This window comes from Nyctibius grandis, chromosome 6, assembly GCF_013368605.1.
Source record: "Nyctibius grandis isolate bNycGra1 chromosome 6, bNycGra1.pri, whole genome shotgun sequence".
NCBI classification, from domain to species: domain Eukaryota; kingdom Metazoa; phylum Chordata; class Aves; order Nyctibiiformes; family Nyctibiidae; genus Nyctibius; species Nyctibius grandis.
In genome coordinates, this window is record NC_090663.1 from 84,469,741 (window position 1) to 84,613,919 (window position 144,179).

General features: G+C 42.9%; 1 protein-coding gene across 1 annotated transcript; it reads left to right on the forward strand.

The window, feature by feature from the left end:
• The first annotated feature begins 22,040 nt into the window (after positions 1-22,040).
• NDST4 (N-deacetylase and N-sulfotransferase 4) lies at positions 22,041-103,778 on the forward strand. Its single transcript, XM_068403038.1, has 13 exons — positions 22,041-23,021; positions 52,151-52,238; positions 57,178-57,332; positions 65,783-65,968; positions 67,669-67,797; positions 90,953-91,135; positions 92,736-92,832; positions 93,969-94,092; positions 95,638-95,812; positions 96,867-97,037; positions 99,180-99,289; positions 103,263-103,365; positions 103,659-103,778. The coding sequence occupies exons 1-13, from the start codon at positions 22,041-22,043 to the stop codon at positions 103,776-103,778; spliced, it is 2,622 nt and encodes an 873-aa protein (XP_068259139.1).
• The last annotated feature ends 40,401 nt before the right edge of the window (positions 103,779-144,179 follow it).

Consider the following 144,179-nt stretch of genomic DNA (forward strand, 5'->3'; position numbering starts at 1 on the left):
CCTAATTTTAATAATCAAGGCAGAAATGCTTAGTTTTAAGATTTGTATGCTATCACTTAGTTTTATGGATGATGTTCTTTGTGAGAACGGCTTTGCCAACAGTTGGTTTGGATTCCTCTTTATCAGAAGCCACCTTCCTCTAGGCATCTTACCAGCCCTACTACAACTGCACTGTCTATACTGTTTGTTCTCTTGCATGAGTTATTAACCATCGGATCCTCAAAGAATTTATTTGAAGTACTGACTTGCTGATTTATCCATCAGGAAAACAACATACTGCAGTGATACAACCCCATTACTCTCTCTTTACTTAGAAAGCCACCAAGGCTCAAATATGCAGCTGGCACTGAATGTTGATATTATACAGAGATAGTTGCTCTCATGGTCCGACGTGTTGTGACAGAGCAGCAAGAATGAATTACCTCTTTCTTTCCCAAAATAATACCATAATTTTTTAAATAATTGCTCCTTAAAATGCGAGGGGAGAGGAGAGAAGGATATATATTACTCCCCAAAGGCCAAGTTCCAGACCTTTCCTTTGAGCACATTCTAGTTTCCTCCCTTAGATCTACTTTTTCCAAAAATAGCCCCACTAGGTTTGGACTGGGAGAGAGAAGAAAAGCTTAAAGGACCTCAGCAGAAGAATGACACAGCAGGGACCAGTCCCTCCCCACCAACAGCATTGCCTAGTCTCCTGGGTTGTCTTCTTCCCTTGCTGGAGGCAGAGTGGAATTGGGCATTTTTTGCCCGTTCCTCATTGCAGCGCATATTCTGCAAGTCAAGGGGGATTCTTCTTTCCTTTTTATGGAAATCATAAATCAGCGCAAATCATGGTGGGTTGTCTCGAGATCATCATAAATAAATAGGTAAATAGTAAATAGGTCTGCTAAAGTTCAAGCTGGAGAGGAGCATCACACAGTTGTCTTGTAAGGAGTTCCTCAAACTGCTGTAAAGCAATGCTGTACAAAATGTGTTACCTGTTAAAACAAGTCACTTCCCCAGCCTGAACTGGGGTTGTGAGCAAGCACTGGAGAGCAGCACCACAGCTGATGCACAATGGGATGACAACACTTCTGCTGTCTGCAGTACTTGGGATGAGAGAAACTATATGATGATCTCTGATGAAAGATAACCTTTGTGAGTCACACAGGAGAAAGAAACACAGTAAATGATTCTTCATACTTCCACAGAAAGGGGAAACAGGAGTGCTACCAGAGTTTCTAGATCAACAAACATCCATGCTTGCAACAGTTTGCAACACAGTGGAGGTAGCAGCAAGCTTTTCTGAGTGAGGCAGTCAGATGAACTGGACCTGCTTTTAGTCTAGTTTTTGTGAGGATTTACAAATATGGATTGACTTGCTTATCAGCAGGGAGGTCACAAGAACAGTGTTCATGAAAACAGACCAAATGAGAAACAGCTCCCATACATTGCTAAGGCATTACAGGTGCAAACACAAATCACAAGGGAGCTGAGCAGAAGATAAACCTTCTCTGGTGCTTCAGTCTCTCCTGCTGCATTAAAGTGTGGCCTGGGAAAAAAGTTATTTTCTTTCTAAGCTCCAGTCCTACCTCCATTTACTTCCCAGGAGCTTTCTGCTGACTTCAGGCCAAAGCTGAACGCAGGTAGGATTCTGTAAGGAAAATTGTGGGAAAGAGCCCAAAAGGCTTTATGGATACACAACGACATGCTTCCCTCTCTCACAACATGAACCCTCATGTCAGTGTCACAGTGAGCTGACATCTCAGGAAGCGATGACACAGATCAGACTGCAGATTAACTAGAACAAACTCATTTTTTGCTTTGATAGTATCTTGATAACAGTACTTAAAAGACCAGAGTTTATATTTTTACAGTTGAGTAAGCACTTAAGACATAAAATAATAATGTAATTAGAGAGACATGGAGCAGCTCTAATGTTAGATATTAATGAATGTATGTTGGTTTAACAGATATTTCAACATTAGTTTATATCAACACACTCTCTGAAATTAATACATCCAAAGCCTTACAGGAACAAAACCACACTAGGATGTCAAAGTTATTTTACAAAGGAGTAAAGGTTTAAGATAAAGGTCATTACAGAACTGGTCTGCACTGATTTGCCTTTATCATTTGCAGAGGAAGTATGTCCAACCATCAACAGGGGAGGATAATAGAAGCTGAATAGAAAGTCTGTAGCTGGAGAAAGCCAGCAGTCAGGGAATCTAGTTCATGTTTTTTGCATATTTTTTTTATTCAGCTTGTAGGACTTCACATCATTTTTGCCGTTGATGTTTCAACTCAGTGCTTCATGCTTAAGTGGACTACTAGCAGCATATTCTCCGCTGTCATCTGAGAAATAAGAGTAACCCATGACAAGGCAGGCACTTTCAGTAGAAGACATGAATGCCTTAACTGAGTTGTGATGCGTAAAACTCGGCTCCAAGTGTATTTATATTTCATCCCTACGTTTCTGAGTACATAAAACCTCTAACACATTTTGAGTCAGAGCCAAAATATTCAGATTAAAAAGCTAACAACTTATTGAGACATCAAAAAAACCAAACAGACTTTTCTTAATGAAATAGATGTTTGAATACTCTAAAAAAGCACATACTGCTATGCCTTTATATTTCTTGCACTTTTGATGTGACTGTAATTAAGTTCTGTATAACTTGCGGAGCTGCTAGAGAATTAGAGACTAATCTATAACTCTCATAAGTTGTCATAGTTCCTCTGAAATCAATGGATGTTTTGACAATTTACACCAGCTGAGGAACTGCTCTGTGTGTTTAATAAAAGACACACTGTTGTATAATTACAGGGAAGTTCATAAGGAGTCTCCCCAGCCCAAGGAAAAGCTGGTCCTTTCAGCAATAGTCATTTTTTGTTCTTTTAAACTTGTTATGAACTTGAGTGTCAAAAGCCATCTTTCTTTCAATGAAGACCGTAAAGGTGTCGTTAGCTGAAAGTTCTATGTATTGTAGTCAACTTGATTTTGAAGTGTGGCCTTCGTGCTGCAAGGTAGTTTTTGAGAGAAGTAGGGAGTACCTATTAAAGTGTCATCAGAGCACTGTAATAACAGGTGAGAACACTGAGGGCAGTCAGAGAAAACAAAAGCTTGACATAACAGCAACAAAACTTCAATCCAAATATTTCCATGAAAGTTCTCAAATAGTCTGGAAGAGTGAACCAGGGAAATACCATGTATTATACATATTAATTTCTAAAAGTATTTGCATGCTCGCTATCATGTTTCTAAGCACAGAACTGTAGGAATTGTGGTTTTCTACCTCATAACGTGCTGTGAAGATAAATACATTAAAAATAGGTGCGCAGGCATTGTAATGATAGTGTAGTACTTAGAATAGATAACTATGAGCATTAGAGTCTGGATTTAAGCATCTAAAGAGGAGAAGGAAGCTGAATTTTCAGCAGTTGCCTTTAGTGTAAATGCAGATGCCCCTTTAAAAAAAAAATCTGATTCAAAGTCTTGTTAACTTACACAGCGCTAAGCAAAGAGTTTATGTGAAAGCACTAGATTTAGTATAGTAAAGCATTTGTATGTCTTGGAACGTGTGTAAGATCCAAGAAAGTTTGGACAGAACAAAGCAACATTTACTTCCACTAGGGAGTCTGAAGTAAAAAAAAACCAACCAACCAAACAAACAAAACACCAAAACAAAACAAAAGCCCAAACCAATAAAAACAAAATAACCAAACCACCCCCAACAAACCCACAGTTATAAACCCAAAAAGTCATGTTTCAGAAAGGTAATACTAATTTTGGTCAAAGTACTGGTAGGTTTCATCTATAACTTTTGAACTACTGAGAGAGGAGGGCTGGGTGGTTGTGATTGCCTGCCTATACAGGGGGGAAACTAAATCACACACGTATTAACAAATACAGAATTTCCACCAGCTAGTGCAAAATCTGCGCTGTAGGTAAGATCCAGAAAAACACACATCCTGTGGCAAGGGTTTCAACAAAAATGTGGTACCTCATTAACATGGTGGTTTATTACTAGAATTTCCCTTATTTTACTGTTTCACTCCATCCATAATTCATTTCTGTTTCTTGCTGTCCTATTTTTTTATATATTTTTCCCTAAAGCAAAGCACAAGAATAATATCATGATTGGAAGGACGTTCTAGGTAACTCAAGTGCATTTGTGTTGGAGCAAGAAGAATTCAATTCTCACTACTACCCAAAGGAGAGAGAAGTGAAAATTCCAATTGTACTGTCTTTTTCCCAAGGGTTGGCTTGCTTTCTTTGTTACATAAAGAGAGTTGGAGCAATTCTGCCAACTGATTTCCACAGATTTTTAATAAAGGCAGACCCTGGCCTGGTCCTCCACTTAAAATGAATTGCTAACAGAGCAAAAAGATATCGAGGCAGCACAAATCAACAGCCTTGCTTCTTCATGTTGAATTCATCTAGTGTGGCACGCTCTTAAGCCAAGGATTTAAGTTCAAAGAGCGAGTTTAGCATCTGAATTAAAATACACTCCCAATGGTATGCGTAACTTGGTCACTGGCACGCCCTCGGAACATCTGCGGCAGCGGCTTCAAAGAGGCAGACTGCTGCTCCCACCACATCTGGTGGCAGCCGAGAGCTGTCCTGCAGCATACTTGCACCCCATGGCCAAACCCTTCTGCTCACAGAGATGTCTCCAGTGCTTGAAGTACAGCTAGGAGTCAAGTATACGAGTAGAAAGAGGAACAAAACAACTGTTTTTTTTCTTTTTGCACCCTCAGATTAGTAATAGGAAGCTCTCGCATTTTTTGCGGTTTGGGACCAATTGCACCAGAAGTCTTCCTCATGTTGGGAAGAGACTCTCTCACTTGATTTGGAGGTTTTAGTTTACAGCCTGACTTCAGTTCTGATGTTTACACAGGATGCAAGGAGGCACCCATTCACCACCCAGTTGCAGTGGGAACCCCATACCCAGCCTTCACCAGAGTCTTTGGAAAACAAATCCCAAATCCAGAGCCAGCCATAGGTGTGAGGCATTTTTAAAAGATCCTCAGCGAGTGCTTTGTAATTAGAAATTGCAGGAAATCACTCAGACATGCTTTGAATTTTAATTTCCCCTCAGTTTCTAAATTAGCCAGAAGGAACAAATTAGTCCCCAGTTAGGAATATCTACCATCTTTGAAACTTGGATATTCACAGAGAGCAAATAGCTCTTCATGTAGAAGGTCCCAGCTGAAGGATGTAAATGGTAAACTGCATGGAACACCATTTATTTACACTATTTTGGAAACTCGAAAGGTTGAGCTGACCCTCCTATGATTCAAATCTGAGTTTACAGCGTCATTCATCATCTCAGAATGGGTTTGTTCCAGTCTCCTTGAACGAAACTATTTTCTCCTCACATTTGCTGCACAGAATTGGCTGAATTTCAATTCCAAGGTGTATCGTACAAAGAATGGTTTTGAAGTGAAAGGTGTCAAGCTAGCAAAAATTGAAAATTAGATTGGTATAAAATCTAATTTTTTTAAATATAGAAAGTGTTCAGTTTTTTCTTCTGTAATATAATTTAAAGCCGCATAACAATCATGTTTCTTGACTACAGAGGTAGGTTTTATCTCTAGCTGGATGAGATAGAGGATTTTAATACGAAATTATGCAACAAATAGGTGGAATTTGTGTCGCATACAGTAGGAAAATACTTTGCACCTCTGAGCAACTTAAGTTTGCTGGTGTCTACCCAGAGGTGAGGTCAGGGAGACCATTTGTAACCAACTCACTGGGCGACCTCTGCTTGATTTTGGTCACGCACTGAAAGACACCTTTTGTTGTACCAGGTGATCTTATCAGTGACCTAACAAGAGTAGGAACCAAAAAGTCTTCTAGTATTGTGATTTTCTTGAGCCTCCTTGAGCATCTGGGTATGGGGCGGGCAGGGGGTGGCTGAAGGCTCAAGCATTGTCCTGCTGGAAAATGACTCTTTTAACTTTTCCTTTTTCCCAGGCTTTCAGTTGCAGACTCCAGGTGTAAAATCAGAAGCTGCAAGTGGCATTTTCCTCCCGCATTTTGGGCGGGTAGGCAGGAGGAGAGGTGGTCCAACTGCACAATGACAGATTATGCAAATCCTCACGGAGCATCTAATCAATCACGGCGCTGGGAGAGGAACGCAGCTCATCTCCGAATTAGCCTCCGTCGCCGCGTCCTCGCGTGAAGCATCCCCCCTCGGCTGGAATGACATCAGAGCAGCTCCGAGTCCTTGAAAGTCTGGGGGTCGATTAGCTGGAGGAATTGGCCGCTTCTGCCAATCACCACCCTGCAAAGCCGCCTCGATACTCTTTGTAGATATGAGGCAGAGGAAGGCTGACTACAGCAAACAGGAGGCACAGCGGCGGCAGCACCAGCAGCAGTAACAGGAGCAGCTGGTATTTGGGTGATTAAATAGTTCTTGCAGCCTTTTTGCTGTTGCTCCCTGGTGTAATCCCCATGTCCAAGAAGGAAGCTGCATTTTTAACGGTGGGCTGAACAAAGGTTTGAATCATTCCAGCTGGCTGCTTGTTTTGAAAAGGACAGTCTGTGTATAAATGAGATGTGACTGTGCCGGTGGAGTTCAGTTACTGGGGCTGGAGCAAGAGGAACCTTCCCGGGATGCTGCTCCGACAGCTGCTATCAATTGAAAACTCTCCCTAGTTCACCTGGAGCCATGTGAAGAGATTTGAATAGCAGATGTCTCTTTCCTGCACACTAGGAAGAGAAATTCTTCTCTAGGTAAGCTATTGTTCAGCTTCTGCACATATTGCTACATTAACCTATACTTCTGAGTATATATTCATAGGACTATATAGACAGTGCCTGTGCTTTGAGACAAGAAAACAGTTCCTGAGCAGGTATAAATATCTACAGGGTGTGTAAAATGGTTTGCCTAGAACCTGATTGTGTATAGTAAGTACTTCAGAAAGCTGGCATTCAAAGGATTATTTGAAAGTTTGATATAGTCTTTGCAAGTGCCCTCGATGTAAATGGATGCGTGCCCTCCGAGGGGAAACAGTTGTCTGACTAAATATATGAAAGACCACAGAAGTCAGAGCCTGGGAATTTATGTGAGGAAAAAAAGAAGATAAGGTTGCAGTTCTTCTTTAGTCTACTCCATATACTTTGCTTTTATTTGCTACTATCTAGTAAAGTTAAGCAAAACTAGTGTATTAAAAATGACAATGTGAAAGCTTTCCAAGGATATATAGTAAACATGCACTATTTAAAGCAAGAGTAATTGTACCGTGAGGAAGCCAAGACCTGCAGATCTGCTCTCTTCCAGAGGTTTGATACCCAAACAACGTCCATCAGCAACATTTTTTTTTAGAACAGCATGATCATTCATAGTGTGGAAGCAAGGATTGTTTCAGGTAGTAAGAGGTAAACTGAAGAAATCAGTGTTTGCTCTTCCCATGACTACAGAGTCAGAGCACAGCAGCAGCCCAGTGTTTTTATCTTACAGCTGACACACCGGCTCCAAGCCATTGCTGCTGGGAATAAACACTCAAAGGAGAAATGTTTAGAGGTGAATAAGTCTCTTCCTACAAGCACTTCACTAATGTAACCACATGTATATACAAAACCCCCGCTCATTAAGTTCTCTTTTCCCCGGGGAATTTACTATATCATTTTTTTTTACTAACTTCTGCACCTCTTAATCACATTGATTGGACCCTTCCTCCCTGTGAATAAATGCTGCGGTATCTGACCTATCCCACGTAGCAGATTATTCTGCCTTTTCTACCTCTGCATGTTATGAGAGCAAAAGATAAAAAGAGAAATAAGTAATTTTCACTCTGTCTCTTCAGTAGTTTTTAATTGTGATCCTTCTGCTGTAAGATGTTCAGCTTGTGGAAAAAGAGCACAATCTCCTCGTTCATAAAGTTTAAATACTTGGCAATGCTGCGAGGTGCTTCCCTGTCTTGCCCCATCATGACTGTATACATCCATCGTGCACATTTACCATCAGCCGAGCTGCACTGTCTGCCTTGCTTTCTGAAATGCTGCTCTGAAGAAGGTGTGGGGGGAGTGCCAAGTTGCATTTAACTAAGGAAATTCTTGGCTTTCAGTTTTCTTCTGAATCTTATTGATTCAAATAATATGATCTGCTCAATTAGGTTAGATGTTCCTAATGGCATTGCTCTGTGCAGAAGTTTAAGATGGTGTATTAGTTTTTGTGCTATTTCCTCAGAACATGGCCATTCTTTGATTCGTAATAAATGCCTGATGTCTGAAAGCCTCAGAAATGAAATCAGGAGTCTCTTAATGTCTTGTTGACACCACTGTTTTCTGTGAGGCTGGACAAATGCTCCTGTAACTTTCATTTTATTGGAGTAAATCAAATCCAAAGGGTTAGATTTAAGCACAGAGCAGGATGCTCGAGTGACTGACCACTTGCGTGCATGCAATCACACATATATATACGCCCCCACATATACTTCCATTTCAGTCTGAACACCCTGTTAACTCACACCATGAAGTTCTGGAAGTCCTATTAAAACTTTATGGCTGTTTAGATGTTGTGATATCTGCTATATTGCTCTTTGTAATGGCACTGATCAAACTTAGCTGATGTGGCAGCATGCAGGGGATCATGAGCTCCTCTAGAATTCAACTATCATTCAGTATGAGTGGGAGTAAAATATGCTAATAGTAAAGAATTTTTTCTTTGGAAGGCTTACAGTACAGGAATTCTCAGAGTTATAATGAGATACTTTAAGGAAAACATGGCCACATATTGCAAACCCAGGGCAATACTGATCAAAGAAAATGCTGATGAGTTACTAGTAGTTGTGACTGAGTTTTCAGTTAGATAAACAAAAAAATAACATTTAACCATATGCCACCAGAAAAAAAGATTTGTTTCTCATTTTATTTTTCTACAAGCAATAAGAATATAATGATCTCTTACAAAAAAAAAAAAGAGATAATTTCTGTTCCAAATCTTTCCAATTTAGCCCACAAACAATTTTGATTTGACTGCCTCTATGACCATAGGGCTGGCTGAGCTTCAGCTGCATGTCTACACTGATGCTTACTTCCATCAAGTGTTTGCTTTGCAAAGCTTTCATAATGCTTCAGCTTCTTAGGTGCTCCCAAGAAACTGCTTTCCATACCTGCAAAATGGGCTTTTCTGAACAAAGCAAACCATGGGCTCAGAGCAGCAAAGCATTTCAAGCTGGGGCCTGGGTGGCTGAAGGAAAAGATAACTCAGAATTGTCCAGAAAGCTGCAATTTCCCCAGCCTGTGGAGTCATTTTAGGAACAGGGCACTGAGCTTAAGATGAGCCAAGGGCTCTCCACACTGTCCAAGGGGAGGGGAGCCTGGGTTTGAAACCACTTGCAAGGATTAAGGAGTACACTGTAAGGTGGCAGTTTAGCAGATCCCTTATACTCAGGCCTGGGATGCAGTTGAGGACCATTAGAGCAGGCTGAGGGGCTGGACTATGGGAGAAGAAGGGTCTCTCTGCTTGAAGTATTAACTTTAAGTGTCCTGTCTCACATTTTGAGAAAGGCTGAAGAATGCTCATATCACAGCAACAAGTGCACTTCTATTGAGATGTTAAAGCAATGCCCCTCATGAAGCGTAAGCCACCCAAAAGAGTGCTAGATACAAATACAGAATTTATTTTCCATCTATGTCAACACTTAAATTAGAAAAATTGTTTGAGCTATAAAAAAAAAATCAGGTGCTGGAAGAAAGTTATAACCATGCACGTCAACCCAAAACATTTATTACAACTACTGTCAGTAATAATTACAATGAAATCACAGACTCTTCCGAAATTAACAGTTGCTATAGAAAACTAATAATATTTTATCTAAACAGTAATGCCACCAGAATCACATGGCAACAGCACAACAGTGTAGAAACCATGTCAGTATTCGATGAAGAAAACACATTGACACCAGAAGTATCGTGATGAGATGATGTAAACTCAATTCTGAAAGGAGCAGAGAAGTATTTAAACCTATTTTCTTCCCTCTGGCTACAGGAAGGGTCACAACTTCTTTCCCCAAGTGCAGTCAAGTGAAGCAAATTAATCTTCCCTCCTTTGCTGTAAGGATGGGTTTTGCAGAGCCAGAGAAAATACAGAAGTAGAAGCCAGGGCAGGGTGGGATTCTTTCATGAGAAAGGACACAGAAAGAAAGGGGTTCCCTCTTCTTCCTTGGAAGCTGATTAATTAAGAACTCTACTTGGCTTACCTAGCTTGGCCAAGGGAAAACTTGCTGCATCTCTGGTTTGCTTTTCATGACCTAGGGAAGTCTTTGTTTTCCCTGCTTCTTCATGTCACATGGAGGCTACCCCAAAACGTGTCAAGACAAGGTATTCCATAGCACAGCCCCAAAACAGACAGGTTAATGCAGACAGCAATTTAAAATCTGTACACGTATCGCTGCTGATGCATTTGTCCCAGCTAAACTCACCGAGTGCATGCTTTTGCACGCAAGGCTTCTGTTGCACAATTTTGGCTAGGACAAACTTGCAACTTCAGAGTTAGTCCTTACGCAGCCATGGGATGAGGGGAGCATCTGCCATCCTGTCACAGCCCGCAAGAGCACTGAGAAATGCACGCACAGCTAATGCTCAGGGCTGATGCACCCACAGCTATAGAGTTTTACTAATGGCTGGGTTTTAATCTCCCATACGTACGTATCATTATCAGACACACGGCAGACAAAATAATGCGAAAGGGCTCTTCGCTGAGCAGAACTGTGCATGAAACGTATCCTCCTGAAGGACTATCCACAGCTACTTATTTCAACCCACACTCTGCCAGGCTTCCACTGAAAGGATTGCATTTAGCTTTCAGTGTATAAATAAGTGTTCTGATAAATAATTAATAGTAGCTGCTGGCCATAGGAGGCGACTGTTTGGAAAGTTAAAACAGTCTGGCATGAAATATGCACCCACCTCTATGTTCTAGTTTCAGGGGATGTTTTACCCAACATCCCTTCCTTTTGCATGGGACCTTCCTATTTTGCAAGGAGAAGGCCAGAGCTCGAGTTCAGAGCCTGAGGGTATTCTTGGAATTTATACTTTCTCACTGGGATATTTATCACCCCCTAAACTACTAGAGGGAAGGCAGGTGGTCAGTGATTCACAAAGAAATTTTTGGAAATGAGAGGAAAATGCAGTACTGGCAAGGTGAGATACAGGAATTATACTTACTGGGCACTTTTTTTCTTTTTTAATTTATACAAAAGCAGGGCCATCTGCCTTGATACTTTAGCCAGACTACCTTCCTGCACAGGGCACTATACAAGCCAGTAAATACTACTAGCAACTGAGGGTCCAGGTTTGTTTTGAATTGATAGAGCTACCATTCCTCCTCCTTAAAATCTACCTCATTAGTAACTGCAAAGCAGTGATTCTGGAACTTCATCTTCCAACACAACATCAACCGAGTCTTGTTTACCCATACCTTCCTATTTCTAAATTACCTGCAGGAGTGCATGTTGCTATAATTTGTACCTGAAAAATCCCAATTAAAGATCAAGAGACCTCTGTGCTATGTACTGTCCGCATGACAAGCGGTGCATGCCTCAAAACACTTGACACTCTCAGACTCCCATAAGACTAACTCTTCATCAGCTTTGGAGCAAGCTCCACGTGCCAGCCTGAATCCGCAGCAGTCATTCTGCATGTTCAGATTACTACAGTACCTCCGAAAAGGCTTTCTCCTCCATGGAAAATATTTACATTCAGGCAGAAAATTAAATATCTATGTATATATTGTCTAAACCAAAACTTTATGGATTATACTGTATCATTGTGTCAACTAATGAGGCATCATTTTGTTGGCTTGTAAGCCCCTTCCACAAACCAAAAAGCCAGGCTGGATTTCCTCTTTCAAGATTCATCCTGGAGATGCATATTGGAAAACACAGTAGAGTTGTGCACCCAGTCCACAGGACAGATCAGGAATGGAAAGAAACATAACTACTTCCAACCTGGGGCAGGGGCAGTATGTTCAGAAAGATTTGACAACTAGTTGGATTTTTTTTTTTATTCCACCCCCTCCTTCCAAAAATCAGTTCATGTCTCAGTAGTTCAATAAGCAGAGATTTTTCATGAAACAATAGGTTAATCAAAGCCACACTATTCTATCACACAGCTCTAATGGTATTAGTTCTAGTTCCAGTCTCTGAGCTTGGCGTGACTCAACAAAAAAATCCCTCGAATTCCCAAGTAGGACCCTTATCCTGCTAGTGGCATTTCTAAATTGAACTTTATCTAGACAAAACAGAGATTAGATCTTTTGAAAGGAAGCATTTGTTTATATTTTGAACCAAAAGAAAAACAGTATCTGTAGGTCACAGATGACACACCAGAAATCTCAAAAGAGATCTTTCACTTAACTGACAAAGTAGCTTCTCTCAGAGAAACCCCATAAAACAGTGGCAGAAATAAACACAAAGAAATTTAACCAGGGTATGAAGAATAAGAAGCAAAATAAGCAAGCACTACAAATACATTTGACTGCACATGAAAGTATGCATTTTGAACTGGCTTTTTTAAATGCACTGTTGGCAATATCCATGCTACATACATTTAAACCAAACATGAATCATCTTAGAACATTTTACAGCTAATGCCCAAGTAAAGGTAAAAAAGGGTATTATTCCCACAACACAGACAGGAAAACTGAAGTACTGCAAAAAAAATCAGTGGCCTCCAGAGGGCAACACGTGATGTTGGTGGCAGAAGGAGACAGAACTCAGTTTCAGCTCCCTCCCTTATCCCCTCACCAAGCATTTTTCCTCTTGGTAGGCAAACAATGCCCATCCAATCATTTTAAGATAAAAAGAAGTTGAATTTATATTAACATGTTCTATAAAACTTCCTTGGACTATCTTGTCTGTTTGGCAGTGTCTGAAATACTTAAATACACTGAAGTGAGATATAGTCTGTTGGGTATTGTAGTATTTTTAGTACATGATGAAGTTTCTCTGTCTAGATTAGTTTTACTGACAACAGTAATATGTGCAGCTGTAACTGGTTCCCACAAAAAGCTAATCTTTCCAGTTTTAAAGAACTGGTAATAAGACCCAGAATTTTCTGAAGAACTGGTCTAGGACTAAGGCTCTAACGTAAGCAATTTAGATGTATATGGAAAAGGCAGGAGAGATATTATAAACTTAAATTCCTGCTCCCAAACTGTCATGTAATAAAGCAGTGATAAATGCAAGTGTTTTATGAGCAAGGTTGAAGTGACTGTTTGAATTTTCCTCTTTAGAACAATGCCGTTTGGAAGCCCAAGAAGTATACACACACAAAAAAAACACCCCAAAAATCCACACGTGGAGGGTCACCCTGTCTTCATTCACTCTGCTCACCTTCCTTTGCTTGAAAGCCATTACCACTGTTTGCTGGCTAAGACCTGCCAGGCTGTCACCAGCGCTGATGGCTTAGATGATGCTCTAGCCCACATACCTGTTCTGATCAGAGATTGCTGGGATTAAACTCACTCACTACATATTCTACCCATTTTTCTACCAAATCCTCTTAATAACAACATTATTAAAAATGTTATTTTTAATAACCCTTCACACAAGGACGAAAATGGGGAGAGGGGACTCCAGTAGAATTTACTTAAAGAATAAATATAGGGAAGCTGTTATAATGAGAGTCAATGTACCCAGAGCTTGAAGACTGTCTCTGGCTGGCTGGAACCTCGCTCAAGTAAACTCAGAATAAACCTCTGTGTAAATTTCGTGTGGGAAACATGCTGCTCTAAGGATTTAGGTACAAAGTCTTTGTTATCTGGGTTTAAATAGACTTCCTTTGCAGTAGTAATAAGTCATTACTATGTGACAGCAGTAGTCTCTCTGAAATAAGTTAGTGGCCTCCTTCTAATTCCTAGCACAGATGTGACCACATCAGACTTTCTCACAACTAGTCCCTGTGACAGGATACAGCCACCACAAAACATGTTATTCAGTGAAATATATTGTCATTGATAGAAGGGTGGAGATGTTTTAATTATCTTGTATGGGGGCAAACAATTTTAGGTCCCATAAAAGCAACAGGAAAACAGAAAGTGTGGGAAACCATTAACTGCTTGAAAAAAAAAGTATAAAGGCCAATGAGTTTAGCTTCTAATAAGCTGTTCCAGAGCCTGTGACTGTCTTGTAGGCAAAGAGCCTCTTCATTAAAAAGGGAGCTTTTAAACTTTTTTGTGTAAGAAACCTCCAAACATTAGTTTCAATAGCTATCTAGCAAATGTGTAACCCTTGGTAAACTTTCAAATTAGATACAGAAAATCTGCAGTTATTTAGATGCTAATAGCACTATAAAAAAGATTTTTATATTTTTTTTTATGCCTTAGCTTTTATATATGATGAAACAAGATGTACAGAGTTTGACTATTGCATTGATTAACTTTAAGGAGTTCTAGTTAGGCAGCCACTATGTTGTACAAATGCTGTCTCTCAAGTGAATTCACAACACAAATCATTCTATTGAAACTGGATAGCTAATTGACAGCCTTATAAAAGTGGAAAACAGTAACAGAATAGATGGACTGTAATAAAACATCTGATACAGCATCTCACAAAAGTTTTATTTGAAAAGTTAAATGAATTCAAATTGGCTTCCATTGAGGCATTAAAGTATGAATTGAAAAGTGATGAAGAGCCATTAACCAAGCAAGATCAGATTTGTTGCCTCAAGTCAGGAGGAATGTTTTGCAGGCTGCTTCAGGAAAACATGTGAAGCTTGCTTTTATTCACCAGCTTAATTTAAAAGGACTGGGGCAATTATAGGATGTTCATTGCACTTGCACTCCCCATTAATCCCACTGGGTAAGCAAAGCATCAACTCCAAGGACTCAGTCTTGTAGGTCACACACAGCTTTGTATCATGGGAATCTCTGCTGCCACAACTTTCTGCCATGACATTTTGGCTGTCATCATGGCTTAAGCAGCAAACTTCTGACATTCAGATCATCTCTCAAAACCTTCTTTTCATCCTTGGTAGTTCAGTTACTTTTCTACAGATGTCATGAGGATTGTAAAGCCACCTACCTATCTGTTGAAGAGCATTATGCAAGAGTCAGTGACTATTGCTTCCAGCTCAGCCATGTGTCTGCGAAACGACCTTAGAAGAGTCAGGCCTGTACTCAAGAATAATGCTATTTAGCTTTTTTTGTATTTTTGGTGAGTTACAGCTGAAAAGTGATAGATCTTATTACCGTCACTCAGGCAAGATGGACACAGTTATTGGAAACAGCATTGAGATGATACCTTTTTTATTATTATTTTTTTATTTTAAGTCTGGCCACAAAGCTAAGGTGTTTTGCCTGATGACATCAAAATATTATGTATATTATGATGAAGTGGTATATTTTGATATCACTACACAACCTTTCTGCCACATATGGAGCTGCACAAAAGGTGAATGTGGTCATTAGCACCTACCTGTTGCAATGGTAACTAGAGCCACTCTATCAAGAAACAAGAAATATACATATATATATATATGTATATATAGGTTCTCTCTTCATGCATGGTCCTCCTAGGACTATACTTGAATTATTACTGATTTCTAGGAGCTTCCCCACCTGACACTCGAGAAAAATCAGCAGTCAGTGATTTCTGAAGAAATATTACAACTACTTATGTTCAAAACCACTGATGTGTTAGAGACTGATAAATTGTGACAATTGGAGGAAATGTCACTGAAACATCATGGATGGGATATTTATGTGCGTTTCTGGGTGGTCCAAATGACTGTGGACTGTTAGAAGTTAATGGGTCAGAAGAAAGAAGTGTTGAGGCTGAACATCAGGCAACATTCACCAAAAGTGTGGTCTGGTTAAGTCTTAGAATAAATTTCTACTAGGAGTTAAGCAATGTGAAGTGTTACATATGGGCTGGAGAATCAAAGGAGGCAACAGTTCTGTGAGGGAGGATTTGCAGAGAGAACAACACCTTCCTTATAGGCTCGTTAGTTCACATTTGTAAAAGCATCCCACCAATTCATGTAGAATATCTTTGGGGGGGGGGGGGGGGGTCTCATTAGCAGAGGTTATAGTTATCCGTTTAAAAGCATCAATAAGACAAAAAAAAAAACCCACTTGATGAGTCAGCAACTTCAGATCACATATGAATTAATGAGAACAAAATATGTCTGCTTACATGCTGTTACAACTGTACATCTATCTGATGTGTAAAAGTGAGACTTGTGGCAAGTCAGTGGTGGCTATCTGCACACCTTCAGAAGTATTACAGGAATAGAAATAATTATTACGAGGCTGTCTCTAATCATAATTCCCCTACTCAGTCAAAAGACAAGTAAACCACTGAAAATAAAGAAAACCACCCTGTCAGTATGCTTCAAATCACACTTGACAATACTAATCATGGTAAAAACAGATCACCTTTGGTGGTCCTGGAGTGAGACAAACTGTTATCTTTCCATGAATCTGTCTGCAGCAATCAGATGTTATCAGTTTATCAAGAGTGAAGAGTTTGCAGGCTTCCTAAGTACCTTCACACCATGTTTCCCAACTATCTTATACACACAGTAAGAGGTGGGAGGGTGTACACATGTGTGAGAATATGTATATGTGTAAAACCTATTTCCAAATATGCCTTTAGCTGTCTTTCCACCAGGGACCCTTTTTTCTTCAGAGCTCCAAGTTCTGAAATGATCTAGAAAAGTTTAAAGCCAAAGAAAAATAGAAGTCAAAGGGTCAAACAGCTAGCTTCCAAGCATTGCTTCATGCATAAGACTGTGCCAGCTTTCACCGAGTGCACAAGTTGAGGCATTTTCAAACACTTTGCTTTATATTCATTGATTATCTGCTTCAACCTCTGGCATCATTTAGCTTTCTGCAATCACACAAGATTACATGTGCGCTATAGACTGATCAAACTGCTGAAAGTACTGAAGAATTGGTGGTTTAACTTAGAGATGATTATGCATTGAAAACAAACAAAAGACGTGAAAGTGCTGAGCAGCCTCTCCACTCAGAATAAGAGAGTTAGAACAAAGTCAGAAGACTGGCAACAGCTTTTACCAGCTGAGAAGCTGTCCTTATCCTACGTAAGAGTTTTCTGAAACCCTGTAGTAAGCTATGAGCAGCTGTCATCAACACCCCTCACGAGAAAAGCCAGGTTTATAAACCTAAAACCCATTGCAACTTTGTTAAGCTTGAAAAAGAAAAAACTTACTTTCAAGCAGCACCCAAGTTTCATGAGCTCAGTAAAAAAAGTCTCTTGGAAACTTTTCTGAGGGAAAAAAGAAAAAAATCTGTTTTTTTCCTCTGCAGTGAATAGAAACCCTGAACTTTTGCTAATGGTCAACAGGAGTAATTTTTCACTCAAATGAATTTGCTTGGTTTTGTATCAAATGAGCAGCCATATGTAAGGAGTAGCAAGTAGGTATCATGGATCATTGGGCTGCTAATAAATGGCAGGAGTCATACAAGCTTAGAAAGGAAGGAAAAGAGGAAGGAGCTTACATTAATTTTTTTAGCCTAAAGGGAAGTTTTCTATATCGAAAATAAAGACATTCTGACTTCTGAGTTATGCTGGAATAAGATGAGAAGAAACCTCTGGCCTGCCTCCAGATGAATTACCCATCGAGCGTTCCACACAGCCTTGCGCTCTGGTGCAGGCAGGAGACTAGAAATGACCCTATTGCAGTGATACAATAAGTGTCCTGCTCCTCTGCTCAGCACTGTGATTGGCAACACACTCTTAACTTGCTGCAGGTGTGAAGTCTGTTAGCTCAATCTCTAGGGTGGATAAACACAACATCAGTATCTCAGCTTTCCATAAGCTGAACTAGATCAGAGATCCTTAGCCTACCTACAAGGAGATGTAAGGAAAGGAGAAGAGCTTACAACAGCCCTGTGAGGCATGCTCGCCCTGCCCTTTGGTCAGGCTGGCAGTCCACGCACCAAGTACACACCACTGGCCTCCTGCCAGAGCCAAACTGCTCACTTAGCACTTATTTCTCCTGATGGATGATGGAAGGCAGCAACTCTCACTCTCAATAGCCTTTTCCCTATTTACCCAGGCAATAACTTCATTGTTTCAGCTATCCCTCATTAGCAATTAACAGCTACCTTGGCAATATATAACTGCCTTCTGCAACATCTGTGTTCCCCCCACTGATTAGTTGCACCTAATTTGGTCAAGATGCTTGTTAAATCACTAAGCCCTGTGAGAAGGTCGGCATATAGCAACTGGACCATGAGAGAATCAGCTTTAATTCCTGATGCAATGTTAACACATGGTATTAATAAGAGGCTGTTTCACTTCACTATTGTGCTATAGGTTTTAAATTGTTGAGTCCTAATCTCCCAATCAATCATCTTCAAAATCAGTATGCTTTAATCATCAATCAAATGCATTTTTATGGAGAAGCAGGAAGTATTATTTAGCAAGAAGGCAGCAATTTTTAAACCTCTGTTTTTCTTTGTCTCCCTGAATAAAAGAAATATTACAGTTCCTACAGACAGCTATGGCATCACAACAGAGTTATATTGCAGAGTTCTGCTCCTTCTGGGGAAAGGCCCCATGTCTAGGCAGTCAGCTGAGCACAAGACTAAGATCTGCTGAAGGACCAACTCCAGATGACTGTAACCTAGATTCCCTGATCAAATACACCCAGCTTTACCCCTGAAGACTCAATGAATGCTGACCAGTGACCACAGGAACACAGAACCTCAAACACCAGTTTCTAAAATGAAACTATATTAGTAACATTAATTATGAAATATGTTCTATTTTCATGTTTTTCAAATTAATATAGCACAGAAATGCTCCAAAGATACTTGAATTTCTGAGCTAACATGAAGCTGTTGAACTTTAAGGGGGAGAGTTTCAAAGGCACAAATGGCACTTAACTTCCAATTATGCCTTGGAAAATGTCCCACTAATGGCTAATATAGCTGATTTATTTTCATAAACTTTAATTACTTCACACTTTTTTTTTACTGAACAGTATAATCAGTTCAACAGAGCAGTTCAAACACAATGCACAAACTAAGAAGATCTGCTCCAACGCCAGGTTTCCATAAGCAAGTTTAAATTCCTTATCAATTCTAATATTTAGACATCTAGATAGGTGTGAATATTTGCACTTGTTATAACATCTGCATACAACAGATGTGCTCATTTACATTAAATCTGATTACTAATATTTTAACAGGAAGAGATTTTACCAATGTTATTTGGATCAAATAATTTGGGATGAAGACTGTATTTTTGTTTTGGCTAGTATAAAGTCAGGAGCTTCTCATATTTTTGTAATACAAGCAATAGTAGCAGCAAATGTGGCTCTTGAAGTGTTATTATTTTGACAGCTTGCAATAGTGCTACCTGGGAGATCCAGCAGGACAGAACAGTGAGGAGAAAGTGCAATTTTAGGTCTCCTTGTATGCCATTCCCTTGTGCCACAGGTGTAGGCTGAGACATTCGATAAGTATTCAGTGTGATTTCGTGGTAGATTTCTTAGAGCAGAAGTCCTCTTTTGTATTTAGTTTTAAACAGAAGCGTCTTAAGTGTTTTTTACCTGCCCTGAGGATTTCCAAGACCTTTCTGGAAAGAGCCTGCCTGCAGGCAGGGCTGTGTGCTCTGCGAGTCGAGGTGAGAGCAGGTGCTGTCTGCTCAAAAGCAAGAAAACATTGCCCTCTAGTGCTGAAAGCGAGCAGAGGCTGCAGAGGCCGAGAGAGGTTTTAATTATTGTTTCCAAGATACCTGCCTGTCTCATGCTCACAAAACAAAGGCTTGTTGCAATTAGCTGTTTTGTGGACAGATTACCCACCTGGCGAGGCTGCCCCTCCCACGGAGAGCAATGCTCCTGATCCGATAAACCCTCGGAGTCGGGCTGAGTGACTCATCAGCGTCACCAGAACTGGAACACGGCCTCACAGAGGATGCTGCCCTTGATCCGGTTTTATCTTTTGATAAAATCTTAATTGGAGGTTTAATAAGAAGCGAGATCCCGGCAAGCAGACAGAACTGCAAAATAAGGAAAGCATGAAAGGGGAGCAAATACTCTTACAATTACCAGGATTATTTTAATTTCCTAGTGATAGCTGTCATTTCTTTTTTATTTCTTCTCTCATACATGAGACATTACTAAATACAGAACATTTTTCTCATTTCTGTTCCCTTCTGTCCATGGATAAACCACCCACCTTGCTCACCTTTTGGCCAGTTGCTGTGTGACACGCAGCAGGGTCACTGATGGGGTAGCCCACAAAACAGGGGTAGGAATCTCCTAGCAAGTGTCCAACTGAGAAGGGTAAAGCAGATAAAAACCTGAACCTGGCAAAGACACAAATGGCCTCAGCAACAACTCCCTCTCTCTGAACTGTGAGAGCAGCAAGAAGCCTCTCATGACCAAGTAGGTCTATCAATTCACAATTACCTCAGCATTCGGTTCATTGCTTGATAAGCTCCCCAAAGCAGTAGAGTACTCTAACACTAGGAGAGTGGTATACGACGCATTTAAAGCAAAATTAAAACTTTTCACTTGCATTTTGAAGATCCTGAGCTGACACAATCAGGAGGTTCCTTAGAACTGTATACCAGAGTCATAAAACATACTGCTAGACAATTTCCTTCCATACCTTTCTTACAAGCATTTTCCAGTTTTAGGTGTAAAGCTTAAGATGAATTAATAGTTTTCAGAAAGAAACTCAAAAGCGTAACTTGAGTCAGTGCAGGAGGACACATCAACTGCCAAGTATCTGCCTGGAAAGAGCATTTCTTCCTTGCAGTTCAAAAATAATCCATTGTTTAAAATCTCACATTGCTCCACTACATAAACAATATAAATAATTCAGAAATATGTTAATTCCTATTTAAATCCATAGAGGAGCCCAGGCTGTTTATTTAGTTAGTTTTAATTGCCTCTGAGTCATATGGTTTGTTGTTACCAATAGTAATTTTTCATGAATTAGGTAGAGCTACCAGGAATTGCACAAGGGCTTCAGAGCTGGCCAAGCAGTCAGGTTTAAGCACCTTGTACTTCAGCCAGGACAGACACAGCAGGGACAGACCGAAGCCCCAGTTCTTTAGCTGGAGGTGTCATGGCCCAGGGCACACACCCACATGCCCACCTAGCACTCATTGAACAACTCCCTTGTGGTACTTTTCATGCTACATGCCACCACCCTTTCATCCCTGACGGAGGCAGAGGCATGCACAGCTGCACCCTGCAGTTCTAGTAGCCTGCTCATTCACTTGGAAAATCCATGCACAATCTTGATCATTCCAGACAGTCCTTAAACGGACCGCAAAGTACTGATTACTCCAGGTGCAGAATGGAAACTGAAGAGAAAAGTCCTACAAATCTTTTCTCAAAGTCCTCTCACATCTTTCACTTGGGTTTCATTAGTTTCACAGCCCAACACAGAATTTGTTACCCCTTTCAAAATACTTCTGTAGTTTGAGTTTACATGGAACACGTCCCAATATTTAACAAACATTTACTTTGTCCTAATTTTGTCCTACAATCTTCAGTCATTCCCATTTGCAATAGCAATGAACCATTTTAGCCAAGAAATGCCCAGAAATGAAGAGATACATGTCCTCAAAAAGTTATGTTTAGACTTTATTTTTGTACCCTAAGAATACGGGAGAGCTGTTTAATGCGGCTTATCTTAATACATCAAGAAAGCAAGTGACACTAAGTGCTCCTCAAACTGTTCATAAACTTCCCTCAACTCAGATTACCAGTATCAATCACCATCTTTATTAATGTGTGTTTTTAATTGCTTTATGGATTTTATTTTATTTATGCTTCTTTTACTTTTTGTTGCAGATGATGTTAAGAGTCCTCTTCATTGATTACTGGCAGCTGCTGCATTCTAAGAAAACCTCTTTTAATTTAGCTTTCCGGATCCTTTGACTTCCTGCTCCAACAGCTTTATAACCTCCCCGACAGCTTCATAAATGCACTGCAATGGTCACATGAACGTCTTGGGAGGGGAATTGGCACCTCTGCATCTCCTCTTTCCAATGGCACTTTAGGAAGAGAGAACCCAAAACAGCGGCAAGTCCAACAGAAGTTGGAAGTCCTGCAAAAGATGAATCTAATCGTGAAGCTCCGGAGAAGTTTCAGAACGTTGGTCATTCTCCTGGCGACCTTCTGCTTGGCAAGTATCATCATTTCTGCCTATTACCTCTACACTGGCTACAAGCAGGAAATGGCCCTCGTGGAAACCACCGGAGAAGCAGAGTGTGAAGACCTCAAGCTTCTACCATACAGGTCCGTGGAGCTGAAAACAGCTAAGCCAATTGATCCGTCTAAAACTGATGCCACTGTCCTCCTGTTTGTGGAAAGCCAGTACTCCCAGCTGGGGCAAGACATCATAGCCATCCTCGAGTCCAGCAGATTTCAGTACCACATGGTCATCGCTCCAGCTAAGGGGGATATTCCCCCTCTCACAGACAATGGAAGAGGAAAATACACAATCGTTATATATGAGAATATTTTAAAGTATGTATCCATGGACTCGTGGAATAGAGAGCTTCTGGAAAAATACTGTGTGGAATACAGTGTTAGCATAATTGGTTTTCATAAAGCCAATGAGAACAGCTCCCCAAGTACAAAACTGAAAGGACTGCCATTACATCTTTACAATAATGTAGCCCTCAAAGACTGCGTGGTAAACCCTCAGTCTCCCCTGCTGCGCATTACCAAAGCACCAAGGGTTGAGAAAGGTCCACTGCCCGGTGAAGACTGGACAGTTTTCCAGTTTAACCATTCCACCTATCAACCTGTGCTTTTAACCGAGCTGCAGACCTCCAGACCGCCCCCCACGGCATTGCCAAAGGCTGCTCTGTATGCAACCGTCATCCAAGACTTAGGGCTTCATGATGGGATTCAGAGAGTCCTTTTTGGAAACAACCTGACCTTCTGGTTGCACAAACTGATCTTTATTGATGCCATCTCTTTCCTGTCGGGGAAGAAGCTCACACTGTCCTTGGATAGGTACATTCTGGTTGACATAGATGACATCTTTGTTGGGAAGGAGGGAACGAGGATGAACATCAATGATGTGAAGGTAAGAAAAGAGTTGGGGGATACCATCCCAGATACACGTATGTGCAAATGGGTATTTTAAAAAAAGAGAAAGCTTGAAAAAGCTGGCAAGCTCCATTTCCTAGTAAAGGCTGAAAGTGTGCAAGTGTAGCTAGCAGATATGGACACCATAACCTGAGATGACTTTAAAAGTCTGTTTACCCACATACACAGAGATGCATTCAGGTATGTGCATACACATTGATACAGAGAGATGGCCTCATACAGGAATGCATATAGTGAATGCCTCTTGCTTATATAGGTTCTGCTCAAGGGCTTCACCCACAGCACCTGGCTAACAAAGGAGACTTTATTCCTCACATAACAGAGATCTTTCTTTAAACTAAATAAAAGGATCTATGTTTCTGAAGCAAGTTTGCTACTGAGATATCTGAATTTTTAGATAACAACATATTTTATGCTGCATTAATTTGTTTTTCCCTATGTGCATAGAGACATACACATATAAGTATGTGGCATATATATAAAATACCATTTATATGCATTTTGTGTATTCTTTCTTTCACTACTTCTGAAAAGTAGGCAGAACAATAGAAGATGGTTGCCTTTTTAAATCTCACATAACTATCACTCTATTTAAAAAGAACAAAAAGAGTAAAAGCCAAAAAAGCTTGAAAAAGTTACAGTCACATTTTGACTTACAAGAATTAGCAGGATAATTTTCATTAACAGGTAAGCATTTAAAGTCACCAGTGACAGGAGAGAAGCATAGCCTACACTTTAGCAAATGACATAACCATCTGATATGGTGAAAAACCCACAGGCTATTTTCCAGGGGCTCTTTTAAACTTCTTTTCATAGTCTGTAGTATCCAGGGATGCCATTAGGTTTGTTCAGAGTAATTTTCAAAGATGTGTGCAACGTGGAAAGAATAGACAGAACTCAATCGCATGACAGTTACTTCCTTGCAGTTTTCCACATGTGGGAATCATCATATTCAGAGATTAATTGAAGTTCCTAAGCATGTAACATCATATTCTCAAGCCTTTATTCTAGAGGTTTTTTCCCTTTAAATACCCCAATGCTTTCACGAGCAATAAGCAAGCCTTTTGTTATCAAATGGGGATTTCTATTTTGTTTCTTAATTCTGGTTTCCATTTCTACAACTTCACCTGCCTCCTCATCCAGATCATTCAGAGATATACAAAATACCAAGCTAAAGCAGTAGTCTCATATACAATTAAAACAATTGTGCACATCAGAACATTCGAGTAATTCTATTAGCCAAGCCAGGCGTATGAACGCTCATCAGGGCTGATTTCTAGCACCAGGCACTCCTGGCATCTTGAGATCTGAGCACTGTGCACAAGCTCAGTGATCAAGTGCTCTCTCTCCCAAAATATATGGTAAAATGCTCTGAAAAAGGGCTTGTATACAAGAGAAAATTAACTGAAAAGGCAATTGTGGAACAAGTTTTTCAGTAATAGCTTTTTGCCTGCACATTTTTGAGAGTGTCTTTTGCTGATGTGTTTTTTTCCACTAGTCTGTTAGTCTACATTGGTTAAAGAGCCCCTATTACTATAAGAAGAGTGTCCACACAGAGTCACTTGAAAATTCAAATCATACTTTTGACTGGAATAATCTCACCAGGCAGAAAAAAACCAAGTCACCTTCTTTATTATCCAGCAATCGACAGCTTTACTAGGCAAGTGTTTCTGCTTGTGCTTGGCAGACCAGTCGTGCTTCATTGCTCATTTTAGGAGATACAGCAGAAAACTCCAGACCCAGGGGCTTGAGTAGGAGCTGGATGGCAGAACCGTAGCTGTTAAAAGCATTCAGCATCACTTTTACATGCTGCACATATTTACCCATCTGAAAACCGAGCAGTCCACACCGCTGAATATCTTAAAAATAACAAGAGAAAGCATCTGCTAGGATTCAGACCTTTTTTTAAAGGAACATGTGGAAATCTTTTGATGGATATGTTTGAGTCAAGGTATGAAGGGCAGCTTTCATCCTTCCCACATTTCTCCAGTGCTAAATTAGCAGCCCACTTCCATTGCAAAACCACCAGTAGTGCCACTCATGGGATAAATCCCCTCTTCACCTCAAACAAGAAATCATGCCACAAACACCGACCACGAGGAGAAATCTTTTGCAGACACAGGCTCACAACCAACCTCTTTTGGGGACAATAAAAAGGTAATCTCCCTCTTAGGTGATATTCACATGTAAATCCACTCTGCAACCTGACCATACATTGATATTCTGTCTTCAACATCATGGGTTTCATTTCCAATCAGTTACCAGGTACAGATTTGTTCCTCAGGGTATTTCACAAACACTTGCTACACAAATCAGTCCTTTCTTGTAGACTGGCCATTCCCAGAATACATTAACATTCAACACAGGCTGCTTGCTAATGAACATAACACCGAAATCAGAGTGTGCTGCGGTTAGTTTACAGTAAAGGGTAATTACAGCCAGTTAGAGAACAATCTCCCAAGTCACTTGGGGAAACAGGCAATTAAGGACCAGAGGGTCTGCCTTCACCCCTTAAGGCAGGGCAGCTTCTTTGCTTGAAGGGCAAAAGTAGCCAAGGGAGACAATATTTAAGAGGCTGATATTTAAGTGATGTCAAAGTATTGCCATGCATTTTGAAGTGGTGGCTGCGGCCAGCTGCTCAGAGAGGGCTGTGTTTTCACAGCAGGTGAGAGGCTCTTTCTGACACATGGAGGCATCATGAAATTTAGGGGTAGGTTGTGCTTGTCCTGTGGGGATATGATAAGGGTGGAAGTGTGAATGGCTCTGACAGCCAGAGGGATTAGCATGGGCTCTGTATGTTGTTCAATGAGAACATGGCAAAATTTGGACCATCGCCTTTCTTCCCTGAACTGCATATTACAAGCACATTTAGCACCAAAAAAACCAAACCAATCCACCAAACCAACAAGAAAGCCAAACAAAAAAACCCCACACAGTCCACATTTATAATGCCATGCACCTCAAAACTCATTTGATCCTGTCCCCTGCAACGCAAGTTTAAAACATCAGCATCACAAATACAAAAGAAAGTATTTGTTATTTATACAATGCTTTCAAAACCAAAACAAAACAAGAGAACCGTATAAAGCAGTGCTTATAATGAAACAATTTCTCAACACTACAACCTACTGCATTATGCCACATCACTACTTCTCCAGTTCCTTCAGTTCTTAGCGTTTGTTACTGCAAACAGCAGAGGTTCACTTTGCAGAGTTGTACGGACTCTCTGTTAGGCTCTCCTAAGGTGCCACGCACACCCCTGTCCCTTGGGAATGCTTTCGTACACGGCAGATTCCCAAGTGCATGCAAGAAAATGGCAAATGAAGTTACACACCTCCTAAACTGTATGAAAAATACAACTAAATAACATCACTCTGTTCAACCTCTCAGGTGTTTCCTTCCAGTGACCAAATGTATGACAACTGCCAACCCAAAGGACACACCACTAGAAATGAGTCTTCTGATAACAGCATTTGTACGTAACAATAAAAAGACAAGCAACGCTGTTCCTGTGTAATTACTTCCTGCAACTCAAATGTTTTTATCCCCTCACAAAGCCATTTCTCAATTAGATGCTTCAGGGATATATATGGTTTTATAAAGGGTGGCATCAGCTAGCGAAACAGAGATTAGAGAATGAAGTTATTATGGGCTCCGTTTACCACAAAAGGTCTCCTAGTCCCTTGTACTATAGAAGCTGTGTAAGGTCATACCTGGCTAAGTAATTAAACAGGAACTCAGCAGAGCCACAGAAAGCTATTTTCCCAAGCTTTGTAGAAATCTCTCTTGAGCCTAGCAAGCCTCTGCAAATGAGGTTCTCCCTTTCCCTCCTGCCAATATATTATCTCACTGCTTGATTTTAGAAGGCAAAAGACTCAAGGATTCATCAGTTAATTTGCAGAATTACTGAATTTGTGTACTTGCAAGTTATATTCATTCCCAGTCACACAAGTCCAGGATCACTGGCATCAGTGATTTAGCAAAAAAACTAGAAACATCTGGTTGTGCTGGGTATGGGATTGCCATACAGAAAGAATACAAAACTTTCACCTTTAAAGTTTCCTTTTAACTGAGCACAAACAGACCTGCATTACCCAAACAAGTAGTAAGAACTTGCTGAAGTCTTTCTTTTTTTTTGTTGCTATGGTATGAGCTAGTACAACATTTACTCACCCAGGAAGAGCTCAACGCAGCAACCAGGGCTTTTTCAACACCTTTCACAAATACATTTTCTATTGTTAACTCAAAACCCCCTGCAAGATCACAATACAAGCTAAGGCTTTTACTCTTTAATAAATAAAAACAAAATAAACACAACAAAAAAGCATTAGCCTTTTGCTTTCTACTCTCCTCTTAACTCCAGGATTTGCACTGCAGCACAGCTTCCCTTCTATAGCCTTCTTCCAGGTGGACTCTCTCAGGAGCCACCTGCTTCCCTCTCTTCCCCCACTCTCCCAGCTGGAGCTGATAATCAAAGAGAAATTGCTCATCCCAGCACCATCATATCCCTTGTCTGTATTCCCTCTAATTGCTGCCATAAGGGCAGGAGCATCCTTGTGCTTTCTGAGATACTATACAACTATGGAGCAAGGCTTGGGAATGTCCTTTGTGTTACTGTTGACTGCAGTCCCTCCTTCTCCTTGCAGCACTGAATAGCCCATCTGCATTCTCCCCCCTTCCACTCTAGGCTTCAGGCCATTTACTTCAGTGGAAATAAGAATTACATTAGTCTCTGGCACCTCCCCACTTCCACAAGTCTGCACTTTGTCTTTGACCTTCACCATCACTAAAATGCCTTGAACACTTAAAGGCTGTGATTTCTTGCTCATTTTAGTATTTCAAAGACAAGAATTCATGTTGGAGTTGCATCTTTTCTGGTAATTCCAAATTAAAGAGTACTGTCTCAGCAGGAAGCTGAGCTCAATAACTGCATCTCTCCAGCATATGCTTTTTCTGATCTTTCTGCAAGGACAATTGCTTCCAGGTGGAATAATTAGAAATGTCTGGGCCACATCACCAGGAATGATAGTCAGTCCACAGCTGCGGATGGGCACAGGGTGGGTAAAGCTCTCTGTTGTGCTGTGTGCAAACCCTTCTCCCTGTCCATGCCAAATCTAAACGTCCTTTGAAAGAAGGAATTTAATAAACTGTTGTAGACCAATGCTCGTTCCTACTTCAGTTCTGCTGGGATGCCCGACCTCTTGTGCTGTTTGGAGTTGCTGGTACAGACCCAAGCCAGGCGTGTGGGTGAGGAAGCTCTATTTAACAACAGACAAGAACACGTTTCTGCATCCCTTTGCAGGATTTGGTATCTAGTGTCACAGAACGTGCCTGGCTTTCTGCAGAAATTTGCCAGCAGTGGTCAAGACCAGAATTAAGAGTCAGGGAGGATTATAATTGATACTTGGATTTGTAGCTCAGATTCCTGAAGAGTTTCTCTGGACACTCTACTCTCTTGTACCTGTCCTATACTCACACCCAATTGTAGGGAAGTTTATGATGGAAGTTACAGCAGCCCAATACCTCAGTCTGCATCCAGTTACTTCCAAATGTACTCAATATCAACCCCCAAAATCCCCAGTGCTTGAGCAAAATTTTAAACTCCTGGTGCTGTAAATACGCACTAGAAACAAACATTTTTTTTTTAATCGTTCACTCATCTGCGTCTTCTTCCTTCAGCAGAAGCTGCAAACAGCAATTGCTTCCTTGCTGATAATGTGAGATACAATAGTCACCCCCACAGCCTTTTTATAATAATAAACTCCTGCCAGTAAAGTAACCACACCAATGGACAGTACAGGGAGAAACGAAAACCAGAAGATGTATGAGCACAGGAAGCTAGAGGAGACGGCCGAACATTAGTCATTATAGTCTGTGTTGCCCTTATGTCACCTTTGAAAGCACTTGAGAGTGGCAGTGAAGAACACAATGAAGTGAAATTCTGGAGTTCCCACTTTTAGATGCTCTTAAAGATTTTAAAAATGAATTTTAAGAGCAGCTGAGAAGGCATTATGAGAAGGCATTATAAGAAAAATGTAGTAATTGGAAAATCCTTTTAAAAATGGGAGTGTCTGCTCCATTCTCCTTCAGCAGAGATGACAGTTCATTCAATATTTTCCCTGTTCAGGTCTCTTGAATCACCCAATTCTTTCTGCGATAATTTGAGTGTTGAATACTGCTCAAGTGCCTTGTCAAGACACATTGCACAAAATGTTTCATACACTTTTTTTGTTTCAATAAAGCCTGTTCTTTCATTCAGAATTTCAGTACTGATGTAGTTAAAAAAAAAACATAATTCCTTTGCCATCAGCAAAACATTTATTTTTCTCCTTGGCAGCCTGGGGGATTGACTGTCTATCCAAGTACCCTGCCTGAATTATAATAGATTTGGAGTTCTCTCATCTGCCAGTTTTCCCACTGAAGGACTTGCCAGTGTTTTATACGGTCTTGCCAGAAAATAAATTCTGGTGGCTTTAATTTCCTAGCTCTTTCATTTTGTTAGTTTAGAGAATTATGCTCCTTCCATGTATCCCACACATCAAAAGGGTACCTCTGTCACATGGTGTAAGCAAGATTTTCCTGAAGGTTTGAAAACACACTCTCTGTTCTCCTGTCTCAGAGGGCACACTGTTTTTTTTCTCTGCAGGGTTACAAGGCTCCAAGCTGTCCAATTTGATATTGTTTGTACAAGCACCACAGAATTATCACAAATCTGAATGGTTTTCTTCCCAAGGAAAATATTTTAATCTTTCACAAAGCAAGCAAACGAATTAAAAAAAACCAGAAAAATCATCCTTCCTTCTTCCAGCTTTTCAACTAGCTGTAAGAACTTGATAGAACTTGATTTTGAAAAATATTAACAATTCTGAAATTTTAAAAACCAGTACAATATAAATATAGAAATGGCAGGGGTTTTAGTTATTGGTCTAATTCAGAACTATCTAGTGCTCACAGCCTCTGCTCAGCATCACTGTCTTGTGACACATCGCTTTGCCTACACTACCACTAATTTCCTGGATTTATACTGATTGCTCAAATCACTTCTCCAAGATAATTCTGAAGACATAGGTTGTATCATACTGGAGTATATTTCCTGGATATATATGGTACTCTATTTAATTTAACTTCATTTAATTTAATTTAAATCATTTTCATAATATTTAGGGAATCTGTAGGAGCCAAAAACTAAGGCTGCTTTATATCAGCCTCTCAGGAGTCCTACATTAACCTGAGTTTTAAAACAACGCATATTAGTTAAAAAGCAGCAATAACAATTGTTTCCTGTATAGTAAAGTAACACTCTCTGAAATTATCCAATACCTTTCTGGAAAGGCAGCCAAGGCAGACTTAAAGAGCAGTCATAATTATTGCCTTAAAAGCACTTGATGCAGCAATAAACACATTACCATGAATGCCATCCATAATGCAGTCACTTTAGTAGCAGTGTTACTTAAGTAACTTTAAATATGCCTTTGTCATCCAAAAGTGAGCAGAAGAAACAACACTTAGAGCAAAAGCTCAATTTAGTATTATTAGCATTAGTCAAACGATTTTAAAATGACAGTGCTCAGAAAAAGGGTGAATAGATGGACGGACAAACACGAGATAACAGAGGAAATCTCAAAGGGAAAAGGAGAACTTTGAAACTAAAAATATTTAGCAATAATTAACTAGGCATTTTCTGCCCACCTCTGTATCATAATGTAGTAAGAAAACAATTCTTCCTCCATGCCTGGTTTCAAATTCTTAGACAGATATACCTGTCTGTATACATACGCCTGTATATGCATACACTCACAAATTAAATCTTATGACCTTCTTTGCCTCTTCTATGAATATGGCTACAGACCCCTTCAATTAGCACATTTACTTCTAATGTTATATGTCCCCACCTGTCTTCTTTCCATACAGGAAGAACATTGTAAGGGTTTTAGGTAAAAGTTACCAAATTCCAGCTTACGCAGAGGGCAGAACAGGAGTCCAGCAAGAGCTGCACCTCAAACATGGGGTCGGTGTCCCTCTGAAGTGCAAAATTACTTTCTAGTAGATGGACACTGTCTATTAATTATCATTCCTGAAGGTAATTATCACATGCCAGCAGGTGGAACTTCAAAACTAGTAAATGGTAAGCAGACTATGATATCAGATAATAGGGTAACCTCCAAGCTAAACCTCCTGCTTCATTTCAGAAAAAATTGCCTTTGGTTGAAATCTAGGATGTGACCATTGCTTCTAGTGAGCTGTGCATTCCTCTACAGGAAGATTTAGGCTTTCCCCAAAGGGCTGGACAATTTTCATAAGGGTTTCCTTTTCCTCTGGATATATACAGAGTCCAAATACTTTTACAGAGACGTAAGAACAAATGACCTTCTGACTCCATCGCTCCACATGAGTCATGTATAGCTTGGAATAGTTACAATGCGTCATATATTGCTTTCAGCAGAGTTTATCGGGGAATAGTGCTTTGCATACAGAATCACAGAATCAATCAGGTTGGAAGACACCTCTGGGATCATCGAGTCCAACCATTGCCCTGGCACCACCATGTCAACTAGACCATGGCACTAAGTGCCATGTCCAGTCTTGTCTTAAACACATCCAGAGATGGTGACTCCACCACCCCCCTGGGCAGCCCCTTCCAATGGCTAATGACCCTTGCTGAGAAGAAATGCTTCCTAATGTCCAACCTGAACCTCCCCTGGCGAAGCTTGAGGCTGTGTCCTCTTGTCCTATCGCTAGTTGCCTGGGAGAAGAGGCCGACTCCCACTTCACTACAACCTCCCTTCAGGTAGTTGTAGACTGCAATAAGGTCACCTCTGAATCTCCTCTTCTCCAGGCTAAACACCCCAAGCTCCCTCAGCTGTTCCTCGTAGGTCAGACCCTCCAGACCCTTCACCAGCTTGGTCGCCCTTCTCTGGACTCGCTCCAACACCTCAACATCTTTCTCGAAGTGCGGGGCCCAGAACTGGACACAGTATTCAAGTATACAAACACATTGATTCATCTGGAGAAATTCACTTTGCAAGAAACTCTTTTATTTATGAAATTTCATATGGTCTGTGTGTAGCTACTTTAATAAATAAACAAAGAAATGAATGATTTCATTGATCATTTGGAATTGTGACAGTTTGATATAGTTATTTCACCGCTGAAGGGGATGTCTGTGCATCAGAGAGTTTCTTGGGGTTTTTTGCAGTGATCATAGCACACATACAAAGAATCAAATCTGATGAGAAAAATCATCCTGCCTTTTATGTTTATGTCACCAGATAATATTGTGGTGACTGGCCAAGCAAAAGAAGATAAAATCATGCAAAGCATCCAGGGTTTGCTGTGAAAGCAGGAGCTGTAATAAAGCACTATATGATGCATTGTGGTTTTCCATTAGACTGGTTAGACCTGATGGTCAGTTTTTGACCTATGACCATTGGCATGGCAACTCTCCAACCCTTTGTGGAGACACAAATCAAGGCTCTCCAGCTTAAAACCAAGAGGACCAATGGCAGGTGATAGGTAAACCCTTCATTATTTACTAGTGTTTAACAGATCTCCCGGGAGGGTCTGGTAGGTACAACTATCACAGCTGTAGTGCCAGCTCCTGTGAACAGGTACACATTTGGGAGTCCTGGGCACTGAATGGTGTCTATCACTCTCTCGCTTCATACCAGACCCTGCGGCAATGCAGTAGGGCTGGAGCTTTCCAAGGATGATGGTGACAAACTGCAGACGGTTGACTCTCCAGATACTGGTCTCCCGAACAAGGCTAACATCTGCGCACACCAGGTTAGCACTGCACCAGCAGTACTGAATGCTGATCCATCCATCTGCATTGTCAGGTTCCAGTGTAGGTTATAGTTTCAGCTGATTCTAGGGATTTTTTTGTCATTGCCAAGACACGTAGCAGGCTGAACCAGAAATACGTGGGAGATAGGCTTGATCTTTGTTACCATGGCCCACGCTACAGGTGCATGCCACTGCCTGTGTCCCAGGAAGAGAGGCAGCCTGTTCTCTGTGCTCAGAGAGCAGGGCAGTGCTTGCAGCCGTAAGTACAAAGCTCTTTTTCAATTGCCTCAGTTGTTTCCATACTAGGATTGATTGGGAATATTTGTACCAAGACACACTACAGCGTTGATGTTATTTGGGGCGAGGAGTTTGCAGCACCCATGAAACTTCGCCCATGCTCACATGAACTTATAAAACAGTGAAAATGTGGACACCATAGTCCTGGGAAGTTCCTGGAAAATCTTCCCCATCCATAGACTCCCAGAGCCCCCTTGCTTAGGGATTTTATGAGATCGCTTTAGTTTTTTGCTGTGTGCTGAAGCATGCCTGCAGGTACCTGCTGGGGGTTAGATGTTCATGTGGCCAAATGCAAACCCCCGCTTTGCTATACAGGGCACCCCGACTCCCTTTGCAGAGGTCCCTGTTTGCTGCCCTGCTCCTTTGAACCCCTAACAGCCAGACTCCCACTCCTTACAGGTGTTTTTGCTGCCAGCACAGGTTACTCATTCGCCAGGTCGGGAGAGCTCCCGTTTATTCCCTGCCGCACACATGCCAGCAGCAACAAGGTTCTCCAGTAAATGCCCTGCTTCCTCGTGGCCAGCCTATTCTCAGTGTGGTAGCAGGATGCCAACATCAGTTGTAGCTTATCCTTCATTTTCATTTCGTGGCCTTTAATGTTTTATCCATACATTTATTAGCATTGCTGTCTACACGCCCCTTCTACGGCGCCTGTTCTGGATGCACAGTGGTACCTTTCCAACTGACGTACATGGATGTAGCACAGCTTTGTATCCACCTGTCATCATTTTCTGCAGGCAGCAAACACAATTACTGCATAAATACAGGAGGTGAGAGGAATAAACTTTGTTCCTTATGGGCCAAATGCACAAGGCAATGTTGCTACAGAGATTTTCATAGAGATAAGAAGCAAAAGCAATTTGAGGACTACTGCCCATAGAGCAGCATCACCCACAGAGAGTAAGCCACATATTACATTTTTATTTTGGTGGCAACCTTTTGTTCTGGAAACGTTGTCCTAATAAATAAATAAATAAAACGTTGTCCTAATACTTCTCCTTACAATTAGTCTTCTATCTGTGCCAGAATATGCAGTGGTCCTAAAATCAAGGTTTCTAACTGGTTATGAGATTCATCTGCATAGGACCTTACAGTATAAATGTCTTTTCATTTATTAAAATCATATTTATTTCACATTCTTGTTTTTACTATTGAATATGACATTGAAAAAAAACCTTCACTAGTTCTGCAATAGTTACATAAAAATGATTTTTTTATTGCTATTAATAAATTTCTCCAGAAAAAGTACAAAATAATTTTTTAGTCTCATGGGCAAGTATAAGAGTATTTAGTGATATAAATATGTCATTTCAGGTGGACAAAATTTCTAAATTTGTAATAGAAATATTAAATATAAAATATAATTTCAATAGTTACAATATTTTATACAGAATATTTTCTAAAAGTTAAGAATTTCTCTCAAGAAATACCAGGATGAAAACAAAACAAACTTTTTTTTTTTAACCTTAATAGAATTTCATTTTCAAAATTAACAAGAAAATGAAAGGATAAGTTAGTCATCATTTCCTCCAAACCAGTGTATTAGTAAAACCACTCTGGAGCTTTCTGAACAGTGTTTTTGTTCATTAGGATTTAATTTATTGAAACACCTTCCATGTATTAAAGTTTTCTGATTTAAAACTCCAGCATTTATCACTGATGAGTACAGCATATGGTAAAAAGCTCTCGTGTCTCCAGTTATGGTTGACACAGAAAGACGACGGCAATGTGGTGTCCTTCAGATCTGAGAGTTTCTGTAAGAGCGACTTCGCCTGTTTAGAGTCCGGAGTTTGTCCTACCCAGGTCTGCTGTCCAAGTCCATAGGGTTCACAAGCGTTCTTCTGTGGACAGGTTAGAGTATACGTGGATACAGTTTGGGAAGAAAAGTAGTTGCAACAAGTTGAAATTCTTGAAGTTGAGTGAAACTCTCATCTTTTTCTTAATTGGTTTTCATGAGACAGGGTCTCCTAAATCCTGGATTCCTTTAAAAAAGCAAATTCTCCTTTTTTGTTTGGCTAGCAGTAGGATTTACCAGAAGCAATCGAAGGTTAGAATAGCCTGTTCCTTTCTGAGGCCATCAAATTTGAGCGGTAAAGCCATTATCCCACCTCTGGCTCATTTTAGAAAAGCAGAACCAGTGACCGGCTGTTTTAACTTTCACCTGAAAGAATCTAATCCCCAGACATACTCTGTTAGCAAAACATCCCCTCCACGTTAATCTCTGACAAGATGTTTTCCTGAGGAAAGCCACAGATTATTCCGCCCCACCACCACTTTCAGGAGCACGAATTGTCAATACCATCTACCAAGCCATGGCAGTTTCTCTAAATATCTGCAAACTTTACTCTTTTCTACAGTTTTGTTCTTTCTTCATATTGCCAGCACTCTCTTAATCTGCTGTTCACATTTTCATCCAGACAGCGCCCAAACAGAAGCTAGATCTATGGTGTGATACACACTCAGCTTCTCTAGCACATGACATCCACACTATTTTTAACACTTCTGATTGGAGAAGGCTGAATTACATATCCGAGAGTTTAATTTTTTTAATTGATGTACTCATTTAATTGACATTTTTGCATTTATTTTTTAAAAAATCACAAATATATTAAATCTATATTTAGATTTAGATAGATATATTAGATTCTCAATAATTTCTGACCAAGTTATGGTGATATTCAAAGAATTAGAGATTAGGATTTTAGTTTTCCTTCCTTCCAATTTGTTTAGCCATTTATCCTTGGACTACATGGGTAAAAAGTCCTTCCAAAGTGGCAGGGCAGGGGAAAATGAAGTTTATATTCTTGTTACTTGATCAGCTTGGACTGCTCCAGTGAAACAGTTTCCCATGGCAAAATGTTGATTTATTAAATGAAGAATGTTCCACCGCAATGTGATTTAAACAAAATTATATTCTGCCAGCTCATCTGCTCTGGCAGGCTGAAGGAAAAGTGGGCAATTTCAAGGATATTAAAAAAAAAATTAAAAAGTATCATAATTAAATGAAGCTTTGAAATTGCTGATCTTCCAGAAATTAAAAAATGCAAATAATTCAGTCGCTACTGAAAGATTTTTTTAATATAAGAATATCCCAGGAAATGGATTTTTCAGGTTTTTACTGCCTCTTCATTTTATGTAAAAGCCAGAATTATTAATGTAACTTTGACATTACCTATTAAATCAAAAATATCAACATTTAAGCAATTTCTAAAACATGTCTCAATAACTTAAACTGCCCCGATTGAATCAGATTGAATCAAAGTCATGGGCTTCAAGGACCCATGTTTTTCACCCCAAAACATCAGACCGTCAAGTAAAGGCTGTATAAAGAACGTGTAAATTCACATTGCTGACAGCACACCGTGTTTGCTGCCGAACCTCAGGAAATCCTGGCCTCTAAAACTGTCAGTGATTCCTGAAAGCACAAGTGCTTTTTTGGTTGAGGTCCAAGTGTTTTAACGGGGTAAATCTCAGTAGAATTTTCTGTTCCCTGGGCTTTTAAACTCCTCGGAAGTCTGTAGGTCTGTATGTTAGCCTGGTCATTAACAGTGTAGATACAAAGCCAAGATCAGGATTGTTTTAGTTAATAGAAGTTTTTATATTGATTTCAATATCAAGGGGGAACAGGGGAGAGAGGCTCAGGGGGTGAGGATCAAAGCGGGCCCTGGATCAGGGCTATGCTCTCTCCATTTTCCAGTAATATTTAATCCCTAAGGGCTATAAAGACTGACGACCTCCTTTGTAATAATATTTACTGTAGGTTTTTCAACTAATTAGCACAAATGTTTGGAAATTAATTGAATATACATGGATAAATAAGCATTAATCTATATGTATCTATAATTAATAGAGACTACATACTCTACAATCTTATTAATTTAGGAAATCTTTAATGGAGCTCCAGGCATAAGTGTGAACTGCTGAGGCTATGCTCAGCATGGTTAATAATAATAATAATAATGCATTTCTTCTTAAAAAATAGGTTCAGCTGCAGAATGCGAATTCTTTAATACAAAAGCTCTGTATGTGTCTTCCCAGTAACATATCCCAAGATTTATGTGCATCATAAACAAATATGTCTGTGGTATTATAAAGGGTAATTCCACTGTATTTGTTATTAGGAAAGGGAATAAGGTTTCCCATATGCTTTCACTATTATTTCTCTTGTAACTGGGAACATGCTGCCAGTACATTATCAGGAAATAAAAGCTACCCATCACTGCTGTAAATATTGCAAGGTGGGTGTTACAGAGCAGCCCTGTGGTAAAGACCAGAGGGGATTTACTCTCAGCCTTCAGACAGCAGGTACATTTCAAAGCTCAGCCACAAGAGGCAAAGCCTCGGACTAGTGACACCTTGTCATTTGTCTGCTTAATACAAGGAAATATTCTGAGTTGACGATGCACACGTTGATTTCAGGAGTGCAGGAAGATGCCGAAAGGAAGTTTAGAAATGTCCAAAGATCAGGATCTCGGCTGAGACTTGGATGTAAAATTACCTATGCTCAACTTACACTTTGTCTCTCCTTCCAAGATTTTGTGAAGGGTAAGAGGAAATTCCCTCCTCTTCCCTCGTGTATTTAGAGTTGATACTACAGTGGACTAAGTCGCAGGGGAAAAGAAACTGACTTTAAAAAAGGGACTGTATGACTCTTTTACTGTTACTGCTACAGTTTACAGTGGGAGGCACGGCCAAAAAGCCCCTGTATATCGCGCTGGGCATTCTCCGAAGGCAATAAGAAGTCCGTTCGTTGACAGGAGGGTACGACAGGGCAGCGTGGTGCTGGTTGAACACCCTTTGAGAGCTCACCAGGCTAGAATAAAATCACTTGGAACCATTTAACTGACTAAATGTGCTGGGGGAAAATCTTTGGCTGAATCATGTATTTTCATAAGTACTTGTCCTCGCTTTGCTGTTACATTGGACAATATTCTGTGCTATGCCAGTGTAAGAGGACGAGTTTGTGAACGTGAAAAGCTGCAGTTCACCACAATCTATATAGACACAGGTATGTGCTTGTACATCTACGTATTCACAAAAAGGCTGGGAAAAGCTCACTGTAAGATGGTTAAAACCAGTCTTCTAATATGCTTCTGCCATTAAACTGAATAAACCCAGCTTATATTGATCATATAGAAATACTCTGGGTCTAGTAATTTCAGTAGCTGGTTGCTGGTGCTATAGCCTCAGACAGCAAAGGTTTGAGGCGTGCTAAACCCCAGCACAGGAGAGAGGAGGCAAAGACAGGGGAATGCAGAGCCCATAAAAGAGCTTGAGGAGTAAGGAAGGTTTTCCACAAAAGAAAAATAACACCTATCTTTTAGCCATTTCTCATCTTACAGTTGCAAATTCTTTGCAGCATTTGCATGTACACTTGTCAAACAATCCCATTTGGGTAGCAGAGCATTAGCCAAGTAAAACCTATCAGAACAATCCAGTATTTATGATTTTTTAAACAGCTATTCCCATATAAAAATTATGGCACTCCCCCCATGGCTAGGAGAGTAATAGAACCTCTCACCTCAGAAATGAGTGGAAATTTAGTGCAAAACCTATAATTATAAGGGTGATACTTTGCTGAACGTATTTTTCTCAGTTTAATGATCCTACGTTAGATGGATTCATACTTTACCCTGCAAGTCGCTACAGGGTTTTCAATGGGAATATTTAGAGAGAAAAGTAGTACTAAGATCAAAAGCAACTAGATTTAAATTTAACTGGCTCAGTAACGCCACTTTCTACCTGCCACCAAAATGCATGTGAATGGCTTTGAAATAGGAACATTTTTTAAATAAAAAACAAAACAAACATGCCCCTCCCCCCCCTTTCTGTGCATCTTTTGTTTTCTGAGATAATACTATGCAAGCATTTAACGTGCTCGTGAGCTTAGCTTTCTTCACTGTTCCTACGTGCTAGAAACTTATTCACCATCAAGATTTACGGCTGGTGTTGTCATATATGTGAGAACAGAGAAAAATCAAAAATATCAACTATTGTGAGACTGACGAAAGGATCACAAACATTAGAAACAATGATTTTCTCTGCATTATTATTGTCATCAGATATTATTATGCTTAGAAGACATACCCTTCTTCTAGGGTGTGGGCTGAATCTTTCACCAAAAAAGCTATTCCCTGTGGAAGGCTCTATATACCATGGAAATGTGTTTCTCATACAAATGATAAGTTTGGGAAAATAATAAGAAATTTCAAAATTATGTTCCAATTCTCTTCCAAGCAGCCAAGAAAACATGTCGTAAAAGACATCAGTAAACACTCTCTGATTAAAAAAATGCTTGCTAGAAATGTTTACTCTCCCTTCCAAATAATTCACTTTGTGTACTTACGACATAGCACAGCATTCGTCCTGGGTAATTTAGAACACCAGGGATGAGGAGCTTGCAGAGAACGCAAGCGTACCTTTCTAACAGGAAATACTTCACAGCTGCGTGATGCTTGGGAAAATTCAATGCATTCCAATACCACAAGAGGCTGGTTGTCAGCAGCAGTTTTAGAAGCCCTGGGGATAAGTCATCGCTGTCAAGAATGATTTAGTGGTGTCTAGAAAGGGATGAGCTCCATCAGATGGTAGGAAATTCACCTAAAACCTTTTTCTCTGGTGGCTGAAATTCCATCCCAGACCTCCCACTGATAGGGTGCGGGAGCAGCCACTGACCTTGCTCAGGGTCTCCTCCGGAGCCCGGCGAGACAGCTGGTCCTCTTCCCCACTCAGGGGGCTTGGGACAGGCTGGCTTGCCGCGAGCACCTACACAAGATTAAGCTGGGAAGGCCAGCAGGGACCACTGGGATAATTTGGTGTGACATTCTAAATAACACCAGGCGTAGAAACTCATCCAGCAATCTGGGCATCCAGCATCATCTGTCACAACCAGCAGAAGCCTGGACTTATCTGCTGCCCCTGGATCTGCCTTGGGTTGTGGTCCCAGGTAGAAGGGCTCCCTGTTATCAGAAGTTACCTAGGAAGTCACTGGAATGGCTGAAAGACTTCCTCATACTTTTTGACAATTACATCGTACCGCTTGAATTTCTCAAGGGTGCAGGTTTGAGTTTTTTTCAAGTTCCTAATCCAGAGTGATCTGAAAAAGAGCAGTACTTCAGTTTTGCTCTGAGTATAATATTCCCACTTTTTGTACAGGTGTGGTGATACTTTTTGACCATACATCTGTGACCTGAAGCATTTCCTCTGGCTCTTAGAGAGATTTGTTCTCAATTTTACCTAAAATTACTTAGTTTTATGAAAAAGTAGCATACTGGAACCATACTGGAATGGTTGATTTCAAATTTGTCACCCTTATTTGGTGATCTAGCTAGGTTTTATTGGAGAATATACTGGACTTTGATGTTTCTGTTCAAGAGAATTGACTAGAAACTTACCATGGGCGTCACCATTTTGCTTTGGATCTTCCAGCTTCCTTCCCTGGACAACTTACTATGCCATCTTCAAGTACTGGGAAGGATAATAAAGTAGTGGTAAGCAGGAGGATTTTCTGGGACAGAGGGATTTTGAACCCACGCTCAAGGACAAAACAGGCTTTATCTCTTTCTACTCTAAGCTAGAAGGATGTGGGGGTGGCAGAAGCAGTCTGATCTCTGGTAAAAGAGACAAGCGTGGTGTAAAGCAAGAACATTTGCCTTGAAATTCCCTTTTCATTTTACATAAATTGCCAATTCCAGTTAACAAACACAATCGAAACACTGAAGTGAGCTCCCTAGATAATGCAAGACAGCGTCACAAAGAAGGAAGAAGGGTCAAAAAAGTTAAGCTCTGCTAGAGAAGTATCAAACATCTCAAAAATATTAAAGAGCAACACTTAATCCTGGTGATTTTTAAAGCACATCCTTACCCATCAAGATTTTGCAAACTCCAGTTTTCAGAATAACTGATGAAAACATCTAACTCTCCACAGCACCACCAGGGAAAGCTGGGTGACAGGAGTTCCCTGGCGAGCCATCCTTTTGTTCAAGAACAAAGAAAAAAGTTGCATTGGCACAGATTTCTGTGAGCCTACTCGATATCCAGTTCTAGCACAGTTACACTTTTTACAGACTGCAGCTAGATGTCTAATTGCAGTCTATTGAGGATAAAAGGGGACCTATAAAACTAACAGATTGATGAACTACAATTTGGGCGTTCTGTAAAATAGAAGCATTCCTAGATCACTGGAAGTAAATGCAAAGGAGACTGTATGATACGGGTATGTTACTTGTAACTCGGCTGAGAAATATTCCACTATCATTTAAAAGACAGCCCTTTCTCAATCTTAAGGCATTTTTTACTTTGCCCAAAAATAATATCAGAAAACAGTTTTATCGCTTTGCTGCAAGGTGTGCTCTCACAGTACAGCTACGTATGACTTATTCTATCTGCTCAGGATCTACCCTCCTCTCCCCGACATACAGCACAGTGAAACGGGTGGGCAAGGCTAGACTGAGAAAGGACAATGACTGCCATCTGGCTTCTTGCTCCTACCTATCTCCAAAGCTTCTGGGAGCACCTCAGCGCAACCATTGGTGTTTATGGAGTCCACAGGGACTTGGGTTTTTGTAGTTGCTGGCAGAAGGCAGAAGTGCTGTGCCTGCCCCAGCAGCCGCTCTGTGCTGCCCAGGGAAGTGCTGGAGTCACCATCCCTGGAGGTATTTAAAAGATGTGTAGACATGGTGCTTAGAGACATGGTTTAGTGGTGGAGTTGGCAGTGTTTGCTTAATGGTTGGACTTGATGATCTTAAGGGTCTTTTCCAACCTAAATAATCCTATGATTCTATGGTGCTCCTCAGTATCCCATTAACTTAGACTCCCTGGTTTCTGATTTTTACAGAGAGGGTGGGCAATGGACAGACTTGCAAAGGGGAAAAAATAGCAGACCACAGACACAGCTGGTGTAAAGGTGCTAGAAGTGATGTGAAAGGTATATAGAAACGGTTTGAGTGAATGAATTGAGATTCCCATTACATACTTTAGAAGGGATTATAAGGAAAAACAGCAATTAACAATATGAAACAACAAAACTGGAAAAGTCTGCACACTTTATGAGTTTAAAAATATCTGTTCACAGATAAAAAAAGTACCGAGGAGAGCCATGTTTCTCCTCTGTCTTTCTGCATTTGGATATTTTGGACATTCCCATTTTTTACCACTGACAGCAGGAACAGGAACAGAAGAATTAGCATCTGCTGTGGTTTCTTTGTCCCCCTTCCCAGCCCGAAAGCTTTCGAAGCCCTTCATTTAACCATATGGAGGCACCCTCTGAAAGCCACAAGGTACATCCATCATTGCGCAAGCACGCCCTTCCTGAAAACTGAAGGACAGGTCTGAATTTGGGATATATCACCTCTGTTCTAATCTCTCCTTTATGATTGAATGTGTGTTTAAAAAAAAAGCTTAATTCCACCACAAAGCATATACATCAGCTAGTTTTTAAGCAGTAAATTTAAAGCAGAAGTTTGAGATTGCTGGTAGTAGTTCAGAATTTTGAGATAAATGTCCATGATGAGAATTTTAAGGAATTTTTATTTTTATGACAAGGTTACCCAAGGAAATGATTTCCAAGGGCAGTAAAGGAGCAGAAAACCACTCTGATTAAACATTAGTACATCCAAATCCATAAATTAAAGAAGACAAATAAGGCAGCTTCCATTAGTCCAGTCCTTAAATAATTTATAACAACTGAGTGCCCACCTATAACAGATTGGTGGTTTTTTGTTGTTGGGGTTTGGTTTTTTTTGCTTAAAGAAGCAATTCCGAACAACCAAGAAACAAGAGAAAGAAAGATAGCATATACAACTAAAAGAAAATGCTGTTGTTAATGTTACTTGTCCTTTACTATGTATTTGTATAGTAAAAAAGAAGGGGAGACTCATCTTTTTTTGGCACAGCCCAAACATTACTCGAGAGGAATTGTAAATACGGGTCTCTGTGTTTTACTATTAGTGACAGGCAGCCCAATGACTGACATCAGTACAGCTTGCTGCAACAGGATCACAATCGCTGAACATGAATTTTTTATCAACACACTATTTTAAATCTTGACGTTGTCCCTTTAAAGCCTCGAGATGGTTTTCCTGTTCAATACTTATTTTAGCGTTTTTTTGTGTGTGTGTGTGATTTATCAGAGCTAGATGATGGTTCTGCCTCTGCCTTTCTGGCCTCTCTCATGCTAGCACTCACAACAGAATTACAGATGGACAAGTCCCACCTACCTCATGCAGACATGGATACGGGGCAAGATGCAAGAAGCAGCTCTTCTTTCCTCTGTGCGGCTGTTGTGCTGGTCAAGCAGAACTGCAGCCACAGGGAGCACGGGAGCTGGGGCTTCTTGCTCTTTAGAGACCATACAGCCTCTGAAAGGAGCAGAAAACAGCAGAAAACAGCGTAAGGCTGTACTCAGTGCTCCCCAGGCAGCAGCCAGCAAAATAACCAGACTGCAAAGAGAAATAGCCTTCATCTCCGTGAAAGGTTGGGACATTTGTCTTGGCAAGGGAAAGGCTCTCATGGCACACCATGCAGAGGGGCTGGCTGCCTCCACGCTGGCGGAAGCACAGATCAGCTCCTTCTCCAACCTGTCGTTCCAAGCCTGTGTTGGGTGCAGGCTACAGGCAGGAGAAACCAGCTTAGCAATGGGGCAGCATCCTGCTGCTGAGATCTGCCATGAACTCCGAGTCTGAGGTGGGAGAGTACGGGACTCCAGTTCAGAGGTAGATCCAGGCACAAGACAAATAGACCCTTATGTCCAAGGGGAGAAGGAACCAGCACAGAAAGCTGCAGACTTGACCTATTTTTCAGCTGAGCATCTCTTAATGAAGGGCTGCCTTTACTGACTCTGCTTCGAGGCAACCAAACCATGGCAGCTGAACAGATTAAAAGAGAGAAATAGTGGGGAAATCTCACATTTCGGCATATTTTCCAGCATGGTCTGCAACAACAGGAGGAGGAAAGGTTGATGGACATCATGTCGATTCTTCAGTTCCTCCCCAGAAAGTTGGGCTATTACTACAGCCGTTTAACTCTGGCTCAAATGATAAACGGTCGTGACGTTGCCGATATTGCTGTCACGTTACAAACAAGGAAGAAGGGGCCACACTGTTGCAAGGACACCGTACCTGGCTTGTAATCTCATTCAGAGAGCAAAACACTTGCCAGTTTTCCATTGAGTGGGCAGGTGGCCTGGGAGAAGATGGAAAAGGTATTTAAATTACATTAAGCATTCCTGATCATGTTGTTTGTTTTAAAAACTGGACCAAAAATCCTTCATCTACAGCTGGCAGAGATCACATTCTCCTGATTCCCAAGCCTGAATAGCCTTTCTTCAAGGGATTTCTTTTGCTGAAAATGCTTAAGCTTTTGAAAAATCAGAATTGTTGAGAAATAAGCTCTAAGCCCCTTCACCACCCTGCTGAAAGTGCCACCAGCTCCTGTCCCTGCTGCATGGAACCTGTGGGGAGGGACCTTGGTCAGCAGCAGGGCTAGGGCCAGCAGGCTCTCCCCTTCAACAGCCACAGGGAATCACCACCTTTTCTCATCTTGGGCATACGCTGTTTTTTCCCCTTCCACGATTTGTCAGCAGATTTGGTTAGTATTCCTAAAAAAACCTTCAGAATCAGTAGTGATTTATATTACAGACCCTCAGTGATTTCCCAAACAGGCTGTAAATCTTTTCAGCAGATGATGCTGACACAGAGCAGCAATCACTGCTAGTGAGGAACGACTGCAGCCATACCCTGCTCCGATGGTACCAGCAGCAGGTTCTGTGGCTGATCACCACCACACCTAATGCCTCTGATCTTCCACAGCCAGATACTGCTGGAGAATTGGAAACAATTGCATTGACTCACCTGTGTGGTCCTGGTTAAAATAAACCCTGCTTTTTATTATTGCTTTTTATTTTTAATTTATACTTTTTGCCCTGTTAGACTGTCCCCCTTGCTCTTCATTTAAGCTTTTTGTTGCTAGACCTTCTAACAAGTACAAGGTGGTTAACTATTAATTCCTTTTCCCAAGGGGAGGGACTGAATAATTGCCATGGCTATTTATACACGTGCACCCACACGCTGGTCAAGGTGCTCTCACTGTCAGGGGATCCATATCACTGCCGTAGCATCATCTCTCCTGTAATACTTAACCAAAGGACCCTTCTGAGTTCTCAAGCGATGTTATTAGCCGGTTAGTCAGGAGTAGCTAGTAAATTTGGTGCAATATCACCCCATTCATCTCATTCAGCTGAACCTTTACTGGAACAGATGTATTCCGCTGTGCCGGATTAATGCAATTAGAGTCCTGACAGTTTTCTGACTTTAGGACAGAGCTGCGAAATAGCAGCAGAAGTAGATCTGATAAATCAGGTATTCCACTCATAAAGGAAAAATAAATTCTTCTGTTTGCAACAAACATATTACACACGAGGGCAAAACATTACTTTTTTCTTACTTCAAATAAACCCACATATCCTCTCAGACATCACACCAAGACAGCCACTCAAGGGAAATGCTGAACAGACTCAAGTAATAGATCTATAATAAAAACTAGATCTGCAGACAGAGCTGGCTGTGTTCAGCACCATCAGAAACCTTCCTCTTCATTATTCATATGGCACTATAGATTAGCATAGTACTTCACAGAAATAAACACCAGAAGTGAAGGCCCGTGTCTCAGGCAGGCAGGGCCATGGCCGAAGCCCTGCTCGCCTCGCTGGGTGTGGCGAGGGGGCTGCAGCCAGCACTGGGAATTACACCATTTATATAACGCACTGGGAGAAAAGGGGCTTAAGAGGGAATGTAAATCTGTGAGGGCTGACAGCTGCTCATTGATCCAGGGGCTGCTTAACAGCTACTCAAATCAGTTTTGGCGTAGGGTAAATAGTACGAGTGATTTCAAAATCCCATTAAGGACTTGACTAACTTTAACCCTTAAACTCCTTTCCAAATCTAGCCAGTAAGTCAATAATGTGAATTCTTTATAATTCCTACACTATAATATTAAAGAATTTTCTATTAAAATTCTGTTATAAGCACGTGAAGTGGCTGAAATCCTCACCACACAGAAACCAATGACTCAGTTTCACTGGGTTTATAAATTCCTCACCGAGTTGTGTTTTAAGAAGTGCAGATACAGCTGATTCGATTGTCCCCATTATGGCAGAAATTTGTGCTCCAAACTGAAAGCTGAAACTAAGGAAACCTGGAGTCCTGGTCCTGCAGCGACCCTGTCAGTGATGTCAGGCTAGACATCACTTTTTTTTGTTTTATTTCAGTTTTCCTATCAGAAAACCAGTGACTAGCTATTTCACACAACCCTTATGACGGTTACTGTGATTATTACGATCTCATGGTAGTCCTGTGTTGGCTTTGAAGATTGCCAAGACCACAACAGGCACTGTCAGATTTCAGGGAGGGAGCAAGAGCGGGAAGAGGCAATCAAAAAATCACATCCTGACAGCAGCTGCGTGCAGTGGAAAGAACCATTGCTGAGAATATTCTTTGCTTTTTTCTCTACAAACTTCCAGCTGGAAATGAAGAGCAAAACTACTACTTTGTAGTCCTCCAACTTGCCACAGACCACCAGCAAACTGCTGCACAGAACAGCTTAGGAATGAACCTCGGGGCTATATAACTGCAGAAGTATTAAGGACAGATGTTAGGAACAAAACTAAATGAATGCATTAAGAGACTTCTTGGTATTACTAACAATCATGGACCATAGAAGCCTGAGAAAACTGCCTTGAAGGGAAAAATACAGGGAAAATTTTCATCAGATCTTAAAATAATTTTGGTTGGAAAGGGCTTCTCCTGATGCTCTTGGACATGTCCAGCAGCTTCTGGGAAGGTCCCTGAAACACCTGCAAGAGTCAGGAATTTGGTTCAGTTTGGCAGAAATAACAGTTAGAGCTGTTATAAGGACGTTGTGACAATTTGAGTTTTCAAGCCAAATGATGTCTGTGTGTCACAAAGTATTAGGATTTTCCTCCACAACCAGATTTTACATTGTCACCAGCTGTTCTCACAGACACTGGTCTCTTCTTTCCCAAACACCCTTCCTGTCTCTAACACTACTGCCTGCAATGTGAGCAGCTTCTCGAATGAGAGGCACACGAACCAATGTTTGTTAGCCTGCCTTTAAGGTGGTGACCAGATATATAATGCTAGACAAAGGACAAGGATCTATGTATTAATTCCTGCAATTAATCCAGTTTTGGTTTGACTGAAGTTTCCACTCTGTTTTCAAAGAAAGGGATCACCAATCCCCTCTACGTGCATTTGCACACACACAAACATGCAGTTACATATATTTCTGTCTCGCTACAAACAGCCCCTAATATCGATCACATTTGCCTCACTTTCCCCAATAAAAAATACAAGATCAGTTTTTGTTGGCTCAATTAATCTGGCATCTGCCCTCTGCACCCCATAACTCATTGCACATGCAAAGAAGGGCTCATACTTTGGCAGGAGTATTGATCCACACAGACCTTTGGGTTCGGAGTAAAGCCTCTTTAATTACTTTGGCTGACTTTCAGGGTGGGTTTTGTGTTTTGTTGTCGGGTTTAATTTTAACAGTGTCTTGGGAAGACCAGCACCACGCTTTAGCGTTGTTATCACTTAGCTTAGATTTGGAGTTTTGGATGCCAGAGAAACACCTTCTACCTCAGCCTGGCCTGCCCGTGCTTGGCATCAAAATCAGAAAAAAGCATTCTTTTACCTTCTCTAAGGATTTGATAACCTCTACACTTTCCTTAGCCAGAGGTGTTTTGACCTTTAATTAAAAGGAAAATTTGTTGTCTTCCATTCAGAAGGCAGCAAATAATGAACTCATTAAAATGAGGTTAGTGTTCAGGCCTTAGAGCAATAAGAGCCGAAGCCTCATTAGCAGCTAACAATCCAGAACATAGCACATAAATAAACCTAATATGGCAGAGCAAAATGCCTCGGTGCATTAAATTTGAGCAGAATCAAATGTTTACAGTCGATGATGTCTAGGGCATGAAGTTTTAATGTACTTAATAAAGGAAAGCAAATTGCTTCCTATTAGGCATGAAATGTTACTGCAGAAATTGCCCCAAAAAGTTTATTATGTAAATGAAGGACAGAGTTATAATTAACAAGGACATAGCAGGAAAATATCACTTCTTCTTAATAGATGCACCAATTATGAAGAATAAAGACACGGCAACTTCAAATCTACAAAAGGTAATTATATGGCTTAATGTAAAAGACTGCTGAATGTAAAGGCAACATAAAGAAGAAACCTTATCTTGTGGATGTCACAGAGAGAAGCCTTAGTGACAAAGTAAAGAGTCAATTTATAAAATGAAACCCGTGAGTTTTGAGAGATTCCAGGCAATGAAGGGTTTGTATTTGAAAGAACAGCTTGGATTACCTTAAAAAACAACACACTGTGCTTGGCCTGGCACTGAGAGATGGCTGTTTGTCCACATGCAGGTGTGCTCTGTGGTTCTTTCCTCAGAGAACGACAATTATTTAGCACGATCTATTTAACTGTCCAAAAATAAAACAACAGTGAGTTCCAGCCGTTGATTTAACACACCACTATGAGTTCAATAGGGAATGCTAATTGTGTTTTCACATGCAAGTAGCTTTCCTCCACTTGCAACTCTTTTAAGCCCCAGTGCTCAGAGAAAAAAAAAGTAATCCCACTGTCTGGCTCTGAGGAAAAGACACACACTGGCAGAGAGAACTTAAATAACGTGGGCAGGTGAAATGCCCAGGAGAAAAATCTTCTCTACAAAATAAGATTTGTCATGCCTTTTTTTTTTAAATCCATATTCCTCTCTATGAATTTCCCTTCTGCTGAAGCTGTGGGCAGTGCCTACCATTTCTTCTTCAGTGAAGGCGAAGTCCTGAGGTCAGCATGCAATGGGGATGGGATGGGGACAGGTGAGCGCCCAGGGAAGGAGGGCTGCCCAGGGGAGCTGGGGACAGCACGGCAGGACCAGGCAGAGCGTGATCAGCCGTGTTTGCACCTGGTGTTGGGTGGGATCTCCAGCTGTTAAAATTCACCAGCCCCTTCTCCATCCTGCAAAACTCTTCAGAACAAAATAAATACCATCCACCTTGCGTGAAGGCTGCGCAAGTCCCAGGAAGGTTTCTGGCTCAGGATGCCAGGGATGCACAGCTCCTCCACCCAGAAGCTGGAGGACTGCCCAAGCAGCAGTGTCTGCAGCTGCCCTCCCAGGCCAACAAGCAGGGGTTCATCCACCCGGCAGAGCCCAAGAAAGGGGATGGAAGAAAGCTGTCTGCTCTTCTCCTGCCACAGCACCTTTCTGTGCTGCGTGCTGTTGAGGTCTGTACCTGCAGGAGATGAAAGTTCTCATTATCTACTGTGCAAAATTACCAGTGAAGGCAGTATGAGTCATTAGCAATTTTGTTTGAATATATGTTTATTAACAATAGGGAAGGCAGACCCTAATCACCTAAACAGAGACTGTTTTTTATGTGAAGGATGTGAAAGACGTTAACCCCCCCTCTACAAACAGGCAAGTAGTGACAAAACACATTTGGACTGACTTAGCTGACATTATATTCTTAGTATTAAAATTAGGTGAGGTCATGAAAATGAAGTTTAGCTGCATATTAGAGAAATTAATATGCATATATGGAAATTGCAATAAAAGAAGTGTTTAGGACCAAGCCAAATCCAGTTTGAGTGACAGATTTGCCCTTTAGACAGAGAAAAATGCTCGACACGCTGCAGGTTACAGGATTTACATCTTAATCCTCGCTCTGTGTTTTTAATGAGACCTCACTGGGCTGGAAGGGTTCTGCCTATCCCGCAGTTCTGTCATCTTATTGAGACGTGAGTGTGAGGGAAATGGGAGAGAAAAACCAAAGTGATACAACGATGTTTGTTCCGTGTGCCTTCTTATACTGTATGTTAAGTGATGATAATTTCCCAAGACATTCTTTCCTCAAAGGAAAACTGAATTGATCTTGCTCAGCCCATCAGTCTTTCTCAATATATATAAAATGCTCTAGATAGCTTGGAAAATTACGTTCTATAATATAATGACTCAGATTCTATGCTTGTAACTTTAATGGTGTCAATTTAGTGCCAGTTTTTACCAGCTGGGGATTTTCCTCAATGTCTGAGCTAACAGTCATGTTGATCTCTAAGGTTTTACATTTTAGTGAATATTTAGTTGTTGTATATTATGTAAATATAGTCCCACATGTGAAATTGTCACAGGATTGAAACGATCAACTTATTAAATATCTGGCAAGAAAGGCTGGAACCCATACTGCTCTCTTAATATTTAATGCTAAAGCACAAGACGTCCTGCCATTAGATTACTTTATTTCCTTTAGCAAGGAAAGGAATTTGCTTGGTGACTGTTGTAGCCCATAACCACTATCTTTGTTTTACATCCTCCTTAACACCCAATAAATGTTTCTATTTAAAAAATGAAGGCAGATGCACACTGTCTGACAATCTTTTCTATTACACTCCCGAGCTGCCTGGCACCCGAATGATGCCTCTCGAGAAGGCGGCTGTTAGCAAACGATGGTTCAGAAGAGGCTTGTGCTCCAACATCCACGGTGCCCAAATACCTGTGTAATTAGGAGGCAGTCAGTAACCTTAAGAAGTTAATGTCCTACAGCAAATGCTGACAGTAGCTGATAGCACCTCCCAGCCCATTGCAGTGCAAAGGAAATAGGATAAATCACGAGACCACACAAACCTGACCTTAGTTTGGCTCTGCTCTGGACTAGGACTGCACAGGCCATCAGTCTGCATCTCAGCTGCTTAAACCCTGCTTTCATCACTTACGCTGGACTGGCGACACTTTTGGTTTATGGTCACAAGCAGGTTTTGTTGTTGTTGTTTAAATTAGACCAGTGGGTTGAACAAAAAGGTAAAACTATTTTCCTGTAATGTTAAGTGGAATTACTAATGACCATACAAAAATGTAATTTTTTCAAATGAAAGGAAACATTAGCTGGACTCGGACTGTGCGTAAACCACTGCATCAATTTTGTCCTCGAACTGTGCAAGAACATGAACGTTCAATCAATAGAAATGTTATTAATAGATAATGGGAAAAGTTCTCAAGAGTCACATAATGGAGACACAGAAAATTGATGAAAATAGAGCTTATAACCCATTCAACATTGGCAAGACCAATGGGGAGATAAATGCACTATCCATCTCACATATGTAGCACGTCCAAACAACGTGGGCTGGTGACTGAAAGCGGGCAGGTATCTGTGCAGCACAGATTATCTGTAGAAGCAGTGCAGAGCTGACAGCAGTAAATGTAGAGAGCTCACACAGGCTGCACCATCTTTGCTCTTTCTCTAGTGGTTGGAAATATGTCCAAGAAAATATGGATAGGTGACCAAGGCTACATCTATTTCTTCTGTAAGCAATACCCTTTCCCTCCATTTCATTTAGATCGGTCTTAAATTTTGCTTGGAAGAGAGAATAAAAATAAACAGGGATTTAATTTCTGACATAGACATTACTTCTACCATAGGTCAAAACTGGAGTTTTGCTCACTCACACTTAAGCCTGAATTTGGTATTCAGACACAATCAGAAATGTTTCTGCAGGTAAGTAAATCCCAACGCCTCCACATCTGGACGGCCAGTAGTATTCATAATTTTACTTGGGGTTTTAAGCACGTTTTATCCAGATTCATTAGTAACCCAAAGCATGCGTGACTTAGTGATTTAGTATACCGCTGCCTCCAAAGGGCTGGATTCAAGTTCTGCCACAGATCACTGCAAACAACGTATAGTATATCTTGGTCCAAGTTACAGAACCACCTACTCTGGTACTTCGGTACTATTACCAGACGATCAAACTCTTATGGAACAACTTAAGCTCTCTTTAATAGTCTTATAAAAAAGAATGAGCCCAAAATAAAATGTGAAACATTTAACAGGATCTTTTTTTTTTTTTTTGTATCTCCTCAGTCAGACACAACTTTTAAAATGAGGCATTCCAAAAATTAATATTCATTTTTCTAAATGCATGTTAATTTCTTATTTATTTCAGGCTTTACTAGAGACTCAAAATTTACTGCGCACTCAGGTTGCAAATTTTACCTTCAACCTTGGATTTTCAGGAAAATTTTACCACACAGGTAAGAAGGAACTTCATGCTCTCAGGTAGCTGCAGTTAAATAGGTGACAGGATTTTAAACCTAGTTTTAAACATGCCCTTTTTAAATAACACCTTGACTCAGTGGAGCAGTGGGAAATACACGTGCCACCATTTTAGCAGCTAGTGTCTAATTCCCTGTCCAAAGGGGCAAGGGTACGCCACTGATGAGCTTCTCAGGAACATGTAGATGCCCTTGGTGCTTTGCTGAAAGATGTGTGGTAGTAAATCTTGGGGTTATAAAGGAGGCAAAGTAGCTGCTAAGATCTCTATAATTCCACAAAAGACAGGACAGCACAGAAGACATACTAATGTTTATTCCAGTATGATAGGTATGACAAAATATAAAAGATTGGAAAAAATCATGTCTCAGAACCTCTGAAGAGGGAGAAGTGTTTGAATGGGATGCGTAAGATTTTGTTATGACTGTAAAGGTAATCTATCCCAGTGGTCTGCAAATCAGGATGGGCGATGAAAGCAAAACAAGATGAAAAGAAATTTGTATTGAAACCCTGCCCCTTTCACACTCTATGCAGTAATAAGTTGCAGATTTGCACTGTGTCTCTGTGAAAGATTAGGCGCTTTTACATCTCCTCCTCCTCCTCCTGACTCCTTTCTCTCTTTTTTCTCACTTTGCCACAGCACAATATCTCCCTTTTTTCATTTTTTTTTTCCTCCTCCTTTGCTTTCTCCTTAACACTTTGCTGCACCTCCATTCAGGCTTCCCTCTGCTGCCGCTCCCTAGTACTGCTAAGGCAAAAAAAGACACATTCAGCGACTCACTCCAAAGGAGATACCTCCTGTCCTTCTCCTTCCCAAACCCCCTACCCGTCCCACCTTTGAAGACCAGCTCCAAAATCTCCAGCTGCCAACCCATTCAGCCACATTTAGTGACACTCACTGAGTGATGCTAGGGAAGCTGAGGAGCTTATCTGGAGCACAGTAGGAGGCATTACAGCAGCAAGAGGAGGGGAGGGTAAGTTTAAAAGCCAGGAATGATGCAGTCCTGGCTGTCACAGGCCATGAGGTAGCTGTGGAGTAAGGCAGGTCACCCCTCTCAGTGTAGGCATAGCAGTACTCCCCTTTTCATCACCAGTATTTGAACACCAAACAGATGAGCTTTCCCAGCTCTTATGTCTCTGTTTCACCACCCATTAGGAGAGTACAGGGGTCCCTGGGAGAAGGGGACATGAGGAAGCATTTGAGGGATGAGCAGAGAGAAGGAAATCAAAATTATGTATTTGTATCACTGTCGCTTTCAGAGTCCAGGCTGTTTTCCCCTTGTGCAAGCACATAATGCTAAGCAACTGCTGCCCAGGAAACCTTACAGACTACAGATACAGGCTGGAGAGCCTGAGAAAAATGAGAAGTAGAGAGAGATGGAATTACTTGCCTGGAGTCATATAACAAGCCAGTGGCAGCCCTGTGATTAGAGAGCAACTTCAGAGACAGGACTTCAGTATTCTCCTCACTTCATCTTGACCTGCCTGTGTAGGTATTCCTTCTGGAGATTAATTGGACACACACGTAACAGCAAAATAAACAAAACAGCCCCAGGCTCAGAGCTGCTCTAAAGTAGGATGCTGCTCGGTTGTGGCCATCTACAGAGTAAAGCTGGTATCAGTCATCACAGTGTCCACTGCAGAGAAAGGTAATTCAAGGAGGGCAGGAGGTGGAGAAAGATAATTTATTATAAATACTATGATGTGCTGAACAGTGACTGGCACAAAACACACAGCCTTTCTACAAAATCAAACCCCTGACCTGCCAATACATTTTTCATTCATTCATCCCAACAGCTTCCATATTGTGGTCACAGGTTTTCTTGCCCAGCTGATATAATGCTGACCAGTTTCAGCTTTCCTACTGCTGTAGAGAGAGAAAATAGGAGAATGTGCCTGTGTGCCTGTCCTCCTAAGGCTCTCAAGGCTTGCAAAAATAGCCCAGAACTACTTAATGAGTTGAAGCATGTCATTGCCTCCATTAAGGGACCTGCTGCTGCCTGTACTCCACAATGTATCTGAGTTTTGAGGTGAACACTTCATTTACAGGTTGGTGGTGTTTTGTCCTATCAGCTTAGTGCAAAGGTTTCCAAGTATTCTCCATGCAATATACACTTTATTGACTCACTATAAATAAAACATGGAAGGTATCTTTAATTACTCTGAGTGTGGCTTGTTTACCCAGAGAGGCTTTTAGTATCAGGTATTCAGCATGTTTTATTAGTGCACTGCAATAGCTGTGCCTTATTGACTTCCTTAATGTGCGATTTTGCCCTCCTTTCCAAAACTTGGATCATTTCAAAACTACAGGAGGGAGATGAGCATGGGAATGTGCTGGCAGATTAAACAGTTATACATTTTCATCAAAAGATGTTGCTGACATCTGTACTACTAATACCAATTCTAGCTGGTATGCCTGTGCACGAGTACAACAGCTGACACGTCAGCCTCACTGCTCAGCATCTCACCACCACCACTCCCTTCCGTGGCACTGGTATAATATGCACTGTAGACATAACACTATTAGCAAAAAACTGAGCAGACCCTATTAGTGATGCAGTTTTAGCAAACACTTTCTACCTGTTCATGCTGTAGCAATAGAAATTAAGATGTTCTCAGGATTTCCATTTAAGATTTATAAGATTATTGACAGCAGCTTCAAACCTAGTTACAGTTTTGAGCTCAAATGAGCCCTCTAAGTTATGGTTGTAGTTTTAAAATACAGGATTATTTATTATGCACAAACTTTGAATTATTACCTACCTGTGTAAAGTGCATACTACATCTCAAAGCAGATATATGTTCACCTCCTTGATTGTGGGTCTTCTGCATTTTTCAGATTTCACGTTAAAATGCAGATAGAAAGTTACATAAAGAATGTTGATTGTACAAGAAATCAAAACCTCAAAACCCCTCGGTTTGCCTCCCATAATCTGAATAAGGCATTGGGCAAATATTTTTAAACAATATAAGCACTCACCAAATGCTCCATTAAACCTTTGCATAAGATTTTTTGGAAATAACATGACTTAAGAATTTATAAAATCAAACAATACTCTTTTTAAAGGCTTGTAAAGAAAATTATCCTCACAAGCGACACCACCAAATGTTAAACTTCCAACCTTTCTGTTTCAGCTCTGCCATTACAGGGTGAGGTTGTTTTTGTTTAAACTGGAAAGTGTTATGCTTTATCTTGTTTGATTTTTGTTATGGAAAAAAAAAGTGCAAAGTTTGTTTAGTTGTATCTAAATTTACAAAGAAATTAGTAAGAAAAAATAGGATTTTGAAATATAATTTTTAATAATGAAATTATTTTAAGAACCATACTCTACTTCAAATGTTAATAAGGCACTAAATTACACTTTGATCTAAATCTCATGTCGAATGATTGTAGTTCTTCATATATTTCAAATATCCTTTTTTCCTCTTCATCCCTACCTTCACTTTTCTACCTTTGGGTTACCAAAGAGATCTTCAATGGCTTCACAAACTCCCATCCCTCTCTTCTGTCCTATTTTGAAAGCTTATGTTACATTTCTTCTGGGTGACTGCAAGTGAACCACACACCCCAAAAAACAAGAGAGCAGTCACTCAACAGATGCAGTGTACACAAGTTCTGCACGAAGGAAGAGACGGTCACAGGAGCAGCCATCGGTCCTTTCTTTTCAATAAGGAATCACCTAGAAAACAAGGTTGTTTTCTTTTTCCAGCAGCACTCCCATCAGCTGGAGCAACTTTCTTAGAACTTGCAGAGTGCTGCAAAGAGAGGAGTAAAGTGATTCGGTGACACCAGGAGGAAGTTTCAAAGTAATGCTCTCCTTGTGTAGTAGCATTCTTCAAAAAACACCTCAGAAGGGAAAAATGAAAACAAAGAGCTGAAGTGCATGCACTGAACAGCCATCTCTGTATGTTCCTGCCTCATGCCACAAAAGTAAACAGTGACATCCATGGAGCATTTTCTTCCAATGAGTTTTGCAAAACTTTGAAAGGCTTGAAAGAAGAAAAGATACCTGTGCTTGCATCAGTAGACTGATTTTGACAATTATTTATTAGACCGAAGCTAAATAAAAGCATTTAAATGGTAAACAAGAAGGAAAGTTGCTAATAAACTGAATATTGTTGAGTAATTTGAGGGTGAAGTTACTGAAATGTAACTTTGCTTTTCTGGTTTGAAAAAGCACTGCAGACCTATGTCTGCAGATGGTGGAAGCAGCGTTGTACCATTTCTCAAATGGAAGGTTCTCTTTGTTACAGCCACACATGCCTGCTTCTGCCTGAAGCAGATGCTCTTCGCTAACATAGGACTTTTGTATTGTTTTTACTTCAAGATCAAACCTGGCAAAAAATGAATACTGAACCATAGGAAACAACATTTGGAACCCCTTTGCCATTACAGCTTCATGTATTCCACTTAATTATGATTTGAAACTATTGCAAACTTGTTTCACACTACCAGAAATTATCAGATTTCCATTTACCAAGGCTAATAATGAGGTAGCTATAGGGAGCGTGTCAGGACTCTGGCACACAGCTTTGTGATGCCACCTTGGCCAGCTGCAACTGCAGTGTCTAGCAGGACCAAAGTGGGTGGGTACAAGCCCATCCAATCTCCACCTTCATGGGCAGCCTGAACTTCTAAATATTCCTCGTGCATTACATAGCACAACAGTCAGCCCTTGAAAACTAATTCTTGTAAGAATTACTGTCAGTTAACACCACGCCAGGAATAGAAATGGATCGCTACCATCCATGGTAACTCACCTCGCGTCTTTTGTGATATGTAGAGCCTGTCTGTAGCACAGTGAGACAACCAGGCCAAGGACATTAGGTTTTATGGCAGCACCTTCTGTGTTTAAATAAACTGTTATGGGCATTTTCTGCTGTTGCTTTTCTATTACCTTTTTTTTATTTCTTTTGCAGGGACTGAAGAGGAAGATGAAGGCGATGACCTGCTGTTGAGGTCTGTGGATGAGTTTTGGTGGTTTCCCCATATGTGGAGTCACATGCAGCCTCACCTCTTCCACAATGAATCGTCACTGGTGGAGCAGATGATTCTCAACAAAGAATTTGCAATAGTGAGTAAAAGTTACCAAAAGGCTCACTAGAATACCTTTGCATGTTATAGCTATGCTTTCCAAGCTGTTTTTATATTTATCTATATTATACATATATATTTTTACATAGATATGTAAATAAGGCAGCAAGATTGAAAACAGCCCCCCCCAAAAAAGTCTTTCTGTGACTCAAACCTGACCTGAATTTTGTCTTAGCCTTTTCCACTGACACAGGCTTTCTGGAGAGGTAGCAGCCCTTCACCCAAGCAACCTTACAAGACCACAGGGATCAGAAGCAGTGAAATCTCAGCAGATATCAGCTGGCCTTTTTAAGCTTTAGGAAGAGGTTTACACACAGGTTATCACCTTCCTGAAGTCTGGTGCAAACGTCCTCAATAGGGGAGGGAGAAAGTTGCAGTGAACCCTAAAAGCTGGGTATGGTTTGTGAGAAATATTGAAGCTAATGAAGCAAATAAGTGAAGCTGCTTGATTTCACTGTGCTTTTGTTAGATGACCTGCTTGAAAATATGCTTTTTACATAGCTAACCTGTTGCTAATATTTATAGATAATGATGTTTCATTTTTGCTCATTTGTGTTGTTAACTTACAAGAGCTATCCTCCTAGCATTGCCCAGAGCTCAGAGCACTTGTACTCCAAGGTCAGGTGGAAACCATTTAGAGTCCTTTAGGGTAATTCTACTTGCTTATTGAGCATGACAAAGAAAACCTGAAATGTATAAATGCTCCCTTTGGGAAAGACACTGTGTGGTCTTTGACAAGGCATAGAAATGCCAAGGAACCAGAGCCACTCAAAGAGCAGAGTGACACAGCGGGGCTTTCTCTGCCGCTCAGGGAACACAAATCAGCCCCGAGCAGCTCAGAAAGGCCAGCCAGCAGCTGCCCCTTCCTCCCACCCCTCACATGAGCCGAGGCGCTTCAGGAAACCGGCAGAGGCAGATGCCTGAACAAGCAGTTGGAAGCAAACTATTCCCTTGTTTATGAAAATATTTTCCTAACAACCTTTAAAGAAAATTCATTAAAAATGGCTTAACTCTTTACTCTTCTTGCCAGACTCCCCCCCGCTTCCCATCTCCTGCTTGATGGGGTGTTAGTACAGAGGCATTTTGGACGACTTCTCCTTTCTATAGTTCTGCTTTACTGTCAAGCCTTCATTCCTGGCATGGCCTGTTCATGCCTTTTGTGTACCCTGACCCAGAAACCCAAATATAGTTGAGATTTTAAATGCAATAGTAATTTTTTTTAAGTAATCTGTATCTCAAAAATACACGGTCCATTCACCTTTAAACCTATGGGGAAATTCTGCTGGTATTTTCAGGAAACACGAAGTCCTCTAGGTCAAACCACCTTTAGGAATAAAATCTATAGGATAGCCTGAAAACAGGGCTTCTAATAGAATCTGTTTGCAACTTCAGCTACAGAAAGTAAAAGCCCATGTCCCTATCAGCACGAAGGGTAGAGACTCCTTAGGGTGCCTATAAATAAGGAGCTGATGTCACTGAAAAGCTGCTGCTATTACAGTTTTATTTCCTGCTAACATTTGGGCAGGGGTTGTACCAACCTCTTAACCTTGAATCTATATGAGCTGTACAATTTACTTAAGAGAACATTTCTTTTCAAAAGGCTTCCTGTGAAATCCTCTCTGTGGGAGAAATTTATCTTCCTGATATGACAACCTTCCTGATAGCTATCAGAGAGGTCCCAGCCATGACTTCAGAGTAGTTCTGTATCCTCCCCTGCTTTCTCATCCTCAGCATCATATCTTACTTGGGAAAGGAACTCCCTTTTCTACAGCTGCACTTCTGTAACTCCTCCAAAGTTAAAGCAAATCCCTTTTCATTATTCTTTGACTTCACAGTGTGCATCCAAATTTAAATTAGAGATCTAGAACAATACATAGAAAATCTGCTTGGTATTATACATGTTTTATTTGTGCTCTCATATCTTTATTTAGTATTACACTCAGGGGTACACAGCTTGATTTTCTCTTGCATTTCCCATTTATTGATCATAGCTCCCCACCTCCTGTTTTAGCTGCAGGTAGAGATGACACTTTGTGTCGGTTTCTGCAAGGAAAGCCACAATAATTATTTGGAAGTATGATCACATTCCTTCTTCACCTAATGTGGTATTTCTTCACTTATTTTTTGTAAACATGAGTAAGAAGGTAACAGGGTCTTCAGGATGGGAGAGCATATCATTATACCTGAGAACAGCCAAGGTTGCTTTAAGATCCCAAATACCACAACAAAAACTCTGTTCATTAAGACCTGTTGGCTCCTCCTGGCTTTATCATTTTAGAAGCAAGCTAAACCAGATCACACTGTCTGGAAACCTGCACCCAAATCCCACCAGAGTCAGCAGTTTCTCCATGCCAGAGAGTATCAGGCTTGGGATTGATGTTGTTCATGGGGGAAAGGTTTCATAAAAGGCATGTCCTTCTCTTGAGTATTGTGGATTAAAGTGAAGCTTAATAAACACAAACCAGTGCACCTGAACAGTATTTCATGGATATTATCGCATGGAACTATCAATGTACATAAGCATACCTTTTATTGGCTCTTGTACTTACGCTGTACGCATAATCTTTGGTTTGTAGGAGCTCAAGTACACGTACAGTCTGCTGAACACAGGCAAGAAGTGCAGGTGTTACAGCTGGCACCTAGATAAAAGATCTCGTTCTGTTTTACACGGATATATCCGTACCTCCTAATGATGCTCTATAAAATGGGGGCTGACAACTTCAGCCTGCCTCAAACAGCTGTATCACAAAATACGTGCAGAAATCTGATACCTAACCAGTTTTATATCCATACAACTAATTGCTAATTAGGTATCCAATTGCCTTGATTTCAGTGCAGATATGTATACCTCTGTACCTGGGGCTTCGTAAAATCAACGGTCTTTAAAGGATTCCCTTACATGTGAATTGCTTGGGACCAGGGGAATGCTTTTAACAAGAGCCCTCCCAATTATTATACTTTATGTGTCACTGAGATATTTATCATTTCTACTGTTTCATGCCCAGTTGGTGAGAGGAAGAGACTTTCTCACATCTCTCAAATGTTATTGCCCCACTGCTCTGGATCTGGGAGGCAGCGTGGGAAGTTTTGCCTGGCAAAATCCTTGTCCACGCGTGCTTGAGCAATGGGCCCCGCAGCCGCCCCCATCCATAGCCCCATTCCCAAACCTCTTCTCAAGCACTCACAATATCCACAGACTCAGGTGAACAAGAGCCAGAGATTTTAACTCTGGTTAAGTAGGTTGCAGACTACCCAGACCTTTGCTGTCCCAGTGTAGTCTTATTTACGTACCTATGGATGGTACGTTTCAGAGCCTAAGGAAATGGCAAGTGACATGTATTTTGATTATCAGTTGGGTTTGACTTCATATTTTCTAGGGTGTTTTTTGGTTTTGGGGGTTTGTTTTTTTTTTGCTATCAGAGGATCCCAAAATCATTTAAAGACACTAATGGATTAAGCCTTGGATTAAATTTTGCAAACTGATAATATCTCAAGTATTATTCTCCTTGTTTACAGGCAATGCAATTGATACACACTGAAGTAAACAAATTGCACAAGCAGAAGTCTCTCATAGTACATATTCCAAAAATAAAACGAACCAGGTTTTCACTGCCACCCTTTAAACACAAGATATCCTTCCTCCCTCCTTTTGTACATCCTTATCTGACAAAAACAAGGAGAACATACTTAATCCAAAGCCTGTAGCTCTTTATTTTGTCCCTTGATTTGTTTGCTCAGTGATTATCTTCTGTGCTCATTTGTGAGCACATGTGCTCAAAGCACAGTAGAGATAGGGCAAAAACTATCATCAGCTGTCAAAAGGTAGCTGTGATCTGATATGAAGTGAGAGAGAGACATGCACAAAACAAATGAATCGATTCAGAGATACACACACACAAAACAAATCAATCCAGAGCCCATCTAGTAACGCTCCTCGGATTCAATCTCCTGTTTATAAACCAACTACAGATGCACATTAGCACTTCCTCTGCCTAAAACTTTTCAGCTGCCCAAACCACAAAGAAACCATCAGCTTTTAATATACCAATTAAATACCAAGAATTTGAAGACCAGTGACCACACACCAAAGGCAAAGCATCAACATGTGATGAAAAGAGAGTCTAATTTGTCCCATTATTAATACCAGTAGTTAATGTTGGGAAGGAGAAATGCCCATTAGAGATTGCCTCTAAAAATGTTCTGTAAATGGTCTGCATTTGCAGAGGATAACATCGTCCTGTGCAGACAGGATGAGATTTATTCTGCCTAACATCAAGGTCCTTCCGAAACAGTCCGTCTTCATTAGTGCTTTTGTCCGTATCAGGAGTGTGCTTTGACAGCACATCTCTAAGGTTGCCTTTACTTTCTCACCCTTATTTGGCACCACGTGCATACAGAGTCTACACGTTTCCTAGTCATGTATAGCTTCCTCAGTGCTGGGCTGCCTTTCTTCATTTCACATCCTCAGAAACCCAAGATCTTAAATCTGCTCTGCCACTTGGTAGCCTCCTATGGTGCAAAGCATGCCTAGAACAGGAGCTGTGGTGATAGCTGGCAGACTCCTCTGTCAGACCAGTGAAAAGCTGGTTTTTCCAGTGCCCCTGTCAGTCCCGACACTAGAAAACCCGCTTTGTTAAGACCCCTTGTACTCTCTCCTGGGCGCGTTGTACAGCCACGGGGCGAGGAAGCACACCATGGAGATGGAAAAACAGCAGTAAAAGCAAATATCAACACACAGAGGCCCTGTATCTCAATGATCACCTCTCGTTTGCTGAACCGTCTCGTCTAGCTAGAGAGCTTCTAAGTAGATTTTTAAAGGTTAGAATTTAGCTAAAAGTGACAGCTGAAATATCTATTCTATAAAAATTACCCAGAAACAAACCCTGAGAACAAAAATCATGTGTCCATAACGATAAAACACAACATTTTTGTGAGTGCTGACAAGCAAGAAAGTAGCAAATTCATTTGCCAAATAAGAGAAACTTTACTAAGTGTTTTAAACTGACACAGTAACATATAAACTCATACAGGAAACCTCACCCATGTGCAGCAATATTCAGAATATATCCCAGTACTAAAAAGATGCAAAGCTTATATAAATCTTTTAACTCTGGAAGATAACATCTTAAAAAGTACTAAGTTTACTCTGTCACCTACTGTTGGACAAAGCCAAAAGGTTTAGCAAACTTACCTGAGGTTTTATTAACTTTTTCATCTAATAAAAGTCTTTGCACCAAAGGGAATCCTGCTGTTCAACTGACTGTGTGAAAAGATCTAGAGTGGACATAAGATTTAATAAATTAAAATAAAAGGTTGCCTTTTTAGTCTTTCTCTGACAATGGCCAATCCTTGATGTTTCTGTAAAACAAATCACCAGTGATCTTTAAGAACCAGAAGCTGGTTGTGTTATAGCAGGTTTAGGTTTTGTTTCATTTTATTTCTCACTACATTTTAACAAGGACATGCAATATTTGGTGCAATCAAAAACTGGGGGTTTTCTGTCGGACACGATCCTGCTACTATAAATAGTCAGTCTTCCAGAGGCTGGTTGTTACTCAAACTTCCAACATCTGCTCACAGAAAATCTGAAAGATAAGCAGCCTTGGCAGATCGCTTCAGCCTTTCAGGTCACCCATAGAAGTACCTGTCCTACGCGTGGGCTCTGGGTGAGGTAACTTTGGGGGGTGTGCAGACGAGCCAGGCGGCACTGGCAGGACTATGAGTTTTAATTGTCTTCCCCTTATCTCACATTATAACAGTGATTCTCCTTTAATACTGAGCACATCCACTAGTGCAGCTTCAGCTTACACCATCATTTAAATTAGACTTGAAAGTCTCTTAATGTACAAGTAGGAGTACAAATCTAAGCTGTCCAACAGTAATAGCTCTGGGGTCGCAGCTTAAGCGTGCGAAGGACCGTAATGCTGCTGTTCTCAGTGCCAAAAAGGGCCAGAAGTTTTCCAAACTAGACAAACATACGCACAAAGTTTTTGAACACATTTTGAAATGAAAAAAAATCAATGGAAGTCTTGAATGTAAAAATAACCCAATAAAATCTTGTAGGAAACCATTCCTTAGAATATATAAGAAAATATACTTGCTACAGGCATCTCCTATTTTGCTCAATAGCTTAGATTCAAATGTATACTCCTCCTTTAACACATTAGTTCCCAATACCAAACAAAATTTAATAAAAAAATGAGAGGGGAAAAAAGGAAACAGAGCAACAGAGATCACTAAAAGAGGACATAAAATATTTAATTTACCCAAGTAAACCAAACATGGAACTGACCAAAGAAAATCTGATTATTTGTTAGTTGTTTCTTCTAAAAGTCACATTGGGTATCTGAGCAACTGACCTGTGATGAACCATGTAGTGCACAGGTTTATTCAGAGGCTAATTAGATTTTTGTATTGAGAACTTATGAAAAGCTGCCTTATTTCATTTGTGAGTGGCAGATAACCATTTCACCATCCTGTTGTTATGGCAATACCAGCAGCAAATAGGAAGTAGAAAAACAGGATTTTGCATGTTTGCATCCAGACACCTACTTTTGGACACGTCACTCAGAGCAGTGCTCGTTATCTAGCTCAGGACACATTTGCCTTACATTTACGTATACTCCCTAACACAGGTTAGGTAAAAGCTTGTAAAGTCAAGCTAATACAGTATATTTAAGTTAACACAGTATATTTGACTGTGTGAGCATCATAGACTACTCAGGCAGAGTAATAAATGGCCAGACTTTTCAGAAACCTTTAGATATAGCTTTTTCCTTTATACATGTTCATGGAAAAAAAAAATATAGAAAAGAAGGATTTAACACTTCTGATTACAGAGCTATTCCTCAGCTCACCCTTAAACTGAGTCACGCCTTTCAGGTAGGTAACAACATTAATAAGCAGAAATTACATTTTACTCTCAGATTATAGAAAAGTGAGTTTGAGTTTCTTTTTTTCAAGATCAATCAGTAACCCAAGATCTTTACTAACAAGGAATGGATAATTCTAAGTGGCTGCATTATGTAATGTACGAACAAGTGTTCCCCACAGATTTAACTTAATTTTGTCAGTGAACCAAAAGCCTTTCATTGCAAAGTACTTAGAGATGCCCAGCAGAACCTGCTGTTCCTGGAATTAAAGTAATTAACAGTTCTTGGATAATGTAGGCAAGAGGAAGGACAAAAAATAAAAATAATCACCTCACATTTTAGCCATTTCCCTCTGAACATCAATTTGATATGAACAGAAAACAGTTGATGTATCCTGCAGTACCGGGAGTAAAATGAATTCAGAAAACACCCAGAGCACAGAAAGGGATCCGTCGAGAGCCACAGCGGTAGGACACCCTGCAACCTGGAGATGCCATGGGACAGCTGAAAAAGGCCTTTACTGGACCTGCTGGAAACGAGCCTCAGCAGAAGAGGCAGAGAGCAGCCTTGCTTTCTGCCAGCAGCTGATGATAAACCCTGGATGCCTTTCTGAATAGTCACTCAGACCCATGAAACTAATTACCTCATTTTCACATGTACAGCTTACACTTCAAATAATTTGCTCTCTTTTAAATATATCCTGGTCTATAGATGTGGTTATCCGGCTTCGTCATCAGATGAGGTTTTCAGGCAGCCCACGCTAAGTCAGGAGCGGGAGGGATGAGAGACAGAACAAAGGCAGGAGAGCATCAGGAGCGAAGGGAACATGCCCAGCACGCTCGCAGTTAAGCTTCTTCCTTAATTCCTTCTGCCTGCGTGTTAACTACCTCATTGTGCCTTCGGAAGATATCTTCAAGATAACATGTAGGTTATATTCAAGAAAATGCACATATTTCCTCATAGAAATGGAGGTAAATAAATATTTATGGAATGAAAAAGGTGTCCATCAAAGTCCAGCTTTTTTTTCACTACTACCTTAATACCATGGAAAAAGCAGATCCAGAAGCTATGAGGGATATTTATTTATTTATTTTTTAAATCAGGCAGGAATCTTGCTCTTATTCCAGAAACAGGAAACAAAAATCCCACATATGTCACTGCAACAATTTTTTCCATCTGTTTACAGCTTTAATGCTGTTTGATAGCTTAGTAAATAAGCAGCATCAGCTTACGGAATTACCTTTAAAAAGACCCCAACAGGTAGGATGCATACTGAAATACATGCAATATGGAATGAACAGGCAGGCAAATCTATTCCATATAGCAGTAATGCAACATAATCCAGGAGGATTATTTATCACTCCGCAGTTATCAAACTGTAATTCCCGTTCCCCTCATCTCCCCCCCATTTTTAGCTTGTGCCACATACAAATAGATACAAGTCTGTCCAAGGACAACAGCTTCACCGATGCTGCTGTCTGCAGGAAAAAATAAGCTTTGAATAATTACACGTTCTTTTGCTGTTCCTAAATATATTCCTCCCTCTGCTGTGTTGCAGGAGCACGGCATACCAACTGACATGGGCTACGCAGTGGCTCCGCACCACTCCGGGGTCTACCCAGTTCACATCCAGCTGTACGAGGCCTGGAAGAAGGTCTGGCACATCCGAGTGACCAGCACAGAAGAATACCCGCACCTGAAGCCTGCACGGTACAGACGGGGCTTCATCCACAATGGCATCATGGTACACTGCATTTCCATGCTTCATAGCAATAGTACTTTAAGTGACTCGAAAGTATTTGCTATTTTTACCAAATGCTTCAAGTTTTACAGCAATCATTAAAATTCTCTGATCAAGGATTTGTAAGGATGCCAAAATAGTGAATTTATTTTTTTTAAACTGAGTGCATAACAAAGTCACACAAACTCAGGCAACTGCAAATGTAATCCTCAGAAACTCGACGTATTTGTAGTCCCATCAACTATCAACCAAGTTATAAATGCATACTTTGAAATTCATTAAAATGCCTAAGACCTATGTTTCAAGCTCTGGTTCATCTTTATGCATGAAAGGATTAGAAATCCCCCACCTGGGAAGGTGAGCAGGTGTCAGTAATCTCCTCCAGCAAGCTCAACACTTCTCTGAGGCCCAGGTTGCATTTGGAGCTTTGCTTCTGAAACTCCCTGAGCCAGGGACCAGGCACGTGCCCGACTCTTCCAGACCATGCATTTGTGTGAGGAGAGAGAGGGCTCCTCACATGCACACTTCAACTGCATGAAGGACAGGAAAATGTATGAAATCACTTGGCCTGTCTGCCCAGCCAGCTGCAACCCTATAGCTAAGTGAAACACAAAAATTCAATACGCTGAAATTAGAAATATTTCCAGGACAGGTCCCGGGATGCTTTAAAGTCTCAGCTGACCTGAATATTGCCTATGCATATAAAGTCAAAACTGTGATCCCCTAAACAAGACAAAAGGAACATCTTAATCAAAACCAAGAAGTTACTGCGCAGAGTCCTATTGCTGTTGAAACAGACTCAAAGCCAGCGGTGTATTTACACATGGATTAAAATGCTCTGCTGAATGTAGGTTATATTTGTTGTTTTAACTAAGTAGAAAAGCAAAAACACTGACTGGAGGGAAACAAAAGGCCTTCCCCAGGTGAATTATGTCTCTCCATGAATTAGGCAATACCCATAAGGCCTGACAGTTGTTGTCTTTACTTCACCAGAGCCCTTTGATAGCACCTAGCTAATAATGTAACTAAACCATCTAGTTCTCCCAGATGAGTTTGTTTTCCCACGCCTGCTAGCTGGCTTCTTTCTGACACTCTTGATCTATGATGGGACAGGGAGTGACCTCAGGCTGGTCCCATGCGAGCATCCCACCAGCCCCGTACACATTTCACAAACAGGAATGAGGGGCTCAGGATGGTTTTCAGGACTGAGGAAAGTATAAAGCAACAGGTCTTTTGTGGTCTGCAGCTTTGAGTACAAATTCAGTTTAATGTCTCACGAACAGCAAGGTTAATTGCCTGAGATAGCGAAGATGGCCAGGAAGCACTATTTATCTGCTAATAAACTAACCTTGCTAAAGGGAAGAGACGTTTGCCTTGTTGTTGTCTTCCTTTCCCAAATGCCAGGAAGCAAACACTTACGAGTGTTTGGGCTGAATAAAACAGCCTGCACAAAAGCTCAGCGCACGTGTGGCGCAGCTTTTCAGCGCTGGCATCTGGAAATCTCCACATCTGCAGGGCCGTGCCTGCTTACCACGGGAGTACAGAAGGCACAAAGGAGCCCATAAATAAACACGCCGGAGCAGAGAGGCAGGAAGGGTTGCAGTTTTGTTTCTTTGAATTGCTGGAGGGATTCGGGTGGCTGCGCCAGGGTAAGTTTGCAGGAAGAACTTAATGTCACAATGGCACTGTTCTTTTGTTCTCAGGTGCTCCCTCGACAGACCTGTGGCCTTTTCACTCATACTATTTTTTACAAGGAATATCCTGGGGGTCCTCAGGAGCTGGACAAAAGTATCCGAGGAGGTGAACTCTTTCTCACCATTCTCCTGAATCCCGTAGGTACCTTCTTTTGCTATTTTTTGGACATGCTGACTAACAGGGAGGAGGGAGGGTGGAAGGGAATGAGAATCAGTTTTCTTTGATCTTGTTTGGGAAATGAAAATCAAGACCACTTGCTCAGAGGTAACAAGCAGTTTAAGAGGAAAGGAGCAAAATGTCTTCTGCTAATTTCTAACTACAACAGCATGCAACAAGTTACTGGAAAATGCATTAATTACAGCTCCATACTGTTTCCCAACCTGAAGCTGGGTCCCCATGAAAGAAGAGCACGCTGACTTGTCTAACTGAGATGGAGAGAAACCAGTGAGGGTAGAGAAAACTTTGTGATCTTATTCCGCTTTTCCTTTTTTCCACACGCTTGGCTCCTCAGGCACTCCTGATACAGCTGGATAGAAATCCCAGGGCTCAGGCCTGATATCATTCCCCCGCCACTGGCTCTTAAAAATAGGTTCTATGCAGCTAAAAAATACCCCAAGCAGTACATTTTTGCTTTGCTCAGTGCTACATCTCTTTTTCTCTGTCAAACCTTACATGAACCATAAACTATATGTATGTATGTGTGCACATATAAACAACCTACATATGTATAAACACACACATATACATAGTTTAATCCAAAGTGTCACAGACTTTAGGGATTATTTGCAGAGCTATCATGCAATTTTGTCTCTCAACTAATAAAGCTGCCTGAACTGCGCTGTGCACACACATGACAACACGAAGTAGGTGGCTGCATAGGTGTGACTGGGCTTACGAAGGATTAAGGAGAAAATTTCTCTTGCCTGTGAACAGCAGTCTGGTGCCATCTAAGACAGCAGCCTAGAGATGGAAGGACGAAGGACAAGAACAAAACCAATCATATATCAATTATTTTTTTGCCATCGTCCTCCCTTTGTCCTATTCCACCCAAACAAGCTATAGTACTCACAAGATAAATGTCTTGTGTCTTGCCAGGTGGCCTGATTCTCAGTGGTTTTAAATTGCAGTACTCATTGACTGCTCCGCAGAGCTAAAGAACCTTCAGGTGGAGCTAACTCTCAAATCCAGGTCACTTTTATTTAGAGACCTAAATATAGATTTCAGTATTACATAATTAGGTGAAAATATTGGCTGGGGAGCTAAGTTGGCATCCGAGTCAAGGATTCAGTGGCCTTAAAGAAATACAACATTTCTATTAGGAATTTTTCTGTACCATATGTGTGACACCTAATTTGAGAATGAAAGAGATCCCTGTTCTTTGTCCTGTCTCTCCATTCCCTGCAGTTCTCTCAGGCTGGCTTTTCTTCCCATAGTTTCCTTAAGTGTAACTTGGCTCAACACTTTCTTGGGATGCTCCTGGAATTTATCCTTAGCTTTAAGATGCTTTGATCAATACCTGTGCACCTTTCACTGATCTGAAGGTTTCCTCAGATTCAGGCAGTGCAGCAATCTGTAGCAGAGTATGTTCTTACTCCACAAGAGATGCTTAGAATAGCCCCAGTTCCTCAATCAATCACTTATTCCACGTCCAAGCCTGTGAGCATGCCCAGGCCACCCTGACTTCCTTCCCTACAACTCCCCTTTTCCGTAATTTCAGGTTTTTCTTTCTTACTGACAGCAAATAAGGAAGAAGGCACAAGCTCAGTTACTGATTAGAAATTTCAGCCTTTGGATCTTTCCAATGATTGCATCCAAAGGTCCTTTCCAAAACCAGGCTGAGGCTATGGGGAAGGGTAGCTCTTCAATTAGTCTAAAAATTATTTTAAAGGCTATTGTTGAACTCTGAATGAAATCAGATAGGCCTGTACCACCATTTATTACACTCTCCATAATTAATCAGCCTGGGCTCTCCAGGCAACTCCCAAGAAGGACCAACCTCAGAGGTGCTGGAGCATCTTCCTTCTGGGAGCTCTAACACCCCCAGGCAGAAACCCCAGGTTTCCCCCAGCCGGGTCCAATTGCTTCCCCCAGGAAAGGGCCAAATCCCTCCCCTAGATGGGTCCTGCAGCACAGATGGGTGCTCTTGGTGCCCCACTGAGTGTGACACATTTATACTTGAGAGAAGCAGTTCTACCATCTGCCTTTTAGGTTTCAGGAGTGATGCAGCAGAGGCAGGACCTTTCCTGGGAACGCGATATGCAATGGCAGGCAAACCATTCCACATTTAATCATGCACGTGTGATGTCCATGACAAGAGCTAGTAGACCCTCTTCCAAAGAAAAGGGGTGGGGGGAGATTTCATTTGATTTTCTTCAGTACGAGCTTGTTTTGACCAAGCTATGTTCCAATAACTCCAGAGAGCAATATATATTATTGGGTGGCATTTGAAAAGAACAGCTTTTCTGCACTGTTAATGTTTGATTCCCCCTCTCCCACTTTTATGATTTTCTATCTTTACCTCACCAAACCTGATATTTTACTGAGCTAAGTGACACAGCTGAAATAAAGACACGTGCTTCCCTCAGCGTGAGTTAAGTATGAATCTGTTCCAATATAGTGCTCATTCAGACAGGAAGAAATATAATTTAATCATGTGTGAGCTGAAGATATACCACGAAACCCCACCATCATTCCAGCCAGGCTGGTACACTACCCTATGAAATATGCACTGACTGACAATGGTGAAAACAAAATCTAGCCTTATATCAGAAGGAAACTGGTGTGAGTAGGAAACAAAATCATCTATATTCAAAGAAAAACTTTTTCTTTTTTTAAATCCCAAGTTTGCACAGCACACGAATGCACAAATGGGAAGACCTTTCTTTTATTCAGTGTAAGAGAAGGTGTAGTGTTTTGGTGGTTAATTTGAAAAAGTTCACAGATTAGTATCTAAAAATCTATGGTATCTTCTGAAAAGGATCAATAGATGGCCTGTTCCACTGGCCAATCACAAATTCAGTTGAATAACAAAATATGCTTTGAATGTGATGTGTTCTCCAACCTGGCAGCAGTGTATACAGGAATAGCAACAAGGGACTTCCTATCTTATATCCTAGAAGCTTTTCACACACCTCCACTCATTAATAAGCTTCCTTAGTATTTGGATATCAACCTGTGCAGTTCAGGGGTTTACCACGAGCAGCACAGTGTAAACCAGCACGTGCTCCCCAAATGGATTATGGAAAAGAACAGCTGCCTGGAATGTAAAGGCTTTTCCAAAAACGTAATTTAAAATTTTGTTATTATTGAGTCATATTGAACGAGATGCCTAATGTAGTCCACAGATAGAAACCACATCCATAAAATAACATCCTAACCAGAACACAGCATCCCTCCTAGCATGTCAGCTGCTTTACACATCACTACAGTTCTTCTGCCTCGAGTTTTGCAGGAAAGGGACTACCTGTACCATTGTTTATTTTTGCATTATTGACATTAAAAATATTTTTCATTTACTCTTTCAAAACAATGGCCAGACTCTTTCCTGGTGTGGAGGAGATTTGCAGAAACAGAGTAGCTCCTGTTAATAATACTGCCCCGTGATTGCACAAGTCTCCTGCTCACCGGGCTCTGGTCTCAAGCGGGTGTGTGCAATTGCCACCGGCATTAGTGAGAGCTATGTGCACACAGCAAGGGGAAGGGGAACCCCTCCACATGGGCGGCGCACTCTTCAGGAGCGTGAAGATGGCATAAAACTACTTCTGCTTGCAGTAAGAGAACGTATGCATGTGCACTCTCACAGCACTGCCAGACTACCATGACAACTGGAGTTACATACACATTATGTGTGTTATTACCATAAAAGATGATATTCCGGAGTCCAAGATTGGGTTAGAAATCTCCTTAAGCAGCTAGTTATCTGCCCTGTGGTGCACAGTGTCGTTCACTACCCCTGCCTTGGTCAAAAAGCACAAGGGCAACAATAAAAAAAGGAATATCTGGTTTCACAGAGCCCTTTCTATAACTACAGCAGATAATCATTTTGTTATTTTATGAGGTGCCTTCTTGATCATCAAGTAGCGTAGAAGTTAGAAGAGGGTTTCTGAGCAAGTTTGTTTGTTGTTGTTGCCTGTCTCATGTTTGTGGGCTTTCTTTCTTGCCTTTGCCATTTTTTACACTGTTATTTTTCTGTAGATTAGCCTAAGAATAGTTGGGCAACAATTCCAAGTTAGATGTGATTTATAACAACATTTAAGGGTTAGATGCTTGAAATTCTAGATGCTTTCCCTATAAAAACAAACCAACCCATAAATAATTGCTAACAGACTTTTTAAACCAAAAATGAAGCTGTGCAGTTCAATGATGTCTTCCAAAACCAGCTATGGGAAGGGCTGGTCTCCCACACATTGCACTGGTGTCTGTTTGCTCCTGGCCTTTCTTTTGGAGGCAGCTACGTAGTTTCCTCCAAATCAAAACCCTGGACCTGGGTTTTGAGGATGGTTTAGGGACTGTTTCCAAAAGCCAGTCTGGACAAGGATGCATTGGCTTTGGCTCTCTGCAGACCTCCAACATCATTCCCAGCACGCTTTCAATCCTCACATCTTCCCACTCTTTTGTTCTATGTCCTTGAGTGTGCACCACATTACCAGTGTCATGCATGCAAGCACCACTCTAAAGCAACAACATAGTTCTTGCACTATTTCAGACACTTAAAACACAGATGTACAAAATAATTGTTATATTTTTGAGCCGTATGCACAGAAACACTACGAGGTCGGAGCAATATAGGCATGAGCTTACTCCATGAGTGAATACGGAGGAGCAGCCCACTCCACATTTCATAGCCCCACCTACACACAAAGCATCACTGCTGTAAGCCATCTCCTACCGCAGCATGGAAATGACCTGAGCCACTGGAGAACTAAACCCAAAAAACTTCTCTCACTTTGCTTGCCTTGTTGAAGAGACATGCAGGTAAATCTATTGCTTGTTAAGTACACTAACAACACTACCTATAGAAGTGCAAAGAGGTGCTGCACAGTTTGGCCCCTCTTTCCCTTCACCATCCAGCACCAGCTTCCTTGCCTCACCTTACTAGTCCAACAGTTGCCCCTTTACACCAGCCAGTACCATCTCTACTCACTAGCTAGGGAGGATAAGAGTACAGCTGAGAACAGTTCAGTTCATGCCCACAGTTAATTTCTGGAAGCCTTGCCTCAAAGTAAAAGCCATACTTTACTCTCCAGTAAATAGAATTATTACTGCTTTCACACACACAGCCTTCAAGACAGTCTTTTTCAGACTGTTTCAAATTTTAGAAATAATCACAGTGTCTTGATTAAAATCAGCACAGCACCACCTTTTGCTGTGGATTACAGCTATTTACCTGTCTAAAAACAAACTAAAAGTCATCTATTTCTGGCCTTCTAGCTTAAGATGGCAGGGGCAAAGAATCAGAAACCTGAAAGTCTGGGAATAATTGGTGACACAAGCTGTTCTGAAGAGATGCAGACGCATGATAAGTGGATGAATAAACTTTAGCATGAATAGCAGCCCAAGCCCAACAGAACCAAAGTCAACATCAATGCCAACCTCCAGGACTACTGCCTGCTTTTCAGCCTGTAACCACCAACACAACACACTCTCTGCACTGGCATCGATTCATTGAACAGGCAACTAGTCAATCACATCTGAAACAGCCCCCAGAGCTAAAAAACAAGTAATAGATCATGGTTCTTTTCATCGCGTGGGCATGGCATCTGCACTACGATCCCGCTTTGTTCAGGAAAATGCCTCGCCTCGATGATGTAGACCAGGGTTTCCAGGCACAATGCAGCGACTTGATTTGTAGTTGTGTTTTTAACAGGATTTCAGCAGTGGAGATGGGCTGTAAAGATAGCACAGAGAAGTCCAGCTTTCCTTCAGCTGTTATGACATCCATTTATTATCTGTTATCCCATCTCTCCAAACAAATGCAAGTAAGAACACAAATAATCAAGTTTTGATTAAACATTTTTCAATTAGTTTGATTACTGAAGCACATTTCAAGAATAATGAAATGTGAGAAGAAAATTTACTAAGTAGGAATAATGTATCAGACAGCAAGAATTTATTTACAATTAATTTAGGGTCAGACTGCAACTCCAATGATAATGGTGAGCAATAACATTGACATTGTAGTACACTGACTGCAACACTATTTCTTCTGTGAGTGTATATTCCATGTACTTCATATGTGAGAAGTTCAGAGTGGCCTCAGCAGGGAGCAGGTGGGAGATAAGTTTTTGCATGAGGTATGAATCTACAACTAAATCTTGAAAAAGGCAAGACTAAATATCTGCTAACCTTTCCTAACTTCAAAATATGCCACCAATGCAGGCTACTGGCAAATTCCCTTTTTCCCCTCCTGAGCCTTGACAAGCCTCTCCATTACTCAGGTTGGAGTTAGCAATTTCAGCAAATGTGTTACAAATAAATATTAAGCTCATATACCAAAAATGTTTGCACTTCCATGAAGCAATACCACACAGATGGTTAAATTACAAAATGCCCAAGTGCCAATGCATTGGGATAAAGAGTTTGCAGAGAGATTATCAAGGGGATCTTCTGAGGGACTTTTTTTTCTTTTTAAATGGCTTCTACGGAATACTCTGTGGCTCAGAGAGATAATTTCACTTTCTAATTTATGAATCCTAAAGATGAGTCATGTCTGGCAGAGATGATTTAGTAGTATGCAGAGGAGGGATAAATTCCACCAAGACAGAAAGAAATCAAACCAACTTTCCTTTGAGTTTTAATGAGGGTTACAGGAATCCCAGGCAGACCTTTCCAGGATCCAGCTAATGCAGAGGGCTGCTCAAGTCTAGAGTTTGGGGTACTTATTCTTTGCATAAACACTTCAAAGCAAAGCTCATTAAAGTCAGTGGATAAAGTCTCAGCGAACAGACTGGGTTTGAAATAAACCTAAATAGTGCAACTCTTTCCAAAGGTATCAATCTAGTTCTTCTCTGAAGGTTTTTGCTCATTTGGAGGCTTAGAACAATAACAAGGAGCTTCAGATGTATTTACAAATAACAAATACACATCCAGTTTGAAACAGAAAATGAGGCATTACTGTGCTTGTGGAGTTTTCCTTTGCTATTTGATACAAGAAAAACAATGAAACATTCAACTCAAATATTTTTTTCTCCCTTAGACCAATCCTAGATGTTCAATCAGTGTTATGTTGTTATTGATGTTATTTACTTCATGGTTTGACAAACAACATCAAAAATCAGTTATATACTAAATGCTAATTAGGACAGAACTCCTAAAAGTCATAGCATCAGCACTTCCACGTCAGTGGTGGAAATAGAGCAGAAAACCCACCACAATCAGTAGGAATAAGCAAAGGAAGAGAGGGGAAAAAAAAAAAGACATCTAAAACTTTGATCAGTCAAAAATGTAAAAAAAGTTTTACAAAACTGCTTTTGTGCCTAATCTAATTTTGATAGTAAAATAAAACCACTGTGCTGCGACAGCACGTATGTCTATACTAATTGTAGTTAGGTCTTAAAAAAGTACATTACTACTCAAGAAAATACATTGCTACTCAAGCCATCTTCAAAGCCAGGAATTTAATACCAAAGAGCATTCAGACAAGAATATTGTGTCCTTAATGTGACCATAACACTACCCAGCTACGTAAATGTGATAGAAAATTCTCCAGCTCTGACCAGCGCTGTAGCAACCCGATCCCTTGGGAAAAAATATTTCGGTTTTCTGCAGATGGACAGCATTCCACCACTTCACAGAAAAAACAAAGTCAGCTTAAGACCGTTTAAAATTTATTTACTTTTTAAACCATTTCAAACGGCATCATTTCCTTTTCCCTCTTCCTAAACCTTGCCAATCCTTTACACCCTTTTTGCAGTGCTTTGAGGTGCTTTCAAAGATTTTTTTTTACATTTGCTTCATTGGGTTACATAACTACAAAAAAATTCATGGCATTTCAAGGAGTTCAACATTTCAGCCACTTTCAGCATTTTTTTAAAATTCTACTTCTCATTATTTACTTCACTTAATTGCCCTTTAGAATAACTTTATCTATTCCAAGAATATATTTGTAAAATCCCCCTATTCCTTTTCTTTGCCCCCCCTTTTCTTTTTTAAAAAATACCTTCCCATCTAACATTAACCAACTTTACATGCACTTCTGTCTCTGACATACTCAGTAGAGAAAGGCAGGTTAACTGGCATTACAAAAATCAACCTGCATTAAGGTACCTGCTTTCTTTTTAAAGAGTTTTGATATGAAAGCTGGGATGTGCCAATCAGAGCAACACACTTTCTAAGGCACACTCACAGTCACTTCATCTGCTATCATGAACAAACACGGAGCATGAGGTGGAACAAGAAGATGGGATGAACAGAGTAAACCCCTCGTTTTGCTTCAAAATGTAAACCATGAAAATTTAGAATTAAAAAAACATTCATAACATGCAGTTCCCAAACTGAAATATTTTCAGCAGCAAAAAGCAGGTTTCCCATAAGAAAACTTAGGGAACTCTGGTGGAGTTTAGATTTAAGAAGGATTTTCCACATCCAAATGTCAGGCTCAAAACTAAGTGGGTTCAGTCCATGTTCTCTGACTGTTGCCCTTCATTCAGTCTCCTGAGAAAAGCTCTGACATATTTAAAGCGGCTTTTACAAATTGTTCTATATATCACAGCTCCAGCATCCGCAAGGTCTTACAGTATCTGTTTTCTACTTCATCTCCTTTACTCCCCCGCTTCACAGCCAATAAAGAACAGCCATAAATGTTTAACAGCCAAGATAAGCTAATAAATACAGCCCTAAATATTATCGCCCCTACAAACAAGAGCGAGTCATTTCTTCTAAAAAAAAAAAATCTCTTTCAACCAGAGAGCTTTTTATTAAGCCAGCAAGTGACAGCACAAAAGTCGAACCCTAAAGCAAAAGTAAGTGCATGGAGCTTTGAGAAGAACCAGCAAGACCCAACTGCTCAGCTGAGTAGTCAGTTAATTGGATTTACTTGCCAGTCTGGTGTATGTTTTTCTCATTGCCTGTTCACCTTGAAAAGCTAATGGATAACCCTTAATACCACCCCCCTTTCCTGCAGCGCCCTTCCTATGTTCTGCTTTGGCCCCATTTCAGGTCTGCAGCCACCATCCCCTTCTGAGAGACACTGTCAAGTTAATGCTGAAACCAAAGTAGCTGTAGACCTTGCTGTGTATGCAGGGGCAAAGCTTCCTGGGAAGTATGACCCAATCTTTGGCCATGTTCAACCAGTGGAAAAGCCTGCAGAAAATGAAGCCCCCACCATCTCAAGACATTCCCATCTCTGTCCTGGTCACAGCTGAACACAGTGAATTGAGATTTTTCTGTAGCCTGAACCAAGGAGGTCAGATATCCCTAGAGAGGTGGTTAAATTTAAGATCTCTACCAAGGATCAGACTGTTCCTTATATCCACTGTCTTAATTCATGAGATGCTTCTCTTTTCCTAGTCTTCCTTCCTTTTCCTGCTCGTCACACACATGAGCTTGGCTGGGCTAACTCTTCCTTTTCCCTTCTTCTTGTGGGGTGTTTTAATTCAGTCTCCCACTGTCTCCTTTTCATTGTTCCACCATAACGAACTTGCACAGGCCATTCCTGCATTTTATTTATATGTATATAAATCTCTTCACTCTAGATTTATACCTGCATCACCACATAGTATCTAGAGACACATGCATACCCTGCACAAAATGCTTGTTGTCCACAAAGCCAACAAAATAAGACATATTTGCAACTGAGACCAACCCATTCTTAAAGTTAAAAAAAGAAAAGTAGCAGAAAAAGGGAAAAGTTAAACACTTTTTTGAACCTCCCCTTCCTACTTCAATCAGACATCCCTAAGAAGCTTTAACCTGAGATGAAACATAGCATATGAACTTCAGGAAGATATTAGCTTCTTTTGTGGGAGCCTGGTTGTCGAGAGTGAAATCAGACTCGTGATTGAAAGGTAACTTTGAACTCAACTCAGGAGAAGGTACAGACAGTCCATAATATGGTACATTATTATCCTAACTTTGGAACAAGGCGTGATCACACGTTGCAGAGAGAGGCAAATTCTTTGTAAGTGACATGGGACACTTGTAATTTTGAAGGCCACTTAAATGCATTTACATTTTTAAACTCTCACCGTAACTAAAGGGTTATTGTTCATTTCAAGTCTGTTAGATCTCCATTCTGCACGTCCCGCATGTGCCATACTTTGAACATTTTGTTCTTGTTTCCTGCTCTCATCACAAAAACAAATGAGAATCACATGTTATTGCTTCAGAATATTAAAAGTAAATGCAGAGAGGGGTTAATTTATACCTTCCACGAGAGATTTGGGAGTGTTATTATGAAACTTCTTGAGTGTTAATAATATTTTTATTTTTATTTGCTTTGTTTCTCTGAGCATAGCTGTAGAAAGAATAAAAAATAACCTTGGGCATTGTAGGAAATAACACTGCAATCCAAAAGTAATTCATAATGCAGTTCTACTAAGGGCCCTGTGAACAAAGCATCTCAGTGTATTTTGGGAACAGGAAAAAGAAATCAAGCAACCTCCTCACTACAGAAATGTCCATGCACATTGAGCCATAATTAGCAGGCTACTGCCTAGAGGGACAGGGGTGTCCCTCTCCAACATGACAAGAGGGATATGTTCAAATTGAAAGGGAGGTTTGTTATTAAGCAGCTATGTCAGAATTTCTCTTAATGGTCACAAACATACAAAATCAAACAAAAAAGAGAGCTGGGCCTTATTCTTCTTTGTACAGGGGCCCATTAACCTGCCAGGAAAATGTAAATAACCATTTTACCACATATTAGTGAACGTTACAGTGAGGCACAAGAGAGTGACCAGACGCCCGTCCCTGTAGAGAAGACCATGGGGTTGCCATCCCAGGGCCATCCCAGCCACAGCTGCCTGGGCGGGCAGTGTAACTGCAGGACGTGGTCATTAGCTTTCCTCTGAGGAAGAGGGTAGTATCTCGTCTTTATTCAGAAAAACACTGACATTCTACACACGTTCGGCATGGTAAACACTTCTGTTTTCTTCCTGCCACAGCACGTATTAAGGTTTGGTACAACCAACACACATTTGTATTGAAGGGCAGTACACTACAGAAGTGCCTGTATCTACAGCACAATCACCCCTTCCCCTAAAGATACTTCTTTTGCAACTCAAAGTCCCGTAGCACTGATAACGACAGAAATATTACAGCACAAACATAAAAGTTGAAGCCGCTTTTATCTTCTGGCTCCACGTCTATGATTAAATCCACTCCAGCCTTGCTCAGGCTTTTGAATCTTTTCTCCCCCTTTGTAAATCATTCTTTTTTCCTTCATCCCACATGGCTCCCCCAGCTGCAAAGAGATCGTAAAGGAAAACATTATCCCATGGAAACTCAAGCCTTCAGCAGCATGTTTAGAAAGTAATTAGCTTGAAACTCAAAGCATGAAGAAAATATTTCAAGGATAACACATCTCCTTTCTTTCTTTCATGACATTTTCCTTCTTTACGAAAGCTGATGCTCCACACCATGCGCTTTGGTACTTTATCAGAATTACTTCCCAGCAAGTTAGGTGATGGCAGAAATAGTAATAAATGACTGTGTGTCAACAAGGGGGTTATTGGGTAAAGAGAAAAAGAATGTGTTACCTTCAAGCACACGCCATAGGATAATTTATTAAACCGTCAGGAGCAAGGCTTTAAGGTAAAAATGAGCTGACTCAGAATTCTCTGATTATTGAAAATGAATCCTTAATAGAAGTAAATGGACAAGAACAAAATTTCCTTGCTGTGTTCGCCATTCAAAATTAATTGGAAAGTGGCTGATTTGAGAATATTATATCCTCTAGTGAACTGAAAATGCTGTATTTTTTTCCTCTGAAACCAAGAGTGGAGAATTAAATTAAATCTGAGGTTTGTTTGCTCAGAGTAGGCCACCAAAATGGATTAATTAATCATCGTTTATGAACACTCTATAACATAGAGCAGTCAGCTCTTCATAAAACTGCTAGAATAGCAACACGACATCAGAACAGTTATAAAAACAAATGATAAATTTCCTGCATCTCCAATCTCTATCAGCTTGCCTGGCATTTCTTTCTTTGCAGTTTGAAAGAAAGTATCCTGGTGAAAACTCTTATTCTGTGGTTATAAGAGGGCTTAGTTTAAACAGGATGATTTACATTTGTTGTACAACTCCGTGTGCTGTGCAGGGGCCTGGGCAGTAATTTCCATAGAGAACATCAGTATTGCTCTGAGAGACTTTACCTTCCTCTACCTGGAGACTATGAAGTGCCACGTTAATGACCATAGACATAATTCATTCCATGATTCAAAACACAGCTAGAACCAGATCTTATTTAAGCACATCTCTAAAGAGAAATGTCAGAGAAACAGTCATTTATGGATGCTTATCCAAACTAATAACCATTTTGACAATTATTTGCCATTAGCAGATACGTGAGCACTTTTCTCCCAAAGTTCAGCTGGCTCAGAGGATTATGTTTTAACTCATTGATTGGAAGGGTAAATAGAGAGAAAAATGACTGTAGATCCAGTCAAGAAAAATAAACAGCACTGGCACTAGGTCAGTTGAACTTACTGAAGCCCTGTTGAAGAGGACAGGGCAGCTTGCACCTCTGCCTGTCGTATTGAACTGTGATCTGTGAAATACTGGGCATCCTCTGTGGGCATTAACACCTCCAGGCCCCCACGCAATACCTTGTCCACTGCAGTGCTAAAGCAAATGCTTCATTTCTTAAGGTGGGGTCAGTCCGCCAACCTTAATGTCTGTGTTAAATTCAGGACTAGTTTCATCCTGCCTAGAAATATTGTCTTCCCTAGAACTTGCCAGAGTAGTCAGGGGACATCAAGCTGAGAGATGACAAAATTTAACCCCAGGTCATTGCAGGTGAGAGAAATTTGATGGTGCATTCCCAGGTGACCCGCAGTGTGTATGCAGAGACACTCGAGTCAAGCACACAGCTTGGCTCCAATGCAGCATTCATAAATATTTACGACCACTGTTATTAGCTATTTGGCAGCCTGGCCACTGCTGGCTCCCCGGGCTGAACGCTGTCTGGTTCCTCACACAGACTCCTGAGTGGCAGAGTCTCCTCCTCTTACCCAGGAACCGCAGCCATGCAGGTACTACACATGTAGAGCAAACTCTCTCTTAATTATCTCTCATCATACCCTCTGTGGTCTACGTAACTAAAGTTTAATGTTGCTTAAAACATAAGCATCATATTTAGATTTCTTCAAAGTAATGAGAGCTCTTTATTTCCATTAAAATAAAATTCAAACAGGAAGAAATTTTCTGCCTATTTTCCACTCACACAAGTAAGAGGCCCCATAAGATATTCTGGAAATCCTGGAAAACTAATTAGTTTTGCTGCAAAGTTATTTAATCTATGCTAAAAAGTGATCCCCCCTGGATTATCTGTAATATCTACATGCTACTAAAACATGTCATTATTTAATTAGCTATGAGGCATTTGGGAACAAGCACGCACAAATAAGAGAGCATCCAGACAAGGCACATCCAGGCAAGGGTTGTGAGTGACATTAAAACCCACCGGTTAAATCAAGTGCTGGACTGGATGTGGATGAAAAGATTTTGCTCAGCACTTTGCACACATGTGTATGGGGAGAGGAGAGATGATATCTGAGTGCTCAGGCTGGAGCCATGACCACAACCAGCCTGCAGGCTTTGCTGCTTCTACCCTCACCAAGTTTTCCCACTGCCTGGCCTGATTTCTAGGGCAGGGTCAGCTTTGCTCTCTTCTTCCTTGTAGTGAGGGGCCCAAATGATCAGTGCTGCCGTTATTTCACTCCCCTCACCCAAAAGCAAAAGTTTTACTTTACCCACATGTACAGGAGAGGCACAGTGTATTATTTAGAATTATTTTTGCATTTTTCCGTGCTGTGATAAATACAAGGCTGGTAAGACAGCGCTACACAGGCACTGCCTATGGCACACCACTCAAAGGCACTGCAGAGAACCTTGGACTAAGGCTGGCCCTTGGTGGTTGTTCACCCACCAGCTCAAACCAGCCCTCCTGCTGCAATGGTGGTACTGACAGAACAGTTCTGGGCCCCGCACTTCAAGAAAGATGTTGAGGTGTTGGAGCGAGTCCAGAGGAGTTCGACCTAGCTGGTGAAGGGTCTGGAGGGTCTGACCTACGAGGAACGGCTGAGGTTGTTTAGCCTGGAGAAGAGGAGGCTCAGAGGTGACCTTATTGCAGTCTACAACTACCTGAAGGGAGGTTGTAGAGGAGTGGGAGTCGGCCTCTTCTTCCAGGCAACTAGCAATAGCACAAGAGGACACAGCCTCAAGCTTCGCCAGGGGAGGTTCAGGTTGGACATTAGGAAGCATTTCTTCTCAGCAAGGGTCATTAGACATTGGAAGGGGCTGCCCAGGGAGGTGGTAGAGTCACCATCTCTGGAAGTGTTTAAGAAAAGACTGGACATGGCACTTAGTGCCATGGTCTAGTTGACATGGTGGTGTCAGGGCAATGGTTGGACTCGATGATCCCAGAGGGCTCTTCCAACCTGATTGATTCTGTGATTCTGTATTTGCAACATTAAGAACAGTAAGGAAGGGCTACCATTATTTCAGTGCAGTACGAGAAAGCTTCACGATTTTCTGTAGATGCAGCCAGAGTGGGACGCAATTTGGTATCAGAAACTGATGTCAAGGAATACTCAAATTATTCATTGGCACAAAATAATTGAAGCTGAACTGATTTTTATCTGCAGAGGATTATGAGTAAAAAGGTTGACAGCCTTGACCGGTATTTTGTAGTTGCTTGATGGAAGTTAACAAGGAGCACGCAACATACACCATCAAGGAAATGGGTTACTGATAGTTATCTCCTTATACAAAAATCCTTTGATCATCTTTGAAAGCTGAGGACCAAAACCATCTGAGACTGCTCAGAGCTGTTTCTCTGATGACACTTTTATTATTCTGTCAGAAATGGTTGCTGTACAAATCCGACTTAACACAGGAGCACCCAAATCCATTTTCATCTGGTTCATTTGTTGAAGTTGGGTTTATTTTTGAGTCTGAACTGAATAGTTGGGGTTTTTTTTGCAGAGGAAGTTTATAGGCTGAGGAAGTCTTTTCAATGAGAAAACACAGATGGCAACAAAACAAATTCCTATATCATGCATTTCACTTAAAAATGCAAATATTTGCTTGTAACAGGAGCATTGAATTGCTCTAGACTTCTGCAAAGACTTCCCGGGGCCCACAGATGTAACTGGTAGCACCGCATTTGTGCGGAATTCATTAAACTTTGGCCACAATTAGATGTGCTGCTGATTACTTATACGAGTGTGACAAACGAACAGACATAAAAAAATCCATTTAGTTTTTCCACTCTAATGCAGCTATGCACTGATTGCATAAAGTCATCAAGAGCAGCAGTTATTATTTCACAGGCTCTGAAAGCATGCCCTAATAGTAAAAAAAATCCCACTTTTTAAATTGCAGGCTTTACAAAAAAATATAACTAATGGAGTGGAACATCCTAACGAGCTTTCTTCATCTAGGACCCCATGCATCAGGGGTATCGAAGATGGATATAACATGGGAAACAGTTGCTGTATTGGAATGTGCCCGTGATTTAGCCTTTGCTTTAGAAGTAAGACTTGGGTAGATATTAGAAAATAAAAATAAAAAACAAACATAGCAACTTTATTCTCATAGGGAAGGAAACAACTTACAGGATTTTTCTGTCAATAATAAAGAATTCATTTAATCATTCCAACTAAATAATGGAAAAGTAGAAAGCGTTCCTGGGTAAATAAGAATTTTGCTCTTTGAATAGGGAATGGTAAAACAACACAGATACTCTACAATATTTGTATATAGCTGTCCCAAGGCCACGTAGCACCACTGAGCGACAGCAGCTTCCCCTCCCATCACTGGGAGCACTCTGGGTAGAACACAGACACTGTCAGGCATATGGGCACGGGAAATAAAACACCGTCCAACGTTTTTGTTTCCCCTTCAAAGACAAAAACAGTTCTTGCCAAACACTGCCTTGGTTGTTCTCTTTAGAGGTATCACGTTTGGAAAATATTTGATTATCCTGTCAAGAATGCTAAAATATAAAAAGATGTGCAGAGTGGAAATAGAGTAAAAGTTAAAAAGTGATTTTCAGGCATATAAATGATTTTGCTTCAGTAGCAGAAGGGTCATGAATATGAATAGTGCTGAATTCTAGAGAAACAATTTGTCATTATTAAAATTAGTGCTTTGTCGACTCAAACAAATCTCACTCCCAGCTTCCTTTTTGTGCTGCTGCACAAACAGCAGCATTAAGGGCCCAAGTGTGCTGGGATTCATTATCAGTGAATGGGGCTCTGGCTCATGAGGTACAAGAAAAGTCTGTAATCCGTAATAGGAGGCTGTCAGGATGTGAGATATATTAAACACTTGAAACTGAAAGAGGCATTTCTGTGGTCAGCCTAGCATAGAGCCACTTGGTATTAGCAAATGGACACTTGACAGTTTTGCATTTCTCAGCCCTGACACCCCATTTACACAGTCAGAAATACAACACGCTGCCATCTAGATCCAATTATGAGTTTGCTCTTGGAGCAACTGTACAGCATTTCCTGAGCACAATGGAAAAAGATGGAATAGCAAAATTCATTTTTCTGGGAAACATTCATGCAAGAGAGGAGCAGAGAAGCGCAGTAAATACGCGACCACGTTTCTACAAGAAGAGGATGCCTGCACCATATAGTTCCCCATATGTCTTCGTTTTGCACAAGGCTGAGCTATACCCTTGGTTTGTTTTGCATGCATTAATTCCTCCCTTCTTGCAAACTATTTAAGAGGTGCAGAAGCAAGGAAAAAAGTTGTTAAAGACAGTGAACAACAAGTTCCTATTAGAGCAGGATTCACATGCGAGACCTATCTCTGTTCCTGGGCTTTCCAGCAATGGGGCAGTGTCAAAGGACGAGCAGTAGGAAAGGACCTAAAAGGGAACATTGATCCTATTTAATTATTGAATGTCTGAGAGGAAGAGGTGGAGCACATTCATACACAAGTTTTCTAATTGATTTTTTCATTGCAAGTGTTAGATTGACGGACAGGCATAGTTTCAAATACCAACAGAAAGGCACAAGCCAATATTTGATTCCCAATATTGGACAGCCATCCTTGAGGCTGGCCAGGTACACCAGCGAGATCGGTTGGGTTACACTCCCCTGGAAGCTGGAGCACTAACAGGGGAGCACAGAGGCAGCAGCCTTATTTCATATCCGCTCCTGTCCAAACCAACACAACTGCACCTTTCACTCAGGCTGGAGGGATTCACACCAGCTGAGGGTAGGACTTGCCCTCCGTCATCCAAAGGCACAGCTTTGAAGTGAAACGTCAAACTCTCCCACACTCAAAGCTGCATGTAAAGCATAAACTAAATCCTGCAGTAAACAAATGCACACACACAAAGGACAGTTTTAAAAGCAAATGTCCTGGTCTAGGAAATCACTTCACCCTTTGACTTTCAGGACATTTGCATTCCTGGTGGTCACTTGCAGTAAGGAATTTAAGCCTCTGAAAGCCCAGCCAAGTGGCTAATGGGATCTTCAGAGCTACCTGGCTACCGCTAGCATGGTGCAGGTCACCCAGCCAGTCTGAAAATCCCACTAGAGTCCAACACTTCTTGGAAACTTCTCTTTAAAGCTATGTCCACACTGCAGGATCTACAGTGGCTTGTAGTTCTCTGGGATGATCCTCCCAAAAAAAGACAAAGATGATTTCCAGTCTTAGAGCAGACTAGCATCCTGGTGCCCTCCAGAGACAGGGAGTTAAACTTTGTCCAAAAAATAAGTGCTTTTAGTTACAATTGTACTGAGTTTGGCACTTACAGGAGGAAATAAACATCTATATTCTGCATTCATAGGTACATGGGGCTGTGCCTCTGGAGGCAGTGCCCTAACTGAGTACAGAACACAGTTTCGGGGCACTTCAAGCAGATCTAGCATGGTTTATATTCCAATAATTCTGAAACAAGCTTTTCATTTTTCTCTGCTAGCTAATCTAGATTTCATTTTATGCATATACAAGCATGCATATACAAACACTACGTTACAGAGGACACACTGTATAGCTATGATTTCTGGACATAACATTTTAAAAAGCCCTGGAAACAAGAACCAGGCAGTAAAGTGGTGGGTTGGTGCTGTCATAAGTTTACAAACAATCTCATGTCATAGGTGGGACCAGTTCAGGTTTGTTAACAAGTCACTAACCCAGTATTATGATTTAGGAGCAGAGAAGCTGGTAAGCAGCCAGATGCAGGATATAGCTTCTGTTGGATTCTGTCAGGGCAGGGGAAGTGTAAAACACCCCTCCTTCCCCCCTGCCCACCCAGCCCAATGGAAATAACAATTTATCCACCAGAATGGCATATTAACTGCACGGGTAGTCTGAGAAATTTAGGAGCACTGTTCTCCTCCCACCTCTTTCTTTTGAAAGGAGAAACTGCAGACCATTGTGGACATCTCTGAAACGTTAATACAGAGCAGACAACAGAAACGAGGAGAAAAAAGCCTATTACAATAGTAAAATCAGAATTTTCACAGTCCGTAGGCCACAGCTCTCCATTCACTCCCATTTAATACCGATATAAATAAGATGCTCCTGGCATTGCTGCATCCATCACCCCGGGGAGGGCAGCCCAGCCCAGCAGCAGGCTCCCCTGCAGGAGATTAATTCTTTGCAAATCACACCATCCCTCCGTGCCTCGGTTTTGTCAACAGCAAAATGTAAATCTCTTTTTTTAGTGCAAGTCTCTGAAAGCCATAGCTAAAATGTGTAGATGTTTCTTACAATAAAATGAAGGGTTAAAAAAATAATTTAAAATAGCGTTTCTGTAACAGAAGGACCCTGGCTGCAGAAAAGGGAAAGGGATTTTGAGAAAAACATATTACAGGGTACAAGAGGGAGGCAGCGACTGAGATCTGGATCAGAGGGTGGATGGCAGAAAGAAGCAAGCAAAAAGAAAGTTTTCCTACCTACCCCTTCAGCATTCTTTCCCCTTCGCGCCTCTCAAAATGAGAGATCACAGCGACAGAGGGAGAGATAAATTAGTGTCAGGCTGGGTGCCGTAGCTTACTTTTTGTCACAGAAAGTATTGAAACAAGGCTCTGCCTCTTTTATTCACCAATTTTGCTCAGAGCACTGCGGGAGGGGACAGTCCTTGGTTTTCACTGGTTCCCTCACTCTTGCCCTCCAGGCTGGTTCTGAAGCCTTTTTGGGGTCCACCAAAGCAGGACAGCAAAGCAGAGCTTTGGGATGCTGACCTGGATCCCAGCGCCTGCCCCAAGGCATGCAGTAGCGTTACACTAGCTCAGCATGCTGCTGGACTCCTGCATTTTCTATGGATTGATGCACTGGCATGAAAACTAACTCTTGTGTCCATCCATGCTGTAAACATGAACAGTTAATACCTGTCTCCTTTAGTCTCAACTCATTTGGAGATAGACAGCAAACAATTAGATATGGTTTTATCCCATGTATAATGCATTGGATTTGGGGGTTTTTCTCTTCAAAAAAAGATCAATGGAGCAAAAGAAGTCAAGAGAGATACCCAAGATCTTTTGACTCCATAAAGAGTGATCAGTTGGATTTTTTGGATTAGACTGCAGCCTAATGAAACTCTTAAAATAAGCTAATATCCATCTCCTATAAGTACCTCTTTACAGTAGAAAAATCTCATTCAAATTCAAGTGTAAAAAAGGCAAGAAGAGCAAGCAGATTTGCTTGCATACCTTATTTGCTACAATAACATTAAATTGCTGCAATAATATTAAATGTCATTGACAGACCCTTTAGCACTTATCAAAAAACACTTCAGAGACAAGATGATCTCCTCTATCAACATTTCCTGTAAGTGTTTTCCTTTTCATCATGTTAAAATAGTTTGCAGGAAGCACTTGTCACATTTTGAGGAGTTGAACTCTAAACTAAAAAGGATATATTTGTGTTGGGGCTTCTTTTGGAGGGAAGGGGAGAAGGTCAGTAGACTGGAAACCCAAAGAAGATTCATTACCTCGCTTATAAGTTTCTGGGATACTAGACATGGACATGTATAAAGTTCAGGGCAATATCAGTGTTCACTCCAGTTACGTCAAACACTTGCAGTCATAAAACGCAAAGGCAACAAAGACGACAGAATAAAGATCCTGTACATTGGCCAATCTTTGCTCAGCAGAGGCTCAGAGCAGAATAAAAGTGAAGAATAAATTACCTTTTGTGGAATAAAGTGGGCACAGCGCAAACACACTGCAAATGAGCCATAAGGGACACTGTCTCCTAAGCTCCATCCATCTTCACCTTACAGAAGTACTAAAAGCCTTATCAATAATTTAACAAATTAATGGATGTGTTTTTAAACATTGTCGGCTGATGCTTAAAGAAGCACCACATTGGCAGAGCAAGATGGTGAAAGTCAAAAGCTTGTGGCTTTTTATTCTGTGGTTGTTTTGGAGGTTGGGACAGCATACTGTGCTATGGACACAGGATTTTGGTCAGCAGGACCTTCTTCTGCTAGAGCTCAAGTCTAGGACCACAAAGCAGCAACGGACTGAAGGGCAAACTTCATTTTCAGGTGGTAGCAGCAGTTTGGTTTGGAAAGCTCTTCCCAGTCAGCAGGACCGAGCCACGTGGAGCAGTGATAACAACCTTCCTGAGACACACCTCAGCATTTTGCAGCCATTTTAGGTGTGAAGGTCTCAAGTTTTGAGACTCAGCACTTCCTACCAGTTTAGCTGCTGGGAAGCCTGGTTGCCACTCTGCTGAGACACATGTTTCCAGGGCTCTGACTCAGGGATTGGGGTGCCAGCACAGCCCACCTGGTTCCCCAGCCATAGCCTACACCCCCAGCAAGGACAGCCTACACCTTGACATCTCCAGCATACCTAACGTACACTTCTTGCTTCAAAGGACTGCAGCCTGAACATTGTCCTCCATGCATGGGCCGTACAAGGCATCACACAGACTCCATCCAGCTTCCCTCAAGATACAATGAAAAGAAAAAAAAAGCTCACTGACCTGAGCACATACCTGAGGTGCTGGAGACACAGATGTCCTACTGCAGCTCTCAGAGAAGCAAAATGCACATGCTGCCTGCCCTCCCACAGCCCAGGCTTTGCTGCCTGCACATCACTTTATAAGCTCACACCCCGTCCCCAGCTGTGCTGTCAGTTCCCATTCCTGATCATCCAAAAGGAGACTCACCTGCACATAGTTACCTATCCCCAAAGCAAGCAGCTTACCTGGCAATCAGGTGTCCTCACTGATGATGACTATTCTGAGCCAGGTGCTTCAGACCCCAAAATATGCATTGCTTACACCCCCAGCTTACACCTCAGACCTGCACCCTGGCTGGGTGATGCAGGTGACACAAGTGGCTGAGCAGCCTGGCTCTGGCCCATGCCAGTCTCCAGGCTCCAAGCCCTCCCAAGGCTTTCCAAACCACCTACCTAACCGAAATCAGGCACAAACGGCTGGGAGACAGTGCTGAGCCTCTGTCCCTTTTCTGCACCCAGCCCAACCTGAAGGTGAATGGATCACTGTCCGTGCTCTTCACAAAGCCGGTGCTTTATTTTCCTTTTCCAGAAATTTCCTGCATTAGGGCAGGACAGCAAACTGCTAAACTTCCCCCCACTACATTATGGAGTTCGCTGTAACCAACACTATACATCTCATTTTTGACTTCATGTCCAGGCCTCCTTGAAACCTGAGATCATTAGTAAGCAGCGCACCGCCTGACACGCTGTTCTGTTTAATTGCTGTGGTCACATCAGTTAACTTGTACTTTTTGCCATCTGCTGCATATTATTGATTGTCGACTTCAGCGATGGCGCTGAAAAAAAAAATCTACACTCTTCAGTTACCACGAGGATGTTATTTCTTGATAACAGTGTAATGAAATTCCACTGTCATTGTGCATCCTATCTTAGGCCAGGGGACTGAGTAAAACAGTCAAACAACAACGCTCAGTTTGATAACATCTTCATACAGCTAAATAATGCCAATCTACAGATAAACCAGGCCTTCTCAGCTGCGAAACTGAGTTTGATCACCTCATATAAAGAAAATACTGGGAAATATGTTCTTCACATTATTCTTACAAACTCTCTTTATGAGCTCTACAAAGCAGTGGCCGTGTAAAGGAGAACCACAGCCTAAGGCTGATAAAAAGGCAGAAGTTTTATTGGCTTTAAGGAGAAAACAATGCCAGTGATACTTAGCTGAGATATCATCGTTCATCAAGGCTTGGAATTTGTATATTTCAGAACTTACCTACTTAGAATCATAGAATCACAGACTGGTTTGGGTTGGAGGGGACCTTAAAGATCATCTAGTTCCAACCCCCCTGCCACAGGCAGGGACACCTTCCACCAGACCAGGTTGCTCCAAGCCCCATCCAACCTGGCCTTGAACACTGCCAGGGAGGGGGCAGCCACAGCTTCTCTGGGCAACCTGGGCCAGTGTCTCACCACCCTCACAGCAAAGAATTTCTTCCTAATATCTAACCTAAATCTCCCCTCTTTCAGTTTAAAACCGTTCCCCCTCGTCCTGTCACTACTTGCCCTTGTAAAAGCCCCTCTCCCACTTTCCTGTAGGCCCCCTTCAGGTACTTCCAGCCATGCCATTTTAAACAAACCAGCCAACGCTGCATTCAGGGGAGACAGCGTATTAGTTAGATTTTTCAAGTTAATTCCATAAACAGCAGCCCTGAAATTAAGCTTTGCCTCCCTGTCTGAGGAGCAGAGAGCCACGGGACTCCTAAGTGAGGGGTCACGTACGCCAGCACCTCCCAGACGCCTGCCCAAGGACGAGGAACAGTGAAGTAAACAGGAGGCACACAAGAAACAATTTTTATGTTGTTTGTAAAAGAAGTCAAAACAGAAGAACAAAAAAAAATCTCTCTGCAAGCATCTCCTGAACGGCAGCGCCTGGGGAGCCCCTGAGTGACCCAGCCCTTCAGAGAAGGGGTTTTAGAGAAATGGCACCTACGTGACAAGTTTGGAGACCTGACCCTGGCAGAGAGGCCAAGAAGTGTAACTAGTTTAACATTTTCATAGTCTTCTTTTGGTTTGGGGTGGGAGGGGAGAGGGTTTGTCAAAGCTCCCGGGAGCCCCCGCGCCTGCCCTTCCAGCCAGACGCTGCTACCTCCTGATGTCCTGCGGCTGAAAGGTTTCTCTTGCCTCCCAGATCAGCATCTTCATGACCCATTTGTCTAATTACGGGAACGACCGCCTGGGCTTATACACCTTTGCGAACCTGGCCAGCTTTGTTAGGAGCTCGACTAACCTGAAACTACAGACGCTGCCCCCGGTTCAGCTGGCGCAGAAGTACTTTGAGCTCTTCCCGGAGCAGACGGACCCTCTTTGGCAGGTAACGTCACACCCTCTTCCTCCTCCAATTACAATCTGCTTGTTGAAATAAGAATCTTTTCTTGTAAAGAAAAAATAAAATAAAAACCTCGCTTCACATTCAGCTGTTATTCCTTCCTGCATGCCTCTTAGAGTATTTACATTTTATTGAGACCACTGCTTTTGACCAGGAATGGATTAGCTTCCCCTCACCCCAAATCAGGCACGCTAAAAGCCCCTAAGAGAGCTGTCTCAAGCCAAACGATGCATATTCATCGCGCCCCTTAACGAGGAATCACTCATGTCGGATCGCTGCAGCTACGAGGAGGATGTCCCACCACCTGAACCCTCTCCAGCGAAACAGCGAGGACAAGGGAGGGCAGGAGGGGTCAGCGCAGCAAACAGGACGGGCAGCTATTTTAAGAACGGAATTTTCTGCACAGACTATTTTCTCTCTCTGTTTCAAATGCACAATAGTGCTGCTCATAATCTCAACACTGTAATTCCCTGATCGTTGTTCCATGTATCTGGCTCTTCTCTGCTTCAGAACATGATGTGCCACGCTGTGCTCTTAGCTGTGCAGGCACAAACCCAGAGTGACACCACCGAGATCTGTGCAGTTGTTTTGGGCTTCCAGTGGCAAAAAGGAGCAGAAAATTTCTCTCTTCTTTTCGGCCCAGATCCGAAAGAAATATAAATCTATAATATTTCAAATTGAGCTCAGTGGAGCTGCAGCGATTCACGTCAGTTAATGATTTCCTCCATTATATTTTGCTAGCTTTATTCACCAGCAAACCGTATCTTCTACTACCAGCCAATACCATGCAAAAGCAGGATCTACACGATACCTGCTTTAAAGAGCAGCCAGTCCTAACCTTTTCCGTGGGGCCTTTTGTTCACATGTTTTTATTTTGCATTCACAGGTAGTAGAAAGATAAGGGGAAGAATAATATCCCACATTTCTATTTTGTCCTTCCTTTTGGGTTCTTATGTAAATTAAAATTGGCACTAAGTCCTATGCATCCAAAAACATTTTGTCACCTAAGAAAGTAATGCCTTGAAGCTATTCTAACAGAGGTTTCCATTTTAATGAAAACTTGATTAAATCAATGTTTCAATCTTTTTTTTTTCTTCTTTTCTTTTTTTCTAATGACTGAACTTAACCCTCAGTCATGCAAAACCATTATATATACATTGAATTTTAGTCAAAGGGACCACAAACGTGCCTACCTACGTGCCTGTGGACTCTGAGCTGACGAAATGAGCCTGACTAACGGAGAGAAGGAAATGGAGTAGTCTCACAGGGTGTGCATTTTGACACCAGTCCTTCCAGGATTTGCACAACTGTGTAGCGTTACTGCCTTCACTGGGACCCCTGGAAGGACTGGTCCTGAAGAATACCTAGGAGTTTGGTCCCTGTGTGCCTGAGTGCTTCCATGGATCTGTACCAGGGTGCTCAATATCTGTCAAGAGTAAACTCTTAGGAGGAATTGTGGGATTTTACTACTTAGTGTAAGGCTCTGGCATTCGTGCATAACATTTAGATCCTGCAAAGACTCATGTGCATGCAAACGTTCAGGATTCCCCCAGCGTGATGTACACAACCGTCTTTTCTTCTTCAGAATCCGTGTGATGATAAACGACACAGGGATATTTGGTCCAGGGACAAAACTTGTGACCACCTACCCAAATTTCTTGTGATAGGACCCCAGAAAACAGGTAAGAAGTAATGTATTTGTAACTGAAGCTAGCCCCTCAGTTTTGTATCGGCCTATTTGTGTCCTGGAAACTGAAGCCAACCCCCTGCTATAGAGACAGTGCATGCCCGATCCCTATGGGATTCAGATCGTAACTCCTTCACTGCCAACACAAAGGGACAACTCTTTCTATAGCAAAATTGCATTGATCCACCATAAAAACCCATGCTGTCAGGCTGCCCTGTGTTAAGATTGTTATTAAGTTCTTCGAAAAATTATTTCAACATCGTTTGAGACCCTAATTGGCAATAAATGTACTCACCACCTTGCAGGCCCCTGAGGGTCTCAGGGCATTATTTGAATTAAGTCACGTATTCCCACTCCCAAGACAGCTATTACTGTTGTGGACATATTACAGCAAGTGGATGCTGAGGCAGGGAAATAAATGACCAATCCAAGATCACACAGAAATTCTGCAGCAGTGACAAAGAGACAGCAGGTCTTCATTCATAGCCCACGACAGCTTGCATAGCATGAAATCATTGAAGAGCAAGTTTAAAGACACATTCTCCAAAATTTCATTTACTACCATATGTCATTTCCAGTTGTTTTTGTCAAACAAATAACAAAAAAGTACTGTCACTGGGACTTCAAAGCGTACTTACTACATACAGGTTCGTTAGCATTGAAATAGACAATTTATTCCCCAATAGCAAACCCCCAGGAAAAATAGAGAGAGGACAGATGTGCAGCTCTGGGAGCAACAAAAGCATAATCCCACAGTTAGCGCTTTCAAAAAGTTTTGTGAGACATAAATAGTTTGAAAACAAACGTGTTCAGGCCAAATTCCCCCTGGTTAAATACCCAATCAAGCAAGTAATGCCATCAACAGCCATAGCATGCTGGCAGCAGAGAGCAGAATTGAGAGTTTGGAAATGGGAAAAGCTCGATGAGCAGAGAAGTCTGCACGTATTCCCCCTCCCTCTGAAAGCCCTTCGTGCTTACATTGGCCCTTCATCAAGAGGCAACTGTCTTAGAAAAGGTGATCTAATTTTCCTGTATATCTCAGCATGCACTGAGTTAAAGCACCTTCTAGAATGAATAAGGTCAAAGGGTTCTTTTTCTGTTTCCAAATGGCATCTCTTTTTGTTGTCGTAGGAACAACAGCGCTTTATTTATTTCTTCTGATGCACCCTTCCATTATCAGTAATCTCCCTAGCCCAAAAACTTTTGAAGAAGTTCAGTTCTTCAACGGGAACAACTATCACAAGGGAATTGACTGGTAAGCAGAAAAACAAGGAAGGGGTGTTCATTATTAATACGTGGGAAATCACAATGGAACAATTACAGAAGCACGTATGACATCGACATAATTACTGGGTGGATTTGTTATGCTTGGCATTATCAGGCACAAAGAGAAGCTAATTTGTAATGATGGGGACATTTAATCAAGTCCTTCATTTTGTTTAGATATTACAGGAACAATTTTCTTATTTTCTTCACAAATGAATCCAACAGTCAGCTCAGTTATGATGTCTGTCTTCATGCTGAAGAGCATCTGTCTTTTCACAACTGTATCTATACTGAATATACTCTTTTTCTTCAAAAATGGCTTTTCAGGAAGTAAGATTCGATTTGTCTCTTCATTAGGAAGAAAACCCACTGTAAAGCATTTCAGCTGGTATTCCTATCACAATTTTAAATATTGCTTTTACTAGTTTTTCTTAAGAAAAGCATTTCTGTAAGGCTTTCGTTTCCACAGGGAACAGCAGCTCTTGTCCTTGTGTGAAAACTGAAATACGAGACAAACATCACACTACACAGAGATGAATCTTGAGTGCTCTTCCTTGCCTGTGTATGGCATGGAGAGCGTGTGGAGCAAACAAGGCTGACCAGTCAAAGCAGGCTGTCCTGCAAGTACGAGACCTGCTTCTTGGTTTAAGGTGTCAAGAAAAGTAACGGAAAATAAATGCTCAGCGTTTGTTTTTCCACACTGCATAAAGAAAGAGATCACCCCTGGCTATCGTAGAGTACATGGTGTCACACGCTTGAGGAAGAAGAAGTGGTGATGGGAGGTCTCTCCTCTACAGTCCTTTGCACAACATATAGAGGAGATGGCCTCTTGGAGACCTCTTCTGCCACACCTCACCGAAATTGGCCTGCAGGTTCAAAAGTCTCTAGGGTCCTGTGTGCAGGGTGAGGCCCCGCATACTTCGTTTCTATAGAAAGGACCCGAAAAACAGATAGTCCCACCAAAACTGGAAGTTCCCGGAGCGCTCAGCAAAGATAAAGGGACCCAAAAACACCTCCAAAACAATTTCACCTTTTGCTTCCTTTGAATTCTTCACCCTTTCAGTTTAACCTTCTGTTTTACTTACTTTTACTTCCAATCAATTTAAGTCAAAAAGACCATTCAAAGACAAAATTCAAATCTTGCATTCTGGAAATGTCTAAAAGAAAAGATTTGTCGGTTCCAAAATGAAATATTTCAACTACATTAAAAAAAAATGGTTGACATTTTGAAGCTTTTCCCATTTTTTTCTGGTGAAAGATATCCCTTTGACATTGAACTTATTATCAAAAATCCCATCCATCAAAGGAAAAACCTAATTACCTGACTTTGTGGAGGCTTTAGCTATTACCAGCACCATGTAAGAGCCAAGACGTGTTCCCCCTATTCCAGTTCTGGAGTGAGCTGAGAATTTCAATTTTGCTTCTTGAAAATTATGTCTGAAAAGTCACCTTTTCACCTACCATGAAATGGGATGCACAGGGATAGGACCCTTTTGTGATACTGCCAATTCTAACACGTTTCTCCACCTCCCAGGTACATGGATTTCTTCCCCACTCCTTCCAACATCACCACCGACCTCCTCTTTGAGAAAAGTGCCAACTACTTCCATTCCGAGGAAGCCCCTAAGCGAGCTGCTTCCCTCATCCCCAAGGCCAAGATCATCACCATCCTCATCGACCCATCTGATCGGGCCTATTCCTGGTACCAGGTACGGACCTCGCCTTCGAGAAACGGACAGTGAGTGAAATCAACGGCAGGGGATGATGGCCAACATCAGTGGGGATTTCTGTCCTTGAGCAAGAACGGAATTTATTGCAAAGCATTTGCACTGTGTAGGGGTGGGAGGACGCTGAATGCCAGCTTTCGCAGTTGGTACCTGTGACTCCAGTGTCATAAATGATGAAACTTCTCAGCACTGAGCTGCCACCAGCTGTAAACAAACAGTTTAATCTCAATTATAGCTGACACTGCACAGAGGAAACGCAGTGCTGCTCGCCCAGGGAGATACATGGGGGAAAATGAGCGTGGCCTAGCCAGAAAATCAGAGCTCTTGATGCTGAGAATCCTGTACCTCATCCCATCCTCCAGCGTGTAAGCTGAGCAATATGTGGTGGTATACAAATGTATGCAGCGTCTTCTAAAGCTTCCAAGGAGTTGAAAAGAGCTGTGTCTGGAGAGTTGTTGGGTTTTTTCTCTCCTTGGAAACAAAAGAAAGCCTGTTGTTTTTCCGAGGAAACTCTAGGATGCTCTTTCTTGCCTTTTACTGAGCCCACACCTTTCCATAACAAAGTCTGCACTATTTAAAAAAAACTATTTTTAAAGAGACGTTTAAGCAGCATGTAAATATGGTGCAGTCATACAGACAGAGGAAATACTAAACGCAGTGATAAGACAGACACAAACCAATAATGTTGCAATAAGCACAGAATACACCATTTCTGATACCATATGAGTTCTGCAAGGAGTAAATCATTCCTTAGGGCTGCAGTTTATACCCTTTTTAATATCTCATTTGCACCTTTACAACTGCCAAAGCGAGATGCAAAGCAGTAAAAAAAATTTGTGCCTACTTTGGCAGAATTTGGCTCCTCAGCTCCCCTCCCGCCTGTCCCAGGAGGGCCCTTGGCTGAATGGTGGCCCCATCCTGCTTCCTTGCCACCCCTGCTCCTATCCACCAGAAGCGGCACTGGTGGGGAGCCGAGGGAAGCTTACGGCTTAATCTCCAGCATCCTTGTAACATGTGTCTAAATATCTCCCGTTAGCATCAGCGATCCCATGAGGACCCCGCTGCCCTGAAGTTCAACTTTTACGAAGTCATTACGTCCAGCCACTGGGCGCCCTCGGAGATAAGGACTCTCCAGAAGAGGTGCCTGACGCCCGGATGGTATGCTGTCCATATCGAAAGGTGGTTAACTCATTACCCTGCTTCACAGGTAATTTCCAACCTGTTGTTTCTCCAAGCTCATCGACTCTTGGCAAGTCCCAAAATGAGTATGGCCCCATCATTAGAGGTGATGGGATATTTCCCACTGGAACTCTTAGCTGTTAGGAAATGCAGATTTGACAAGATCAGGATATTTGGCACAAGTGTGTTGATTTTTCTGTCTTCTGATGGCAAAGATGCAACAGGAAAAAGCTATGAACTGTGGCCACATGGGCTTGATGGGGGACTTTGGAGTTTCCTTCCAGGATCAGCCAAGGTTGTCAAGGCTTCTGGGTCCCAAGAAACAAGCAGATGCAGCATGAGACATCGTGGGAAGGTTTGACAAATGCATTTAGAAAATGCCAGGGCTTTTTCTAAAGAGAAATTTTCACTCCTCTTCCCACTCGCTCCCTTTCATAGAAAATTTCACATTTGTTTGATCCTGATATGGAATTAGCCTTCCTCAGTGTTAGAGCAGAAATTCCTTCTTTTGCCCCATCTTCCTTCAGATGTTTTTATTGAAATGTCTTTTATAATCTTTCCCATGAGAAATTTACACAAAGACATAGACCTAAAGAATATTCCCATTGCTAAAAAAATTTGTTCACAGATATAAACCTAAAGCAAACATTTCAGTACTGCAAAATATACATGTGGGCACTCTGCCCATGGACGTGGTGCATAGCTCAGTTCATATGTCTACCTACTGTAAGAAAAAGCTGTAAAAGGGTATTTAATGAGCAAGCGTAAGGAACAAGTATCTCCAGAAATTGCTCTCTGTGGGACAGAATTTTGCTGCAAGGAGGTAGAGTGTTGCCTATTTAGTCAGGGACCTGGAAGAACAAAAAGAAATACAAGTTCTGTCTTTTTGCAGTCCTCACTTATCTTTTTATACAGTCTCAGCTGTAGTACAAAGAGGAGAAGCAGGTCAATCCCATTTCCAGGAGAAAGTCTCAGTTAGTCATTTACTTTCTTCTTCCATCTGTGGCCTTTCTACTCCTTCATAAATGGGGAAGCCTAAAGCAGCCGAGCTTGCAGCAAGGGCCGTCCCCAGGCAGTATTGCCCGAGGAGCAAACAGGGCACGTCTCCTCGTCGGCCACCACATCCCAACTTATTCCTCCGAAGGAGAAGGCGCTGTCCTGGCAAATTTGGAGCATGCAAAGGGGACTGAATATCCCGTGCCCTGTTCCCTGGGCTCCTTCTCTGCCCTCACTTGGGGCTGCCGCCCCCTCTCATGAAGATTTCTCTCCTTCTCCTGCCGTAGCGAAGAGTGAGCACAGCCCTCTTATTAAACATTCAGGGGCACATTGACATATTTCTTGTAAAACTGGTAACCGCTCATGTTGTATAGTTAGAGTGATTAATTTTACAAGATACAAACCAAAATGCACTCATTCCTAATAAGGTGCACCCAGAGAGTGCACTCACGGTGCTTACTAATGGCCACTCAGTAATGTGCGTTCGCTTGGCCGTGCACTCAAAAACTTAATAATTCATAATAAGCCTTCACAATAAATATAAAACACGTCTGCCCAGAATAGTTATTAGCAATAACGCTTTGTATGCCAGCAGACTTCTGATATATTGTCTTAACATTTGCTTGTGGAGGTCAATGCACCTTTACATCACATCAATCTTTAATTGAAAACAAAATAAAAAAAAAACCCTTTGCTGACAATTTTGCAGGGCTTTATGGTCGATAGGCTGGTGGTAAGTTTCAAATAAATTGCTACAATATCACTTTTGAACACGCAATTGTACAGTTTCTGAATGTTTAATTCTAAGATATATATGAGCTTTTTGCTATTTTTCTTATTCCACACCAGATTTTCTACGGACACATTGTAAACCTCAACAATATTTTTACACTCCTTCCTTATCGCTTTTTCTCTGAGATTCGGGTTTGGCTTGTGAGATTTAACTCTTGCATCTGAACAATGTGCACACACAGAGTTACAAGGTGCCCACCTGTACAAATCCAACACAACGAAGTAAAATGTAAACCTCAAAAGAAGTTCATCCATGTGGTTGTTATTAGCACTGTACTAAGTCACACGCAAGTTTAATCCACGTTGTCACAGAAGGGAAAGAACGTCATTCTTCCGTTAACCTTAGTCCTGTTTCTAAATCGCTACATATTTACCCCTCCAGTTGCTTATTATTGACGGACAGCAGCTAAGAAGTGACCCAGCTACTGTGATGGATGAAGTGCAGAAGTTTCTTGGCGTATCTCCTCATTATAATTACTCGGAAGCTCTAACGTGAGTCTGTTCCTTTATTATCTGCCCTATGGGATCACAGCGTACATCCCCTCCTACCAACATCACTTGACCATTAATTACAAACAAACAAACAAAAACCACATTACAACAATGACAATTTTGCAGAACTTGGGGGTTTCTTAAAGCCATGTTTAACACCCATCCAGTTTTCCCTTGCATACATATGTTGCAGAATTTAATTGCATGATTGCAGACATTTCCACGTGCAAACTCTGCTTTGCACAACATACAGGACAAATGACTGCTCAGTATTTTGTAGGATTGCAGAATCACAGAATCACAGAATCAACCAGGTTGGAAGAGACCTCTGGGATCATCGAGTCCAACCGTTGCCCTGACATCACCCTGTCGACTAGACCATGGCACTAAGTGCCATGTCCAGGCTTTTCTTAAACACATCCAGAGATGGTGACTCCCCCACCTCCCTGGGCAGCCCCTTCCAATGGCTAATGACCCTTTCTGAAAAGAAATTCTTCCTAATGTCCAACCTGAACCTCCCCTGGTGAAGCTTGAGGCTGTGTCCTCTTGTCCTGTCGCTAGTTGCCTGGGAGAAGAGGTCAACTCCCACTTCACTACAACCTCCCTTGAGGTAGTTGTAGACTGCACTAAGGTCACCTCTGAGCCTCCTCTTCTCCAGGCTAAACAACCCCAGCTCCCTCAGCCGTTCCTCGTAGGTCAGACCCTCCAGACCCTTCACCAGCTTGGTCGCCCTCCTCTGGACTTGTTCCAACACCTCAACAGTATGATAAGATTCATCTGGTCACATGGTTTCTTTGATTGTTTTCTTTTAACATGGACCAAATACATCATTCCCTAATCCCATTTTTATATATGATTGAGGCAATTCTGCCGACCTTTTACCTGCTAGTAGCCAGGCACATGGCACAGAAGAACTTAGTCTGTACACTTAAAGTTGGGTAAAATTATAGGCTACTAATAGTAGCCTCTGTTTGCCCAATGAGATCATGGACTTTCCACCTACCCCACACTGGCTCCTCATGATTATTCTTTAATGTTTCCTCCTCTGGGAGGGTTATGGTTATTTGTATAACAGGCATAAAGTAAGAGTTGAGGGCTTGTTGTTCTTTGAGTCTTCAGAATGTTGCTCTGCCAAAATACTTTTCTAGAGGAAAATTTTTGGATTTCATAATGTAATTTTTTAAGTCATTGGTTTCCAAAGCGGATGAAATAGAGGAGGAGTTTGAATACACAGCTGAACTACTGATGTTTGAACAACTGCTGCTGCACATCTGCAGTACCTTCTGCTAGGCTTTAAAAATACCCACCCACATACATACATCTTCCCTTCTGTAACTAAATTACAGTCAGTGGAGTCACACGCCAAGAAAAAATTTGGCCTCTCATATTGGTTTGGATAGGAAAAATGGATTGTAAACAGATCTATAAAATTATGCAATCGCTGTTTAGAGGCATCAGGAATGCAAATGTGCTGTGGAAGCACGCACTTCTGGAAGGATTTAGGATGGAAGAGAAAAACGCTTTATGGTAGGACTGTCAAAGTAAAAAAAAGGTTGCATAGGGTCATTCCTAGTCGTTACTGCCTAACAACTGTATACCACACAGTTTTAAAGTGGTCACAAAGCACCCTAAGGACCCAGTCCTGAAAACACTAGTGAGCAACGAGTTCATCACCCTGAGTAATTATGTGAACATCTTACAGGAGAGTAAAATCAACCCAGGCAGGAGGAAGGTACTAATCAGAGCCACGGAAAGGGAGCAGAGGGGAGACAGAGGCAGGGCACGGGCACCTGGAGAGAAGTGCACATCACACCAGGTTTGTAAGAGCCACAGCTGAGATGAGCAACCAGATCCTCCCCTCTTACACACGCTGCTAAAGAGGGCCTAGGTTCAGCCTAGATATAAGGAAGATGAGGGTGGCGAAACGCTGGAAGCCAAAAGAGCAACAAAACTCACCTGCAGGGATTTCTAAACGTGGGGCAAACCTCAGAGCTTTCTGCATGAAGGAGTAAAGCTTGAAAACAAGATTAGTCCAGGTTTGGGTGCAGACAGGCCCTCGCAGGTGCCCTCCCCACCTCTAGCATCGGGTACTGGCTTCCCAAGAGGTGGGGTGGGCGTACGGGGTGTCTGGGTTCAACCCCGCTTCTCCCACAGGCTTCCTCTGCGAGGGAAGAAAAGGTAACCGGGCCTGGAGGAAAGGTTTCTGCTGACTGCTTTAAAAAGCTCCCTTTAGCCTTCAGGCTATCACTATTTTTAAATCAATACTTCCATTGTGCCCAATTACATTTTCAGGAGTCCTGAGAGTTTTGTAATACCTGAGCGCAATGGCTTGAACTCAGCCCGAGCTGTCTTACCCTCCTTTCCCCTACCCAAATTTGCACATTCTCTTAATCACATTCAATATGCTCCTTCTGAGGCAGAAATATTGTTTGGGGCATCGTTTGGCAGTTTTCCTTTTACCCAGCACACTATATTGCTGCTTCTCTTGGGAAATTAGTGCAAGGCAGCTAAAGCACTTCACCGTGCGATGAGCAGATGGGAAAGGCTAAAGCAGAAATGAATCTATCATCGATACATCCATTTAATCAATGATTTATTTCTTCTTAACTGATACAGCTACTGAGACAATTTAGGAAACAAGGGTCAGGCCTGCAATAACAGGCTGGGCAAGAAAAAAAACATGAAGAAGGTCCCCCCTTCTCCGGAAATTAGTTCACTTATGTACAGCAGCAAATTGCAGGCGCACCCGTGTCACACGGATAGAGCCAGGGCAAAAAGGTAGCCTGTAACTAATTAACTCCTTGTTCCAGCCAATTATACTTCATCCTTTTCAAACATCTGCTGAACAGCAGCAAGGCGAACCTTTCCCATGTTTTATGCATGCTGCAAGTCCCACAGCAATAAATTCAAACCTTAACGCTGCGTGTTGCTCATCCCTTAGTGAGTGCGTGGTTTAATGCCTTCATCTAAAATTCTTCTGTCTTTGAATTTTAGACATCAAAATCAAATTGAGTGTTTCAGATAAGACTGCTAGGACAGTGTTTATGCTATAATGCCGTCTTTGGAATGAAAATTATATTTAGATCTAATGATATGGAACAACCAACGTCGCAGGTGCAGTTAAATTATCAACAACTACCCAGCGGTTCTTTCAGCAGACCTGAACACCGCTTATTTCACTCAAAAATCAACATAAAACATTTCAGTATCATATTTCTCATCGGTGTGTAGTCACGTAACAACCACACACTCCTCTGTATGAACAGACTTGGGGATGGAGGCTGTGCCTGTTGAAGTCAGCAAACAGATGCGCTCGCCCTTTTTAACCCCTCTCACCTTGCCAGCGCTGACCTCCAACAGCATCGGCTCCAACCGGCCGTAGCTTGCTCAAAGCTTGCTCAAGGCAAGCGTCCCTTGAGCACGGCCGATGATGTCCTTGAGAACATAGAGCATCGCATTCCAGGAAAAGAGGCAACTAGGAATTTTTTCAACAAAACTTGCTTTGCTTAAGTGTCAACTGATCAAAACATGAGCATCCTGTAGGGATACATGGAGTACTTTGACATGAAAAAAATCTCTAACCAAAACCAGACAATAAAATACGAGTCACAGTCTGGAGTGGGGCCGTGTAAGATCCTTGAGGCTGAGGCTCAGGTCCTTGACTGGCATCCTATAGATCAATGCTTAAAACTTGTACCCTGTATGCTGGACAACTAGAACAAAAAGTAGCTACTGTCAGTCAAGTACAATGTGAAAAACTTCCTGCCTTGAGCCGCTCCCAAGGCCCATTTGTGGAAAATATGAATTCCCAGAGCTGTCCCAGGAGAGGAAAGCTGTTTCCCACTCCGTCCTCAGCATTTCGCTCATCTAGAGAGATGTGTGCAGCAATAATTGTCGGCTAACACTGATGTCTTAGTAGCTGGGAGATTCTTCTGTAGCAAGGTCTTTCAAAAAAAAATATGATCCTCTATAGGTTTGACCCTCAGAAAGGCTTTTGGTGCCAGTTATTGGAAGGAGGGAAAACAAAGTGCCTGGGAAAAAGCAAAGGTCGAAAATACCCACCAATGGACCAAGAGGTAAGGGCTTTCCAGAGATTTAAGTTAACGTTTTTTAATATTGACCCTGTGTTTGACTCCTAAAAGAAACATACTTATTCTTTTTTTATTTTATTTTCACTGGCTTGATATTTTTTAAAAAAAAGAAACTTTTAATGAGCTTTGAATGACAGGAGATTAATTGCCCCCTCGTCAGAGCCCCTCTCTGGGAGCAGTGCGTAGCCCCCAGGCAGGAGCACCTGCCGAAAGCTGCCATCGGATGGGTTTCCTTCTTTGACTGTTGTTTGTTTCTATTTTTTTTTCACCCTTCTCAGTCTCGAGCATTTCTGTCGAGCTACTACAGAGACCACAACGTGGAGTTGTCCAAGCTGCTGCACAGGCTGGGGCAGCCCCTGCCCTCGTGGCTGAGACAGGAGCTGCAGAAGGTCAGGTAGCACGCAAGGGCGGGGGACCCCAACAAGGACGATTTCTCTCACCGTCAAACCCCTTGCTTCTCCGACTCACTTGTGATCGTCAGTAGAGGACCTCATGAATAACGCCCTTTCTATTCAAAAAAGAAACAAACACAAAAGAATAAAAAACCAACCAAACCCCACAACTGTTTGTACGCACGCGCTGGCAGTTATTAGCATCGACCCCTTTTGTCAGCTTCCAGGAAATAACACGGAGCTACGTGGCATTACTCTTCATCCAGAGCGGGATTCGTGCAGAGCCCAGTTCCTCTGTTCACCAGGAGATACCAGAAACTGTGTGTAGGACGGATTGACTTCAGTGCACGTGACAAATTGCAGTCTGTCAGGACACGAGCGAAGGATGGGAACATCTCTCGCTGGACTGTGAGGTTGGTCATCCGCAGGGGTTTTCCCACTTTTGTTTTCCCTGTTTTTTCCCCCAACCCTGCAAGTTTTCCTGTCATTTTATAGGGGACATTCAGCACTTCGCAGTTGGGATCCCTAATGGTTACTATATATGTGGTAGTAACGCACCACCATCGCTTTCTCCACAGAAAGAGGTGGGGTTAATTCTCACCTAATCTGCTTCCCTGGATTCCTGTAATAACTGATGACACTCTGTGCTCTTCTGTTGGTTTGGGTTTTTTTTTTTGTTTTCCCTTCACAAAAAGATATATCCTGATTTACCGGAGTCGTGTGGGTCGCTGCGGTGCAAGGCAGCGAGGTGGCCCTCCTCCCAAACCTCAGTGAAATCCATTGCCTGTCTTTTCACAGAATCAATCAGGTTGGAAGAGACCTCTGGGATCATCAAGTCCAACCATTGCCCTGACACCACCATGGCAACCAGACCATGGCACCTCCAGAGATGGTGACTCCACCACCTCCCTAGGCAGCCCCTTCCAATGGCTAATGACCCTTGCTGAGAAGAAATGCTTCCTAATGTCCAACCTCAGCCTCCCCTGGCGAAGCTTGAGGCTGTGTTCTCTTGTCCTATCACTAGGTGCATGGGAGAAGAGGCCGACTCCCACTCTGCTACAACCTCCCTTCAGGTAGTTGTAGACTGCCATAAGGTCACCTCTGAGCCTCCTCTTCTCCAGGCTAAACAACCCCAGCTCCCTCAGCCGTTCCTCGTAGGTCAGACCCTCCCTTGGACGTGGCTCCTTTGCCACCCTGAGAAGGCTTTTCATCGCATCTGTTGGGTTCCTACAGCAGCTGCGACAGAGCTCTGAGATGTGAAAGCACATCAAATATTTTGTCACAATGCCATAGGACTCCTTAAAACACTATCTAAACCTTTTAAAACCTAAGCAGGCCATGCAAGCGGTGCACTGCCAATAACCTAATATCGGCCATTTTGTTTCTATCTCAAAAGCAATGGTTTTGCCCTGAAGCCCTCAAAGTATTGGGTTGGTCATTTAGGGTCTCAGCCTGCAAGCTATTACAGAAAAAAATTTTAATGACCAAAGGTATTTGTTAAGGTTTTGAAAAAAACCCGCAGTCTGTTGAAGAACAAACTCTATATAGACTTTGAGTGGAAAGGAGAAGCATATCCACTACGTATCACATCTACGTATATGATGTACGTATTTCTATGCCTGCATGTCTACCTACTCGATATCTAGATCAGACACATGCTTGGTTTGAAATATCTGCTTTTTGTGCCCATGGGTAAACAAAAGGGTGGTTTACCAACAACATGCTATTATGAGCTGTGCTTTTTTCTCACATCTGTGTGGGCGAGGTGGACAAGCCTGCGCAGAAACTCCCTGGGAAATTTAAGCTGAGGGAAAAAATACCATTTAAGCATTTTAGCCATGTAACACTTTTTCTCAAGCAAACAAAAGGTGGCAAAGCTTTGCTACATGTTCTTTGCACAGCTCAAAACGGGATAGGTTTTAGAGTTTCAAACTTCCCCATCTTATTTCCTTGGCACAAGCCACTCCAGGTGCTGCAGAGGCTTTGGGCTTTCCCCTCCCCATGAATTTGAGCTTTACCTCCTAGCACAGGAGACAGAACCAGGCGTTGGGGTTGCACCATGATTTCAGACTAGAAAGCTAGCCTTGGGGAGCACAGATCAGTGCACCTCATGGACTGTGGTACTCAAGGACACTTAAATTAATTTAGGCTTCTAACCACTTGATACATGTAGACATCTATTTTAGCATTCCCAAACTCCTATATCATGAGATTGTCCACCAGGATCATGACACTAGCTTATTTTGGATTGACAAACCCAATGCATCCCGGAGCCATCCTAGTGCCACCGGTCCTGCTCGCAGCTCCGCGGTGGTGGCACTTGCCCGTGAGTGTCCTCTGCCACCACCTGCCTGCCACAGTGTTTCCTCTCACCTGGCTTCCATCGCTTTTCTCTGACACTGCCCATCTGAACGTGCCTGGCTGCTGCTTCTCTCTGCACCGTTCCAGCCCTTCTCTCAGTCCCAGCACTGCCCTGGTCCAGGTCCCTCACCCATGCGAGGAGCCGGCACTGCCCTCCTTGGTCCCACACACACAGCCCACAGGGTTGCACAGAGGAGGGGCTGAGGTGCAACCACCACCAAGTGCCTGCTTGGCCCTTTGTGCTCCTGCTCTCCACCTCAGCCCTCGCTCCTTCTGCAGGAGGACCCACGGCAGGGTGGGAATACGACAGGACAGGCACCCCATGCCCAGCGGCGGCAGGAGCACGGTGTGCCCAACCCCACCAGTGCTGCACTAGCCTGCTCACACAAGGACGGACCATTCAGGAAAGCCCGAAGGACAAGCGTTGCCCAGTCTCATGTTTGCTTTTAACTACTGCCATGGGATTCATCTCACATAAGTGAGACATCTACTTTATTTTATAGGTGATGAAGGGAAATAGCGCTTCTAGGACACCATTCATCTCATCACAAAGCAGACTTCTTAAATGAGTGAGATTAATCTTGCCTCTTCCTCTCTATTGATTGTAAAAGGACAATAGACAACTCACTCAGAGGAAGAGCTCAGCTGTGTAGGTCTAAAATTAGGTGAGCTGAAAAGGAGATGGTATTTTATCTCACAGCTATAGTTGTTGAAGATAAGAGGGAGCTGGGAGGGAAGGGTTTGATTTTGTTTTGTTTTCCTAAAGTAATTTTTTCTAGTTCTTATATTTCAACCAGGAGGACTCTCCAAAATGAGCGAGGGCAAAGTGAATGCCGAATAAAGGAACTTTATGTGGGGTTTTTTGGCTTTCTTTTTTTTTTGGTGGGGAGGTGGGGCTCAGTTACATACTTTGTTGTAAATTCACTCGTTTAACATAGATAATACCAAAGATGAGTAGTCTGAGTTTTGGATAAGTAAGGCTTGGTCAGAGAAGAATATCTACATCAACCGTTTGATAAAATTTTAGCTGTTAAAATGCATTAGAATTGGCTCACCATTAATTAAAAGATGACTTCATAACTCCTTGATTAAAAGCTAAATAAACACGAAATTGGTTTCAGGTTTTCAGGTTTTCAAGGAAATGAGACAATTACTGTAAAAACCAGAAAATCATTTCTTGTTCTTAGCTTTTCATTTAGAAAAAAAAAGAATCAAGTCTTTCCAACCCTCAGCTCTGTAATAGCATCATGTCCTTAAAAGATACTGGATATTTTTATACCTCATTGTTATTTTTAAGTTTGAATGGGCATCACATTTCCGAGAGATCTCGTGTTCCATTGAAAACTGACATTTGAATTGACTTCATTATGTGTCATATAAAGATGAAATAACAGCATTTCAAAGTTCCACTCCTTCCACTTGTAATAGGACCCATCAACACAGAATTTCTTGGGACCACCATGTTACAGAGGAGCCTCTGTGAACGAGCTGTAAATGATCTCGATTTCTTTTATGCCTTTCACATCACTGACCACGTAATTGCCAGGATTCTTAAAGACCAGCAAAACAAATGCAATAAAAATGAAACATTTATTCGCGGCAAGGGGGCTGGAGCTGGGAAAGAGAATGCTGGCCCTTCTTTCCTATTCATAAGCGACAGGATTCACCTCCACAATACCTCCATGTGGTGCAGGCCGTAAATCAATAGGAGTTTTAAATCCTGGAGGGCTGCAGCTGCAGTTTGCTCCCATTCCCCTGGAAATACAGATTCCTGCAGAGGTTTGAAGGAGCCTTGCTGCACTGAGGACCTGACCTGCTGCCCGTGGAGACCAGTGGGAGCCATCCTATTAATTCCAGCAGACCCCGGTTGGCCCCCAAGAGCCAGTTTCATACGGCACAATCTGTGTGGTTCAAGCCCTATCACTGCTGGAAATCCATCACTAGTTTGATCTCTATTACCGAGCAGTGATTTCTTCCCCCCACCTCTCTCGGTCGGTGCTCGGCCGTGGTTGGAGCTGCAAGTCGTCCCCCACCTCCAGTACGCCATGGGGCTGCACCACCTCTGGTCCCGCTGTATCGTGTACAAGAAATAGAAAACCCTACGGGCCAGACACAGCGTCAAGGTCTATGGCAGCACATTTGATGATTAAAGCAGGACTTTGGCCCTCAGAAAACCAAGCTTGTATAATCGAGGTTGTCTTTGAGTGAGAAGCAATCAGAACGGAATCCAAAACCTTCTAAATTATGCATTGACCTCTCAAGGTCTAAGAGAAAGTTGCCGGATTAACTGCTCATAGATGTTTTCTAATAAAACAGATTTTTCTCTCTGATAGGGAATCAGACTGCCGAGTGTCCCCAAAACAAATTAAGATGGCAGAATTATAAATTCTTGGGGGAGGAAAATGTTGCGTAATGAAAGGGCTGATGGGTCCAGACTCTCTGATGTGATAATAAGGCAGCAAGGACATGCCCTGAATACAAAAGCAGAAGCTGAATATTTTCTCCTCTTCCTTCCCCCCACTCCTTTTCCTTCCCATTTGTGTTAAATTTTGAGCCAGCGTAGTACATCTGAAAAGCACACGACGAGCAGAGCCTGAGAGACAGGGGAACATTATTCATCTGCACAATGAGCGGCCAAGAATAAATTGGGTGCAGGGTGCTCGTTCCCCCTAAGCTGGGCCACGTTGAAGTTAGACATCAAGTCCAAACTAGTCATTTAGTTTCCATCAGTAGCAAATTATGTTTATAATAGGTTTAAAATTGATGTTTATCAGTGTGTGAGCGTGCGACAGCTGCGTAAAACAGGTACAACACAGGTATATAAATCAGCAGAGACCAAGTGTCTCATTTTATCATAGCTCAGTAAGATGAAGTTGGCCGCGGGTGTGAGGAGCAGCTCTCTTTGCACATGCAGTTCAGCTCTGCCGTTCTAGCTCTCGGATTGCAGTGCCATCTCTCTCTCACCAGCAGATACGCTCTTTCTCAAAGAGCTGAAATCTCATATGATCACCTATATTTATCCTCATCGATATCAGATCATGAAACTCAGCTTTAACAGTCCGTCTGTCCATCATTACATTAGTTCGTACATCTCTGCATAAACCTGCCAGGAATTGTTGCTTCAGAGATTTCTTTTTTATTTAAATCTATGTTCTTGGGATAGGAATTTCCCTGTCAGACAATATTTCTTACATTGTCTTTATTTTCTCCTTTTTCCTTCCAGTTCCTCCTTTCCGCGTGACTGCAAAGGTGTGGACCTGTCTAAGGATTCGATTCCGCCATCGCTTTCCTACCTAGAAAAGCTACCAAAAATAAATGAGGATTTGCAAGCGACACAGATTCTGAAGTGTTCAGTGCTCCAGTGACTGGATAACTTTTATAAGACTTATTATCATTTCTGTAGTATTTCAAAACAAAAGACATCCTCTTGATAGAGCTGAGGAAAAACTTCACTGTCTTGCCCAAGCTCTTTTTTTTTAATTTTTCTTTCCCCTCCTCCATGACGACAGCAAATCCAGTAGAACAAATACTTGGTGTTGAAGAAAAAGGAATCAAATTTTGATCACTCAAAGTATTTTTGTTGGGGGGGGCTGGGGTGGTGAGGGAGGTCAAAGTCTGTATTTGCTGGAATTGTTTTAAATAATTGATGTGCACACACCTTATTATTGGTTCTTCTCACTGCCGCAGAATAAACACTTCTGAGGGTGTATTCTAGAGAGTGCTTTTCTTCCTGCCTTAAATCCTCTTTCCCGTTTTCTGAGCCAAAATCTGCTCTTCAATAACCTCGGCCACGTATTTCAAGTCATGCACTGACTCAGCAACTCCTCGAGGCTTTCACCCGTCCTCGACACGGCGGCCCCGACGCCATGGGATTTACAGCGCCGGCTGCACCAGTGCCGGGAGTGCCATCAACCTCGTCCTCTGCCTCCCTCCTCCTCCTCCTCCCAGGCAGGGAACATTAATTCAGGCAAGTCTGACACCTACATCTTTGTTACGCTGCATAACACACATTTATGGACCTGCCTTTCAAAAGTACGACCCGCCTGCGCTCAGGGAGAGGTGTGGGTGTTCGGGCAGCCCTGTGTAGGCTCTTTAACGATCACACCAGCCTTTTCCTCTGCTCTGTTGGAGGAATGTTAGAAGGACCTGACTTCAGCTGATGCAAATTGCCTTGAAGGTGGCTCAAACCACGTGCTCAGAATTACAAGATACTGAATTTTTTTCCCCCCTAAAATATCATAATGCTTCTACTTTTTATTATAAAATATTCATTTGTTTTACAGATCTATGTCAGAATGAGGTTAAATCATATCCAAGTCAAGGATTCTTAGTACAAGCCTTACAGAATAGCAAATCACGCCTCGCTAGAGCTTTTATCATTAAACAAATTAGAAGTGACATTACAGACATCTTAATACCAGTTTTGGCTTCTTTCCAGATCTGCTTGATGCTTTCAGACAAGAGAGACATGGTAGGTAAAATTTTCAAAATATTTTAGGACTTTAAGTCTGTTTTTTTTAAAAAAAAATTACTTGTAGGCCCTTAGAAACCAAAAAGCAATTGGCTTTCTATCATAATTATTTGTTATCAATTGAGTCAGGCACTTCTAAAAGCCCTCACAGACATTTGCCTGTCTGCTGCTTTGGATCCCAAATGCATTTATACATCTACAGGAAGAGGTTACTGGGAAAAAAAAAAAACGTAGCCATTTTTTCCCTGTCACTCCCAGATCCCTGTCGTTTCTTCGCATTTTCTATATGCAGTTTGTGAGAGGAGAGGAAGACCACTTCTTCACGCCTGTAAATATCCAAATTCCAGTTAGAAATTGATTTGTAGAATTACAGAAATGAATTCTACACGTAATTTATACTCATATTTCCATTGATGAAGAATTAAAGACTTCCTAGGGAAACCAGGTTGGTATTTGCATTTCCATCAGCTGCAGCTGTCGGGTGGGGAGAAAAACATGCAAAATATCTAAATAACCCCATGTCTGCCCCCTTGGGTTTACGAAGCTGTTTGTCCTGATGCAGCTAACTCCAACCCAACGTGGGCTGGTTTTATAGCACTCCTATTTCTTTGGGATGAGGAATGTGACATGTCAATACACAAATCTCTTTTCATCACAGAAGGTCAACTAGCTTTACGAGCTGGTAGTTAGAATCATCCTGGGTTCTTTTCAGGGGTGATTTTCAGCCAGAGGAAGGTCAGCAGTGGGTGGAGTGGGATTCCTTAATCTAACTTGCAATTCCATAAAATGCTATAGGGGTTGAAAAATGTGCTTTGTAATTTGTGAGATAATTGTGCGCCATTCAATTGACTTTGTACTTGCTGTTTTTCTAACCCTGGTGTATGCTCTGCTGTCTTGCAGAACTTATCTGTAAGGCACGTTCCCTGTGGGGTAATTTAGCTTCCCTTCATAGTATGATCTGAGCTACAAGAGACGGATATACGAGGGGACGAGTTTCTACAGAATTTACTGTGAGGCAGATATTTATTTACAGAGTTTTTCTTTCATATTTTTTCGTTTCGCTGTGTTTGCCTTGGCCGGGGAATCATACCCGTATCAATCTGCATGCCCTCCAAAGACACACAATTCCCGTTAGCATCAATGACAATTAAATATTCTCTTGAAGGAGAGAATAAACCCACCGACAGAAAATGTTATTTAGTGACATTGCAGTTACAGCACATCTTCTTGCAGAGCTGCTGTGTAATCACACCAAGTAAGCAAAGAAAAATTGTTCTGCAACGTGAAGCGTTTAAATTTTCATAAGCAATCTGGTTTAAAAAAATAAAAGCAAAAATCACCTTTTTGGTTCCCCATCATGACTAGGGACTGAAGTAACCCAGTGATTTTATCGATATGAAATTCCCCATGCAGTATGTAGCTGGAGAGATGTTCAGATTGAGATCCAAAGCCAGACTCACAGAATCGCAGAATCACAGAATCTGTCAGGTTGGAAGAGACCTCTGGGATCATCGAGTCCAACCATTGCCCTGACACCACCATGGCAACTACACCATGGCACTAAGTGCCATGTCCAGGCTTTTCTCAACCACCTCCAGAGATGGTGACTCCACCACCTCCCTGGGCAGCCCCTTCCAATGGCTAATGACCCTTGCTGAGAAGAAATGCTTCCTAATGTCCAACCTGAACCTCCCCTGGCGAAGCTTCAGGCTGTGTCCTCTTGTCCTATCGCTGGTTGCCTGGGAGAAGAGGCCGACTCCCACTTCACTACAACCTCCCTTCAGGTACTTGTAGACTGCACTAAGGTCACCTCTGAGCCTCCTCTTCTCCAGGCTAAACAACCCCAGCTCCCTCAGCCGTTCCTCGTAGGTCAGACCCTCCAGACCCTTCCCCAGCTTGGTCGCCCTCCTCTGGACTCGCTCCAACACCTCAACATTTTTCTTGAAGTGCGGGGCCCAGAACTGGACTCGCTATTGCTCAGGTTCATTGCTAGGCAGGGAACCATCCGAGCCTTCCAGCAGCCCGACGCACATCTGAAACGGCACACCACAACCCCATGGCTGCAGAGGTCCCACATGCAGTGCCCTGGCTGCATTTGGCACCTTATGTCTTCATTATCGAGTGATTACCCCCCATACAGCGCCCAGATGTAAAGGTCACTCAAAAGAGTGGTTGCTTAATGCTCATGTCTAAATCCATGGACTGAAGGAGGATCCTTTTCCACGAGGGGCCCTCTGATCTGCTCCACAGGGTTGGGAAGGAGAGTAAAAGCCTGCCAAGTCCCTGAGAGTTATCACATCTACTGCTGCATCACATTCCTACACTGCACCTGGCAATAAAAACCAATATGAACTGAAGCAAGGGCTTTTTATACAGGAAAATAAAAATATGTATTGAAATAGACTTCACTTATATTTGCTTATTATACACATATACAGGGCTCATGAATTTTTTATTTAAGGAGAAAGTTTTCTGTCTTAGATATTTGTTGTTTTCTCTCCCTCTATCAGGCCCTGTTCCTTGCTACACCATAGCCCGCTTCCCCTCCATCTCTTCCTCCCTACTCACGCTCCTTGGGGCTGCTTCTCATCACCCAGATCTATTATTTTACCTGTAAATTTCAATACCAACTGGATTTCTTCCTGTACTAATTTCTCCTGCTCCTAGCTTTCACAGAGGAAAAAAACACAAATCTCCCAAGTAAGCATCATCTTTCATTTCCTAAACCCACTCTAATTACTTTTAAATATCCTAGTTAATTAAGACAGCGTGTTCTAGGAGCATGCTGAGGTTTTCTTTGATGATGCTAGCTTTTCTGCATTATTTCCACACTTTTCCCATCGTTCGGATGCCCCGTACCAACCCAGGGAAGCTACTCAGTCATAAAGCAAGGCAGAGTTGGATGGCACCATGCGTAAATCTCTCATCATTAAGTTGGGAGCTGCAGTTAAATTATAAATTGTCATCTTAAGTAGGAAGGACATTTTTATAGATCCCAGTTCCTCCTCTGCAGACTTCAGCTATTGCCAGTAACTGCCACATTGAACACACTAAAATTTGTCAGCTGCTTAGGGGTGGAGAGACTTGAGCCTGGAGACTTAATTCCCCTCAATCTTCTTAAAAGATATGATCCGATACCTCAAGATAAAAACACTGCCAGCTTAGGAAGATGCGTGGAGGCAATCCAAAGCAGCTGGGACAATCAGAACGGACAAGTACCTCAGCACAACACTAAAACTCATTTTTCCAAAGGTCAGACGCACAGCCGGGAAGCCACCGCTTTCTTGCCCTCCGTGTTACAAGATCTGGCTGAAGAAGAAATATTTCAAGGCTTGCCTGGATCACTGTAGGAAGCTGTAGTGCAAGTGCTGTAACACAGACCATGTCCTCAAGCTTTGCCAGGGGAGGTTCAGGTTGGACATTAGGAAGCATTTCTTCTCAGCAAGGGTCATTAGACATTGGAAGGGGCTGCCCAGGGAGGTGGTGGAGTCACCATCTCTGGAGGGGTTTAAGAAAAGCCTGGACATGTCACTTAATGCCATGGTCTAGTTGCCATGGTGGTGTCAGGGCAATGGTTGGACTCGATGATCCCAGAGGGCTCTTCCAACCTGATTGATTCGGTGATCCTGTGATTCAGTCATTACGCTGTTCCTTTGTAAATGAGAAATTAAGTTTTGTCCCCCTTCAGAAAGCCCACCCGGAGAAGTAAGCTCTGAGGAGAACGAAGTGAAGCATCTACCAGCAGCCCACTCTTTGCTCTCTATTTCCATGTCCTCCATAAGACTCCACTTGACAAAATACTGAGTACTGAAGCAGAAATATCCTTCGCAGACTTGTCTTTCCCATGGACCTATTTAATACTGGCACATTAAGCACATTTTTATTTCACTCATTAAACAAGAAGAATTCTGGACACTGAACAGTGACACAATGAAGACATTATAAAATTTGGTAATGTGCAATAAAACTACCTTCATAAGTGCCCACCCTTAAGTACATCCATTTTCTGGTTTCCTTCCGATGAGAAGTTTTGCACCCTCGCACCTTCAATTACAAAGCTTAGAGCCAATTTAAAATGACTTGCTTGTCCGCAGACAATTCCATTTCATTTTGGCTGCCTTTTCCATTTGCCACCTGTTGATTAATTATCCTAATAATTCATTCCCTCATAGCTGTGTAGTTTTTCCAATGAAAGACAAGCTGAATTCTGGGGCAGATGACACCCATCTTTCTCCTGAGCAATAAAAGGGCAAAGGAAAATGTTCGAGTTGCGTGGATTTCGTTTTTCTGGACTACAGAAACCTTTCCCATGACACTGTCCTACATGCAGAGCCTGAGCCCTGCAGGAGAATATCTCTTCACACCTCAGTAGGAAAGCTTGGAGAGACAGTTTGGACTAGTCACCTCCTTTGCTGCACTGCTAATCATCATCACCATAATTAGAGCTGCGTTAATGAAGAGGAGACCGTAACGCCAGCTAGAAGTTTTTGAAAACCGTAATGAATAGGAAATGACTAACACATCCTGAAACAGAAAGCACTTCTTGGAGAGAGGATTTTGTCTACGGTAAAGAAAAAGCCCGGAGTCCTAGCAAAGCACCTCAGGAAAGCCAAGCCCCAGGATTGCTGTGTTAAAGCCAGCTGACAGATCTGATACGTGTGGCGTTTCCCAAATAAAAAAGCATATTTGAATCCATCCTCACACCAAACAGGCTTCGTGAACCTTGTTAGAGGGTTAAGCTTGTGTCTACTTTAAGAGGAGAGTGTGACGTATTATTTTAGCGAGTGAGAGTAGGAGAAAATTGGTGGCGGCATGAAGTACGAGTCCTCAACAACGGGAATTTAGTGGCAGACAAATTAGAAGTCCAACCTTAAGAGGCATTTGTAGAGGGACTAGATCAGACGAGCAGTTGCCATGTTTAAATACTCCATATTATTAAAAGCTTTAGCAGTGTCTGAGGAGGGAGCTGGTTTCAGACACGAGCCCTCCTGCTGGAAGCAAAACCAGCTGGGCAGAGTTTCACCAGGGATTTCCACTGCTGTGGGAGCTCCTGGGGTCCACCGTGTGCATCACCTGCGGAGCCGTGGACAGGGGACAACCCTGGAGGTCCTGACCCACCTGGCAGCTTGCAAGATGGTTGTTTTTTGGTTGTAGACTTCCAGTGTGAAACCTACGCTACGTATGCCTCGCTGTAATTAGCTCGATGAATCGCACTGTCACTCACCGGCTTCCCAAAATAATCAAAGCCCGTGGGAATCCAAATCTGATTTCAGAAATGCTTCTCTGAAGTTGGAATCGTTCAGGGTATAAAAGCTTAATCCTATTACGGTGGCAGAGTTTAAACACTTTCCAGAGCAAAGATGACGGCCAGCGCAACGATCGGATCCCTGCAGTGCAGCGGTTGGACCCGGCTGGAAATTCTTTGGAGGAGCCTCCCGAAAATGCAGCCACGTGGGTCAGAGGAGGATCGTGCCCAGATACACACTTCTAGCACCACGAGGAGAAAATAGGGATCAAAGGAAAAAGTCGCATTGATCTCTCAAAAATCCCAAATCACCGCTTCAGGAATGAGCAGCGCGACGCCCTAAAATCCTTCGGCTGATCCCAAGAAGCCGGGATGACTCAAAGGTCTTGAGTCATAGAGCACGTAGGAAAATCCACTCTGCTGAACAGAGCTGGATGGAATAAAACTGAAATAAGGGGATTAGAATTGAAAATAACCACATGTACTGCAGGAAAATTGTGAAGAGTTTTCTCAACTGCCTCAGCTGAAAGTTACCAGGTAAGTTAGATACACAGAATCACACACAGAACCACACAGAATCAGTGAGGTTGGAAGAGACCTCTGGGATCATCAAGTCCAACCATGGCCCTGACACCACCATGGCAACTAGACCATGGCACTAAGTGCCATGTCCAGGCTTTTCTTAAACACCTCCAGAGATGGTGACTCCACCACCTCCCTGGGCAGCCCCTTCCAAGGGCTAATGACCCCTTCTGAGAAGAAATTCTTCCTAACGTCCAACCTCAACCTCCCCTGGCAAAGCTTGAGGCTGTGTCCTCTTGTCCTCTCGCTAGTTGTCTGGGAGAAGAGGCCGACTCCCACTCCACTACAACCTCCCTTCAGGTAGTAACACGGGTAACACAGACCTCGAAGTCAGATACTGTCCCTCAAAGCAGCTGCCAACTCAAAATGTAACGCTGTATAAAATGCCAAAAGTACATTTTCTTTGCTTTGTCTCCTCGCAGCATTTCGTGCTGGTGGGCAATGCAAGAACCACCTTTAAATCATAGACTTAACTCAACATGCCAGAACACTGCCCAGCATATCGCTCTGACAAAAATCTTTTGAAAGCACTTGACCCGGACTACTTATTACGCTGCCTTAGCTGTTATTTTTCTGAAGACAGCATTGTAAACATTTTAGTATGAGTTGTATGTGTCCACCGGGTTGGACACAGCACTACTTTCACTTGTCCAAAGATGTATTTTTTTTCTCCCCACACCAATTTTTATGTTTTACGCAAAGTCCAGCAGATCCGCCCTCCTCTCCCGGACACCCGGCGGCCAGAAAAGGGTCAAGTGCTGCTGCTCTTCCATCTCTGCTAACGAAGCTGCTTTCACAGTGAAAAAAAAGGTCAAAACCAAACTCATCACTAATCATAAAATGCCACTATTAAAAGAAAAAGGGTAGGTGGGGAAAGCTTTGCCAAGATATTAACTAGAATTTATCCAAATTCAGCTAGAAATTCAACTTTTTCTTTCTTTCCACCTCTAAATATCTTGCAAATGTCTAACAGCAGATTTCCAGACTAACCTTTCACTTTTTCAGACTTGTGATGAGTATTACTTTATGCAAAGGAAGAATGGAAACTGGGATAAATATATGTATTTTTGCTCCCAGAAGATAAAAATGGGGAGCCCAGACCCAAGATGGCCCTTTGTGTGTGTGTGTGAGCAGCTGCAGGCATGCCCAGCTGGGGAAAAGCTGGTTTCCCTCGAGGTACCTAAAAACCTACTAGTCAGATCTGAGAATTTCAAGGACTGTTATTTGAGAGAGGCATGTCTGAAGCAGACCAAGGACTGGGGAAGGAAAAAAGAAAATAAAACTAAAGAGGAAGCTCAGAGGTGACCTTATTGCAGTCTACAACTACCTGAAGGGAGGTTGTAGTGCAGTGGGAGTCGGCCTCTTCTCCCAGGCAACTAGCGAGAGGACAAGAGGACACAGCCTCAAGCTTCGCCAGGGGAGGTTCAGGTTGGACATTAGGAAGCATTTCTTCTCAGCAAGGGTCATTAGCCATTGGAAGGGGCTGCCCAGGGAGGTGGTGGAGTCACCATCTCTGGAGGGGTTTAAGAAAAGCCTGGACATGGCACTTAGTGCCATGGTCTAGTTGCCATGGTGGTGTCAGGGCAATGGTTGGACTTGATGATCCCAGAGGTCTCTTCCAACCTCATTGATTCTGTGATTCTGTGATCATCTACGCCTCGTGACATGTGTTGTGAGTAGACAGCTCTCAAGATGCTTTGGTTGCGTCCACACTATCATATACCATTACTGGCTGATATCATTATACCCAGCAATATGAAATAGGTGGGATTTACATCTACAGAAAGAAACTGAGGAAACAAGACTTGATGAAGATGAGTACAATGGCAGCGTGCCATACGTTAAAAGGATCTACCCAGAGGAAAACTTGAGTCATCAGCCAGCACAGAGCTCTGCAGAGGTGACCACGGTCCCACGGTCCATCCAGGGGTCAGCAATTACAAGTCTAAAGAGCAAAACCCAGTCGAACGACGTACGGCACCGTGGATTCTGAATCACTTTGCAAGGTGGGCACCATCTGGGACAGGTCTCCGGGGAGCCTTATCCAACCTTTCAGCGATGCAGATGGGACTGTTCTCTTGTCAGATTTCACAATATTAGAACAAAAGTTCACCCACCAAGAGCCCTGCAGGTGCTGAGTTTGAGAGGTTAAAAATAAGATTCCTCCAGATGCAAAGTTCCCCCACGTGTCAGCCTTAATTTCACGACCAGCCTAGCAGCGAAGGAGGCACTTTTAATTAAGTGCAAGTATGGAAAACTGCGTTCGAGAAACAAGGAAGAACAGGATTATTATAATCCAATGAGACATAATTAAATGCAGAAATCAAAGGCTCTTAGTGGCACAGAACTTGTTAAAGCCTTGAAGTGGGTATTTGCACTTTAATCTGACATGCTGCAGCTTCTTCAAAAAATAAAAAGCTTTTCTAGAAGGAATGAAACGATGACAGAAACATCTGTAAATCATTTAGAAAAAAGGCAAAATGAGAAAAAACTCCATAAAACAACATTGCAGCAAAAGCCTGTTCCTCACAAAAAAAAAAAAACAACACCAAAAAGAAAAACCCTGGCAGCACTAATGATGACATGATTTTGAAATCTGTGTTCCTAATCGTGTCTTAATAATAATCTCAATGTATCAGTACTAGATAGCAGAAGGAAAGTAGCCTAACTTGGCCTAAACGCCTCCATCTCTAGTTACCAGTCACCCTGAGCGACTCTGTGAAATACAGACTCCTGGACCTCATCCAAAGTCAGCTTCAAGTCACTAGGACCTTACCGAGACAGGATCAGAGCCGTAGGACCTTACTGAGATGGGATCAGAGCTGTAGGACATTCCTGAGACAGGATCAGAGCCGTAGGACCTTACTGAGATGGGATCAGAGCCGTAGGACCTTCCTGAGATGGGATCAGAGCCGTAGGACCTTACTGAGATGGGATCAGAGCCGTAGGACCTTACTGAGATGGGATGAGAGCCGTAGGACCTTCCTGAGACGGGATCGCTTCTGGCCCAGCTCCACCCCCTCGCACCCAGGGTCAAAGCTCCCCGTGAAAATGCTTACAGCCCCACATCCCTCCAGTCTCCCATCCCAACCTGCCTTCACCTCCCACACATGCTTTTAGGATTTGTGGTCAGTGTTGAAATCAATGAATACGGGGCCCAAAATGGATCGTAACAAATATATGAATGTCTTGAAAAAGGTAGTTTCTACCTTTACGCTTTTCTGGGTAGAAACAGCTCCCAGGATACTTCAGCTTCTTTTATTCCCTGATAACACAGACGATTTATTTTTCGTAGCTGAAGCGATCAGATTGGGGAACACAGAGGGGCCATGAAAGAGCAGCACTTTGCCCTGGGAATGGTGATGATAAATTTCCAAGGGGACTCTATGATGGGAGATGATGGAATTTCAAGTGGGCTGCTCTGTAGACCGGAGTCCCTTGGGACCAAACCACCTTAATGAAATTATATATATTCCTTATCCTTTGTTTGGAGGGGAGTAGGGAAGGTAAGGCTCAAGCTGGATTGCTGTTCATGTCCCACCAAAAGCTGTCCCTCGCACAGAGGACAAAGCAAACGAGAATTCTTTGTTCAGATGTGCGAGGAGGATTCTCCCACGAGGGAAAAAATGTTTGTCATTCTACAAGATTAAACAAAGCTTTAATTTTTAGTAGCCATGTTGTCACTTAAAATGCAATGGCTCAGATTCCCCTTTCTCCCACGGACATGATGCCATGGACATCACACCATACATATGTGTGTATATGTGCTTTTCCATTATGCATCTCCAAAACCACATGAAGCAGCTCAGAGTCCCCCGAGCCAGTGTTCCTACCCTCCATCCTTTCCCCTGCCTTGGATGGAGTCCTGGGCAGGGATGGTGCAACCAAGTTTTGTTTCTGCAAAGATGATTCGAGGAACTGCCTGGGAAACAGAGAATTTGGGACATAAAGTAGTAGGAAACTCTACACTCATGAATTTGCAGATACATTTTGTGTCCGAGCTCCGACTTTTTGTTGAGGGTATTTTTTTTTGTCAGGACAGTCTTGGATCACTCGTTTGGCTCCTTCGTGATGCCTCTGTCCCACGCTGAGGCTGTCATCCCAGGAGGGCAGGAGCTTCCCAGTGATGCCCCGGGGCAGGGCAGGCAGGGCAGAGCACCGTCTCTCCTTCCCCCCAGTCCCCAAAGGGATGGTCACCTCTGTGCCCATCAGGCATCTCTAGCCCCTCTAAGTCCCCACATGCCCCCCCCTTACCCTGAGAAGTGACCTGGCTCTTTCATATACATCCTTCTTTTCTTTTTTCTTTCTTTAAAGCCACACCTGACTACTTCCAGCCGGCGCTCCGAGTTGTTTCATACGGGGCTGGAGGGTGATTTAAAACAGGGTTGCTGCCCATCCGTGTCCGCAGGGAGAAAGGTTGAAATGAATATGAGCAGAGTAATCAACAGCAATTCTTCAGGAGCCCGTCATCAGATTTGTCATTGACAGAGTCCGCAGGTACCTGCCTGCCCAGCCCCAGCAGCAGCTATCGCATGCGCCGCGGAATGGCATTTTGATGGAGTGTCTTTCCCGCAGCCTCCCTGAGATTGGGCTGCATAATTTACACCAGCAGCACAGCGTTGCCTCGCTGTTATTTGAACGGCGAGACCCTTGTCCTGGTGTGATTAGACTATGATGAATTGGATGCCTGCCTGTGGAGTCGGGGCATGCTGATGGGGCCAAGTGCCCAGGACACGGCACAGAGCTCCCCGTCGCTGGCTGGACAGCCTGGGGGTCTGTGCTGATCCATCCTACCTCACCCACAGCGTGAAACAGCAGCCACCCTTTTTATTTTGTATTTATAGTATGAAAAAAGCAAGGGAGGGGGGGATTAAAATGAACACAGAGCATTATTCAGAGCTTATTTGCGACCCCAGCAGAGGACGGGTATATCTCGGGGGCGTGAAACCTCCCAGGAAATTTCCACAGGATCCAAACAGAGCACTGTGATTTTTTTCCCAAGCCCTACGCTCAATGTGAACCTCTTCCCACAACCGGACCTCTCCAGGATCTGCAGAAGGAATGGGGTCCCCAGAATCACAGAATCAACCAGGTTGGAAGAGACCTCTGGGCTCATCGAGTCCAACCATTGCCCTGACACCACCATGGCAACTAGACCAGGGCACTAAGTGCCATGTTCAGGCTTTTCTTAAACACCTCCAGAGGTGGTGACTCCACCACCTCCCTGGGCAGCCCCTTCCAAGGTCTAATGACCCTTGCTGAGAAGAAATGCTTCCTAATGTCCAACCTGAACCTCCCCTGGCGAAGCTTGAGGCTGTGTCCTCTTGTCCTATCGCTAGTTGCCTGCTAGTTCCCGAGCCAGCTGAGCCCCCTGTACCCCAACTCCTCATCCCCTCTGCCTCCCTCACCGCACACACAACCCCTCGCTTCAGAGACAGTCACCAGCATCACTCAAAGTAAGATTACGGCACGTGATATTTATGAGAGGAGAGAATAATGTGTATTTTAAAAGTGAATACAAGAAAACCAGACCATCAGCACATGCTGAAAGGGTCTTTATCCAAGTGGTCACCCACAGGCAGACACATGCCCACAAACACCACACAACAGACTCACCAGTACGTCCACTTTGAAGGTTAACACCGATTTGAGAAAGGCTTTTTGGGTTTTGGTTGGCTGCAGACTATCCTCTGCGAGGGGGGTGATTTTGGCAGGTGGAGAACTCTTCCTCGCCCCTGGCTGGTTCCTGCTTTTTCTTTCAATCCCAAAGTTCAACTCAGTCAAACCAAGCGATTCATCCAGCTTCAGCAGCAGCCTCTCATCCACCCACATCTCCGAATTCCTCCAACACTTCACCGTTTTCAGTGTAAGCATGTAAAAACTAAAACGAGCTGATTTCACCAGGTATTAGAAGACCAAGCACTTGGTGGATAGACAGGTTTGTTATTAGTGACTGACAGAAAACACCGCTGGCAGCCCCTGCTCACAACCTATGGAAATGGAGAAAACACTATTTTTCCCCCAGCAGACATGATTTTTCTTTTACCGATGCCTTTCCACCCTCACCCCCCAGTCACAGGCCACCCTCACAGCAGGAACTCACAGCTCGGCAAGGCTCATTTTTTTCACACCTAACCCTAATCATTAGCAAACAGCAGCAATATGAATTATGTTATCAATGGGGTGGCCAGGAGGTGTGGTGGCTGGGCAAGACCTGGCTGCAGCTCCCCCCCCTCCCCAAACTGGGGTGCAGGTGGCTTCCCTTGCCCAAAAGCCTCGTCCAAGGCCATGCAGCATGGCCACAGCATCCAGCCTGCTGGTGGTGCTCAGCACAAGGCTGAGGTGTGAGGGCAGGGACGCAGGGATGCTCTGGCTGGGCAGGTCCAGCCAGGAGTGAAGGACTGTAAAGTAAAATTTAAGGACATTGCCACAACACCCTTGGAAGGCATTCTATGCGCTGCTGCTTCTTGAGATGATTAATGGGGCTCACTCCAGCCAGAAATGCGCTGGCTCAGAGATCTCCCCTTGCCAGGGGATGATGGCGTGAAGCTCACTAACTTGTCATAGACACAGTTATTTTTTCTGAGCATAATTTTCTCCATAGGGGCAAAAAACGTTAGCAGATGTGACTCGGTGAACAGCCACAGAGCCAGACGCGTTTCCACTGGGAACTTCTCAGTGACTGGCAATATTTCATGGAGAAGTAGGAACCAGCGCACAAAGCTTCAGCTCTTCCCTTCCTAAGACCTCGCTAGGCAAGGCGCTCACTTCTCCGGGCTTCATCTCCTCTCTCACCTGATTTACTATTTGTATTGCTGCAGAGCTACGATCCCCGGACATGAACTTCTTTTTGATAGGCAAAGACCAAACTCACAGCCAAGAGAGACGGCCTCTCCCAAAGAGCGCCTGCTTTCTGAAACGTGGCTTGTTAATTTGGGGACATGCGGACCAGCCTGCTCGTGCACCCCGGGCCGTACAGGTAATTCAGAGCCAAGGTTTTCTTTCTTCTCCCACAGCAGTTATTTAAAACAAAAGCAAACAAAACAGCGCAATTTAACAAAACATTAACAGAATAATCAAATTATGACCTCCGTATACGTATGTGTCACTGGATCACTTTCAGTTTCCAACACATGCACTGGGACAGCAGAAAAAGGAGGTAACAACTGCAGCTGGTTTTATAAAAGGATGCTACGGCACGCTCTGAATCTTGAAAGATCGTACGGTAATTCTTTACTGACAAGCAAGGGGCGTACCTGAAGAACAAGCTTTGTTTTATAGATGCCCTTTAGGAAGCTTGCTTGTCTTCTTTCCCTTCTCTACAAAAGCGCAGGCATTAAGGACGCGACGCCGTGCTCGCACGCTGCTCCGCTCGCCGCTTCCCCCTGAGAACATCTCACCCAAGAACATCTCACCCAAGGAGAAGTGGACGGTGCCCAGCTCCCACAGGAGCAGCACCAAGACTTCAGGATGTTGTCTTTGCATAGAGCAATGCAACGCTTCAGGGTCAACCCTGTCCCTACACCCCCCCTGAAATTAACTACAGTATCACAGAATCAATCAGGTTGGAAGAGACCTCTGGGATCATCGAGTCCAACCATTGCCCTGACACCACCATGTCAACTAGACCATGGCACTAAGTTTACAAGTAACTAAGTTTTATTAAAGATACCAAGCTCGGAATCTTCCATGTCTTTCATTTGTGTCCTTCCCTTATCACAGAGCTTCTCCGAAACGCGAGAGAAACAATTTGTGCTTCTGCAGCGTAATTCAGGAGATAAACCAGAGACGAGTGTCCTTGAGCTGGTGGCCTTCCTGCTCGCCTAATTCTGCCAGATGCTGAGCACACCCGGCAAGCCCGAAGCCCAAGAGCCTCCCTCCGTGTTCTGAGTGGGAAAATGCTGCCAAACCAAGGTCCCGAGTGTCTGCAGAAATAAGGTTAGATCCTGGCGCTGCAGAAGTCTGCAGCACACAGCTCTCACTTTCCATAGCGATGAAAAGTAATTCAATTCCTTTTTTTTTTTTCAATAATTCAATACGAAAACAAGTATTGATTAGATTAATAAAAGAATTTCAGGAATTGTCTTTTCAGGTTTGGGGTATTTTTTTTCCCCTTCTGCCATTCTTTCCCTTTTAGCTGTCACCCTAGTTTTTTATCCTCCCAAGACAGAATAGGAGACAAAAAGTCAAATAAGAAATATATTAGATTCTCGCAGTCCCTAAAAAAATAAAAGACCCAACATCCCCAAGCTCTTGCCACCTTCTTTCCATCTTCTCAGAAGAGAGGAACAGAAAAGAAAACCAGGGCATCTCTTTCCTTTTTAACAGGCCCACAGACAGAACAGTAACATACAGAAATTTATCGTCATCCCTTTCTTAGCAGCTGGCAATCAATATACCCGAAGAAGCATTTCATATCGATCTCTAAGCTCTTGTATCCTTATGCTGGCGTCAACACTATATACGAGGATCCTGGGTGGTGTATAAACAGAAAATAAAAGGCAATATGTCTGGTGTGATATATTGACTAACCAGCTATAAAACCATTTTGGAAGAGTTATCCATAGGTGCCTGTCTTTTATCGACGCCGAAGGCACGGTACTTCGGTGGGAAGCGCCTTTGATACCTACAGAGATCTGGTAGTTAGGGAAGACGCAGCTCTGGAAATAAATACTACGGCTCATTTTAGCTGACTGAGTATCGAACAGATTTTTCCTTTGCAAGCTTTGTTTGGAGCATGAGATACGCTCTGTCTCCACTTGTGGAAAATCTCTTCTCCCCACAAAGTAACACTGACAGGTCTGCACCGAAGCACTTGGCTGATCTGTGACTATAGATGTGCACTTTGGGGTTTTTTCCTTTCAAAATACATAAGACTACGCTCACACCAGCACGCTTGGGAATGGGTACGCTCATCTCCTGTGCCCCAGAAGACACAACCACACCAGTGCAGCATGCACTGCTCTGAGAAAATCCACGTGGTCACGTGCACCACCAAGTATTGCCTCTACTGAGCAACACCATTATCCTCATGACAAATATCTACCCACGAGGCACAAGTGACTCAACTCTGAACATAACGCTGCTCTGCGAATCCAGGTATTTAAAACTGCTCCTCCCACGGGGCTGGCCAGAGCCCTTTCCCCTTAGAAATGAGAAGCCAGGAGGAACTTACCCACGATTATCAGGAAAAACAGAGAGCAAAAATGCCCTCAAAAAGGGACTTTTCCTCCCCTCCCCTTTCTTGGGCTTACATCTTTGTAAAGCTAGTTTAACTTGCTAACAAGGGGCCACCTTCTTATAGAGAAGGGCCTCAACTCTTCTGTCTCCACCTTTAAGAGCTTAAATACTCTCAGTAGTAAAGAACTGTGCCCTCTTTCCTAACAGAATTTATTCAGGTTCAAATGCATTTCCTTCCTTTTTTTTTTTTAATGAACTGAGTATTTCAGATCTCTTTCACGTTAAGATAAGAGAGGTAGCAGTAAGTAAAGCAGAAAAGCAGAGCTAAAAAGCCACCTATACCTTCTACTCCCACTATGGGCTGTTGGAGTGAGTCCAGAGGAGGCCACGGAGATGCTCAGAGAGCTGGAGCCCCTCTGCTATGAAGAGAGGCTGAGAGAGTTGGGGCTCTTCAGCCTGGAGAAGAGAAGGCTCTGGGGAGACCTTCTAGCACCTTCCAGTACCTGAAGGGGCTACAGGAAAGCGGGAGAGGAACTTTTTACAAGGGCAAGTAGTGACAGGATGAGGGGGAACAGTTTTAAACTGAAAGAGGGGAGATTGAGATTAGATATTAGGAAGAAATTCTTTCCTGGGAGGGTGGTGAGACACTGGCCCAGGTTGCCCAGAGAAGCTGTGGCTGCCCCCTCCCTGGAGGTGTTCAAGGCCAGGTTGGATGAGGCTTGGAGCAACCTGGTCTGGTGGAAGGTGTCCCTGCCTGTGGCAGGGGGTTTGGAACTAGATGATCTTTAAGGTCCCCTCCAACCCAAACCATCCTGTGATTCTATGATTCTATCAGGCATCCAGCGTAAGAGGCTCCACCATGCCACCTTGCCCATTTATTTTGCAGCAGCAAGAGACACCGGAGAATTGGACCATTTTCCTCCAGCCTCACCAAGCATCCTGGTGCAGCAACCAAGGCACAAGCGTGAAGCCTTCCTCGCCACCCAGACAGCAGGCACATTCCTGGGACTAGAGCTTGGCACCACTGTAACTTCTGGGTACACGCAGCTCTGCACAAAAAGGAAGGGAAAAGCGTTGGCAGCGGCAGCTTAACCTAAAACCAGTATTCGGATATAAATTAATCCATATGGTCTAGATTCACATATGTGTTTTGCTGCTCTCATTCCTGCTTAGAGATGCTGTGTGACGTGCCTCAGTTTCCCCATAAGCACCCTGGGTACGCAGACCCGGGCTCCTAACTCCTAAAAGAGATTTGCCCTTCCTAAAGCAGCCACCGCACCCTTCAGAAACAGCCATCTCTTTCCAATAAGAGCTGTTATGTTCCACACACACACTCCACTCCCCATACTACACATATAAATAAATAAAAAACACTCAACCCCAAAAAAAACAACACCCCTCAACTCCTCAAAAAACACCAAAAAAAGAGGTGCTTACCCTTCCACCAACCCACCGTGGTACAGACAATAAACTTTCCCCTTTCAGCCCAGGGAATTAATTACCTGGTTAATGATCCCAGGATTGTAAAAGCTTTCAGGTCCCGTTATAAGCACATACGTTTTTCCAGCTGTGTTATTTGTTTAAAGAATAGAGAAAAATAAAATTTTTCCAACGTGTAATTCAAGAGAGCTCCACGTACGCAGCCAGTGTGGCATTTATGGGTAGAAACAGCCCAGTGGAGCTTACTGGATTTATTGAGTGCAGCATTTATTGTATGCATTGAATTTCCTGGGTTTATCTGGGACTCCAAGTACCGATTTCATTCCAGCCCTCGCACATTAACATCTCCGGAATTGCCTAGCGCGGGTTTTCGGCACTGCAGGGATGCGAGAGACAACACTGCTCACGATTAGGGCGGTGCAAAGGGGAACAATAACAGCGATATCACACGATGTGGCAGCAATATCCAGCGCAGAACAAAAAAAATACGTCACCGAGCCTCCTCGGACAAAGTCATGCTGATGTGAGGGGACAAACTTTTACTAACTTCAAGATTAGAAGTCTTGGTCAAGATTTACCCCTCTGCATCTGTCCTCACTACGCCATCAGTTACCCATCACCGTGCCTCCGCAGTATTCTTTTCCCTCAAATGATGAACACGTGTCCGAGACACACACGTACCTAAGTAGTACAAAGTCCATTTTTCTTTTAACCAAATGTCCTTCCCTTTCAGTCATTCACAGAATCACAGAATGGTTAAGGGTTGGAAGACACCTCTGGAGATCATCTAGTCCAACCCCCTGCCAAAGCAGGGTCACCTAGATCATATCACACAGGAACGCGTCCAGGCGGGTTTTCAATATCTCCAGAGAAGGAGACTCCCCACCCTCCCTGGGCAGCCTGTTCCAGTGCTCTGCCACCCTCAAAGTAAAGAAGTTCCTCCTCATATTCAGATGGAACTTCCCATGTTTCAGCTTGTGCCCATTGCCCCTTGTCCTGTCACTGGGCACCACTGAGAAGAGTCTGGTCCCCTCCTTTTGACAACCACCCCTAAGGTATTTGTAAGTGTTGATAAGATCCCCCCTCAGTCTGCTCTTCTCCAGGTTGAACAGACCCAGCTCTCTCAGCCTCTCCTCATAAGAGAGATGCTCCAGCCCTTTCATCATCTTTGTAGCCCTTCACTGGACTCTCTCCAGTAATTCCTTATCTTTGTTGAACTGGGGGGCCCAGAACTGCACACACTACTCCAGATGTGGCTTCACCAGGGCCGTGTAGAGGGGCAGGACTCAGTAACTCTAAATCAGTTTTTTTGCACCTCTCACTCCCTTTACTTTCTTCTCCACCAAAACCAGACAAGCATTGCTCCCACTACGCTATCTGTACTACACAGTATAGAAAGATTCAGCATCTAATCCACAGGTATTAAACAACTAATAGCCTGGAGAGTCAAACAAGGTCGAAAAGGTGACTGAAGCATTGCTGGCACTTCATGATACCTCCCATTCAAAAGCACCTCCCCACCTAGACTGGGCATTTATTCCAGGCTGCACAGCCGCTACAGACCTACAACATCTGTTAATCATTTATATACTACTTATACATATGTTAATACCAAGTTTCATCATAAGGTTAATAGCAACAATCTGTTCTTGCTTTGCGACCGTGTTGATGTGCTCAGCAAAATCAACTTGAAGGGCAGGAAAAATGTGCCCAAACATTTCCCACTGAGAGATCGCTCTCTCAGTAGGAAGGTCAATTCTTCAGGAGAGGATACTTACCTTTTTTATGCCCTTTAAAAAAATTCCACAAGTAGGAAGGCCATAAAATCTTGAAATTTATTTAATGAAAGGCAATTCCTGGATGATGTGGCATTAAACTGGTGAACTTCAAGATAGTTAATGAATCTTAATATACATCCTGAGGACTACAAATGTATCTACGTACTCATTATCTACCCGCAAATAAAGCAGCAAAATCTTGCCTTGTTTCACTGGCAGTTGGTGGCTAATAAATAAATATATAACTCAGAGTGCCTATGAGGACTCTGCCAGGGGAGGTTCAGGACTCTGCCAGGGGACTCCCCTCTGCCAGGGGAGGTTCAGGTTGGACATTAGGAAGCATTTCTTCTCAGAAAGGGTTATTAGACATTGGAAGGGGCTGCCCAGGGAGGTGGTGGAGTCACCATCTCTGGAGGGGTTTAAGAAAAGCCTGGATGGACATGGCACTTAGTGCCATGGTCTAGTTGACATGGTGGTGTCAGGGCAATGGTTGGACTCGATGATCCCAGAGGTCTCTTCCAACCTCATTGATTCGGTGATTCTGTGATTTTATGCAAGAGGAGAGAGGTTAAAAAGGCGCTGGCAGACCCTCTGGATAGGGCTGATCTTCATGAGGGAATGGAGCACCCTTATATCCAGGCACATGGTTCAGGTGTGAGGGGTTGATATCAAAAAGCGGTATTAAGAATAAATATAGAAGAAAAAAAAAATCCCGGGGTGGCTGCGCAGCAGGACTGTGGGACCATGCCCCTCCGCCTGGTGCCATCTACCCGCTGCATTGATTTATCTCATGATCTGGCGAAGGCAGCACTAGTAGCTGGGAACGTGGGCTATTCGGTAGCCTTGAGCCAAATTGCTGCTCCGAGGATGTAAGGAGAATAAAAATAGTCACTCGATGTTTAAGGCATAAATAAAAGTTAGATGTAAGCCGTTCCTATCTGCTGACCCACAGCAGACTCCCGTGTGCGCAAGCCTTGATCCCTGGCCCGTCGCCGACGCGCTGTGAGAACGGGCGACCGACAGACCATTTTCCCTGTCAAAAAGAGATTGCAGAAGGTCACGCTGCGGCTTCTCCTGGGAGCTTTCCAGCAGCAGTTCAGGAAGCCACTGAACGAGGAAATCTGCTGGTGTTCAGATCATTGCCAGGAGCAGAATACTGATGAGCCGCTCCCAGAGCCCGAAGGCAGGCTCTGCCCGCCGGCGGCTTCCCACCGTGTCGCAGAAAGCCCCAGAATTGGTTCCTTCTGATCTTCCCCCGACCCACCTCTTATCAATTTTGTAGAAGCCACTTTGCACTTACAGCGATTTGCCTGAAATTGGGATCAGGCCCCGTGTTGGGGGTCGGCCTTTCCCTCCGCAGGTAGCAAAGACTCTTGTGCCGCACGGGCAGAGACTGAGACCTACTTTCCAGACACCGCACAAGGTGCAAGGCGGCAGAAGAATCTCGCCCTTGGAGTTTATCATCTCTAAATGCTTAGAATTAAATTATTGAATATAGATTTTTTTGGTTTTATTCCTTAGGCTCAAAGCTGCCATAAAGTATATGACATTGCAATGCCTGGAATACTCATAAGCTGCCAGAGAGAGAAACGGACTTTATTTGTTATGTATTAATTGTGTGCTGCCAGGTAGGAGGCTTTGCTCTTGTAGGGCCACCTGCTAGTCTCATTATAAAATATCTTGTACTGAGCCCAAAAATGTGATAAACTATCCAGTGACCCCATACAGGTACATCGAGAGTGTTTGTATCGACAGTGTCAGGATGTGGTGATCCTCATTCTGCTCTTTACCTCCGGGACAGGCAGCGATTAGCAGTTGATCAAGATTATGATATTGTGATTTTAAATGTACACCATCCCCAGAGACCCCAAACTTACCATCTGCAATACGGGTGCCACGCTGCCTGCCTTGCTTTGCTGCGTTCCTGCTCCTGCAAGCTTCGCTGCTCCCGCGGTGGGGAAGGACAAGGGCACAGCAGCAGCCCCTCTCCCCAGCCTCCTCCTGAGCAGAGCTGAGCTATTGCCCACGTGGCATCAACCCCAGGATGGCAGGATGGGGAGAAATCCCTGCTGGGTCCTACCTGTGGTGTTCCCCGTGCTGCCGCGGGGCTTTGGGGCTGAGCCCATCGCCCCTTCCCTCCCCAGGGAGGGCAGGTCAACCGAGATCAGTGGAGAGAGGTGGGAGGAAAAGAGGACCCCACACCCAGTCCCCTGAAATCCTGCTTACCCAAAAGATTGCATTTTTAAATGATATTGCAGTGCCTTTTGTCATCAGCGCTAGGGAGAGATCGGACGGTGCCATTTCTCTTTACTGCAAGCTGGTTGCTCCTGGGTGTCCCGCTGCAAGCTGGGGACAGCCCTTCCACCCCCGGAGCAGAGGGGTCAGCAGGGCTGAGCCCTGCCGCAGCCCTGTGTCTTGCCCTGGTGAGAAGTTTGTCCAAAGCAGCGTAAATAACGGGGGCTTTCAGCAGCGCTGGTTAAACAGACCGAGTCTCTGAGTCATCTGCGGGAAGCTGTCATCAGCACACCACCCTCCCCGCCCCAGCTTCTGGCTTCTGCAGGCTTAGCATACACACATCATCTGCTATCAAAGCTCCGCTTTTGTCTTCCAGTAGAGTTAGCCAAAACTCAAATGAGCATTTACAACACTCCCCCTCTTCCTAAAGCTGCCCAGTGAGAAATTCGTTGGGTTTATTTGCTCTCTGATCAAGCAGAAATTTAAGAGGGGCTCTGAAAACAAAGTCACCTTTGTGGCTCTCGTCAGCAGAGTTTATTACTGTTTGGATCCCAATGGATGTCGAGATAAAAGGAGAAGTTCTTTCAAATCATACAATGGATGTAATTTAATAAGTGGACAACAAAATTGCCATGAGCGAAGAACTCTTACTGTTCCTTTTTTCCCCCCTTTCCTCTGCGGTCGAATTATTAGTCCCACATCCCTCTCAACACCCCGTATGAATTCTCATCTGCGGCAACGGTGCCTGCAAAGCAAACACGAGGGCGCTGGGGAGATGCCACATCCCCCTCGTCCCCCGCTGCGGCCACAGCTCCTGTGAGCTGATTGTCCTCTGCCCACGAGACTCCGTCGGAGCTTCCTCTCCTCAACACTTCATGGGGAGAAAAGTTTTTGACAGGATCATTATCTCTTGAGGGTCGCTGGGCCTTCGACCCGAGCAGCTTGACTTTGGTCATGCACTTTCAAACTGACCTTTTTTTCCTATGCAGTCAGGCATATAAGTTTCATCTCCATTTTCCAAAGCAAGGCACTTTCAGGTTTTTAAGGACATGCTTAGCTTAAAGCAAGAGAATACGTGACAGTGGAATATTCCTGACCTTAAATTGTGGGCAGATGGTTAAATGTCTACTTGAGTCATGATCTCTTACGGAAAATAAAGATGATTTTCTGAAAAAGAATTGGGTTTTGCACATTTATTTTCCTTGTAATTAATTTCTCTCTCTTCCTTTATATATCTTTGTAATACAAAATTACAATGTCTGGCGTCCTCCTCTGAGAAAAATGTCATGACCTGTTTTTTTAGCGTCAGCTGAAATCTTCCACTCTCAGAAATGAAAAATAAAACCCATTTTAGACTTCTTTTTAACAGGAAGAAATGTGCTGACAGCTCAGCAGTACACGTGAATTACAAGAGCAATAGCATGAAGACAAGCACCGAGAGATTTATAGCTGAAACAGAACCGTCCACACAGCCCTGGGGCTCCCTTTTCCGATCCTGATCCAAACACCATCTGCCTTCGCCACTGCTTGGGAGAATGGCTTCGCATCAGCCCTACTCATCAATATTACAGAATCACCGAATCAATCAGGTTGGAAGAGCCCTCTGGGATCATCATGTCCAACCATTGCCCTGACACCACCATGGCAACTAGACCATGGCACTAAGTGCCATGTTCAGGCTTTTCTTAAACACCTCCAGAGATGGTGACTCCACCACCTCCCTGGGCAGCCCCTTCCAAGGGCTAATGACCCCTTCTGAGAAGAAATTCTTCCTAACGTCCAACCTCAACCTCCCCTGGCAAAGCTTGAGGCTGTGTCCTCTTGTCCTCTCGCTAGTTGTCTGGGAGAAGAGGCCGACTCCCACTCCACTACAACCTCCCTTCAGGTAGTAACACGGGTAACACAGACCTCGAAGTCAGATACTGTCCCTCAAAGCAGCTGCCAACTCAAAATGTAACGCTGTATAAAATGCCAAAAGTACATTTTCTTTGCTTTGTCTCCTCGCAGCATTTCGTGCTGGTGGGCAATGCAAGAACCACCTTTAAATCATAGACTTAACTCAACATGCCAGAACACTGCCCAGCATATCGCTCTGACAAAAATCTTTTGAAAGCACTTGACCCGGACTACTTATTACGCTGCCTTAGCTGTTATTTTTCTGAAGACAGCATTGTAAACATTTTAGTATGAGTTGTATGTGTCCACCGGGTTGGACACAGCACTACTTTCACTTGTCCAAAGATGTATTTTTTTTCTCCCCACACCAATTTTTATGTTTTACGCAAAGTCCAGCAGATCCGCCCTCCTCTCCCGGACACCCGGCGGCCAGAAAAGGGTCAAGTGCTGCTGCTCTTCCATCTCTGCTAACGAAGCTGCTTTCACAGTGAAAAAAAAGGTCAAAACCAAACTCATCACTAATCATAAAATGCCACTATTAAAAGAAAAAGGGTAGGTGGGGAAAGCTTTGCCAAGATATTAACTAGAATTTATCCAAATTCAGCTAGAAATTCAACTTTTTCTTTCTTTCCACCTCTAAATATCTTGCAAATGTCTAACAGCAGATTTCCAGACTAACCTTTCACTTTTTCAGACTTGTGATGAGTATTACTTTATGCAAAGGAAGAATGGAAACTGGGATAAATATATGTATTTTTGCTCCCAGAAGATAAAAATGGGGAGCCCAGACCCAAGATGGCCCTTTGTGTGTGTGTGTGAGCAGCTGCAGGCATGCCCAGCTGGGGAAAAGCTGGTTTCCCTCGAGGTACCTAAAAACCTACTAGTCAGATCTGAGAATTTCAAGGACTGTTATTTGAGAGAGGCATGTCTGAAGCAGACCAAGGACTGGGGAAGGAAAAAAGAACAACGAGCAAGGTCACATAGAATCACCGAATCAATCAGGTTGAAAGAGCCCTCTGGGATCATCGAGTCCAACCACTGCCCTGACACCACCATGGCAACTAGACCAGGGCACTAAGTGCCATGTTCAGGCTTTTCTTAAACACCTCCAGAGATGGTGACTCCACCACCTCCCTGGGCAGCCCCTTCCAATGGCTAATGACCCTTGCTGAGAAGAAATGCTTCCTAATGTCTAACCTGAACCTCCCCTGGCCAAGCTTGAGGCTGTGTCCTCTTGTCCTAGCGCTAGTTGCCTGGGAGAAGAGGCCAACTCCCACTCCACTACAACCTCCCTTCAGGTAGTTGTAGACTGCAATAAGGTCACCTCTGAGCCTCCTCTTCTCCAGGCTGAACACCCCCAGCTCCCTCAGCTGTTCCTCGTAGGTCAGACCCTCCACACCCTTCAGCAGCTTGGTCGCCCTCCTCTGGACTCGCTCCAACATCCATGCAGCATAGCTGCTGGGTGCATAAATATTGTAAGAGGTGGGTAAATCACTCCCTAAATAAAATCACTTACCTTGGCTTGTGGCGAACAGACCTATTATTGTCACTTCAACTGCCAAAGGGGGCTTTCAGTTGGAAGCTGATGCCAAACCTCCTCTTCCCCGTCCCGCGGGGCCAGGCGTCCTCCCCAGCCTCCCCGCCACGTTGGCATACACTAATCGCATCCCGCTGGGCCCCCAGACCATCATCAATGGATGTAATTCGCAGCGAGGCCAATTTTTAAATTATTTTGGGAACTATAATACTTTGTTCTGTAAATGTTTACCCGCTAAATATCAGATGTGTTAGTTTCCCAGCGTACTGAGAGAGAAATCTGCATATGAATAAAAGGGAAATAGATACGGTCTCTGGTGTACAGATGCACACAAAATTGCAAAAGCTTTGGATCCAGACGCTTGGAAGACGTTATGTCATTTCTCTGATTTATCTTGTGTTGTTCTAGCTGCAGAAAATAAAACCTTAAATAATACCGTAATTTTTGATGTCCAGCTTTTATGGATTCCAAGGAACATTTGTGGGAACGTTTCCCACTCAGCTTCTAATTTGACGGAGGTTATTTCAAACACATTGAATATTTTTCCCTTTACAGATAAAACAGCCCCTCCAGGAGGACACAGAAACAAATAGCAACCGAGGGAGCCGAACTCGAAAACTTCAGTCACTAAGTAAAGATGAAGATATGATTTTTGCACACCACCCTTTTTTCTGTGGGATGAAGACTTCTGCAACAGATATAAGCGTGTGAGAAATATGAAAGCAGTTAAATATTTTATGTAAGGGGTTTTCATGACTGCACTGATAAAATTACTCTTCCAATAGAAAGTGGTCCTACACTGAAGCACATACTGGTATCAGTGCAGGCTGGGGATCAGATGAGATGCCCAGTCCTTGTTTGAACACCTTCAAAGGTGCACAACCATTAGGAACCTGAGTCTGAAGGGATTTAGGCTGCACAGATTTGGGCCGCAGTGTCTACAAAGCCAAATGGCTTTTGAGCCAACATTGCACATGTTGCATCTTGCATTTCTAGCAGTGTTTTTCTGTTAGAGACTTTGCTTGGCAGTCAAGGTAAATTCAGGGATTTGGGGAAAGCTTGTAAATGTTTCTGCACTTCAAGAAAGATGTTGAGGTGTTGGAGCGAGTCCAGAGGAGGGCGACCAAGCTGCTGAAGGGTCTGGAGGGTCTGACCTACGAGGAACGGCTGAGGAAGCCGGGGTTGTTTAGCCTGGAGAAGAGGAGGCTCAGAGGTGACCTTAGTGCAGTCTACAACTACCTGAAGGGAGGTTGTAGTGGAGTGGGAGTTGGCCTCTTCTCCCAGGCAACTAGTGCTAGGACAAGAGGACACAGCCTCAAGCTTCACCAGGGGAGGTTTAGGTTAGACATTAGGAAGCATTTCTTCTCAGCAAGGGTCATTAGCCATTGGAAGGGGCTACCCAGGGAGGTGGTGGAGTCACCATCTCTGGAGGTGTTTAAGAAAAGACTGGACATGGCACTTAGTGCCCTGGTCTAGTTGACAGGGTGGTGTCAGGGCAATGGTTGGACACGATGATCCCAGAGGTCTCTTCCAACCTGATTGATTCGGTGATTCTGAATCAGGCCAGCCCTGGGGGTGCGCTTGGTGTTCACCGAGCTGCCCTGAGCACTTCTCCAGGTAGTAGGCAGGCTTTTTGCTGCGTGAAGTGATTTTTTGCAATTAGGGCAGTCTTGTTTCCGTGTCCCCAGTTTATTGCAAGAAGAATGATTTGACAGGATTTCATTATACCACCTGTGGGGTTCTTGACAAGTAAACACACTATAAACTGAAAACACTGGGAAGTGTCCTGCCAACTGTAGCTCTTGTTTGGTTTGCATTTTCCATTTCCCCAGCGTGCTGCGCAGCGGCAGCCCTTCGCAACAACAAAGACTGTCACCTTTCTGTCACTGTTCTGTCAGCTGCCTCCGGGGAATCAAGAATCAGACGAAAAGTACAGCTTTCACTAGCCAGTGGCGGCATTGCCCTCCTTCTCTCTGACAGCAAATCCCCGTATCTTCCATCCGGGTTTATTATCCGTATCAGAAGTGTCTCCATTTTGAAGGCACTGATGTATGCAGTGACGGTGGCACGCTGGGGAATGAACCATGAAGCGCAGGTCGATGCACTTCACAAGTTTGTCCTTGTTTACATATAAATTTTGACTCATGTTTTTGTACGCTTAATTTCTCCGCAAAGAAAGGCACTGGCTGACCTCACTCACCAGATGTCGATCCCTACTGTCAATCAGCTACTCCACAGTAGAAATCCCAGCAGTGACCAATGCTACAGGCTTTTGAGAGAGAGAAATTAAGTACTCACATAAATCTTAGTCTTAAGGAAGCTTTTCCTTGCCCTGCCATGGTTCAGTTGACTCTTCACCACTACATTCAACTCCCTACCTCTCTCTATCCTCTCTTCCCTCACCATTTGACCCCCAGGTGCCTAACAGGCTCACTGACACACAGACCTGTTGTGCTTTCCTTATGTTTTCCTCCAAAACATAACTGAAGATGGGATTATGAAGGAAGTACCATTGAAGAGTGCAAAAAAAAGAGTTTATATTAATTTTATGACTGACTGAAAGCAAAAACATGCAGTAAACACCATCCAACCGATCCCTTTCCAGAGTCTATCACCAAGAACTGGGTTAACTCCAACATAACTGGTGACCCTCACGAAGGAAAACATGCTGGGCATTTTCTCATTGCTGAATAGTTTAAATATACTAAGCCAGCTGCAGTGGTAGAGCTTCCTTAAATCAGGACTTGGTCCTACAAGAACAAGCATTCAGACCCTATTCTAGGAAGAAGAAACGCAAATGTGAGCTCAGGCATGTAAATATTCCCCATAAAGGCTGTGGGGGACTGCTAGTGTGCTGGAGGGCAGGCACGCAGTGGATCACTACTCCCTGCTTGGGGAGGCTGAACGACTTCTGCTAAGGTTTCAAATGCACAGAAACCCGCGCTAGAGTTGGGAACACGTTTTCTAGACTCTTTTCTAACTGATCTTGAGCTCTGTCATTCTTAACTGGTGGTGCCAGAAGTATGAAGGAGGAGATGGCAGAGGAGAGGAATACAGATCTCCCTGTGTTTTTATCTATCCTCACTAAAAACATACAGCAAACTGCCCCCAACAGACTGCGAGGCCACCAGCACCCTCGTGTGGCACAGATACTCATGCAGTGGCCGTGGGATGTGCTAAATCACTGAGAAAACAGCTGCAGTATGTGAAACTCTGGTCATCTTGGGAGACCTGCCAAATCGCTCAGGCTCCGAGCTCCAGATTCATCCATCATGAAGACCTTGTCCACAAGGTAGCTTCCGCGTCAGATAAAAATCTATCTGATGACATTTTATTTTAGAAACCACCATCCATCCGTCCAGAGTAAATGAACCTTTTCTTTATCATCTATTTGGTCCATCTCCAAAATGTGGCAGAACAATTTGTAAATGGGGATGTTACCTAAAACATCTTCCACGTCGGAACTTTTGTATTCCCTTGTGTGCCTCAGCCGTCAACGCCACAGGCTCCCACTTCATGAGCAACAGGACATCTCTGGTCTACGCTTGGATTTAGTTATATGTCAGCAGTTTTTCTAAGTACTCCTTTTGTAGGAGAAGAGTGATTGAAATTACTTCTGTAATTGAGGAGTTCGGTCTATTCTACTTCTTTGTTATAATCAGGAATTTGACAAAATATTTTGCTCAAAGCCTTTGGCCAGTAAAATTATTTAAGCCATCAAGATTTCAGTCAAGCGGTGTACGAGAGGCTATTTTCCTAGCTGAGAGTAATTGCCAGCAAAGCCTCTATGCATCGCTGTTTATTATACACCTCATTTACTCCGATATAATGCTAATACTAGACCAAAGCTCAAAGCCTGTGAAAGTCATGTTTTCCTACATGGGGAAAGCAAATTTAGCTGATTTGAAGCATCTGAGAAGGCACAATGTAACTGTCAGAAACAGACAGTGCCCAGGACCGTTTCTGTCCTCCCACATCTGCCCAGGTGTCCCCTGGCCACGCTCATGTCTCCTGAGCACCACCCCAAGGCAGGGAGCTCTTGCAGAAAGTGTCAAAGAAAGGGCACAGAGAAGAAGAAAACGGAGACAAAAGGATAACAAGTGCCAGAAGCAGCAGTGAACGGTTTCCATTCCAAGAGAAACAAAGCAAAGCAGGACTCCTGCTTAGAGAAAAGCCCTGAGGTAACCTTTCAGTGGCCAAACAAGACTTCCACAGCCTGGAGAAGTTGGCAAGGGAGCAAATACCTGCTGAGGTCACAGCGACTGGGGGGAACTTGTTGGAAGAGCCATTTGCAGGTTAGAAATCACAGGGAGCGTTTCTTCACGAACAATCCAAGGGGATCAGTGGAAGTTATATTACTCCAGAAAAACAAATATCAATAGATCACGGAATCATGGAATGGTTTGGGTTGGAAGGGACCTTTAAAGGTCATTTAGTCCAACCCCCCTGCAATAAGGAGGGACATCTTCAGCTAGTTCAACTACATCACATGTTGATGCTTCAGTCTAATGGAAGTCCCACCTTGACCCTGCTTTGTCCAGCCCCTCGACCTCTACTACACAACTGTCAGGAGGGGCCATCAGCTGGGGGTAAATGCTTTCTGTACATACCAAGAGCACATAAACCACAATTACATTTTTTTAATATATGTGACTGACTTCTCCAAACTGTGATCTACCTTCTTCATCTCTATCCAGCATCGTTCTGCCCAGGCTACCCCCTTGCCTTCCTTCACTCAAAACTTTGTGTCTTGATTTAGCTGCTATCCAGCCTATAGATCACAAGTGCTGCGGAGCAGAATTATTTTTCTCTTGTTTTTATTTTTTTTTGCGAAATAACCAGAATGCTCAGGGAGGGCAGGTGTTGAGGAATGCTTTCTGCCTCGTATTGAAGAGCAGGCTGTTTCATATACTTATCCTTCCTGAAGATGAAAAAGATGCAGTATCCTATATGTCATTTGGATAACATCTGGATTTCTCGAGGGCTTTTCTAAAGCCATACCAGACTTCTGCGCTCTTGAACCTCCTTCCTATAGCTCTTCCATTTGTTTGTTTGCTTTTTGTCTTTGTCACAGGGGATTTATCTTTTTAGGTGTCTTCATAAACTGAATATGTCCGCAGCAACGGAACTCCAAGAAATGAAAGGCAAAATAACAAGGTTGCAAAAACCGTGTGCTTAATTTCACAGTCCAGTTCCTCAATATGGAAGACAGAAATGTCTCTCTCTTGCATCCTCCAGCCTCATAGGCCGGTATTGTTCAGCAATTTATACTCATCAACCCCTTGACACACATTAAAACTTTCAGCCCTATTAAAATGCCAACTGACAATGCCAAATTTATTAAAAGTTTTTAAAAAACTATATCACCAATTACCTGGCCCCATGCAGCTTCACTGCAAGTAACAAATATTTAGGGTTTTTTGAGTAGAAGCCAGCCCCTGGAGCTTCAGGCTATATCTAGGATGTCTTTTCATGTTCTTTGCAATAATTTTCCTATATGCAAGCAGTTGAATAGCACGGTTTGGTACAGGTAAATATCCCACTGTATTAACGAAGCTTGAAGCAAAAAGCATTGCTAGAACAAAACCACATATTTACAAACAAAATAAGGAGGAAACATGTCCTGGGGGAATCGTCTCGCAATAAACTGCGCTGATACGGCACGATGGTGTGTATACAGGGTAAACCAAAATAAGAAATTGGAATTAAAACCCTTAACTTCAGTGGTGTTGCAGCTGTTTGTCTTGGTGTAAAATAACAGTTCTTTAAGAGGGCATCTCTAAGAAACCAAACATTCCCAGGTACTTCGTAACGAGCAAGGTCACATAGAATCACCGAATCAATCAGGTTGAAAGAGCCCTCTGGGATCATCGAGTCCAACCACTGCCCTGACACCACCATGGCAACTAGACCAGGGCACTAAGTGCCATGTTCAGGCTTTTCTTAAACACCTCCAGAGATGGTGACTCCACCACCTCCCTGGGCAGCCCCTTCCAATGGCTAATGACCCTTACTGAGAAGAAATGCTTCCTAATGTCTAACCTGAACCTCCCCTGGCGAAGCTTGAGGCTGTGTCCTCTTGTCCTATTGCTATTTGCCTGGGAGAAGAGGTCAACTCCCACTCCACTACAACCTCCCTTCAGGTAGTTGTAGACTGCACTAAGGTCACCTCTGAGCCTCCTCTTCTCCAGGCTAAACAACCCCGGCTTCCTCAGCCGTTCCTCGTAGGTCAGACCCTCCAGACCCTTCATCAGCTTGGTCGCCCTCCTCTGGACTCGCTCCAACACGTCAACATCTTTCTTGAAGTGCGGGGCCCAGAACCGGACACGGTATTCAAGGTGCTGCCTCACCAGTGCTGAGTACAGAGGAACAATCACCTCCCTAGACCAGCTGGCTACACTATTCTTAATAGAGGCCAGGATGCCATTGGCCTTCTTGGCCACCTGGTCACACTGCTGGCTCATGTTTAGCCAGCTGTCGATCAGCCAACCCCATTTCCTCTTGAGCCTTTAAAGTATTAACTCACTTTTTTTTTTTTTCTTTTTTTAAACTATTGCAGAATCCGTTTGGGTTGAAGATGAATGTCACGGAAAAGCAATTCAACAATGCCACCGACGCTTTGAATAACCTTCAAAGTCACCCTGAGGAGGTTAGTGTGTTAATTTATCAGGAACAAAATATTACTTGCAATATTCGGTGACTTCCACGCTGTGATTCGTTTGCATCTTTCCTGAGGAAAGGAATACACTAAAGTCTTGAAATGGCAACTGTCCTTCAGTACTTAGCACCTGATTACACACTCTACTCAATACAACCTATGCTATTTTTGCATCCAACAGCAAGGGAAAACACCTCGAGAAAATGTGCTGTTTCTCACCAAGGAAGGTGAAGAATTCCTCGATTAAAAAAAAAAAGAGGGTGACAATAGAGTTTAAAAACATGCACACCTTCGAGTGAGGACACAGCATAATAAAGGGGTAAGACAAAACCTCGCTCACTTCAAAATCCACCCTGCCAAAGGAGACGGCGCTGCACTTTGCCATTATTATTCCTTAAGGCTGATTTCTGAGGTGGATTAAAGAAACTGGTAACTTGGGTTTGCGCTTGCATGCACGGGTGTGATTCCCCCGTCCAAAATAAACCTCCCTCTGCACAGCCTGGCTCTATTTGTATATCACATTTCTTTGCCATCAGTAACCCCTTTCACAGCTGCATTTACATCCAGATTTTCTTTTCTTCAGTCTTAAAATTGAAGCCGCCGCAGTAGATTAGCAAAACAACGCCCCACCCTCGGCACAACACACGGGCTGCAATTTCATCCCCGTGATGCGGCTGCTCCGCTTGAATTGTGCTTTTGTGTTTTATGGCACTGACAGAAACATCTCCCTGAATCGCCGCCTTGTACTTGGTCACAGACAGCACTCGGTATTATCCAGCTTCTGAGCGTCTCCCCAGTGCCTGGACAGGGCTGGAGAAGGGATCAATACCTTCCTGTGATTTTTGCAGAGCCGCAGTCAGGGTTTAGTCCCCAAAGTCCCACTTCAGCAGTGGCACCGCTCGTTCAAACCCCACTCGGGTACAGCGCAGGTCAACGGTGGCTGCCACGAGGTGCCGCGGGCTGACTAGTTAGGACGAAGCAGACTAGAAACATGAGTGATCCTGTTAGTTCAGGCTTCAGAGAGAGAGGTGTGATTCACCCCTCTGGCCTGGAAGTTCACCCTGAGCAGCAATTACTCACGAGCAAGGCTCTGCCAGGATTTGTTACAAGGGAAAAGGCTCGTTCGCTCTTTGGAGACGTGGCACCATCCCAGAAACCAGCAAGACCCAAAACCAGCAGCTAGCGTTTGCCAGGCAAATTTCTTGTAAAAGAGAGTTATTTCGTATTCTGCTAAGGAAAAATATATGTTATCCTTATCCTTCACCAGCCTTCAACTCCACAGTCAGGCATATTAACAGCTGGGATTTTTGCCTCTGACAGCAAAGGCCTAATTCTGCCCTCAGAGCTCTGTACAACCCAGCTGATGTAAATACATGAAATTAGTGAGCAAGCAAACCTTCTGTCCCACAGCCATCCTTGGGCAGGAAGGTAACACACGGACAGGGAGGGCTCCACTTGATTAATTACAGATATAATTCGTAGTGTCCGTATTTAATTATAGGAACACTGCACAAGCGTATCAACTCTCTAGAAAACATTCCCGGCCCCAAGTCAGAGGATGAAGCAGTGCCCCATACACTGACTGCAGGGGCACTGCATCTGCTGGCAGCAGGACAAGCAGACACCACAGACCCCCCAGGTTTGGACCCCCCCTAAACCTGCAGGGCTTTTGGTCTGCAGCTGGGGCGGCACCAGCTGGGAAAGGCAGTCGGGATGCTTGCAGAGTCTGGGACATTAGGAAAACTGAAGGGATGGGGGGGGAAGGGGGACTGGGGGGGCAAAAAGGGACTGGAGGGGGGGCAAAGGGACTGGAGGGGGGGCAAAGGGACTGGAGGGGGGGCAAAGGGACTGGAGGGGGGGCAGGACAGCATACAGCAGCAGGGCTCCAATCCCAGCTGAACTCTCTAATAATAATACATAGTAAAGAATACATAACTTCATCTAATAAAAGCCTCCAAACGAGGCAGGTCCAGCTCTCTGGGAGATGCTAACAAAGTCATTCCGCTTGAATTTGTTTTGTTTTGGTTTTTGGGGGGTTGTTTGTTGGTGGGGGTTTTTGGCAGGGAATCTCGCCCCGAGAGGCAGCGGCAAAGCTCTTTTCCCAGGGCCAGCCCGGGCCGGGTCCGTCCCGCGGCCGCGACGCCAGGTGGCAGCGCAGCCCCGGCCACGGGCAGCGGGATCGGGATGGGGGGGGGAGGAAAAAGAGGGGGGGGGGAAAGAAAGATGGAGGCGAAAAGCCTCGGGTTTCTACCAGGCTGCCTGCGGGGAAAGCAGCCCTGCTGCGGGAACAGCCCCTGAGGGAGGCTGGTGTTTGCAGCCGCCGAAAAGAGCCGCTCCAGCCGGCGAGCGAGGGGCTGGCAGCGGGGACGCGGATGCGCACAGGGATGCCCACATGTGTTGTGCCTCCTCACCCCCTCCCCCCCCCCCCCCAAAAAAAGCTTATTTCTAATGAGGAACACACATTTCAAAAAGTGCCATAAACTGGGAGGTCAAAGGAAACGATCAGCTGAGGTCGTTTATGTTTAGGCCTTTTAAAATGTCTTTTTAAAGAGAAATAGCGCACATGTCTAAAGCTGTCCTTTGATACGGAGCAGAGAGAAGCCGAGGTCCTGCCAGGGAACACAGGAGCAGGCTGTTTCAGCACTGAAAACTTCTTTGCCAACTTATTTCCAAACCCAGAACTGAAGTGGAAAAGTGTTTTCAATCTGTGTGTGGGGCAGGAGGTGCGGGCTGCAAGTTTATCAAGCTCCAGGGTGAAACCAAGAAGGATGTTCCTCCTGTAACTCCAGTTACAAGACCGTTCTGGTCCTGCACAATAAAAAACGTATAATTACCAACCTAAATATTCTCCTGGCCAACTTCTACCCATCTGGGTTCTGTCTTGACATCATTCTTTAGCTAAAATACCATCCTAAGTCCTTTTTTTCTGTTACGCTGCTATATAATCTTAGCTCCTGCCAGCCTTTGTGTTTCAGCTAGACAGAACAACCTGGGAACTGGCCTCTCCTTTCCTGAAATTGATAC

Bases quoted from the DNA above. Each gene is read 5' to 3' on its own strand.
- NDST4 (XM_068403038.1), top strand. From the start codon at position 22,041: ATGAATCTAATCGTGAAGCTCCGGAGAAGTTTCAGAACGTTGGTCATT. The intron at 57,333-65,782 runs GTGAGTAAAAGT...GCTGTGTTGCAG, and splicing joins TCAACAAAGAATTTGCAATA to GAGCACGGCATACCAACTGA. The intron at 97,038-99,179 runs GTAATTTCCAAC...TTACCCCTCCAG, and splicing joins CTCATTACCCTGCTTCACAG to TTGCTTATTATTGACGGACA.